Genomic DNA, 140918 nt, shown 5'->3' with positions numbered 1-140918 from the left:
TATGAAGTAATTATTATTCAACGTACTCACTTGGGATTTAAACTCTCAACCTTTTGGTTGACGGTGCTCTGGTCTTCCTGCTACGCCACCATGTCAGGTATTAGTTCATCTGACTATTCTCAGCATTGATTTTATTTACTTATTTAAACAATTTAAGGGCTTTCTGTATAGTTGTATGTTGGTGGGGTGTATTAACCTGTTTTAATGATACTCCTGAATCAATAAAATATTTTTTTGAGTGTACTTTTAACAGAGCTGAGATTTACTTCAAACTGCATTCACCCTATTACTTACACCTATCAAGTTGTTTGAGATCTACACAAGTGCCTAGGGAAGAGGGGTTAGGGTTTCTTCTGGACAGGGCCTAACTATACTGGCCCAATAAGCACATGTCCTAGAGATATCCTTTATTGGGACTGTGGATAGGGCATTTGTCATTGGTGCTGGTGGCCTAGGTTGGAGACCTGCTAGAGGAGTCACCCTACTCTCACATTCTTAGCAATATACTGTATGTTGAATGAAATAAATCGTATTTGTCACATGCGCCAAATACAACAAGTAAGAAAAAAGTAATACAAAAAAAGGAAATGGTACTAAAATAACAATAACGAGGCTATATACAAGGAGTACCGGTACCAAGTCAATGTGCAGGGGTACAAGATGAAATGGAGGTAATATATACAGTGAGGGAAAAAAGTATTTGATCCCCTGCTGATTTTGTACGTTTGCCCACTGACAAAGAAATGATCAGTCTATAATTTTAATGGTAGGTTTATTTGAACAGTGAGAGACAGAATAACAACAAAAAAATCCAGAAAAACGCATGTCAAAAATGTTATAAATTGATTTGCATTTTAATGAGGGAAATAAGTATTTGACCTTCTCTCAATCAGAAAGATTTCTATCTCCCAGGTGTATTTTATACAGGTAACGAGCTGAGATTAGGAGCACACTAAGGGAGGGAGTGCTCCTAATCTCAGTTTGTTACCTGTATAAAAGACACCTGTCCACAGAAGCAATCAATCAATCAGATTCCAAACTCTCCACCATGGACAAGACCAAAGAGCTCTCCAAGGATGTCAGGGACACGATTGTAGACCTACACAAGGCTGGAATGGGCTACAAGACCATCGCCAAGCAGCTTGGTGAGAAGGTGACAACAGTTGGTGCGATTATTTGCAAATGGAAGAAACACAAAATAACTGTCAATCTCCCTCGGCCTGGGGCTCCATGCAAGATCTCACCTCGTGGAGTTGCAATGATCATGAGAACGGTGAGGAATCAGCCCAGAACTACACGGGATGATCTTGTCAATGATCTCAAGGTAGCTGGGACCATAGTCACCAAGAAAACAATTGGTAACACACTACGCCGTGAAGGACTGAAATCCTGCAGCGCCCGCAAGGTCCCCCTGCTCAAGAAAGCACATATACAGGCCCGTCTGAAGTTTGCCAATGAACATCTGAATGATTCAGAGGAGAACTGGGTGAAAGTGTTGTGGTCAGATGAGACCAAAATCGAGCTCTTTGGCATCAACTCAACTCGCCGTGTTTGGAGGAGGAGGAATGTTGCCTATGACCCCACGAACACCATCCCCACCGTCAAACAAGGAGGTAGAAACATTATGCTTTGGGGGTGTTTTTCTGCTAAGGGGACAGAACAACTTCCCCGCATCAAAGGGACGATGGACGGGGCCATGTACCGTCAAATCTTGGGTGAGAACCTCCTTCCCTCAGCCAGTGCATTGAAAATGGGTCGTGGATGGGTATTCCAGCATGACAATGACCTAAAACACACGGCCAAGGCAACAAAGGAGTGGCTCAAGAAGAAGCACATTAAGGTCCTGGAGTGGCCTAGCCAGTCTCCAGACCTTTATCCCATAGAAAATCTGTGGAGGGAGCTGAAGGTTTGAGTTGCCAAACGTCAGCCTCAAAACCTTAATGACTTGGAGAAGATCTGCAAAGAGGAGTGGGACAAAATCCCTCCTGAGATGTGTGCAAACCTGGTGGCCAACTACAAGAAACGTCTGACCTCTGTGATTGCCAACAAGGGTTTTGCCACCAAGTACCAGAGGTGTGGACTCGAGTCATGTGACTTGGACTCGAGTCAGACTCGAGTCATGAATTTGATGACTTCAGACTCGACTCGACAAAATGTACAAAGACTTGCAACTCGACTTGGACTTTAACATCAATGACTCGTGACTTCACTTGGACTTGCGCCTTATGACTCGAGAAGACTTGCTACTTCCCATGAAAACTGGGGAAAAAATTTTTCACACGGCCGTGCCGCTCTCCGTTTATCTGCATCTGTGAAAAAAATGTGCACCATCCACCTGTATGCATACAGAGAGCGCGCGCTGCCTGCACGTTATCCAATCACTGTAGTCCCACGTTGTTTTGATTCGACAGCATCTAAGCAGGCACATTGCAAGACAACCAATGAAGCACATCAAGCAACAACGCGCCAGTTGTCAAAATGATACCGAAGATAGTTTGGTTTGGCTATAAAAATTACGAGGTAGTCGACAAAAAACGAGTTGCAATCTGCAAAACATGCGGATCGAAGATTACAGACGGAGCTGCCACAACGTCCAACTTTGTTCATTGAGGTCGTTTATGTAATTTTGGTTAATCACAACTAAGCTGAACTGTCGCTGAAGACAAAATATCACAATTAAACAATGAATGCACCCCCTTTCACAACTCGGATGTAGTTGGTGCATCCCTAAACCCATCCAAGTACAACAGGAAACATAGTAAGACGTATACATTGTAAAGAGGAAAATGATAACACAGTCACAGTAGATCCACCATTAGCCTTCCCTTTTCATATCATGCCCAAACAGCAGACAGCGCATGGACAGAGTGCTACCGTAGTCTACAGTAGGTCTGTGAGGCAGCGCACCACTGGGATATATACAGTATATAATAAAATAATAACGATTATAGTAGTAATGTTCAGAGATGCAATAGATTATTATAGTGCAGTTCTTAACTAATGGGAATATTGTTTAGCTTATTTTTGGTTTAATTTGGTTTACTTTAGTTATTTAATTTATTCAATTATTTTGTTTTTCTATACTTTTCATGCCAACTTGCCATGGCCCCCCTAGAACCCCCTCGCGGCACCCAAGGGTCCCCGTCCCCACTTTGAAAACCACTGCTATAAAGCATATGACTTCAGTTTCTTGAGGGAAAGGGCTTTCTTATGAATTTTGAAGCAGTGAAAATATTCTTAATATTGCATACACTGACACTGAAATGTATTATCGTAAACCGTAGTGTACAATAGGCAATGAATATTAACACAACAACATTGATATGAGTAAAGAGTAGTTTCAAATACAACATGTGTGGCTGTAAAGGATTTTCTGACATCTGTTTCATATTCTTCTCTGTTACAGGTATGAAGAATACCAGATGAACAAAATCATCGTAGATGAACCACAACAGCCTTCAATCTCACAATTCCTTGACACTCGTGTAGGGCGTTACAGCCTGACCCACCCACAGCAGAAGGCCATCTCCAATGCGATACTGTCTGACTTGATTATTGATTGCAATTTCCCTCTGTCTATTGTGGAAAATAAGAGCTTTCGTCACTTTCTGGCTGTGCTGGACAGCAAGTATACCCCAGTATGTCGCCGAACGCTGACCACAAAAACAGAGAGCCTTGCTGAGGAGAGACGGTCAAAGTTAAAAACTCAATTGAGCAACACTGACCATGTTTCAGTCACTGTGGACATTTGGTCTGATCGAAAGATGAGGGGATTCCTTGGTGTCACTGTGCACTGGATGGAGCGAGATGCAGAGAGGGTACAGCTAAAGACTAATCTCTTGGCCTGCAACCGCTTCAAAGGCTCTCACACAGCAGAGCGAATCTGTGACCAATTTGAGGCAATATGTGATGAATACAACATCAAAGCTAAATTGGACTATATAATTAGTGACAATGCTGCTAACATGCGCAAGGCATTTACAGTCTGCTTCCCCAGCGAACAGGAGGAAGATGAAGATGCTGGAGATAATCTTGATGATCCTGAGCTATGGCATGACTTAACCCAAGAAGACCAGCAAACCGTCGATGCTGCTATGGCAAAGAAACAGCGCCTGCAGTGTTTTGCACACACATTGCAGCTGGTTGTGGGAGACGGTTTGAAAGAAACAAAAGCGGCATGTCCTTCTCTCTCCAAGTTATCAAAACTTAGCTCCCTGCTCCACACAAGCACAACGTTTAAAGACATCTTCGATGGTGAATTTGGGGAGCACAGAGGCATCCCTGCTGCAGTGAGCACGAGGTGGAATTCCACACTGCGGCAGGTAAAAGCAGTCCTTCATTGTGATCAGCAAAAGCTCTGCGCAGTTCTTGAGAAGGCCGGGCATAAAGAACTGTCATTCACACCACGAGAGTGGAATCTGCTGAAGGAGTTGGTGGACATCTTAAAACCGTTCGGAGAAGCAACTGATTTGACACAGGGGGAGAAAGTCATTACAATCAGTGCAGTTGTTCCATCCATCTTGTCCCTCAATCACCATCTTGAGAAGCTGAAGCCTCAAGTTCGTTTCCTGAGTGGCCTGGTCAGAGGTCTGCAGGCATCCCTGAAAAAAAGATTTCTTGGGATCTTCATTAATGTAAAAATGGCCCAGTCTCAAGAAGGGATCACTGCCCCCTTTTCAGACACAGTCTACCTGAAAGCAGCTGCCTTGGATCCAGCCTTTTGTCTGCTGTGGATTGAGCCCCATGTGCTGGTCAACCGTGACATCAAGGCAGAGGTGGCACAACGAGTTAAAGGTAAATATTATTGACTTGCAATGCAACTTAAATGCAACGTACAATAATTTGATCTTAATCTGATATAGGATCTAATGTGATATTAATCTGACTTTAACAATAATAAAAAATGTCAGTCTTGAACAGTATCATCAACATCAGAAATAAGGGCTCTTTTGTTTCTGCTGTTGTGACACGTTTTTATTTTTATTTTTAGAATTGATCCTGCAAGATGCTGCAGAGACAGAGCAGCCTGTGCCGGTGCCTGCTGAAGAAGAACTAGAGGACATGGAAGGAGAAGGGCTGTTTGCTGCATACCATAAGAGGCAGAAAAGGGATGTTGGGACCCCACCAGCAGTACAGCTAAGTCACTACATTGACATGGCAGAAGGACAGAATGCCCTTTTGTTCTGGGCACTGAACAGTAAGACTCTTCCTTCACTCTTTCAAGTAGCCATCCGAGTCTTGGCAGTGCCTGCTTCTAGTGCTCCAGTGGAGCGAGTTTTCAGCCATGGTGGCATCATTCTGCGTCCCCATCGTGCACAAATGACTGACAGACTTTTGGCCAATTTGATCTTTTGCAAATGCAATGCAGTATAGGGGCCTCCCTCCACCTGTCCACAGCACGCATGCGCGCACACACACTCACTCTCTGCTCATCACCTGTCCACACAGCTCTCTCTCTCCTGTGGTAGGAGTTTCACATGGAGTAAGATCTGTTCATTTGCAGTGCAGGTTCCCACACTGTTTTTACTTCCAGAGCTTTGGTGTTTGTCCTTCCCCGTAAACCATTTTCTCTCTCTCTCTCTCTCTCTCTCTCTCTCTCTCTCTCTCTCTCTCTCTCTCTCTCTCTCTCTCTCTCTCTCTCTCTCTCTCTCTCTCTCTCTCTCTCTCTCTCTCTCTCTCTCTCTCTCTCTCTCTCTCTCTGCATTGTTCTAGTGCAATATGCTGTTCAAATACAAGCATTTTTTTTGTGAAAATTAAATGTTATGTTTTTTGCTGTATTTGATTAATGTTATTGTATAAAAAGGTTTAAATAAATACAAATCTTACAGACATACATGATTTGTATACATTTTATTTCTGTGGTAAGAGGACTTGAAATGACTCGAAACTAAAATGGTAGGACTTTGGACTCGACTTGAGACTTGATGGCTTTGACTTTTGACTCGACTTGGGACTTGCCTCATCTTTGACTCGACTTGACTCGGGACTCGAGGGCAAAGACTTGAGACTTACTTGTGACTTGCATAACAATGACTTTGTCCCACCTCTGCCAAGTACTAAGTCATGTTTTGCAGAGGGGTCAAATACTTATTTCCCTCATTAAAATGCAAATAAATTTATAACATTTTTGACATGCGTTTTTCTGGATTTTGTTGTTGTTATTCTGTCTCTCACTGTTCAAATAAACCTACCATTAAAATTATAGACTGATCATGTCTTTGTCAGTGGGCAAACGTACAAAATCAGCAGGGGATCAAATACTTTTTTCCCTCACTGTACATGTAGGTAGGGGTAAAAGTGACTAGGCAATCAGGATAGATAATAAACAGAGTAGCGTATGTGAAAGTGTGTGTTGTAGTGTCACTGTAGTATGTGTGGGTAGAGTCAGTGTTAAAAAAGGGGGTCAATGCAAATAGTACGGGTAGCCATTTGATTAACTGTTCAGCAGCCTTTTGGTCCCAGACTTGGCGCTCCAGTACCGCTTGCCGTGCGGTAGCAGAGAGAACAGTCTATGACTTGGGTAGCTGGAGTCCTTGACAATTGTTAGGGCCTTCCTCTAACACCACCTGGTATAGAGGTCCTGGATGGCAGGGTGCTTGGCCCCCGTGATGTACTGGGCTGTAGCCTCTTTATGGTTGGATGCCAAACAGTTGCCATACCAAGCGGTGATGCAGCCAGTCAATGATGCAGCTGTATAACCTTTTGAGGATCTGAGGGCCCATGCTAAATCTTTTCAGTCTCCTGAGTGGGCAGAGGCATTGTCGTGCCCACTTCATGACTGTGTTGGTGTGTTTGGACCATGAAAGGTCCTTAGTGATGTGGACACCGAAGAACTTTACGCTCTCGATCCGCTCCACTACTGCCCCGCCGATGTGAATGGGGGCATGCTCGGCCCTCTGTTTCCTGTAGTCCATGATCAGCTCCTTTGTCTTGTTGACGTTGAGGGAGAGGTTGTTCTCCTGGCACCACAGTGCCATGTCTCTGAACTCATCCCTATAGGCTGTCTCATCGTCGTTGGTGATCAGGCCTACGACTGTCGTGTCATCTGCAAACTTAATGATGGTGTTCGAGTCGTGTGCTGCTACGCAGTCGTGGGTGTACAGGAAGTACAGGAGGGGACTAAGCACGCACCCCTGAGGGGCCCCCGTGTTTCTTGTAGGCTAGGCTATATAGGCCTATCAGATACTTGTTATTATTTCTTGTTGGCCTTTTATAAACACATTTCATGCAATTTTACTACACTTAATATGAATGCAGACATTAGCAGAATCTTTTTTAATACTACCAAAATTACAGGGTAGCCTGTAACACAAATACAATATGACGCCCATCTAACCTGGAGGAGGAATTTATTGTCCAAAAACAAACAAAAGTGGCACTGACCCAATGATAAAGACAGAGAATATGCACACTCACCGGGGATATGGCCCATGTTCTCCGCTGGTGCCAATAAGATAGGCTACTGTTCGCTCAATAAAGTTGAGAATTTGGATAACTAAAAGTGTCACGATTCTCTAAAGCAGAACCCAGAAGCAGACCAGGACAAGGTGAGTAGAATGAAGGTGAGTATTTATTTAAAGACTTAAATGTGGAAGCAGGAGAATCCAGGTGACGGAGCTGGCAGTGGAGGTGAGTTGGTGGGAGTGAATGGGCAGATCCAATTATGTTTCTGAAGCCACAGACGACCAGGCAGAGGTGGAGTGAATATTCCGGGATAGTAATGTTCATGGCTAACGATCCGGCAGGGAATGGATGTCAGGTCAGAGCTTATGAAGTGGAGAGGTGATGATCAGAACCAGGTGTGCAGATCGAGATGCAGGTGCAGGTAATGGAGAGATCTCCCGCGTTCAGGAAACTCAGGAAAAAAGACTCCAGGACAGAAAACAGGCAACTCAGACAGAAACCGACTCAGGAAGCGGGATTCATGACAAAAAGAGAGATTGGAATATTTTCATTGTCATCTCTTTACAGCAATAGCCATTTGCTTTCAAAGTGTTTTTTCCGCAATTGTATTTTTAAATATTGTCAAATGACTGGCTGGGTCTCTCTGCTTTTCACTGACAGTCGCAACTAAACAATCAAATATTTGATATTTGCTGAGCGTGCTCCTGTAGGCTCCCCGCGCACATTACATTCGTACACTCACAAAATAATTCCCAGCATCCAAACCCCAACAGTGCACTGTGCACCTGCAATTTGATGAATGGAAAAATACATCTGATACAAAACACCTACAGTGGGGGAAAAAAGTATTTAGTCAGCCACCAATTGTGCAAGTTCTCCCACTTAAAAAGATGAGAGAGGCCTGTAATTTTCATCATAGGTACATGTCAACTATGACAGACAAATTGAGAAGAAAAAAATCCAGAAAATCACATTGTAGGATTTTTAATGAATTTATTTGCAAATTATGGTGGAAAATAAGTATTTGTTCACCTACAAACAAGCAAGATTTCTGGCTCTCACAGACCTGTAACTTCTTCTTTAAGAGGCTCCTCTGTCCTCCACTCGTTACCTATATTAATGACACCGGTTTGAACTTGTTATCAGTATAAAAGACACCTGTCCACAACCTCAAACAGTCACACTCCAAACTCCACTATGGCCAAGACCAAAGAGCTGTCAAAGGACACCAGAAACAAAATTGTAGACCTGCACCAGGCTGGGAAGACTGAATCTGCAATAGGTAAGCAGCTTGGTTTGAAGAAATTAACTGTGGGAGCAATTATTAGGAAATGGAAGACATACAAGACCACTGATAATCTCCCTCGATCTGGGGCTCCACGCAAGAACTCACCCCGTGGGGTCAAAATGATCACAAGAACGGTGAGCAAAAATCCCAGAACCACACGGGGGGATCTAGTGAATGACCTGCAGAGAGCTGGGACCAAAGTAACAAAGCCTACCATCAGTAACACACTACGCCGCCAGGGACTCAAATCCTGCAGTGCCAGACGTGTCCCCCTGCTTAAGCCAGTACATGTCTAGGCCCGTCTGAAGTTTGCTAGAGTGCATTTGGATGATCCAGAAGAGGATTGGGAGAATGTCATATGGTCAGATGAAACCAAAATATAACTTTTTGGTAAAAACTCAACTCGTCGTGTTTGGAGGACAAAGAATGCTGAGTTGCATCCAAAGAACACCATACCTACTGTGAAGCATGGGGGTGGAAACATCATGCTTTGGGGCTGTTTTTCTGCAAAGGGACCAGGACGACTGATCCGTGTAAAGGAAAGAATGAATGGGGCCATGTATCGTGAGATTTTGAGTGAAAACCTCCTTCCATCAGCAAGGGCATTGAAGATGAAACGTGGCTGGGTCTTTCAGCATGACAATGATCCCAAACACACCGCCCGGGCAACGAAGGAGTGGCTTCGTAAGAATCATTTCAAGGTCCTGGAGTGGCCTAGCCAGTCTCCAGATCTCAACCCCATAGAAAATCTTTGGAGGGAGTTGAAAGTCCGTGTTGCCCAGCGACAGCCCCAAAACATCACTGCTCTAGAGGAGATCTGCATGGAGGAATGGGCCAAAATACCAGCAACAGTGTGTGAAAACCTTGTGAAGACTTACAGAAAACGTTTGACCTGTGTCATTGCCAACAAAGGGTATATAACAAAGTATTGAGAAACTTTTGTTATTGACCAAATACTTATTTTCCACCATAATTTGCAAATAAATTCATAAAAAATCCTACAATGTGATTTTCTGGATTTTCTTTCCTCATTTTGTCTGTCATAGTTGACGTATACCTATGATGAAAATTACAGGCATCTCTCATCTTTTTAAGTGGGAGAACTTGCACAATTGGTGGCTGACTAAATATTTTTTTCCCCCACTGTACATGTATTGTAATGACATTCTGCGATTTGTCATTAGGTCTACACTGATGTCCGTGGACGCCTCGGTCTCGGCCACTCATCTCCGCCTTGACAAAATGTAAGTGTTCTAGTCAAACCACAACGCAATTTGGAGCTTATACCAACCGGTTTCAAGTCAAATCACTCATTTTTAATGCGGCTGACATGCAGTAATGTTAAATCATGGTGCCTATAGTTTTTTGGGGGCACTTTGTGTTAATTGTGATAGGCTCATGTTTTACCGGTACGCCGTAAACCCACTACTTATTTTGTCAGGATGCCGTACCGGCTTACTTTCACCCCTGCATTTGACAAAAATGTTGTTCTCGTTCTCCTCAAGTAACTCCAAATAATGGGAGCATTCCACAAGGAAAAGGTTAAGCGGGGTAACAACACAGCTGCCATCTTTCTTGAATTTTCGGCTTTACGATAGCCTATTGGAAACTGGTTAGCCTACAGCATGAATTCCGTTAGCATGAGTCAAGGCTTTAAAAAATATATACAGTGCAGAAAGTATTTATACCCCTTGACTTATTCTACATTTTGTGTTACAGCCTGAATTCAAAATGGATTCGACATATTATTTTTCTTACCCATCTACACACAATACCCCACAATGACAAAGTGAAAACATGTTTTTAGAAATGTTAGCAAATTTATTGAAAACGTAAATACAGTATCTCATTTACATAAGTATTCACACCCCAGTGAGTCAATACTTTGTAGAATACCTTTGGCAGTGATTACAGCTGAGAGTATTTCTGGGTAAGTCTATAAGAGCTTTCCACATCTGGATTGTGCAACATTTGCCCATTATTATTTTCAAAATTCTTCAAGCTCTGTCAAATTGGTTGTTAATCATTGCTAGACAACCATTTTCAGGTCTTGCTATAGATTTTCAAGTAGATTTAAGTCAGAACTGTAACTCTGCCATTCAGGAAAAAGCAACTCCAGTGTAGATTTGGCCTTGTGTTTTAGGTTATTGTCCTGCTGAAAGGTGAATTAATCTCCCAGTGTCTGGTGGAAAGCAGACTGAACCAGGTTTTTCTTTTAGGATTTTGCCTGTGATTAGCTCCATTCCATTTATTTTTTATCCTGAAAAACTCCCCAGTCCTTAACGATTACAAGCATACCAATAACATGATGCAGCCACCACTATGCTTGAAAATATGGAGATTGGTACTCAGTAATGTGTTGTATTGGATTTGCCCTAAACATAAGACTTTGTTTTCAGTACAAAAAGTGAATTAGTTTGCCACATTTTTGCAGTATTACTTTAGTTCCTTGTTGCAGTGGTCCTCTGTAGCTCAGCTGGTAGAGCACGGCGCTTGTAACGCCAAGGTAGTGGGTTCGATCCCCGGGACCACCCATACACAAAAATGTATGCACGCATGACTGTAAGTCGCTTTGGATAAAAGCGTCTGCTAAATGGCATATTATTATTATTTATATTATAAAAGATGAGTGTCAACCAATTGATGCTTATGTCAGTACATTGCATTCAATGGGAACATATGAGTTTCACAGGGTTGAAGCTTATGTTATTACATTTCCAGTCAAAGATGAAAAGATGAGACACAGACAGACATGTCTTTCTCGCTCTCTATTCTCTCATCCCCTCCCTCCCTCCCTCCCTCCCATTCTGTTTGACTCTCTCTTTTTCTCTACCTCCTCTTCATCCCCCACATTTTCTCTCCCCCCCTTCTTTCACCCCCTCCACCCTCTCCCCTTTCTCTCCCTCTTTCTCGCTCTCCTTCCTTTCTATCACCTGTATGTCTGTTGACTCTCTCTTGTGTCTGACTCTCTCTCCCCTCCCTCCTTCACCCTCCCTCTTCTCTCTCTCTCTCACTCCCCCTCCACTCTTTCTCTCCTTCTTTCCCTCCCTCCCTACCCCTCTTCTCATATCTCTCTCCCGCCTCTCTCTCACCTCCACAGACAGGATATTTATGCATAAATATGCGTCAAGGGCATTGATGCATAAGTCAACACATTGCATTCAAGGCAAAACAAATTGTGATACGGCTGCAATGGGTAAATTGGTGAAAAACTTAGACAGCTTGACAGACAGACACAAACAGACAGGCGCAGACAGACAGATGCAGGTAGGGAGGTTGACAGGCAGACAGGCACAGACAGTTTCAAGTTTCAAGTCAATCAGAAAAAGACCAATATCCTCTTCACAATTAATTCTAAAGCTTACCATACGCTTCCCAGTCAAAACAGTTTGCGCATATATTATGACAGAATTCTGTGACGATTTTGTTTGTGCCTGCTTCCCTACCTACCTATGTCTGTCTGTCTGCCTGCGACTTTCTGACTGTCTGTCTGTCTGTCTGTCTGCTTACCTGCGTCTGTCTGTCTGTCTGCCCGCCTGTCTGTCTTTTTCACAATTTTACCCATTGCAGCTGTATCACTAACTCTTTTGCCTTTAATGGCCTTGACACATATTTATGGGTCAATATCCTGTCTGTGGAGCTGGGAGAGAGGAGGGAGGGAGGGAGAGGCAGAGCGAGTTGAAGAGATGGGGAGGGAGGGAAAGAAGGAGGGATAGAGAATGGGGGAGAGAGAAAGGGAGAGGGTGAAAGAGGGAGGAGGGAGAGAGGAAGGAGGGGAGGGAGAGAGTCAACAGACAGACAAAGGGGGGAGAGAAGAGTGAGAGGGGGGAGAGATGAGAGGGTGAGGGTGAGGGAGGGCGGGAGGGAGAAAGAGAGAGATGGAGGGGAGGGAGAGAGAGAAAAAGAGAGCGAAGGATGGAGAGAGGGGGAGAGGGTGGAGGGGGTGAAAGATGCGGATGGAGAGAGAAAGAGACAGAGGGAGAATAGGAGGAGAGAGAAAGAAGTAGGGAGAGAGAATAGAGAAACAGGAAGAGGGGGATTAGAGAATAGAGAGCGAGAGAGACGTGTGTCTGTATGTCTTTTCCTATTGACTGGAATGTACTGACATACTGTAAGCGTCAATTGGTTACATTTTACATTTATATTTTAGTCATTTAGCAGACACTCTTATCCAGAGCGACTTACAGTTAGTGAATACATATTTTTTTATACTGGCCCCCCATGGGAATCGAACCCACAACCCTGGCGTTGCAAACGCCATGCTCTATCAACTGAGCTACATCCCTGCCGGCCATTCCCTCCCCTACCCTGGACGACGCTGGGCCAATTGTGCGCCGCCCATGAGTCTCCCGGTCGCGGCCGGCTACGACAGAGCCTGGATTCGAACCAGGATCTCTAGTGGCACAGTTAGCACTGCGATGCAGTGCCTTAGACCACTGCGCCACTCGGGTGGTTGACACTAAACTTTTCCCATAAGCCTTGTGAGACTCTTCTTTTCCCATTGAATGCAATGTTTTAACATAAGCATCAACACTTTGACACTAATTTTCCCATTGACTGCGATGTATTGACATAAGCGCCGTCAACCTTGGGAAACTCATGTTTTACCATTGACTGTGATGTATTGACATAAGCATCAAATGGTTGCCACCCATATTTTCCCATTGGCACCGCAAAGCCTGTTGGGAGCATGGCCAATTGACATAAGCTTCAATTGGTTGATGCAACACTTCTTGCAAAAACATGACAGGATGACGTTTTCCTATGATATCATGTTGCAGCCCAGCTAGCCTCCAGCATATGTTCATTTTCAACACCAGGGTTTCAATGTTAGCATGAGAAATATAAAATAAATCCATGTTTATTGTAAATCCTAAGGAAAAGCATCTAAGATTTCCCATTAATTTCCCATGGGGTCATTGGTTGGACAGGATAAAACAGATTTATATAGACTTTTTGCCTGCAGTCCTCCATGCCGTTGTGTTGTCTGTGATAACACTAGACCACATTACACACAGTGGCATTTGTTTACAGTAAACCCATGTGGCCATGATGGTCACACAGAAAGTGGCAGATCACGTCCACATTATGGATTTAGGCCCACAACCAACATTTTTATTTTGTAAACTTTAATTGAAGTTCCATTGAAACTTCCATTGAACAACCCCCATAAATGGAAATGGTTCACTGAACTGCCATCTATTAAAAACAAAGAAGGTTGCAACAGACAATGATGACGAGAGAGCCAGTAGTCTTTAGAGGGAGGGTTGTCCCTAGTTACCACAACCAGAAAGTCAGAAGGCCCGCCTACTTGACCAATCAGATGAAGGTGAGTGATGATGCGTATGCCGGCTTACGGTTGGTGGTGAACGACCAATCAGATGAGGGAATGTGATGCGTATGCCGACTGGCATGCAGGGGCAGACAAGAGGCATGCATTTATTTTATCTAGTGATTCATCAATGATTTGGGTATTTATTAGATATAATAAAACCAACCGTTCTAAATGCAAAGTGGTAATCGGATGTCTTATTCAAACTCATCTTATAAACTTATCATGTTTGCCCTTACTCATGGTTACTTGCCTTAACCCAAAATAGGTTTACTCCAATATCTGCATGAAGACAAATAAATTGACATACATTGATTTTAGATTTTAATTTTCAAAATCCACAAGTAAAACGTACACAATTTCACAGAAATGTCAACTTTTGAAATTGGCAGATATTTTGACTGATTTACCTGTTACTTTATTTGGCACCTCGGCACTTACTATAGCCATTTATTTAACTTAACATAGTCTTGCAGTCCACCTTTTTGGTATTTTGTACCAGTTTCCGTCTCTGTAGAAAGGCATGGTCTTCAAGCTATAACTGTAAGTCGCTTTGGATAAAAGCGTCTGCTAAATGGCATATTATATATTATTATTATTAAGCTATGGAAGATGGCAAAACATTAAATAATAATAATTGATTGGACTTACAGTACATGGTACTTTTCTAGACACCCAAAGCTCTTTACAGTGTAAGGGGAAACTCACCACCCTAACCCCACTTACATACTCTTTATTTGTATTTATTTTATTGGCCCATCCACCCCCTTCTTTGGAGGACAAAAGTAACCTTGTTTTGCATTTTTGTTTTTTTACAGAATTTTGTTACATACAGTGGGGGAAAAAAGTATTTAGTCAGCCACCAATTGTGCAAGTTCTCCCACTTAAAAAGATGAGAGAGGCCTGTAATTTTCATCACAGGTACATGTCAACTATGACAGACAAAATGAGGAAAACAAATCCAGAAAATCACATTGTAGGATTTTTAATGAATTTATTTGCAAATTATGGTGGAAAATAAGTATTTGGTCAATAACAAAAGTTTCTCAATACTTTGTTATATACCCTTTGTTGGCAATGACACAGGTCAAACGTTTTCTGTAAGTCTTCACAAGGTTTTCAAACACTGTTGCTGGTATTTTGGCCCATTCCTCCATGCAGATCTCCTCTGTGTCGCTGGGCAACACAGACTTTCAACTCCCTCCAAAGATTTTCTATGGGGTTGAGATCTGGAGACTGGCTAGGCCACTCCAGGACCTTGAAATGCTTCTTACGAAGCCACTCCTTCGTTGCCCGGGCGGTGTGTTTGGGATCATTGTCATGCTGAAAGACCCAGCCACGTTTCATCTTCAATGCCCTTGCTGATGGAAGGAGGTTTTCACTCAAAATCTCACGATACACGGCCCCATTCATTATTTCCTTTACACGGATCAGTCGTCCTGGTCCCTTTGCAGAAAAACAGCCCCAAAGCATGATGTTTCCACCCCCATGCTTCACAGTAGGTATGGTGTTCCTTGGATGCAACTCAGCATTCTTTGTCCTCCAAACACGACGAGTTGAGTTTTTACCAAAAAGTTATATTTTGGTTTCATCTGACCATATGACATTCTCCCAATCCTCTTCTGGATCATCCAAATGCACTCTAGCAAACTTCAGATGGGCCTGGACATGTACTGGCTTAAGCAGGGGGACACGTCTGGCACTGCAGGATTTGAGTCCCTGGCGGCGTAGTGTGTTACTGATGGTAGGCTTTGTTACTTTGGTCCCAGCTCTCTGCAGGTCATTCACTAGGTCCCCCCGTGTGGTTCTGGTATTTTTGCTCACCGTTCTTGTGATCATTTTGACCCCACGGGGTGAGACCTTGCGTGGAGCCCCAGATCGAGGGAGATTATCAGTGGTCTTGTATGTCTTCCATTTCCTAATAATTGCTCCCACAGTTGATTTCTTCAAACCAAGCTGCTTACCTATTGCAGATTCAGTCTTCCCAGCCTGGTGCAGGTCTACAATTTTGTTTCTGGTGTCCTTTGACAGCTCTTTGGTCTTGGCCATAGTGGAGTTTGGAGTGTGACTGTTTGAGGTTGTGGACAGGTGTCTTTTATACTGATAACAAGTTCAAACAGGTGCCATTAATACAGGTAACGAGTGGAGGACAGAGGAGCCTCTTAAAGAAGCAGTTACAGGTCTGTGAGAGCCAGAAATCTTGCTTGTTTGTAGGTGACCAAATACTTATTTTCCACCATAATTTGCAAATAAATTCATAAAAAATCCTACAGTGTCATATTCTGGATTTTTTTCTTTCTCAATTCGTCTGTCATAGTTGACGTGTACCTATGATGAAAATTACAGGCCTCTCTCATCTTTTTAAGTGGGAGAACTTGCACAATTGATGGCTGACTAAATACTTTTTTCCCCCACTGTATACATTATTTATACACTTTTATATACATTTATATATATATATATATATATATATTTATACATACATGGTACTTTTATACACAGAATTACATGATAGTAATACAGTTTGATTTACACATAAAAATGGTACTCATTACATACTCTTGTAATAAGTGCCATGGGATCTTTAGTGACCACAGAGTTAATACACCCGTTTAAAGTTCCTTCTTCAATTATATTTAGGAAAATCCCATTGTTAGTTTATGGTATAAATTCCAGTGATCTGTCTTTAAACTTATTGCCTTCATGTTCATTTCAGCAGCATATTTCTCTTTAGCTTTTGTTTGTCTGTCTTTCCCCTGGTGGCATTCCTACATCTTTGTGCCCACAACTTGAAACGGAACATCAGTGAATGGGAGACTTTTACTCTCCCAACTTAGTTTTTTTTCTCCTGCCAAAGGCTGTGCATCTGTTGAAGGTCAAGAATATGACATATTAGTATTAGAATGAAAGGCTTGTAGGGAAACGAACAACGTTGCTCTATCAAATAGAATAACTCCTCTATGCTTGGAATGGAATACCTTATGCTAGTTCATTTTAGATGAAAGTCACAAAAGTTAGTGTTAAGTTGCGTCAATTCAAATCTGGTATTAGGAACAAAAGAGGTCAATACACGTCTTCTAAAATAGACTAGTATTTTAATTAATGCAAAACCTTCAATGGTAAATATGATGTTCGTATATACGGGTCCACTGAAATACCACGCAGGGCACTCAGAGAACTAAGCCATTGTTATGAGTTCTTCATAAAATACTCTGACAGAGATAGTTCCCGCTCCCTGCTGGGCCTGTCAGAGTAGAGGCTGAGCGTGGATTAGACTTACTCAGCCAATCGTTGGCGCACGGGCTGGTCCCAGTCCCTTGGCGCTCCACTGTTGCACACTGTTGCCAGGCATAAGTTTGTTATCATCACAACCTGTAGAGTCATCACCCATAGACACTGTTCCCCTGTACCTACGTCCTTGGACGTTTCACAGATCACAAAGAGGCAGTGTAGTCTAGTATTTTGAGACACAAGTTCTTATCTCCCCCTACTCCCTAAAACAGCTCCTCACATTAATCACAGCTTGTTAGGTTAAACAATTTATATCAGTACAGTACAAACCTTTTATGTTTAATCATTAATGCATTCTTTCTAAGCTAGTCATCACATCTAGATCCCCACAATCCCCCTTTTCACACCCACTGGGTGTGAACCCAAAATAAGAAAACACAGGGTGTCACTCATTAAAATACAATACAAACAAAAATAATCACACTTTTATTAATAGGCAATAATGATAATAAAAAGGCCTTCAGTCCTTCCATCTACACCCAACTTGTACTAGGTTGGCTACCAGCCAACCAGGAACTTCAAACCTTCACATAAGGAAAGACAAACATTCACAATGGTTAACTTGATTAATAAAGCATAAAACACAGGATTAATAGAACACAAAACACAAGATTATTAAAACATAAAACACAAACAGGGAAGTACATTTTTGGCCCCCTTTAGACACCCTCTAGGGTGTCACTCCACCAAGCCTGGTAGGTCATATCCTTCATTCCTTAGGTCGGAGTCCGGGATTGGGCCGTATCTCACCATCTGTTGGGAAACCGCCTGCTCCATCTCCTTTCTCACCAACCCTCAGACACAGGGAATAAGACAACATCCACAAAGAACAAGTATACCCATAGAAGCTATAACTTCACCCAGAATAGTTACAACAATAGTTTTCCATTTACCAAATATGTTATCAAACCAACCGTTTAGGGAGCTATCAATACCAGAGTTCTCAGCCAGTTCGTTCGCCAGCGTGGTGAGTCCCTGAAGCGCTTTGGTCACGGACCCGTCCGGTGCTGTATTGTTGGAGATGAAAGTACAGCACATAGATCCAAACAGAACACAAACTCCGCCCCGCTCAGCCAAAAGCATATCTAAAGCTATTCTATTCTGCCATGCCATTAAGCTAGTTGCCGCTGTCTGCTCAGCTAATCCCTTTATTGCAACACGAGTGTGGTTTATAAATCTTTGCTGGTTATAGTAAATATAATTTATCCAATCTACGTTTTTATTAATTGTTTACCACCAGAAAATACTTGATTCAAACCCAGCTGCGATCTGATTCCTAGCTTTGAATTCTTCTGGAACCCCTCGAGGTACTCCTATCCCATCAATATTTATCCTTTCATCAAAGGATCACGGGAGGAGGTCCCACTTTCTACGTGACAACTCACCAGTCTCTGACACGTTTGATTGTTTGCGTATGTAGGTGAGTTCACAATCTGTTATCACCACACAACCATCAGATGTCAGCACGGGCCTGGTTTTGGTTCCTAAAATCCTCTGGCTGCAACAAAGAGGAGAGATTAGTCATGGTCTCTTTAGTTGTGACATTCTCTGTGTGGGAGCAGGAGCTAAGATGCCCTACCCTGTATCCTGTCTTATTAGTCCTAGAAAAACAATAATAAGAATCCCCTGAGACTTCAAACGGAGGCAACCTAGGTCGGGGTGACTTTGTTATTGGGGGATACAGATAGTGCAAGTTACTACAAGACACATTCCCAGGTGGCTTGAACAATTTAATCATGGAGGAATAACCTGACAGAGAGTCAAAGCCTGTCAAGGGGAACGGAGCAGCCATTAACCTTGGTTTGGCTGTCCCACAGGCACAACAGTCCTCTCTAGACATAGTTCCCGCCGCACACTGAATCCATTCCAACCACAGGTCAAGATCTCCACACCCCGTCTCCACCTGTACTACTTCCTTCAGGTCTACAGTTTGCACTATCTTCACCACAGCCCCAGTCTCACTACCTCCCCCTTTACTCTATAGGATGCCCCAGTTGAAGAGGATATCTCACTTGTCAGGTCTGTGCAACCCGTTCTAGCGTAATTTAGACTTTCAGACAGTACCTACCCTTATATGGGTCGCACTGCCATTTCTGGTAATTCCCTACTTTCACAATACTACACCTGTCCTTAAACTGTGTATGGAGATTGACATATCCCCCCCGCTCGGTATGAGCAACTACATAGTCCCAGGATGTATATGGTGACATACATATGGTGATGTCCTTCCCTACAGTCCCTAGTACTTCCCCTTTCCCTACATCTAGCTGTCTCCTATGCCTTCGTAGACTGTGCTCAGGTATTATTTTATCAACTTGTGTTAGGTTAACTACTACTTCTGGCGGATCAGGAGGGTTTGAGTGTGTTAGGAATATGGCCCCCACAATCAGACAGCTACCTACCGTCAGGAGACCTGTGAATCCCCACCCTCGCCTTGAGAACATGTCAGACGCCAGAGGCCAGCCCATTGCTTTACCTTCTATCGAACTCAAACAGGGATGATCAGACAGGGTAAGGGAATCTTCGTTAAGGAGCCAACCCCTGAGCCTTAGTGGTGATCGGTTCTTTCTCCTAACTCTGTGTTTGTTCGTCAGGTGTAGCTGGGTTTACCTTTTTGCAGTGTGTGACATGCACCCAGGTGGATCTCTCAGCTATTCTGCTGGCAAAGGCAGTGACCAATATAACCTGATAGGGCCCTTCCCAACAGGCCTGCTTCCAGTTTTTCTTCTTTAGGGACTGGATGCTCACCAGTCACCTGGTTAGATTGAGTGGGTCACCTTCTCCTTTAGTTCACCTGTGGGGCACAAAACCTCTGACATACGGGTGTGGTTAATAAACTATCTTCACACATACATGTTCAGCTCTCAATTTCTATTCTTGTTGGGGTTTTTTAAAAGTATTTTGTCCTCTCCTTCGTATATATTTATTATTTAATCCTACCATCCCCCTTTTGACACATGATTTGCCCATGTGTCAATATTACCACCTACCTAAACAATCACTTAGGTAATATTGGTAATTCATTATCCAATTGCCATCCCTCCACTCTCTCTTCTGTTATTGTATGGTTCAAATCATATTATTACCAAATTATAATCTTCTTCACACTTTTCACAGTATTATAAATTACCCTCAACTTAGTAAAATAAACTATCTTAAAGTCCTCCTCTCATGCCTTTAGAATTTACTAGTGTGGATGATTAATTAACACCAGAAGGTTAAAACAGTGTTCAGAGGCAATTGAAATTATTCAACGAACTGTACCATCCCATAGTATACCAAACATGACCATTATTCTAAATATTTCATAAATGTTACTTATCCCAAGTGTTCATTAAGTCCTCATGACATTAATTCTCATAAGAAATCATATATACCCCAAACTCAGCCAAAACCGAAAAACTCCATAAAATTCACTGTGCGTGCTCCTCTAAGACCTATCACCCTTGACCTGCTGAAACCCCCCAAAATTGAAACAACAAGGCTTTATAAACATCATACTAGGTGTGTTGTTTTTTGTTTGAAAAACCCAATTTGAAAAACAACAACCACAAATAGCCAGGCCTCACTTGATTTGGTAGCTCACTTTAATGACCTAAATACCTTCTAACTTCACTACTGCTCCCCCTAGCCCTGGGCAACATTCCAATGAGATGAGCTAATCTCTTTCTCCTGGTTATAATCTAAAGATGGTAGTACACACAAAACATGATACAGATATCCCCAGTCTTAACCCATCAATAATTGTTTGTATCAATCTAATTCCTCATAACTAATCCATAAAACCACTCAAAATTCCCAGAGTATACAATTATTATTTAATTGATTACCCTAACTCTGCTACATGTGATCTCATCTCAAATGATCCATTATCAATTATTTGATCAACCCCCTAGGAAAATCTGTCTCCCCTTCTATTGTTCCTGTCCCCCCTGTAAATGTCATATTTCAGTTTTTAGCCAATACAATCACGGTTACATCAAAAGTAACACCACTGGCGTCAAGCAACCCACCGAATAAAGTAATAACAATTAGAATGTATCAAAGCACTGCCTTCCAGTCAAGCATTCAGACCTCCACTTGAAATCCCACAGCTCAACCCAACTCGCTTGACTGTCTCTATTATTTTTTTCTCCCGCTAACCAGAGCCATCAATTACTCTCCTTTGTCCTCAACTCAATTTTCACAGCTCTATCGCCATTTTCAGTTCGCTATTCAATTTTTTCAACTGTTCTCTCTGATTAGGCCCTAATTAATAAAACAGATACTTGTTATCGTTGATAAGCATACATTTAATGATATTCCTAACATTTGAACTATCTCTCACCCCTCCCCTTGCTCCTTCGGGGAAAGCGCAAGGGGACCTTGTAACATATTTTCATAAACCTTTCTAGAATACTTCTACTTAAGCTATCTAATTCAACCTTTCACATTTCTCAATCCACGTAGTAATCTAGGTATTTATCCCCAATGTGAAAGCTTTACCCGCTGTCCCTACCTGTGTTCGAACCAGGGACCCTCTACATACATCGCCAGTCACTCCACACATTCCGCGATGCTTTCAAAGTACGCCAAACAACAACTTCCATGTCGCACAACCAGCCCCGTCATCACTCCCCGTCTAGCCAGCCCTTTCGTCTCAAAAATAAAAATAAAACACACTCTCAAACAGCGTTCTGCATTTACCTCATTCATCGGGTTTAAAAACTAACGTAACAACATTAACCATCCTCTATTGCTGTAGTAACGTCTTGTTTGGTTCAGTTTATTTATTACGGAGTGTCCATAATACTATAATAATACATAATCGAATTCCCCTCATACATACAGATTTCACCTTATGCCATTGAAATGCCAAACAAACCATAATAGTTCAATGGAGCCCCCTATTGGCTCTCCACTATTTATACATTACTTCCATAACCACATTAGTTATGGTCCGATTACCCATTAAACCTTATCACATGATCAAACAACGGCACAACCTTAAACTCATGTGGGGCGGCAGGCAGCTTAGTGACCAATAGCGCCGCGCCAACAACCGAGAGGTCGCCGGTTCCAATCCCCGAGCCGACCAGGCGAAAAATCTGCCGATGTGCCCTCGAGCAAATCACCCAACCCCAATTGCTCCTGCAAGTCGCCCTGGACAAGAGCGTCTGCTAAATGACCAAAAATGCAAATGTAAATATTCTCTACTTTCTCACCCATGATGCACGTCTACGTTCGGGTGAGCAAGTTCATACGTATATATCATCAGAAACCCACAGGCACCTCTCAAACAATCGCCCGTGGTGTTCCCAGCCAACTCCCAGTCTTTCCTGGCTCCAAAAGCCACACTCTCGCTGTCTCCAGCCCCTCCCCTCGCAACTCTCCCTTCTGTGTCCAGTCGGAACAGGCTTTGTCTGTTTTTCGTTTTAGCGTTTCCAATATTCTGCCGTTATTTAAAGTACGTTAGTCTATTTATTTAAATCAAATTATTCCCACCTAATTAGTTAAAGTCGGTGCATATTTATATTTCAACGATAAACCAAATTATTTCAGTCTAATTATTTAACCAGTATTTTGCAGGGTCAAACATCAAACGTTAAATCAAATAATAAACCAAATTGCCTCAACATAATTATTTAAAACCAGTATTATGCTATGTCAAACATCAAACGTTACAGTTCAGTTATATCAGTTCAAACGTTTCAGTTTAGTCATACTAGTTATTCATTACTTTACCTCTATGTTCCCAATTGTTATTAACGGGTTATACGGTTTAAGCAACCACAAACCCAACAGTTATTCACAAATTATACAGTTTGGACAGCCACAGACGTCTTTAATTCCTAATTAGTTTTCTATCAAGGTATACAGGTTTATAATTTTAGTAACCCGCATTCACGCTTTTATTTAGTCTGGGATCATTCGCACTCTCATGCATACAACAACACCCAGTGTCCCTCTGATCCTAGCCGTATCTAGCCCTCTGATACGTGTCAGTAGCGTAACACCTTTAACCAATTATTCCGGACAATACCCTTGCGAAGTCCCTTCTACCAGATCACAGTCGGTGGTCACCAATTGTTAAGTTGCGTCAATTCAAATCTGATATTAGGAACAAAAGAGGTCAATACACGTCTTCTAAAATAGACTAGTATTTTAATTAATGCAAAACCTTCAATGCTAAATATGATGTTCGTATATACGGGTCCACTGAAATACCACGCAGGGCACTCAGAGAACTAAGCCATTGTTATGAGTTCTTCATAAAATACTCTGACAGAGATAGTTCCCGCTCCCTGCTGGGCCTGTCAGAGTAGAGGCTGAGCGTGGTTTAGACAGCCGGTGCGCCAACTCAGCCAATCGTTGGCGCACCGGCTGGTCCCAGCCCCTTGGCGCTCCACTGTTGCACACTGTTGCCAGGCATAAGTTTGTTATCATCACAACCTGTAGAGTCATCACCCATAGACACTGTTCCCCTGTACCTACGTCCTTGGACGGTTCACAGATCACAAAGAGGCAGTGTAGTCTAGTATTTTGAGACACAAGTTCTTATCTCCCCCTACTCCCTAAAACAGCTCCTCACATTAATCACAGCTTGTTAGGTTAAACAATTTATATCAGTACAGTACAAACCTTTTATGTTTAATCATTAATGCATTCTTTATAAGCTAGTCATCACATCTAGATCCCCACATTAGCTAGTAGTTTTCTGAAAAAGAAAAGACAACTTACCCTTTTGCCCAAAACCTTTGTCCTTTCTCACTAACCACGTTTCCATCCACAGTATTTAAAAAAATCACGACAGCTGTGATGGAAACAGGAAGATTCGGCACAATTTTATAAATGCCGACAGATAATTCCTTTGTTCGACATGATGGGATCTTTTTGTGTTTGTAAAATTAATTAAACTTGGAGTCACACAATGATAAGGTGTGTGGTCCTCCCACTATGACTAGGAAAACCATGCCGTTTATTAGGCTACAGATGAAATAACTTATGATGAACTTCACAGGGTGGTGAAAGTGCACAGTGATCTTGATGCTCCTTTCCAATAAATATTGAGGGTATTATTCTGGTGACATGATGATGAATGCTTGAATGCCAGTTGAAAAATAAAAATATTATTGTTCTTATCCATAATAATCTCATCATGTAGACTACCTGTATCTGCGAGCTGTTGGCAAGAGTGCACGTGCCAAGACCAGAGTAGGCAAATTTGCTATTTAACGCAACAGTTTTTGTGACAAAACTATCGGTAGAGTTGAAAATGCAATGGAAACACATTGAACTTTAGATTTCGATCACACACTGATTTATATCCGCAAAAAGTCCGTTTGGTGGAAACACCACTGGTGGGAAAATGCAATATGCAGATTTTAGAATATTCACATGAAAATCTATTGCGGATTGGATGGAAACATTGCCAATTCTTGTTCCCGAATGTATTTAGTTATTTGTTCCTCAAACTTGAAACAGAATAGGCATCAATACACTCCCTATTCTGATTGATTGGGTAGGAGGGCCTTCTGACTTTGTGGCTGTGGTAACTAGTGACGACCCAGAGAAATCAAATCAAATCAAATCAAATCAATACAACAGGTGCAGACATTACAGTGAAATGCTTACTTACAGCCCTTAACCAACAGTGCATTTATTTTTAATAAAAAATTAAAATAAAACAACAACAAAAAAGTGTTGAGAAAAAAAAGAGCAGAAGTAAAATAAAATAACAGTAGGGAGGCTATATATACAGGGGGATACCGGTGCAGAGTCAATGTGCGGGGGCACCGGCTGGTTGAGGTAGTTGAAGTAATATGTACATGTGGGTAGAGTTAAAGTGACTATGCATAAATAATTAACAGAGTAGCAGCAGCGTAAAAAGATGGGTTGGGGGGGCAGTGCAAATAGTCCGGGTAGCCATGATTAGCTGTTCAGGAGTCTTATGGCTTGGGGGTAGAAGCTGTTGAGAAGCCTTTTGGACCTAGACTTGGCACTCCGGTACCGCTTGCCGTGCGGTAGCAGAGAGAACAGTCTATGACTAGGGTGGCTGGAGTCTTTGACAATTTTGAGGGCCTTCCTCTGACACCGCCTGGTATAGAGGTCCTGGATGGCAGGAAGCTTAGCCCCAGTGATGTACTAGGCCGTACGCACTACCCTCTGTAGTGCCTTGCGGTCGGAGGCCAAGCAGTTACCATACCAGGCGGTGATGCAACCAGTCAGGATGCTCTCGATGGTGCAGCTGTAGAATTTTTTTAGGATCTGAGGACCCATGCCAAATCTTTTCAGTCTCCTGAGGGGGAATAGGCTTTGTCGTGCCCTCTTCATGACTGTCTTGGTGTGTTTGGACCATGATAGTTCGTTGGTGATGTGGACACCAAGGAACTTGAAGCTCTCAACCTGTTCCACTACAGCCCCGTCGATGAGAATGGGGGCGTGCTCAGTCCTCAATCATCTCCTTTGTCTTGGTCACGTTGAGGGAGAGGTTGTTATCCTGGCACCACACGGCCAGGTCTCTGACCTCCTCCCTATAGGCTGTCTCATCGTTGTCGGTGATCAGGCCTACCACTGTTGTGTCGTCGGAAAACTTAATGATGGTGTTGGAGTCGTGCCTGGCCATGCAGTCATAGGTGAACAGGGAGTACAGGAGGGGACTGAGCACGTACCCCTGAGGGGCCCCCGTGTTGAGGATCAGTGTGGCAGATGTGTTGTTACCTACCCTTACCACCTGGGGGCGGCCCGTCAGGAAGTCCAGGATCCAGTTGCAGAGGGAGGTGTTTAGTCCCAGGCTCCTTAGCTTAGTGATGAGCTTTGAGGGCACTATGGTGTTGAATGCTGAGCTGTAGTCAATGAATAGCATTCTCACGTAGGTGTTCCTCTTGTCCAGGTGGGAAAGGGCAGTGTGGAGTGCAATAGAGATTGCATCATCTGTGGATCTGTTGGGGCGGTATGCAAATTGGAGTGGGTCTAGGGTTTCTGGGATAATGGTGTTGATGTGAGCCATGACCAGCCTTTCAAAGCACTTCATGGCTACAGACGTCAGTGCTACGGGTCGGTAGTCATTTAGGCAGGTTATCTTAGTGTCCTTGGGCACGGGGACTATGGTGGTCTGCTTGAAACATGTTGGTATTACAGACTCAGTCAGGGACATGTTGAAAATGTCAGTGAAGACACTTGCCAGTTGGTCAGCACATGCTCGGAGTACACGTCCTGGTAATCCGTCTGGCCCTGCGGCCTTGTGAATGTTGACCTGCTTAAAAGTCTTACTCACATCGGCTACGGAGAGCGTGATCCCATAGTCATCCGGAACAGCTGGTGCTCTCATGCATGCTTCAGTGTTGCTTGCCTCGAAGCGAGCATAGAAGTGGTTTAGCTCGTCTGGTAGGCTTGTGTCACTGGGAAGCTCGCAGCTGTGCTTCCCTTTGTAGTCTGTAATAGTTTTCAAGCCCTGCCACATCCGACGAGCGTCAGAGCCGGTGTAGTACGATTCAATCTTAGTCCTGTATTGACTCTTTGCCTGTTTGATGGTTCGTCGGAGGGCATAGCGGGATTTCTTATAAGCGTCCGGGATAGAGTCCCGCTCCTTGAAAGCGGCAGCTCTACCCTTTAGCTCAGTGTGGATGTTTCCTCTAATCCATGGCTTCTGGTTGGGGTACAGTGGGGGAAAAAAGTATTTAGTCAGCCACCAATTGTGCAAGTTCTCCCACTTAAAAAGATGAGAGAGGCCTGTAATTTTCATCATAGGTACACGTCAACTATGACAGACAAAAAGAGAATTTTTTTTCCAGAAAATCACATTGTAGGATTTTTAATGAATTTATTTGCAAATTATGGTGGAAAATAAGTATTTGGTCACCTACAAACAAGCAAGATTTCTGGCTCTCACAGACCTGTAACTTCTTCTTTAAGAGGCTCCTCTGTCCTCCACTCGTTACCTGTATTAATGGCACCTGTTTGAACATGTTATCAGTATAAAAGACACCTGTCCACAACCTCAAACAGTCACACTCCAAACTCCACTATGGCCAAGACCAAAGAGCTGTCAAAGGACACCAGAAACAAAATTGTAGACCTGCACCAGGCTGGGAAGACTGAATCTGCAATAGGTAAGCAGCTTGGTTTGAAGAAATCAACTATGGGAGCAATTATTAGGAAATGGAAGACATACAAGACCACTGATAATGTCCTTCGATCTGGGGCTCCACGCAAGATCTCACCCCGTGGGGTCAAAATGATCACAAGAATGGTGAGCAAAAATCCCAAAACCACACGGGGGGACCTAGTGAATGACCTGCAGAGAGCTGGGACCAAAGTAACAAAGCCTACCATCAGTAACACACTACGCCGCCAGGGACTCCAATCCTGCAGTGAAAGACGTGTCCCCCTGCTTAAGCCAGTACATGTCCAGGCCCGTCTGAAGTTTGCTAGAGTGCATTTGGATGATCCAGAAGAGGATTGGGAGAATGTCATATGGTCAGATGAAACCAAAATATAACTTTTTGGTAAAAACTCAACTCGTCGTGTTTGGAGGACAAAGAATGCTGAGTTGCATCCAAAGAACACCATACCTACTGTGAAGCATGGGGGTGGAAACATCATGCTTTGGGGCTGTTTTTCTGCAAAGGGACCAGGACGACTGATCCGTGTAAAGGAAAGAATGAATGGGGCCATGTATCGTGAGATTTTTAGTGAAAACCTCCTTCCATCAGCAAGGGCATTGAAGATGAAACGTGGCTGGGTCTTTCAGTATGACAATGATCCCAAACACACCGCCCGGGCAACGAAGGAGTGGCTTCGTAAGAAGCATTTCAAGGTCCTGGAGTGGCCTAGCCAGTCTCCAGATCTCAACTCCATAGAAAATATTTGGAGGGAGTTGAAAGTCCATGTTGCCCAGCGACAGCCCCAAAACATCACTGCTCTAGAGGAGATCTGCATGGAGGAATGGGCCAAAATACCAGCAACAGTGTGTGAAAACCTTGTGAAGACTTACAGAAAACGTTTGACCTGTGTCATTGCCAACAAATGGTATATAACAAAGTATTGACAAACTTTTGTCATTGACCAAATACTTATTTTCCACCATAATTTGCAAATAAATTCATTAAAAATCCCACAATGTGATTTTCTGGATTTCTTTTCCTCATTTTGGCTGTCATAGTTGACGTGTACCTATGATGAAAATTACAGGCCTCTCTCATCTTTTTAAGTGGGAGAACTTGCACAATTGGTGGCTGACTAAATACTTTTTTTCCCCACTGTATGTACGTACGGTCACTGTGGGGACGACATCATCGATGCACTTATTGATGAAGCCAGTGAATGATGTGGTGTACTCCTCAATGCTATCTGAAGAATCCCGGAACATGTTCCAGTCTGTGCTAGCAAAACAGTCCTGTAGCTTAGCATCTGCGTCATCTGACCATTATTAACCGAGTCACTGGTGCTTCCTGCTTTAGTTTTTGCTTATAAGCAGGAATCAGGAGGATAGAGTTATGGTCAGATTTGCCAAATGGAGGGCGAGGGAGAGCTTTGTATGTGTCTCTGTGTGTGGAGTAAAGGTGGTCTAGAGTTTTTTTTCCTCTGGTTGCACATTTAACATGCTGGTAGAAATTAGGTAGAACGGATTTAAGTTTCCCTGCATTAAAGTCCCCGGCCACTAGGAGCGCTGCCTCTGGTTGAGCGTTTTCCTGTTGACTTATGGCCTTATACAGCTCATTGAGTGCAATCTTAATGCCAGCATTGGTTTGTGGTGGTAAATAGACGGCTATTAAAATATAGATGAAAACTCTAAATAGTTTGGTCTACAGCTTATCATAAGATACTCTACCTCAGGCGAGCAAAACCTTGAGACTTCCTTAGTATTTGATTTTGTGCACCAGCTGTTGTTTACAAATATACACAGACCGCCTCCTGCCGATGTAGCATATAGCCCGCTAGCTGTATGTTATCCATGTCGTCGTGCAGCCACGACTCGGTGAAACATAAGATATTACAGTTTTTAATGTCCCGTTGGTAGGTTAACCGTAATCTTAGGTCATCCAATTCATTTTCCAATGATTGAAGATTGGCTAATAGGATTGATGGGAGCGGCAGTTTACTCGCTCGCCGTCAGATCCTTACAAGGCACCCCGACCTCTGTCTCTTCCTCATGCGAATGACGGGGATTTGGGCCTTGTCGGGTGTCTGTAGGATATCCTTCGCGGCCGCCTCGTTGAAGAAAAATTATTCGTCCAATACGAGGTGAGTAATCGCTGTCCTGATATCCAGAAGCTATTTTTGGTTATAAGAGACGATGGCAGAAACATTATGTACAAAATAAATTACAAATAACGCGGAAAAACACACATAATAGTACAATTGGTTAGAGGGCTGTAAAACGGCAGCCATCGTCTCCGGCGCCATTCTAGATTCTTTAGAAGGCTCTGGGTGGTGGAGGAGTGTGTATTTTCTGAAGTTTGAGGGTCCTCTGCCTGCAGCCCATATTGTCCACGCCGTCAACACACAAACACACACACACACACATACAGACACACACATGCATGCACGTATTAAAAAAGACAATCTGTCTACTGTACAATTACTTACCACTGCTCTTTCACTGTATATGTCCATATATGTTATTAACATATAATATGTCATAGAAATCGAGAATTTCCTCACTACGTGCAAATATGAGCATTTTTGCATCTCACCGGTAGAAACGGGCCATCTACATTTCCTGATTTGTAAGCAAACCACAATATCCAGAATTCATAGCGATTTCAGGACGTACCTGTCGAGTTGGATCCAGTTGAGAATGGGCGTTAACAGGTAGCTAACATTACTCACTAGACCAGCCACTTGTTCATAAAAATCTGCTTGTGAAGAACAATTTATTTTTGTGTCGACAACAACTGTAAAGTTTAGTCATGGTATGGTGCTCAGTATCTGGATGTGCAAACTACAAGCAAGCACAGGCTGCTGGGGTAATAATTCATTGGTTATCTCACTTTTGAGAAAATGGCCTTTGAATGTTTTGGTACCTACTGAAGAGCTATTCTTTGTCTACACCCATTCAGCATCATTCACACCCTCTTAAACTTTAGCTCCACCCATCTCGTTTCGCTCTCAGAGCGTTCAGAGTGCACACTTGATGCTCTGGCCGATAAGTAGGGTTGATCCAAGCGTTCTGACCTCACATTGTCAGTCAAGCACCCAAGCTAACATTGGCTAGCTTGCTAGCTACTTCCAGACACAAAATTAGGATTATGGTTCATTGTTTTACCTCTGGATAACATGAAAACAGCCTAAGCAGCTCTGCCTAACCTCGCCCTAGCAGAGCTGGGTAGGCTGTTTTCATGTTATCCAGAGCGTTGATGACTGTAACTGTCATTAATTTGCCGACGTTTACTAACACCGGCCATATTCAATGGGTGTTGTGCGTTCATAAATTCATCAGTTATTCTGCGCTCTGGCATACTCAGACTGAATTTAAGAACACACCCAAAATGGTTACTTGCATAGTGGAGTCTTTTGTTAAGACGTAGCTCGCTAGGTAAACAATGAACCATAATCCCAACTCATGACGTTACTACCCTGCATGAATCTGCAGGTAGCTAACCAACCAGGTTCAATGTTAGCAAGCAAATGGCTCTGAGATACGAATAATAAGGTTATACACGTAACGTTAGCTAGAGAGCCAGCCAGCCAGCTAACGTTAGCTAGCTAGCTAACAGTACACTTTAACTTGAAATGAAACCACTTTCTGTCAAAATTAGAAACGTGTAATATCTGAAAATATAGCTAGCTAGACTATCTTACCCGTATACATCATGCATGATGGACGCGTCTCCCTGTCACGGATGCCAAGGTTGCCCTTAGTTTGAAGATGTAATCCGGAGACAGGTGTTTTCTCCATCTCTTTAGCTATCATACTCTAATTCCACTGATTTCAAAACTCGATCCTCCAGAAAGCGGAGAGCAACACTTATGCAGCTCCACTACATGATACATTTTGTAAAAAGCCAAGTTAGACAGGATTACCTACACATACTGACCAGCTCAAATAGACAGAAGCGTGCTATATGGCAGACCAATCCGAACTCCTCTCTCGGCATGTCCGGCCCATTCATTATCTCAGCCAATCATGGCTAGTGGGAAGGTTGCTGTCTTTTTCTGTGGCTTAACAAACTAGGCTCGTAATTTAACAATTTTATTCGTATTTACAGATGGCATACAAGTTTGTTATTAAGGCACATGAATGTTCACAGGTTCCCTTGGAGAGTTCATCAATGAGCTTGACGCCTTGATAAGTTCCTTTCCTGAGGATGGCTCACCCCTCACAGTTCTGGGGGACTTCAACCTCCCTACGTCTACCTTTGACTCATTTCTCTCTGCCTCCTTCTTTCCACTCCTCTCCTCTTTTGACCTCACCCTCTCACCGTCCCCCCCTACTCACAAGGCAGGCAATACGCTTGACCTCATCTTTACTAGATGCTGTTCTTCTACTAATCTCACTGCAACTCCCCTCCATGTCTCTGACCACTACTTTGTATCCTTTTCTCTCTCGCTCTCCTCCAACACTACTCACTCTGCCCCTACTCAGATGGTAATGCGCCGTCGCAACCTTCGCTCTCTCTCTCCCGCTACTCTCTCCTCTTCCATCCTATCATCTCTTCCCTCTGCTCAATCCTTCTCCCTCCAATCTCCTGATTCTGCCTCCTCAACCATCCTCTCCTCCCTTTCTGCATCCTTTGACTCTCTATGTCCCCTATCCTCCCGGCCGGCTCGGTCCTCCCCTCCAGCTCCGTGGCTTGATGACTCATTGCGAGCTCACAGAACAGGGCTCCGGGCAGCCGAGCGGAAATGGAGAAAAACTAGACTCACTGCGGACCTGGCATCTTTTCACTCCCTCCTCTCTACATTTTCTTCATCTGTTTCTGCTGCTAAGGCCACTTTCTACCACTCTAAATTCCAAGCATCTGCCTCTAACCCTAGGAAGCTCTTTGCCACCTTTTCCTCCCTGCTGAATCCTCCCCCCCCCCCTCCTCCCTCTCTGTGGATGACTTCGTCAACCATTTTGAAAGAAGGTTGACGACATCCGATCCTCGTTTGTTAAGTCAAGTGACACTGCTGGTCCTGCTCACACTGCCCTACCCTATGCTTTGACTTCTTTCTCCCCTCTCTCTCCAGATAAAATCTTGCGACTTGTGACGGCCGGCCGCCCAACAACCTGCCCGCTTGACCCTATCCCCTCCTCTTTTCTCCAGACCATCTCCGGTGACCTTCTCCCTTACCTCACCTCGCTGATCAACTCATCCTTGACCGCTAGCTATGTCCCTTCCGTCTTCAAGAGAGCGAGAGTTGCACCCCTTCTCAAAAAAACAACACTCGATCCCTCTGATGTCAACAACTACAGACCAGTATCCCTTCTTTCTTTTCTCTCCAAAACTATTGAGCGTGCCGTCTTTAGCCAACTCTCTTGCTATCTCTCTCAGAATGACCTTCTTGATCCAAACCAGTCTTGGCGTGACCCTGGACAACACCCTGTCGTTCTCCGCTAACATCAAGGCGGTGACCCGTTCCTGTAGGTTCATGCTCTACAACATTCGGAGAGTACGACCCTGCCTTACACAGGAAGCGGCACAGGTCCTAATCCAGGCACTTGTCATCTCCCGTCTGGATTACTGCAACTCGCTGTTGGCTGGGCTCCCTGCCTGTGCCATTAAACCCCTACAACTCATCCAGAATGCCGCAGCCCGTCTGGTGTTCAACCTTCCCAAGTTCTCTCACGTCACCCCGCTCCTCCGCACACTCCACTGGCTTCCAGTTGAAGCTCGCATCTGCTACAAGACCATGGTGCTTGCCTACGGAGCTGTGAGGGGAACGGCACCTCCGTACCTTCAGGCTCTGATCAGTCCCTACACCCAAACGAGGGCATTGCGTTCATCCACCTCTGGCTTGCTGGCTCCCATACCTCTGCGGAAGCACAGTTCCCGCTCAGCCCAGTCAAAACTGTTCGCTGCTCTGGCACCCCAATGGTGGAACAAGCTCCCTCACGACGTCAGGACAGCGGAGTCACTCACCACCTTCCGGAGACATTTGAAACCCCACCTCTTTAAGGAATACCCGGGATAGGATAAAGTAATCCTTCTACCCCCCCCCCCCCCCTTACCCCACCCCACCCCCCAAAATAATAATAATAATAATAATAATAATAATAATAACATTGTAAAGTGGTTATCCCACTGGCTATAAGGTGAATGCACCAATTTGTAAGTCGCTCTGGATAAGAGCGTCTGCTAAATGACGTAAATGTAAAATGTAATGTTTCAGAAGGCATTTCTGCCCAAAAAAACACATTTTGATCACTAAAAAAGGTTAACGTTCAAATGGCTCTCCTGTGAAGTAGTGACCCGTGACATACGCCTAGTTTCCTGAAACGAGTCACAATTGTATTTTTTAAAATTAATTGTTTTTACGGATAGCCAGGGGCACGCTCCAACACTCGGACATAATTTACAAACGAAGCATTTGTATTTAGTGAGTCCACCAGATCAGAGGCAGTAGAGATGACCAGGGACGTTCTCTTGATAAGTGTGTGTATTGGACCATTTTCCTGTCCTGCTAAGCATTCCAAATGTAACGAGTGCTTTTGGGTGTCAGGGAAAATGTATGTAGTAAAAAGTACATTTATTTTCTTTAGGAATGTAGTGGAGTAAAAGTAGTCCAAAATATAAAAGTAAAGTAAAGTACAGATACCCCCCAAAAAATTACTTAAGAAGTACTTCAAAGTATTTTTACTTAAGTACTTTACACCACTGGCTGTTGGCTGGGCTCCCAGCTTGTGCCATCAAACCCCTGCAACTTATCCAGAACGCTGCAGCCCGCCTGGTATTCAATCTTCACAAGTTCTCCCATGTCGCCCCGCTCCTCCGCACACTCCACTGGCTTCCAGTCTAAGCTCGCATCCACTACCAGACCATGGTACTTGCCTACGGAACAGCAAGAGGAACTGCCCCTCCCTACCTTCAGGCTCTGCTCAAACACTACACCCCAACCCGAGCACTCCATTCTGCCACCTCTGGTCTCTTGGCCCTCCCACCCCTATGGGAGGGAAGCTCCCGCTCAGCCCAGTCCAAGCTCTTCTCTGTCCTGGCACCCCAATGGTGGAACCATCTCCCCCCTGAAACCCTACCTCTTCAAAGAGTATTTTAAATAATCCCCCCTCCCCCACTGTATGTTAAGATGAATGCACTAACTGTAAGTCGCTCTGGATAAAAGCGTCTGCTAAATGACAAAAATGTCAATGTAAAATGTACTGTGAAATGCTTACGTATGAGCCCTTTTCCAACAATGCAGAGTTAAAAAGTAAAAACAATTTGGGACTGTACATCATCTATAATGAGAGATACCTGGAGAAAATCTGACGTCTCTGAAATGAAAATGGATGGCCCTCCTTTCAGCAAAATGTATTTTACCTAAACCATCCCTAAATGCAAAAAAAAAGTGACCCTCCCCTATACCCAAATTAATAATTAAAACATAAAGGGGATAGCAGAGAACATGCCTACCATTTACCCTCCCTTCTAGGACAGACCAGAGACTTAGATATGCAGTTTTAGAAACTGTTCTTCATTTTGTAAGCATTACATGGTAAAGTAGCCAGAAGGTTGTGGATTCGCAGACCACTGCGGACAAGGGTAGGGGTGAAAAGATCTCCATTATAATAAAAGTACTGCATGAATCTATCATCTTATTTATGGTCTGAGAAAAAATATCCTTTTATAAACGCATTTCTTGCAATTCTACATACTTTTACATGACTGGAGACAAGCAGAATCTTTTTTAATACCACAACAGAGTATGACAACGAATGAGCGCATGCTGCAGCACTGGAGACGTTTCATACAGGTTATTGTTAAAAAGAGGATAGTCTTAAGTTTGGAACAGTGCTAAAGTTGTCTATCAACTGTCTATCATCATTTGGGAGACTATCATTTTCTAATTGATTCTATTTTATTCCATGATATTGTTGTTATAAAATAGATTTCTGTTGACTGTGATTAGTGCATGGGAATATAAGCATCTGCTAGGCTGAATTAACAAAATAGGCATGCATGGCTCACTGCATGATCCTCAAACCAAAGACTGGCCAAACTCGTGTTTCTAAAAGTGAATTCAAAATGACTGTATAGCCTAATAAGGCATTTTTTGTTTCATTATTATTTAATTATAAGTCAACATTTCATTTTATACAGCCTAAATGTGAAATGTATAGGCATGTTGTTGAAATGATGAGCGCTCCTGCCAGCCTGTAGCATGTCACAAATGCTTCACAATTGATTTCTTAAATGGCAGGCTATAGCCTTGAAATAATAATATAGCCTAAATAATTAGGCTTAGGCTACCTGGCTTGCTCCTGACTGATTTAGAGTTATTATGTTGTTTAATAGCCTGTTGAAATGTTAAACGTCAATTGATAGTGACAGAATCACACATTACTTACCAAGCATTATTTTGTCTCTGCGGCTATAGAAGGTTGTAGCGCAGCCTCTCGTCACGTCTTTCCCCGGCATTTTACAGCTTGTTTCTAGCATAAATAATTGCGGACTTTGGTGTCGTTATAGATCGCTGTATATAATAGGTCCATTACATTATAAAAAAAAAAACCTTAAGCTAACAAGGGGTAGGCCTATACTTTTAGCCATTTTCTTTAAGAAAAGCCACAATACCCTCACATACAGTGCCTTCAGATACCCATAGACTTCCAGACATTGCGCTAACGCTAGTTAGCATTGGCTCAAGAAACCTCTAACTTTCTTCATACTGGACAATGAGACATAAAAATGGTATCCACTAGTTCATCTGACTCTGGGGAAGTAGATAAAGGGCCTCATTGCCAAAATCCTGAAGTATCCCTTTAACACACCAAGCCCTTCACTGACACTAAGCTATTTAAGGTGTGCATAGTGACTGAAGGAATTGGCTGACAAAATCTATGGATAGTAGACTATAATTCTTTCTGTCAAACAGGTAGGTCTTCTAAAAATGTTGACCGGTAGTGTATATTTACCATGTCCTTGTTCAGCCATGACTCGGAGAAACATAGGATATTACAGTTCTTCAGATCACGTTGATCGCATAGTCTCGAACGGAACTCATCCAGTTTATTCTCCAGTGATTGCACGTTCGCCAATAGAATGGAGGGTAGAGAAAAGTTATGTTTTAAAAAAAGTATAATGTATACATGAATTCTGATTATTTCCAGGGAAACACAAACTCCTGAAATATATGTAGATGTCTTTGTTAGAACTAATACTATATTTCCCTTGACGGATTAATGCTGAATGTAAAAAAAGGCTCAACTTACCCCACTCTCCCCTACCCTTCATTCTGTGACATACAATTTTTGGACCAAACTGACTTTATGACCAAAATGATCCTATTTACACTTTGTAGTCAATTTTGACATTAGAATAAATGTTTCCGACTCATATCAATGCCACATAGGCCATTTTGAAAATGAGAAGAAGCTTTTTAGGGGCAGTCTCTCTTTAGTGGTGTGTCAAATAGCACCAACATGTGACCAAATAGCCATCATTAACAAGGCCAAAGAGAACTCAGTCTAACTTGCATTTGATTTTCTTCTCTGAACTCCATCATCCATTACAAAACTCTCACACACACATACACACACACACAATCCATCCAATCCAAACTCCTCTCCCAATGCAGGCTCCCTGGCAACCAGTTGCTATTAGATACTGCTCGGCCTGTCACCATGGCAGCAGATTCTCCCTCATTCTCTCTGCAGTGTTACAACACACACACACCACACCATTTAGCTGTGCTGTGGGGAGCATGTCATAAGTCCTTGAGGACTTCCCCAGTCCAGCACACACCTGTTGTGGACAGAATTCCAATGCAGAGAGAGAGCGAGATGAACAGGCAGATAAAGAACAGAGGGAGAAAGAGCCACAAGGATTCAACAGTATCACATTGTATCATATCAAACTGTATTGTATCATATTCATTCATATGAGATGCTGCGGATGTGCAGTTTGCTTACACTGAAATTAATTGCTAGAGAGGCAGAAGTGTTTGTGTCTGTCTGTGTGTGTTTGCTTTAGCGCTTTACTCTGATATATGAATCATTCCCTGGATCTGACACTGCAACATGCTTCACCTCAGCCCTAACTAAGGGTCATCATAACGGAACATATGATTCACAAACATGACTCAGTGTGAGAAGACCACACACACACACACACACACAGAGGAAAGGAGAAGAGAATAAAGGAAATATGGAGGGAGAAGAGGAGAGCATATGTGAATAGAGGAGAGGAGAATAGAGGAGAAAAATACGAGAGAGAACAGAGGTAGCAGTGCTTGTTTTCTCTCAAATAAAAGCAATGCTCTTTGATTGTTGCTATGACGACCTCTCCTCTTGATTATTTTTCATGGTGCTACCTCTCATCCCTCATCCCCACTGCCTTTCAGCCTGCAGGGTGAGCACGTGTGTGTATGTCTCTGTGACATACTTTTTGAATCTCTGTCACTCAGCTCCCATAATCTCCTTCTCTCGGCCCAACAGGAATGGTTACACTTCTCCTCAGAGTGCTTCCATCCCTCCATTCTTCCATCCATCATCATCCAGCCTTATATCCTCTCTCTGATGTCCATATTGTGTGTTGTTATGTGATTAGGTAAGGTAAAAGAGGTCAACACTAAACATGACATTCCATCCTGACTTGGGTTAGGTTTATAATAAAGATACATTTATATATCTTTATTTATAGATTTTCAGATCTATCACACAATAAACACACACATTCAAGCCTGAGTTTGAGCAGAAAATACTTGTGTTGAACTGTGTACATTAGGTGACTTGTCAGTGTTTGTTGGGAGAGAACAGAAACTTTTGTGCAATCCTTTTGTCTTTTCTCCTCAATTGTCACCAGTGACACAGGAATGGCTGAGGGCATAAACACATTGACACAAACACACAGATATACAGTCATTCTCTTTTACACACACACAGAAGGGAAAGGGAGGAGATGAGGGGGAGAGGTGGAACTGCTGGAGAGAGAGAAAGAGAAGATAGAATCTTCTGCTTTACCACACACACATGCGAGCACACACACACAGTGCATTGAAGCTCATACGATAGAAGAGATGCTGAAGTCTCTGAAAGCTTTTTGGGTTTTATAGTTCATTCTTTATGTGGCCAGAAGCTATGCTCCACTACACCGCTTTTTAAAAGCAAACCAGTGAGCTATTCCAAAATCTAGGACTACCTCTTCTCTTCAAATAGTATTTTAAATAATCCCACAGCACTCCCTTCTCATCTCCCCCCCCCCCCACCAACTTTCTCTATGTATTTTTTTACTAGCTCTGACTTTGCTGATAGCTAATTTATTGAGGAAAAATGTACTTACTTTGACTGTGATATGTGGTTGTCCCACCTAGCTGGATAAGAGTGTCTGCTAAATGACTAAAATGTAAATGTAAAACTCACTGAGCCTGCAATTATGAGGCATTGGAGAAAGAGGATCTCAGATTAATTAATCTTTGTCTTTCCTGCTCAAGCGCGCAAGAGCGAGCGAGAGAGCGAGCACATACACACTGACAAAGATACAGAGGGGTTGGGGAGAGCAGAGGGAGTAGGCAGATTCATCCTGTAGAGATCTCTCCACAGCCTCAGAGAGAAGGAGGGATATTTTAAAATACAGAGGAAGACATACATATTTTTTTAAGGAGAGAGAGAGAGAGAAGTAATTATGATTTATGGAAGAGCTAGCCCTGGACACAGAGAAAAAGACGAGCTGACAGAATATTCCCAGAGAAAAACAACACAGTGAAAAGATCAAGGAGAGGGAAAGAGGCACAGAAGGAGAGAGAGGAAGAATCGAGAGATGCATGCAGTCAATGATACTCATCTGATGGTAAGGACTATTTCTATGTGAGCTGCAAATGTTTGGACATAATTGTGTGTGTGTGTGTTCGCTAGGACATGTCTGGGTTAGACACAGACAGACACACAAACACACAAACAGAGCAGTAGGGTGAGAAGAGTGGCATCTGCGGTGTGTCACAGTGTTGTCACCTCATCCGTGTGCTCAGACTGGCGTGTGTGTTTTTGTGTTTATGGTGGGTGTGTTTTCGTGTTTGTGGTGTGTGTGTTTTTGTGGTGTGTGTGTTTTTGTGTTTGTGGTGTGTGTTTTTGTGTTTGTGGTGTGTGTTTTTGTGTTTGTGGTGTGTGTGTTTTTGTGTTTGTGGTGTGTGTGTTTTTGGTGTGTGTTTTTGTGTTTGTGGTGTGTGTGTTTTTGTGTTTGTGGTGTGTGTGCGTGTGTGTGGGTTTGCGTGGCAGCAGGGTGATGCATCTCTCTTTTTATTGATCAGCATCCAGCACCCTCTCGTTCCCTCACTGCCTTCCTCTTCCTCTTCCTCTCCTCTATCACCCATCATTCCCTTTTCTTCGCTCTCACTCTCTTTTCTCTCCCATTCCTCCATGTCTCTATCTGTCAGTACACAGAGCTTAGTTCCACTACATTCCTCCTACTGCCGTCTCAGCTACAGCAAGACAACCTCTCCTTTCTATTCCCTTTTCCCCTCCAATTGATATGTCCCTCCACCTTTCCTCTTCTCCCCTTTTCTCTCCACTGTGTGTGTGTGTGTGTGTGTAGGTGTGTGTGTGAGAGAGAGCGAGCGAGCGAGCGAGAGAGCGAGCGAGAGAGTGTTATTTCAAACTTCCTCTGTTGTCATTACTGGTAAACACTGCCACCAGGTGGTGACTGGTGGTCATCAGTACACACACAAACACTTTTTAATTAATTGAATACACAATGAGAGTAAAGAAGAAAAGAGGGAGATCAAAATGATATCAAATGAAATTGAATCCATTACTGATCAGGGATGCAGATGAAAAGAGGAAGGAAATGGTTGATGGAGAGTTGAAAACACAGTAGGTATTCTCCTTTTATATCCCTCTCCCTCACACTGGCTTTCTAAATGTGTTATAAACCTGACCTTGACCCATAATCTCCTTTGTCTCTTTCTCTCCCTCTCTCTCTCTCTGCCAGGTAATCTCCTAAGTGTGTACAGAGCTACGCCCAATACACATGTCGCCATAATGTGACAGCGACTGTCTGACCACGGAGACCGTCACCTAGACAATCCAAGAACACTATAGATTCCTACAGCACTGTAACCTGGCAACAGTAGATTCCTACAGCGCTGTAACTTTGCAACAACACTGAGTCACCATTGAACTGCCTCAGCTGAATCGACTCCCATAGATCGACTCCTCTGAATCAACTCCTCTCTGCTGTGAGGATGCTGAGGGTGTCAATGGTCCTACCGAAGAGGCAGCTAATCCTGTGGGTGTGGGTGTCCAGTGCTCTAGTAGTCTATTCCCTACCATGGCGGGTCTCCTGCCCGGCAGGGTGTGTGTGTCAGATCAAGCCCTGGTTCTCCCCCCAGTCAGTGTCCTGCGAGGCTTCTGCTGTGGACTGTAACAACCTGTTCCTAACCCAGCTTCCCTCCCCTCTGCCCCCAGACACACACACCCTCCGTCTGCAGAGTAACCTGCTGTCTTCCCTGGAGACACCACTCTTACACACACTCCTCAACCTCACTGAGCTGGATCTGTCTCAGAACCGCTTCAGCAGTGTTAGAACCCTAACCTTAACCCAGCCCCAGACTGCCTCCCTGCCTTCCCTACTCTCCTTGCACCTGGAGGAGAACCAGCTCTGGTTCCTGCCCCCTGCCTCCTTCTCCTCCCTGCCTGCCCTACAGGAGCTCTTCCTCAGCCACAACCGGCTGACCTACCTGGCTCCTGGAGCATTCTCTGGCCTGGGCTTCCTGCTGCGCCTGCATCTCAACAGCAACCACCTGACCTCAATTGAACCCCGCTGGTTCACTGCCCTGCCCCGTCTCCAGGTGCTGATGCTGGGGGGAAATCCAGTGGAGGTCCTCCCTGACCGAGGCTTCCAGGCCCTGGGGTCTCTACGCAGCCTGGTGCTGGGGGGCATGGGGCTGAAAGGGCTGCCTGAGAGGGCCCTGGAGGGGCTGGACAGTCTGGAGAGCCTGTCCTTCTACGACAACCTCCTCACCATCGTCCCCACACAGGCTCTGAGGAGGCTCCCGGTCCTGAAGTTCCTGGACCTGAACAAGAACCCTTTGAGTGTGATTCAAACGGGGGACTTCAGGGACCTGGTGCACCTGACAGAGCTGGGTCTGAACAACATGGAGGATCTGGTGGCCATCGAGAGAGCAGCCATGGAGAACCTGCCTGAGCTCACCAAGCTGGAGATCACCAACAACCCCCGGCTGTCCTACATCCACCCCCAGGCCTTCCTTCGGCTGGGCAGGCTAGAAAGCCTGATGCTCAACTCCAATGCTCTGAGTGCTCTGCACCAACACACTGTCCTGTCTCTGCCCAGCCTGAGGGAGGTCAGCCTGTACTCCAACCCCCTCCGCTGTGACTGCCTGTTCCGCTGGGTGGCTGAGGAGCACACACACACAGATACACAGATGCCGCAGGCTGTGAGGTTTATCCAGCCCCAGGCCACGTTGTGCTCTGAGCCTCTAGAGCTGAGGGCTCGCAGGGTGAGGGAGGTGTCAATAACAGAGATGTCAGCCTCCTGCCTACCCCTCATCCCCCCTGGCATCCTTCCCTCCTATATGGGGGTGAGAGAGGGGGAGAGGCTGGCTCTGCACTGTCGCGCCCTGGCAGAGCCTCAGCCCACAATCTATTGGGTCACTCCTTCTGGAATGAGACTAGGACCATCCAACCACACCCACAGCTCCAAGCCTGCATCCAGCCCCAGCTCCAAGCCTGCATCCAGCACCAGCTCCAAGCCTGCATCCAGCCCCAGCTCCAAGCCTGCATCCAGCACCAGCTCCAAGCCTGCATCCAGCACCAGCTCCAAGCCTGCATCCAGCCCCAGCTCCAAGCCTGCATCCAGCACCAGCTCCAAGCCTGCATCCAGCCCCAGCTCCAAGCCTGCATCCAGCACCAGCTCCAAGCCTGCATCCAGCCCCAGCTCCAAGCCTGCATCCAGCACCAGCTCCAAGCCTGCATCCAGCCCCAGCTCCAAGCCTGCATCCAGCACCAGCTCCAAGCCTGCATCCAGCCCCAGCTCCAAGCCTGCATCCAGCACCAGCTCCAAGCCTGCATCCAGCCCCAGTTCCAAGCCTGCATCCAGCACCAGCTCCAAGCCTGCATCCAGCCCCAGCTCCAAGCCTGCATCCAGCCCCAGCTCCAAGCCTGCATCCAGCACCAGCTCCAAGCCTGCATCCAGCCCCAGCTCCAAGCCTGCATCCAGCCAGACATCCTCTTACCATTCCCCCTCACCCAGCCCAGCATCTGGTAATGCCTCTGTCCTCTTGTACAGCCTCACCCCTTCCTCTCCCTCCTCCCCTGCCTACCGGCTACTGCCAGAGGGGACATTGGAGATTGTCATGGTGACGGCCCGGGAGGCGGGTCTGTACACCTGTGTGGCTGAGAATACACTGGGGGCCGACACTCACAGTGTGACTGTAGGGGTGCAGGGACGAGGGAGGGGGGGTTGAGGCACCGGATGTTGGAGTGGAGAGGATAGGGGTTGAAGGAGAGGGTTTTGAGGGAGGTCAGGGCAAAGGTAAAGACAGCAAGCAAGCACACACAAATAAAGTCTAGCTATATAAATAATTTATGATATAAAACACATAATAAAACACACACACACACACGTACTTGCAGTCCAACGTTTCCGAAGATAACGTGTTATAGGATAGATATAGCTACCGCTCCTGGCCGCGGTGCCATTGTAGGTGGTTGTGGAGCCCGATCCGGGAGCCACATGTCCTGCCGCAGCTGGGACATGTTAGTGCTGAATCTAGAGCTGCTTGTGGGAGTGGTTGAGAGCATTGGGGCCTGTAAATAGAACATATGAGAGGGCAGTGGTGTACAATCAGATGTCTATTTATTTTACAGTATATATGCATACACATTGACATTGTTTGTGTTTGTATAAAGCAGTACTTAACATAGAGAAAATAACTGACCCTGCTTTCTATCCCCAGAACCTATCCACCTAACCCTAACCCAGCGACTGAACTTCAAGAGAGGAGTCTCACCCTCTTCAGATACGCTAGGGCACATGCATTTTCTAAACAGTGCCATTTTATGGTAGCCTATCCTTGCTTTCTTTTGAGGTTTTGTAAATCAAAGTGCTTAATGTGAGCAGCCCTTTCTCACTCTGCCCCTTCCCTTGGCTTTCTATCACATTACTTTATTATTCTATCCAACTGCCTGTACATAACATGAACTGGTTTTCCTATCCAGTGTACCACTTCTCTTTCAAAGATGATTTAGATGTATTAAATTCTATTTTGAACTATTATTAAAACATTTTGGACTGATATGTTGATGGTTTGTTTTCCTGTCTATTCACTAATTCCCTTATCGCTGGAGGCATGTGAGGAGGCAGATGAGTGCAATAAATAATTCACTCTCCAAACTGGTAACAGTTGACTACATTGAATTGACAACAATCTTTCTATCCATCTTTCTACGACAACTTAAATTCATATTCAATTACATTTATAACCTATACATTTCTACTGGCCATGGTTTGTATTAGTAATATTTGCGGGGTTATTAAATACGATCTCAGATCATAACACCCTACATAATTAGTATGCTGTGCAGAAGAGCCATAGTGTTTTTGCTGAAAAAGAGCACAAAATACAACTGAAAGGCTCAGAAGTGTATTACTTCTCATTGAACACAGACACAACTTAACAGAGTTGATTGCAGGAACTCAGGTGTTAGCATCTCAACTGGTCTTTGTAGACAAGGCTCAGGAACAGCTTGACTTCTTTATCTCTTTATTCCTCACACACAGAGCGCCTTTTACCAAGACAAGGAACTTTGCTCTTACTCAAGGCATTGATTAATTATTTTCTGAACCTATTTTGTTTTAGGCCAGGAAACATAATGTGCCAGAGCTTTTTACATCATTACAGTATAATCAATGAAGTATATTCTAGTGTGACAGAAAATAACAAGTAATGTAAACTGGATGCTCCATCTCATATGTGCCCTCCTAAACCAGTCCTGGTTCTACTTTCTGGGCCCTTCACATAGTACTACCATTGTTTGCCAGGACCTTGTACTTGATGAGGTAGTAGGGGTAGCACTGACTGCTGTCAAACACAACAAAAACATTAGGATTCTCCATCCGATTCACATAGGAGTCATAGTGATCCCGTCCTGAGCTCGTTTGGTTGGGGAGTCGAGGGGGGACGGACGTAGTCCATCCTTCCTAATCAGGTTTTACCCACAAGCACCTTAGCCAGGAACATGAACCCAGTGTCTCGGCCTCCCTTTGGCCCTCTGACGGAGTAGCGATGAGCTTGCTGGGCAAAATGGCAAAGTAAACGCTACGGCTGTGACACCTAGTGGGTCAAGCCACACGCGGGTCGAAGTTCTGTCGGGAGATATCCTGGACCTGCTGCAGGCTGATGATCTGGGCCTGGCTCTCTGACATGGTTCTGTAGAACAGGTCATGGACCGTCCTGTAAACCAGCGTCCAAGGGGGAACCTCCAGCATGGAGAAGGTGTTCCCTGGGCTCAGGGTCTAGACTGGGGGGTACTGGAGGCTGAACACACCCACATCTGGGAGTGTCCTAGGAGATCACATTCACATTAATTAATGTCCTTATTAGTAATACTGTATATACTAATACATTTTCACATCGTGAGGTAATTAAAGTAAAAGACAGTATGAACAACATCCACAGTGAAATGTGGTATTAACTACTGTAAACTTTACATCAACAACGTTTTTAACAGAACAATTCTATATCACAAATGCAATAGTGTATTTTGAATTGGTTTGATTTGGTGAATGCCCATGTGTATAACCATATCCATGACTCTGTGGAAGATAACGTGCAGTGGCGGTTTTACACGGAGGCCGGGGGAGGCCCGTGCCTCCCTGGAAATGTCCCTGGCCACCCCTGTGGCCCCCCCGTGCTGACCAAATAAAAAATTATGAATTTATAACTATTTTACACGCGAGCGCCAAAAGCGGAACTAATGCAACGCTCTACACGGCAACGTTCTACACGGGTAAATTAGAGTGGCGCACCCAAAAACTGTATCCTGCCATCTGCCTGCCTGCCACGTGTGGTGCTGCTTCGGTGAATGAGAGCTCAGCAACTACTATTTGCGAGAGGAGCTACGATTTGCAGGAGTCGAAGGTAAGAAAAAACGATTTAATATCATAAGTGACTTGTTGTTCTTGCACATAGCCTACATGTTCCTTTTGTTCCTCACACATAAATCAAATCAAGTTTTTAAATGTCTGGTCTCGATTTGTTTAGAAATGTAATCATATCTAAGCAAACTCATCGAAGCAGAAGCAAATATCCAAATGTTAGTAGGCTATCCTTGCTAGGTCTACACAATGTTGTGATGTTAACCACGTAACTTCATCCGTCTTGGCTGTTGCATCGCGATAACAAATACATTTTTAGTAAAGTAATCAACAGGTTATCTGCCAGTGTTAAGTAGGGAGGGATGGTTAGGTAACAAAATGTAATGCATGCCCCTACGTTTTTTCTTCTTCTAATAGTTATCATGAAACGAGGAAGGGACATAAAGTCATTTTTTGCCCCAGCAAACAAAAAAGTGAGAGAAACAAATCGAGGTTTTGAGAAAGTTGAGGAAGAGGGAGAGCCAGCATGTGATGAAAGTGAGGGGTCTGACAAAGAGAGGGAAATTCCAGAGGGTGAGGAGGATGAAGAAGAGGGTGAGGAGGATGAAGAAGAGGGTGAGGAGAATGAAGAAGAGGGCGAGGAGAATGAAGAAGAGGGTGAGAAGCATGAAGAAGAAAGCATACAGGGACAGAGAGATGAACAGCCAGAGGGACAGCAAGTGGATCCATGTGGATCAAGTACTGCACCATCAGGTTTGTGATGAGGAAGGTTCTTACTATTTGCAAAGCAATGCAATTACAATGTAATGGTAGGCCTGCTGGGTGTCCTTAAAATGCTGCTTTCTGCTGTTAATTCTTTTTTGTGTCAATATGGCTCTGTTTTTTTTTTAAGTAAATACTTTGCCTACATTTTGAAATACATGCAGATATACAGTAAATAAATGTTGTAGTTGTGCCCTATGTTTACTGTCCATCTTCTTCAGATATCAGCAAGTCTAAGTATGACGTACCAGTACAGCCGAACTTGAAGATATTCCCAACCACACTGATGGGGGACAGAAGACGAAGCTTCAGACCAAACTGGTACACTACTCATCCATGGCTTGAGTATTCTGTAATGACGGACTCTACATGTTGCTATGCATGTAGACATTTTAGCACACCAAATGCCCCAGACACCGTTTTTGTTTCAACACCTGGTTTTACAAACTGGAAAAAGGCAACTATGAGAAATGCAGGGTTTTCACTACATGCAAAGTCTGAACGACACAAGTGTGCAATGATCGCATGGAGGGATTATCAAAGAGCTGTTAGAACTGACGCAACACTAACAGATCTCCTTGACAAAGAACACACTAAACAAGTACAAGAAAATCAGGCATACATTAAAACAGTTGGGGAAGTGCTGTTGCTTACAGCTACACAAAACATAGCACAAAGAGGACATGATGAATCTGAAGGGTCCACTAACAAAGGAAACTTTAGGGAAATTCTTAACACAGTTGCTAACCACGACCAACTTGTTAAGAGAAGATTAACTTCCATTCACAATGCAAAGTACACAAGCAAGATCATCCAGAATGAGGTTTTGGGTTGTTTGGCAGAAATGGTTCGGTCTGAAATCATAGAAGAAGTGAAGAAAAGTGAGGTTTTTAGCGTCATGGCAGATGAAACAAAGGATATTTCAAAAAAAGAACAGATGTCATTCACACTCAGGTACTATTACAATGGGGCCATTAAGGAGAGTTTTCTCCATTTTGAATCTGCAGAGAGGTTAGATGCAGCAGGGCTTACTGGAAAAATAGTACACTTACTGGAACGTTATGGCCTGGACTACAAAAATAACCTCGTAGGCCAAGCGTACGATGGCGCTGCCGTTATGAGCGGTAAGCATTCAGGGGTTCAGGCAAGGATCAAAGAACAGGCTAAATTTGCCTTCTACGTCCATTGTAGTGCTCATTGTCTGAATTTAGTGTTAGTTGATGTAGTCAAAAGTGTCCCAGAAACGGAGGAGTTTTTTTCTTTGTTACAGAGTCTTTATATGTTTACTTCTTCCTCATATGTGCACCCAAAATGGCTGTCTCTCCAAAGAGAAATGTATGGCAGAACCAGAGAGCTGCAACGTTTAAGCGACACACGTTGGTCATGCCGATTTCTAGCCCTACGTAATATCATGGACACTCTACCTGCCCTTAAACGACTACTGCAAGAGATTGCTCAAGAACGTCATGGTGAAAGAACTGTTGAGGCCCGAGGTCTTCTTGCTCAAATTGACCTAGAATTTGTTGTGCATCTTGTTACTCTGCGTAAGTTGTTTGGGGAGACAAAGCTATTGTCTGACATGTTACAGTCACAAACTGTTGATCTGTCAAGTGCTGTTGACTTAGTAAATGCTTTAGTCCTGACATTGAAAGACCACAGGCAGGAGTCTTTCTTTGATGAGTTGTGGGATGAAGCATTGAATATTTGTGAGCAGTGTGATTCTGCAACAAGGTCAGTGGCGAAACGTCAGAAAATGCTGAGCTCTAGACTCAGTGGCTACTGCACGCTAAGCACTGTTGGTCAGAGGGAGGTAGAACGTGACAAAGATATGTTTCTCACATCATTTTTCTATCCTGTAATTGACAGCATGCTCAATGAGTTGAACAGACGTTTCTCCAATACAAACTGTGAGCTCATGAGAAGCATACAGTCTCTCAGTCCCCAGAGTGATACCTTTTTAAAGGAGAGCAATGTTTTTTCATTTGGCCGTTTGTATAATGCAGACATTGATGATTTAGGGCATGAGCTCCATCAATTTAAGAGAGTTTTGGACAGAAAAATACAGAGTGGTGAAGTCAAAAAGCCATGCAGTACAGTTGAGCTGGTTTGTTTTATTGAGCCATACAGGGAAGTTTTCTTTGAGCTCTTTAGACTGTGCAAGATTGCTGTAACCCTTCCTGTAAGCTCAGCCTCTTGCGAACGCAGTTTCTCCACACTGAAACTGATAAAAAACCTTCCTGCAGTCCACCACTAGTGATGAGAGACTCAGTGATCTTGGTGTCCTGAGCATAGAGTCCAGAAGGGCCAAGGCTCTGGATCTTGATGTATTTGTGGACCGTTTTGCCAGACAGCACAACCGCCGTATCCTGTTGCTGTAGTGTATCTATATGATATATACGCTAGTAGCGTATGAGTGCCGCTGTGAGGAAAAAGAGATATAATGAACAATAAAACAACAAGCTTGAGCTTCTTAAGACACGGTGGGTTTATCTGTTCTCAATACCACCGGTAAAATGAATGGAGTTAGTCTGGTGTCCACATGAAGTTACGTGTGTAGACAAAGAGTCTGGTGTCCATATGAAGTTACATGTGTAGACAGAGACAGTCTGGTGTCCATATGAAGTTACATGTGTAGACAGAGACAGTCTGGTGCCCATATGAAGTTAAATGTGTAAACAAAGACAGTCTGGTGTCCATATGAAGTTACATGTGTAGACAGAGACAGTCTGGTGCCCATATGAAGTTAAATGTGTAAACAAAGACAGTCTGGTGTCCATATGAAGTTACATGTGTAGACAGAGACAGTCTGGTGCCCATATGAAGTTACATGTGTAGACAAAGAGTCTGGTGTCCATATGAAGTTACATGTGTAAACAGAGACGGTCTGGGGTCCATATGAAGTTAGATGTGTAGACAAAGACAGTCTGGTGTCCACATGAAGTTACATGTGTCTACTTAGATGAACCCACCGTGTCTTAAGAAGCTGAAGCTTGTTTTTTTTTTCATTTTACATCATCTATCTTTTTTTCCTCACAGTACCAGTAGTTCCACACACTACTAGAGTGTATGTATGTTTGTATGTATGTATATATATCCCACCAATCCTCTCTCAAGAGGTTTTCAAAAAGGGGCAAACTCATGTCTCAAGACCTGCTTCTGTTGGTTCCCCTCTCCTGCCTGTAACTTTCCATCCACATCCCCAAAGTTTTGTGGCCCATTATGACATCACTCCATTAAGTGATTGCTGCATGTACTGCTCTAAGGAAACACTTCTCTCTCTCTCTCTCTCTCTCTCTCTCTCTCTCTCTCGATAGATAGATAGATAGATAGAGTTTATGATTTTATTCTTTTGAATTATCTCTGCCAAACATCTATGTACTACAAATCTTCAAGCTCCACAGATGTTTTATGGCATCCACTAAACCTCTTTAGATATTTGTAAATTATACAGTGTGATACCTTTCAACGAAAGTTTATTTTATTTTTTACCAACTATGATTTTTCCTTTTGAAAACAAGCAAAGCAAGAAAAAAAAGAAACACAATCACTACAATCATTGCACACTTGTGTCGTTCAGACTTTGCAGGTCCAGCTTTGACATGATGATCTAACTAACACTAATATTGTAACTAATATTGTAACTGAAATATGTATGATCCTATGATGAGCGATTGCTTACTTCCCTTTCACTCTTAAAAAATTACTGAAAAAAAATGTGTATAAAAAGGTATATGTAGTATATGTTTGTTTAGTGAGCATTCATGCTGTCATTTTTTCCTAATGTGAACTATGGTGGAAATGTGCTGTCCTAAATGGACTTGCCCATATATGTTGTAAAGCCTTTTTTTGTACACCTGCTCATCAACTGACAGTGAAGTACACAAAGACACAGACACACACACACACACACACAGACACCTGTAATATTCTTGTTTTCATGTTGTTGCTGATATCCATCAGTGTTGTTCATATTGCTACATTGTGTTGACATGATTGTTGCTTTTAAACGAATGTTAACTTAATGTTTATTGTCTGCATCCTATTGGACTACTGGATGTTAATGTGTAACACGTTTCCCTGTTTATGTGCTTTAGCAATACTGTATGTCAATATGGTCATGCTAGTAAAGCCTCTTTGAATTGAATTTCTTTTCTGATTTGGTTTATTTTACCTAAATGGATACAGGGTAGTGTGTTTTGTTTATAAATCACTCAGAAAGTTTTCTTTCTTAAAACAAAATGTGGAATCAACTGTCCACAGTAGTGGGGCTTCCATAAATAGGAAATGGCACATTGTTGTACCCTTTGTTGTATCCTGGAGTTTTGTTCACATTGAATATGAACCCTGTATTTGTACCCTGTACTTTTTAATATATATTTTTTTTTTCATTTTTATGGCACTATCTCTCTTGCATCTGCACTCTTGTACAAAATACGTGTTATAATAAATGTCATATGATTTTAAAGTAAAATAAAGTTTATAATCTTTGAATATCATGTGTTGCCAGTTTTTTTATGTGTGCCCCCCTGATTAAACACTGGCCCCTCCTTGGCCCCCCTAGTAAAATGTGTCTAGAACCGCCACTGATAACGTGTGACTGTTTGTATGCTACCTGAAGTGTGGTCTTGGGGCGTGTGGTAAGTAGGTAGCGGGTATGCGTCTGACCCTGCGCGTGGAGCATGTGGTGTACTTCCACAGGGTCATGATGAGGAAGTGCATCAACAGCTAGTGTTTCTGCAGCCAGAAGCTGTCCACACCCCATCTATAGTTGGTCTCAATCTGATCACTGCCCTCCTGGGTGGTACAGGGAAGTGGGATGAAGTCAGGCCCAAACTACAGATCTAGGATCAGATCAGCCTCCACCTAGTCCTGAACATAATCAATAGCCTGTTGCAAAGATATCTGATCCAGTATCAGTTATTATGGGCAACTTCTACCTACTTCAAAGGAAGACATGTCCTAGTAATCCTAAACAGCCTCCTCTCCAACTCTCCTTTGGGTAAGCTATCTAAGGACTGAGGACTCACTCAGAACACATTCTCTAGTCTAAACAAATGAAAAATTTGAGACGGCCAGTAACCTTCTATACAGCAGCCTAGCTCCTTTGTGTCAAAAGGAATAACTGAATGAGATGAGATAATTCACTTTCAAATCAAATCAAATTGTATTTGTCACATGCACCGCCCTTGTGGGATTCCCAGTAGAAACGACAATGGTTGGCGATGTAGTTGAGCCTCCTGGCTTTGCTGTACACAGTGGATTTATCCACCTTCATTGTTTTAAAGTTCAAGCTGATTTTTTCCTCAATGATCCTAGAAAAAGAGAACATGCATGCAGTGCCTCAGCCAAATAATGGTAAATCTATATTCAGATTCAGATTCAATCATTGCCATTTGCCACACAACCACAGGGTGGTACTGTTTGCTTTCGGTTCTTTTTTTGTCTTTTCTTTGTCAGATCATGACAAGACTGACCATTTACCCTCACTTCTTGGACAGACTAGAGCCTTAGATATGCAGTTTTAGAAACTGTTCTTCGTCCTGTAAGTATAACATGGCAACACATTAATGTTGATAGCGCACAGGGCTCCGGGCTGTGGGTTCGTGGACAAGAGTAGGGGTGGTAAGATCTCCTTTATAGTAAAAGCATTATATCACTCTATCAGTGATCGTATTTGCAGGTCAGAATTTTTTCTAAACATTTCATGCAATTCTACGTCATTTTACATATTAGCAGAATCTTTTTTAATACCACACAAATTACCGAAATTACAGGCTAAGAATGGACAGAGAGATAGGCCTAGGTGTTCATTTTATCATATTTCTCCAATGCCAAATCAGTGTGTCTTGTTGTTTGCAACAAAACTGTCCATGTTTGCAAATAATTTAACATGAGACGTAATTAGGAATCTGAGCGTGGTACTTTCAAAGGTTAGACCAACCTTTCCACCCCAGACAAATGTAAGCTACTCTTCTTCCGTGGCTTAACTAACTCAACGACAGAAGGTCACGCGTTTCCCTAAAAGCTGTCTGGGTTTAAACATCTTCTATTGTACATAAAGTGAATAGCTTAATCATAGTGATAGTGACATAATTAGATTACTTCCCAAGCAAAGTCAATTGTTTGTCTCCTCGGCTATAGAAGGTTGTAGCTCAGCCTCTGAATGTCAAAGAAACTAAACAATGATATCCCCATATGTATCCGAGTCATGTCTTTCCTGGGTATGTTGGCTTATTTCTAGCATAAAGCATCGCCGACCAAAGAAAGCACTGTTATCATTTTATATAATCGGATTTCTTTATTTTCTTCAAAATCTTAAACTACCAAGGTGTGTGCCTGTGCTTTTTGCCATTTTCTTTAATAAAAAGTAGGCCTATTGCATTCCCTCTCATACCCACTTAACTCGAGTCTTGGTTTTAACTTAACAGCCCTTCACTGAGGGTAGTCTATTTAAAGAGTGCATGGTGGGTGGAGGGATTGACCTACGAATCTATGGATATAGCAGCATAAAGCCTAATTTCGTCTGTCAAACCGGTAGGCCTACTTCTTATTTCTTAAATAGGAAGAAATAGGCTCCAACACAAAGCCCTCTTGTTGTTAGTAAAGCCTAATTAAAATGAAGACGTTGATTATGCCTACTTTCAGCACCATGAGCTGTCCATTTACAATTGATTGTGCTGCAGCTGCTGCTTCAAGTTTCAGCACCACAATGTAAGTCTCTGGCTTATTGTGAGGTCAATAGGGCCCCACAGTGGCGTCATAATACCCATAAAACCTAGCCGTCAAACAGGGAAATGGTTCCAATCATTTTTCCACCATTCATTTTTTTCCATAGGGGATTTTAGAAACACTTAAAATAAGGGCTGTGTTTCGTGTAGGCTTACCCTGGCGTGATGTTTTGATAACCATTTAAATCTCTCTCGGACAAGGTGACTTTTATCAATATATTCCGCTCTATTTACCCTCAGATTCAAAAATGCGAATTAGCATTGAAGTAGACATCATGCAAAACTACAAATCCCTGCAAGCTCCTGCACGTCATCTCAAGCTGACACCTTTGCTAACAGCTATTGTGTCAATTTAAAACTTGCACAAGACAATTCACAGAATTGTCCATTTAAAGAAATGTAGCCAATTTATTAATTACTACATTTAGCTAACATTAGATAGTTAATGCAGAGATTCTTACCTTTGCCTCGATTCTGCAGATAGCCACATTAGCAGCAATTAGCATTACATTTTGGGGGGGTAAATACAGGCAAATATATTGATAAAAGTAATCTTGTCCTAGAGAGATTAACACGGTTATCAAAACATCATGTTGGGGGTGGGGTAACTGGGTTTACGAATAGCGGTGGTGTCATGGTGGGCTGTTCTAGACTCAGAGGCTGTGCTAGAGCTGAGGGTGGAGAGTGTGGTGTGAGGGAGGTGGGTTCAGGACTCCAGGGAAAGGGTTTAGGCAGGGTAGCAGGGGCAGTAGGGGTTGCAGTGTGTTTAGGCCCAGCTGGACGGGGCAGCTTGGAGGAGGGTTGAAGGAGCAGGAGGGTGCGGAGAGGTGCAGCAGATTCAAGCAGGGGCTTTAGATGATCTTCGAGTTGAGAATTATGCGCTGGTGGAATGGGGCACTGGACACTGGGCCGGTGGCTGGTTTTAGTGCTGGATCCTTGTGTATTGGGGCTGGGCTCGAGGTCAGGACCCTGGGTTTGAATGCTTGGCCTCAGTCCCAAGCCTTTTCCTGGACAGATCACATGACTGGTGGTTTGCTATCTGAGATCAGCTTAATGAGAAACAGACAGTCAGTCAAATCACTGGTCATGAAGAACCACTTTGCTTTGAGGGTTTGACGCTATTGGAAGTCTTGATTTCTGAGGTGATAATGAATGGCAACTGTATGCACAACTGTGCCTGGCTGCTGATATGATTGAAGATTTTATTTTGAGGATGCCGTGGTTTCAGATCATTCAGAAATAAATAACATTCAGAACTTTCAGATAAGTATTGTAGAAGCATACAAGATTATATGGCAAGTGGAAAATAATTGCATCAGCAAATAGCCTATTTCTATTCTAAATATTTAAACCTGCTGAATTAGCCCCTCTCGCCACATAATACTGCTTGGGGTTTAGTAGCCAGAAACGCTAGCTCGGGATTGTTCTTACCTGAGAGACCAACAATTGTCTTCAATTTGGTCCAAAACAAAGAACAATTAGATTATGGAAATTCTTTTACACCAGTCTCCAGGCTGCCCACAATGCTGCACCTTCCATGAATTTCCTGCCGTTTTCACAAAGAAAAAGGAAATAGTAGCGAGCGCCCACGAAGGTAAATGACGGACTAAGGGAAAATGGCAGGGAAAATAGACAGCATGCGACGGCAGAGCGTGGAGGTCAATGAAAGTATGTTGAGCATGTCAGGAAAACAGAAAATTCAAAGATGGAAGAAGGCAACATCTACCACTACACCTGAGGAGAGTGAGGATGGGGGGGGGGGGGGGGGGGGGAATAAGACGAAGGAAGGGAATCCAGCATGGCAGGAAAACAGAAAAGCAAAAGGTGGAAGAAGGCAACCACTACTATTACACCTGGTGGCATGTGCGGTGAAGACCCCTGAGATTGAGCCTCGTCCTGATGATGACAAAGATGATTCTGGCCCAGTGGGAGTGAGTTCTTTTGGAAATAATGGATCCTTGCCTTCTGGCGGATCCATATGTGGTGTTAGGTTTGGTGGAGAAGAGGTTGGGGACTGTTGAGTTGGTGAGAATAACTTGAAGTTGACTCGTGATGATTTTTTGCGTTTCTACCATCCAGAGGGAGCGGGCGCTTCGTACTAAACGCCTAGGGACAAGTACTGTGACTTGCTTTGCTCTCCGGAGCAGGGCAACATTGAAAGGAGTGATAACTGGGCTGCTGTTAAGTGTTGAGAAGGAGCAATTGAAATGGAAGATTCCCGGTGTCTGTGACGTCCGCCGTTTGGTGCGACGCAGACCTGGTGGAGAGCGTGGTGAAACAGAGAAGACATTGTCTGTTCTGCTAAGTTTTGATGCGGAGTCTTTACCTGAAAAAGTTAAGTTAGGATGTGTCAGTTACCCCGTGAGAGCTTTTGTCCCGAACCCATTACGGTGTTTTAGGTGCCAAGCTTATGGTCATGTTGCAGCAGTGTGTAGGAGATTCCTAGATGTGAGAAGTGTGCAGGAGGGCATGAGACAAAGGATTGTGTAGTACTGGTGGAAGAAGTGTCCGGTGAGAGAAAGGCAGGTTGAGGTTGCTACAGAAGGTGTCGTATGCACCTCACGGTCGCGATCAGCAAATAAAAATGTAAAGAAGAAGAAGCTAGCGCCCGTTCAGAAGACAGACATGTGATGTTGATTGACACATGTTGGATGAAGGTGTTTGTTGTTTGTAAGATGCCTATAATTTGTTTGTTGTGTTGTGTAATATGCTACTTCTTTAGCCTACACTACATCACTCAAGTTATGTAAACAAAACAATTTCCCAGTCAGTAGCTAGAATTTAGCGGAATAATTAATACGCTTGGATGCTATGTTGCGATTGTAGCCTACTACTCTTGCAACAAGTCAATTTGATGGAAACATCTCTGGTGGGAAAATGCGCATATAGTTTTTATGCATATTTTAGAATATTCGCATGAAAATCTGTCGACAATTGGATGGAAACCTAGCTAGTGAAAAGAAGGAAGCCTGTACAGAATACAAATATTCCAAAACATGCATCCTGTTTGCAACAAGGTACTAAAGTAATACTGCAAAAAATGTGGCAAGGCAATTAACTGTTTGTCCTGAATTCAAAATGTTTTGTTTGGGGCAAATCCAATACATCGCATTACTGAGTACCACGCTCCATATTTTCAAGCATAGTGGTGGCAGCATCATGTTATGGGTATGCTTGTAATCGTTATGGACTTGGGAGTTTTTCAGGATGAAAATAAACAGAATGGAGCTAAGCACAGGCAAAATCCAAGGCCAAATGGAGTTACACTGTAGTTGCTTACCAAGAACACAGTGAATGTTCCTGAGTGGCCGAGTTACAGTTTTGACTTAAATCTACTTGAAATATATGGCAAGACCTGAAAATGGTTATCTAGCAATGATCAACAACAAATTTGAAAGAGCTTGAAGAATTTTGAAAATAATAATTGGCAAATGTTGCACAATCCAGGTGTGGAAAGCTCTTAAGAGACTTACCCAGAAAGACTCACAGCTGTAATCACTGCCAAAGGTGCTTCTACAAATTATTGACTCAGGGGTGTGAATACTTATGTAAATTAGATATTTCTGTATTTCATTTTCAATGAATTTGCAAAAATTTCTAAAAACATGTTTTCACTTTGTCATTATGGGGTATTGGATGTATATGGGTTAAAAAAAATCTATTTTGAATTCAGGCTGTAACAACAAAATGTGGAATAAGTCTAGGGATATTAATATTTTCTGAAGGCACTGTATTTGGTATGGAGCATTATGTTAACTTCACTTGTTTAACTTTCACTCAAAATTGGAGAACCAGTTCTTTGCAACACTGGAATATACTATAATAATGTTAAATAAAACATTTTGTGGCACAATTCACTTTTAGGTCAAGAGTTCAAGACAATCTTGTGGAATTATGTTTATTTTGTTGCCTTTTCATTTAGGTCACTGTCAACATTTAATAAAGTATTTATTTGTAAAACTATGCTGAACAAAATAGAAATATAATTTTTCTTTGTGAGTCTTGGTAAAAGGCCCTCTGTGTGAGGAAGAAAGAAATAAAGTCAAACTGTTCCTGAGCCTTGTCTATAAAGACCAGTTGAGATGCTAACAGCGCAGTTCCTTCAATCAACTCTGTTAAATTGTGTCTGTGTTCAATGATAAGTAATAAACTTTGTCTGATACTTTAGCTGCGTTTACACAGGCAGCCCAATTCAGATCTTTTGCCAATTATTTGCATATCTGATATCTGTTCTTTTCCCTAATGGGTAAACAGAAGAAAAAAAACCAACTCCATATGTGGATCTGAATCCTGTAACAAACCGGATCCTCCATGTGACCTCTGTCTGGACGCTCAGATAATATATTTTTGCTCTGAGGTGTTTTTTTTTTTGCACATGATCATTGCATATGTGTATGTACTACTTCAGAGGCCGCATCAGTGTGGTCGTGTTCCCCTGCTCAGACCAATGGTTGCGTGCCACGTCATCAACTGTGCCGTCGACTGACAGATTGCTATAACATATACAGTGTCTTGCAAAAGTATTCATCCCCCTTGGCATTTTTCCTATATTGTTGCATTACAACCTGTAATTTAAATTGATTGTTATTTGGATTTCATGTAATAGACATACACAAAATAGTGAAATGAAAAAAATTACTTGTTTCAAAAAATTCTAAAAAGTAAATAACGGAAAAGTGGTGCATGCATATGTATTCACCCCCTTTGCTATGAAGCCCTAAATAAGATTTGGTGCAACCAATTACCTTCAGAAGTCACATAATTAGTTAAATAAAGTCCTACTGTGTGCAATCTAAGTGTCACATGATCTGTCACATGATCTCAGTATATACTTCTGAAAGGCCCCAGAGTCTGCAACACCACTAATAAAGGGGCACCACCAAGCAAGCGGCACCATGAAGACCAAGGAGCTCTCCAAACAGGTCAGGGACAAAGTTGTGGAGAACTACAGATCAGGGTTGGGTTATAAAAAATATCAAAACTTTGAACATCCCACGGAGCACCATTAAATCCATTATTAAAAAATGGAAAGAATATGGCACCACAACAAACCTGCCAAGAGAGGGCCGCCCACCAAAACTCACAGACCAGGCAAGGAGGGCATTAATCAGAGGCAAAGAGACCAAAGATAACCCTGAAGGAGCTGCAAAGCTCTACAGCGAAGATTGGAGTATCTGTCCATAGGACCACTTTAAGCCATACACTCCACAGAGCTGGGCTTTATGGAAGAGTGGACAGAAAAAAGCCATTGCTTAAAGAAAAAAATAAGCAAACACGTTTGGTATTCACCAAAAGGCATGTGGGAGACTCCCCAAAGATATGGAAGAAGGTACTCTGGTCAGATGAGACTAAAATGGAGCTTTTTGGCCATCAAGGAAAACGCTATTTCTGGAAAAACCCAACACCTCTCATCACCCCGAGAGCACCATCCTCACAGTGAAGCATGGTGGTGGCAGCTGTGGGGATGTTTTTCATCTGCAGGGACTGGGAAACTGGTCAGAATTAAAGGAACGATAGATGGCGCTAAATACAGGGAAATTCTTGAGGGAAACCTGTTTCAGTCTTCCAGAGATTTGAGACTGGGACGGAGGTTCACCTTCCAGCAGGACAATGACCTTAAGCATACTGCTAAAGCAACACTCTAGTGGTTTAAGGGGAAACATTTAAATGTCTTGGAATGGCCTAGTCAAAGCCCAGACCTCAATCCAATTGAGAATCTGTGGTATGACTTAAAGATTGCTGTACACCAGCGGAACCCATCCAACTTGAAGGTGTTGGAGCAGTTTTGCCTTGAAGAATGGGCAAATATCCCAGTGGCTATATGTGCCAAGCCTATAGAGACATACCCTAAGATACTTGCAGCTGTAATTGCTGCAAAAGGTGGCTCTACAAAGTATTGACTTTGGGGGATTTCTTGTTTGTTTCACAATAAAAAATATTTTGCATCTTCAAAGTGGTTGGCATGTTGGTTAAATCAAATGATACAAACCCCCCAAAAATCTATTTTAATTCCAGGTTGTAAGGCAACAAAATAGGAAAAATGCCAAGGGGGGGTGAATACTTTTGTAAGCCACTGTATGGTTAGCTGATATGTAAAATACCTATCCAGGTGTTGTAAGATCTGTCAGGAGTCAGCAACGCCTGGGCAGAGGAACGCACCCTGTGATTTACTAAAAGGTCAATGTAAATATGGGTCACATGTAAAACTTAGTGTGGACAGTCAGAAAAAAAATCTGATTTGGGTTATTAGGATGGCAGTGTAAACACTGCCTTTGTATTTATTTTAACTGAAAATCAACACAATTATGATCATCACATTCCATCTGAAAGAGCTTCTGTGCCCTCTTAAAAATAAAAACCACCATCTCACTCACTGGAAAGGGTGTAGGCTAGACCAGTGCCTAGGTCACGGGTGATAACTTACATCAACTTTATCCAGATTAAGAGATATTGTGACAGTGTAGTATTGCATTTTTGTGCATTTTACATATTCTTAATTCTGTAACCTGTGCTATCAATTCTGTTTGTTACTGTGATTTGCACACTTCTGCTCTGATCACTAGACATTATCTTAATCATGTGGATAGTTATATTTAACTTATCCAATTAATCTAGTAAAATTCCCACAAACTAATTCCTATATGTGATGATAGTATTTACATTAATATTTTAGCCTGGAGAGAGGGATGGACTGAGGGGGGAGAGGAGAGAGGGATAGACTGAGGGGGGAGAGGAGAGAGGGATAGACTGAGGGGGGAGAGGAGAGAGGGATAGACTGAGGGGGGAGAGGAGAGATGGATGGACTGAGGGGGGAGAGGAGAGATGGATGGACTGAGGGGGAGAGGAGAGAGGGATGGACTGAGGGGGGAGAGGAGAGAGGGATGGACTGAGGGGGGAGAGGAGAGATGGATGGACTGAGGGGGGAGAGGAGAGATGGATGGACTGAGGGGGGAGAGGAGAGATGGATGGACTGAGGGGGAGAGGAGAGAAGGATAGACTGAGGGGGGAGAGGAGAGATGGATGGACTGAGGGGGGAGAGGAGAGAGGGATGGCCTGAGGGGGAGAGGAGAGAGGGATAGACTGAGGGGGAGAGGAGAGAAGGATAGACTGAGGGGAGAGGAGAGAGGGATGGACTGAGGGGGGAGAGGAGGAGCGATGGACTGAGGGGGGAGAGGAGAGAGGGATTGACTGAGGGGGGAGAGGAGGAGAGATGGACTGAGGGGCGAGAGGAGGAGAGATGGACTGAGGGGCGAGAGGAGGAGCGATGGACTGAGGGGGGAGAGGAGAGAGGGATGGACTGAGGGGGGAGAGGAGAGAGATGGACTGAGGGGGGAGAGGAGGAGAGATGGACTGAGGGGCGAGAGGAGGAGAGATGGACTGAGGGGCGAGAGGAGGAGCGATGGACTGAGGGGGGAGAGGAGAGAGGGATTGACTGAGGGGGGAAAGGAGGAGGGATGGACTGAGGGGGGAGAGGAGAGAGGGATGGCCTGAGGGGGGGGGGGGGAGAGAGGGATGGACTGAGGGGGGAGAGGAGAGAGGGATGGCCTGAGGGGGGGGAGGAGAGAGGGATGGACTGAGGGGCGAGAGGAGGAGAGATGGACTGAGGGGTGAGAGGAGAGAGATGGTAGCTAAAATAACTACAGTCAGAGTCAGGTGAATGAGTTTATCTTGACATCTTTATTCCTGCCCTGCTGTACATTTGCTATTTCGTTAGAGTAAATACATCTTAAATAGTTCAAACAGTTGATCTTTTCACAATCAAACTTCCAAACCCATGTCCTCTCTCGCTTGTTCAAACTACAGTTTTACAAGGGAGAAGCAAGCCCTTTATGTGATTTCAGTACTTGGGCAAAACCCCCCCAATGTCCATGTTTTTGTCCCCGAAAGACTCCCCTCCATTCAGACATGATTACCAGTGGCCTGCTGGTCTTGTATTCCTCTTGATGACAACTGATGTCCAGTTTGTAAGAGTTTACCTTTAGATGTGTGTCCATCACTGCCCGTCAGTCAGTGTACAATATAGTACAGACAGACAAGGGAAATGGTAAATAGAAAATAATAACTGCCAACTATAGTTCAGACAACTGTACAGTACATGTCTATCACCAGAGGTCCACCTGATACAAGTTAGATATCATGTGTGATTTGTTTACCGTTACCCAGTAGATCACTATGGGGACAAAGATCCACGTTTATTTAAGATTGGTTATATATTTTTCAAGGTACGGAATATATTTACTTTATACGGTTATGGAGTGCCCTATATTAATAGAACAAACTATATTTTCTGTTACAATGCACCTTTTTTCACAGTTTGATCAGTTTGACCCAAAAAAACAAACAATAAATTGATTGAGAATAAACCCATACAAGACCAACATTGTCCCAGTCTCGGAATCCCTCAGAGCTCCAGAATGTAATCTGTGGTCCACACAACGCAGTGGAGGTGTTCTATCCAAACAGAGCCAGAATAAGTGTAGTAGCTGTTGTCTGAGGTTATGGTACCAAGCCCGTGTGCAGTGTCTTCATCCTTCAATCACAGCCCCCCCTCAATGACAGTTTGTCCATCCCCTGGATCCAAGGGGTCATATGAAGGGTAGCAACCCAGGAAAGGTGACAGGATCCGGGGGAGTCTTGTCTGACTGCAGGGCCCTCTCATGGTAGAGGGTGCAGGTCAAAAAGCCCTTATATGCCAACAGGTGTTATTGTGTCCAGGCAAGATGGGGGGTAATTCAGCAGAGTGTTTGTTGGAGAGGGAGAGATTAAAGGGAGGGCAGCTCCTGGAAAACCACATACAAGAGCACGTACTGTACATATACTAAGGAACACCACTCACATGTATGATAGCAGCAAAAGGTCCGAGTGAAATTAAGCATTTCTAGCAACAAAATAAAAAGATTTTTTTCCAACGTTAAGGTCTATCTTCTAGGCAAGAGGTCAAGGTGTGTTGACTTGGATTTGACGGAGGTCTAATGAGGCACCACAATGTACTACTGGGTCACTGTGGCTGAACTGGGGGTAAGTACCTTCAAAAACAGGAGGGGGAAATAAAAAGAAAGTGGCCCTTATGGTAAAAAAATTACGAACACTTAATGAATTAAGATTGGAGTCATAAAACATACTTGGTTTGGACTAAAACACAAACAATCATTAACTACTCAGACAGGGCATGCGGTACAGAATCACATCTGGTTGGAGTGTTTCAGAGTTTGTTTTCCTCATGTCTGTGGAGGGAAAGAAGGAGCACAAACAATCTCCAATCGCCACCAGTCATTCACAACGACAGTTATCCACAGAGGAAAGCAGACACAGACCATCACAGAAACACCTGCTTCCGGAAAACATACTGCTCTAACATGTACAAGGCATGAAGTACAAGCTAACAAATAAGGCAATTTAAACAGGACCAAGCAGTGTTCATTTGTATTGGCAGCCCAATGCTGCTGTTAGTGTTGTAGAGAACACAAAAGCTAGTAGGCCTACCTACACCATTCAATATTGATAAATATCACAAGAGAACCCCCAAAATGAAGAATGTTTTCCACTGACTTTTCTTTCAATTGAAGTTGGCTCAGACATGACTAGCTTAAATCAAATGATCTTCTCAGGGAACCAAAGATCTATCTGAGGAGGCAGTAGTGAGTAGAATGAGAGAAGGTTATTTTCTCTGTGGCCAAACAACAACAGTTTTATCCCACATATTACCAGTCATTTAAGGCAGGTCTTGTGCATTACAATCTGTGAAGTTGAAATTCTGGCGTTCTATCTTATGTTCCAGGATCAAAAGGCGAGACATTTCCGGACATTCCTATTTCCTGAGCCTTAATAAAAACACAGTGAAGACTGATACCTGCTATCTAGAACTGTCAAAGTATACTAAACACCATAAAGTTATCTAAGCAAAGGAACTTGAAAGAAATTAATGCCACCGGTGTCTTATAATACCACTTAATCAAACTCAAAGCGTATTTTATTCCACTTCCTTGAAAATCTGTGCAAGAATCTTTCACTGCATAACCATTCCATGATAAATAATGGCACTGCATGGACCAAGCAATGATGTTAGTCTCCCATCCTTCCCACCACAATACAGCCCAACCTTGAAGGCAACAGCAAGTAAAACATCACTCATGTACCACTCACTTCTCCACCCAAGAAATACAAGCAAATAATCAATAGGCATGAGAGATGGTTTATTCCCAATCCCTAAACCTAGTCAGACAGTAAACATTTCTATCGCACCGGAACCGACACTATCTAGTACTATATTACTCCACAAAGAGAACCCTTTAGCAAACACACACGCACGCACACACACAAGTCTGCGAGGGGGAAGGCAATGGCAATCTGGGAAAATGAGTCCATCCATATGTTTGATCCTCTCAACATAAGGACCCAAAATAAGGACTTCCTCACGGCGACAGGTCTTAAAATGGCAACCTCCCATCACACAAAATAAACATCCTGACTTACTTTACAGCGCTGAGTATGATCACCTTCAAAACCTTCAATCACAAAAAGTCACATATCAAAAACAATGTGTTTTAAGAAGAAAATAAAGGTAGGTTTGACGGTTAGACTAACTGTTAAAAAAAGGCACCATTCCTATGTGGTGTATCTTGTATCATGCTCTGTCCCCTACCTGTATCCATAATAATGAGATTTCTGCAGAGCCCCTCTAGAGAGGAACAAGGAGGCTGGGGGAGGTTAATTAGGCATGGGGATATAGGCTACTACTGTCTACTCTTTTCAGGGGGTCTAATGTAAAATCTGGGTTTTGAGGTGTGAGGAGGAGGTGGGAGGAATCACCAGGGGTTGGTGGCGCCCCTCTTTAAGACCAGTGTTGAGACTAAAACAATAACTTCGCAGGAACTCATTGGAGATGCTCAGCATGATCACACTGGAGAAAAACAGTCATTAGTGGTGTTGCTCTGGCAGACATGGACTCAAAGAGGGGACAGACAGACAGCCTAGTCTAGACTAGCATGGCACAGCCTGGCCTGGCAGGGGCAAGGCACTCCTCTCCCCAATGTCTATGGTACACAGACAGCCTGGTGATGCATCTGCTTGCTCTGCCTTTCTTGGACCGTCCTCTTTAGTTTCAAAGTTTGTTGTTGTCGTTTCAGCCTCCACCGTCAGTCTTCAAGTCCATGCTGCCACTACGCGCCATAGGTCCACCCCTCACCCCGAACTGGTGAGCTGTGCAAGAGAAGGATAAATTATTAAGACATTGTGTAAGGACTCAGCATCTCTGCTGTGAATAAATCAATCAAATGTATTTTATTTAAGTACTTTTTACAAATCGGCAGTTGTCACAAAGTGCTATACAGATACCCAGCCTAAAACCCCAATGAGCAAGCAATGCAGAAGCACAGTGGCTAAGAAAAACTCCCTAGAAAGCCTGGACCCTAGAAAGAAACCTAGAGAGGAACCAGGCTCTGAGGGGTGGCCAGTCCTCCTCTGGCTGTGCTGGGTGAACTATGTTGTTGATTATTCTTGCGATCAGATATGGGCAGTATTTCTGTTACATGTATTTGAAATATGTATTTAAATTACTTTTGAGTATTTTGTCATTTGTATTACACTGGGCTGAACTACACTCCAATGAATTTTGTAACAAGATAATTTTGAGAATTTGTATTTTCTATACCTATTTTTTTTTTTTTACAGTTCACAATTTTGTGTGCCTCCTTTCACCCTTCATTCGTATAAGAAGTCTGATTGCACTATGGTGTGATCAGAGTGTCTGCTAAATGAATTAAATATAAATGTATATGTAAAAATTAACAATTGCGAAGCATGCTGAGTATTATTCTAATGAGCTCCGGCCCAAAACAAGGTCAAATAATAATACAGTGTGCTTTGCAGTTCATTTTGGTATGTTCATATATATATATATTTAGGTAATTTACCAGAAATTCTTATCCAGAGTGACTTCCAGTCAGTGCATTCAACTAAGGTTGATAAACAACAACATATCACAGTCATAGCAAGTAAAACGTTTCTATAACCGTTACTGAGAATGTTGTTGCTGTATGGGCCGGCTCCTTGCAAATGTATTTTAAAATACAAAATACATGTATTTTACATCAGATACATTACAAAATACAAGTATTTTGTCGTTTATTTTGATACATTGATCTTTATGGTATTTTGTAATTGTATTTTGTAATTTTTGCCCTTCCCTGCTTGCGATAGTCGGTAATGGGCTGAGTCTATGACTGACCTCCATCATGACACCACACATCGGCAGCTCATGCAGTCCTGTCCACTCTCGTCAGGAGGGTTGAGCTTCCTCAGCTTGTGCTGCCTGATCTCTCTGACTAGTGTGTAGAAGGCATCCTCTACCCCCTGCAAACACCCACACACACACACACACACACACACACACACACACACCTTCAGAACTACATAAAATCTGCAAACACACACACACCTTCAGAACTACATCAATCTTGTGTGCTTTTCAAAGGCGGATCGGTATCACCAAGGAAACGGCAATCACATCGGACCTAACCAATAGAACATTTGAAATGGTCAAAACGAGAAAGTGTGTGTGTGTGTGTGTGTGTGTGTGTGTGTGTGGAAGCGTACCTGTCGTGTCTTGGCCGAGGTCTCGATGTAGGGAATTCCATAGCTGCGGGCCAGTTCCTGTGCTTGCCGCGTGTCCACAGTACGTGCCGGGAGGTCACATTTATTACCCACCAGCACCATGGGTACGTCATCAGAGTCCTTCACACGCTTGATCTGTTCCCTACAGGAGGACAGAAAGACACTGGTCAGTTCCCTACTTGGTCTAACCTGTTTCTCATTTAACGTCAGTGTACAGAAATGAGGACCTTACTCCACATTACATCAGCCTTATAACAGAGGAACTACCTGTGGTAAGCACTTGCAGCTATGGAGAACCTAGTCATGGTGACTGTAAACATTTTACGTACATTTCTTTAGTCATTTAGCAGATGCTCTTATACAGAGCGACTTACAGGAGCAATTACGGTTAAGTGCCTTGCTCAAGTGCACATCGATAGATTTTTCACCTTTTTCACCTTCGAACGCTCAACCACTAGGCTACCTGCCGGCCTCTAGGCAAACACTATGTGACTGGCTGTACACATAGCCACCTGTTACAAAGTCATTCCACAACTAATGCATTATGTAAAGTTGCCATAATCAATTCCAAATGAAGGAGCTCAGAGTTCATTTGTAATTTCACCCTTCTGTATAGGATCCTACCTCCCTCTCCTACCCTCCATAAACAACACCCCAGTCAGACAAACAAGGGGCTCTATGACCCAGAGGAGCAGGCCCTGCTGTGCAGCACTGCTGGAGGGAGGGAGAGAGGTGGACAACAGGCAGGCGCGCAGCAAACAGTATGACCTCATCTCTCCAACAGCCATCTAGCCAGTAGGCCAGGGGAGTGTGAGTGTGTGAGGGGAGTGGGTCAGATCTATCCATCAACTCAGCCCGTGCCACCTCAACTCTCTGAGTCTGTAACTCAGCACAGTCACAGGCAGGACAGCTAACCTGGGTGGAGGAATTGTAGTGGTGGCATTTCAGGATGTCTTTTTCCACGGTCGTGCTGTGCAAAAAAAGACAACCTGGGACGCGCATGCTCAATGTCCATGGCTGTGCAACTGAGGAGATGGATGGGAAAGGCAGCAAACATGAGCTCACCACTAAAGCAGTCAGTCAGATGACTGTCTGACTGTGTGAGGAGACAGGGTCAGATCTATATATCACCCCCTCAATTTACCTTCATCACCTAGCAGTACACACAATAGCCAATGCAAGCCCACCAACACCTACACAACACTGATCTATGGTCCGTTTGGTGTGATTTGTAGATCAGTGACTCTGCATAGCGCTTTGGCCAGGTCGATCCCCTGTATAGTGCAGGCCAAATGGTGGGCAACAGGCACACCTTACCAATCCCATAGCTGGCAGTCTGGCATTAGAGCTGGAGTTAACACAGAGGGACTGAACGAACTGCACTCTCCCGCTGTCTATCACATGAACAATTCATCTTTAAATAACCTGACCAGTGTAACTCAGTAGTCATCCTCTATTCTGGCCCGGGATCTGGGATGGGGAGTATTATTACAGTGTTGAGTGTACGTCCATCTTTAGACAGTGATATGGTGTTATTAACAGAGCTTTGGAACCTGGCACACCAGGCTATGTCAGGAGTAACACTGGGGGAGACAAATGTGCTGTTAGAGTGTGTGGTTCCCCAAATATAACAACCTTCCTCATTACCAATAAAACAAACAAGAGGGAGAGAGAAAGAGAGAGACGGGGCGTGGGGAGAGGGAGGAGGCAGAATAGATTATCTTCGTCATCATCGTCTCCATCTGGAATTCCTCCCTCCCTCCCTCCCTCCCTCCCTCCCTCCCTCCCTCCCTCCCTCATCCTTGGGGGTGCTCCCCCTCTCCTCTCCTGCATCTCTTCTCTGGTCCAGTGTTAATTTGGCAGCTATTTTAGATTTAGTTATGGTCTTAGTTTTAGTCTTAAAATACATTTTAGTCTTAGTCACATTTTAGTCATTTCACCCTTCGTTAGGTTTAGTTATTATCAGTTGACTAAAACTCTGGACAATTTTTGTTTAGTTTTAGTCACAGCCATTTTAATCACATAATAGACAGTGCTTTTTAAAATATTAAATAATGAATAATTAGGCTACCTCTAACTTCCATCATGTGCACATTCAGATATCCTTTTCCAACTAGGACTACTATCCCGTCATATACCTTAGCTGGCAACATTAATAGTGGCAGATTGTAACCAATGCCAGCCATAATTAACTACATAGGCTATAAAGTCTTGCCTACAGGTTAAACAATTCACAGCTCTGATTTTCTACACATAATAACCGTCAAGGAGGTAAATAACAGTTGTTTCCTTGAAAAGGGGAGAAATTCAGCTTTACAAAAATGCCAGAAGTTTCAAGTTTTATTAGTCTTATGTACGGGATACACATGGTATACATCGTCCAACAAAATGCTTACTTGCAGGTTCCTTCGACAATGCAACAATAAGAAATAATAAAAGATAAGAGTATGAACATAAAGTAAATGGCTCAGTGGAACAGAATATACATTTTTAGCATAAGTATAGTACAGGAAGGCACAATTTACAGTCCAATATTTACATGTGTTTTAGGGGGGGGGGCAGTGTATAAACTGAGCAGTTTAATAAGAGTCTGGTAGCAGCAGTTGTGATGTGTGTGTAGCATGAATGTCCAGTTGAAGTCGGAGGTTTACATACACCTTAGCCAAAAACATTTAAACTCAGTTTTTCACAATTCCTGACATTTAATCCTAGTAAAAATTCCCTGTCTTAGGTCAGTTAGGATCACCACTTTATTTTAAGAATGTGAAATGTCTGAATAATAGGAGAGAGAATAATTTATTTCAGCATTTCTTTCTTTCATCACATTCCAAGTGGGTCAGAAGTTTACCTACACTAAATTAGTATTTGGTAGCATTGCCTTTAAATTGTTTAACTTGGGTCAAACGTTTCAGGTAGCCTTCCACAACCTTCCCACAATAAGTTGGGTGAATTTTGGCCCATTCCTCCTGACAGAGCTGGTGTAACTGAGTCAGGTTTGTAGGCCTCCTTGCTCGCACACACTTTTTCAGTTCTGCCCACAAATGTGCTATAGGATTGAGGTCAGGGCTTTGTGATGGCCACTCCAATACCTTGACTTTGCTGTCCTTAAGCCATATTGCCACAACTTTGGAAGTATGCTTTAACTTCCTGACTGATGTCTTGAGATGTTGCTTCAATATATCCACATAATTTTCCTTCCTCATGATGCCATCTATTTTGTGAAGTGCACCAGTCCCTCCTGCAGCAAAGCACCCCCACAGCATGATGCTGCCACCAACGTGCTTCACGGTTGGGATGGTGTTCTTCGGCTTGCAAGCCACCCCCTTTTTCCTCCAAACATAACGATGGTCATTATGGCCAAACAGTTCTGTTTTTGTTTCATCAGACCAGAGGACATTTCTCTAAAAAGTAAGATATTTGTCCCCATGTGCAGTTGCAAACCGTAGTCTGGCTTTTTTATGGCGGTTTTGGAGCAGTGGCTTCTTCCTTGCTGAGCGGCCTTTCAGGTTATGTCGATATAGGACTCGTTTTACTGTGGATATAGATACTTTTGTACCTGTTTCCTCCAGCATCTTCACAAGGTCCTTTGCTGTTGTTCTGGGATTGATTTGCACTTTTCGCATCAAAGTACGTTGGTGTCTCCTTCCTGAGCGGTATGACGGCTGTGTGGTCCCATGGTGTTTATACTTGTGTACTATTGTTTGTACAGATGAACGTGGTACCTTCAGGCGTTTGGAAATTGCTCCCAAGGATGAACCCGACGTGTGGAGGTCTACACTTTTTTTTTTTTTGCTGATTTCTTTTGCTTTTCCCATGATGTCAAACAAAGAGGCACTGAGTTTGAAGGTAGGCCTTGAACTACATCCACAGGTACACCTCCAATTGACTGAAATGATGTCAATTAGCCTATCAGAAGCTTCTAAAACCATGACATCATTTTCTGGAATTTTCGAAGCTGTTTAAAGGCACAGTCAACTTAGTGTATGTAAACTTCTGACCCACTGGAATTTTGATACAGTGAATTATAAGTGAAATAATCTGTCTGTAAACAATTGTTGGAAAAATTACTTGTGTCATGCACAAAGTAGATGTCCTAACCGACTTGCCAAAACTATAGTTTGTTAACAATACATTTGTGGAGTGGTTGAAAAACGAGTTTTAATGACTCCAACCTAAGTGTATGTAAACTTCTGACTTCAACTGTATTTGATCCCCTGCTGATTTTGTACGTTTGCCCACTGACAAAGACATGATCAGTCTATAATTTTGGTAGGTTTATTTGAACAGTGAGAGACAGAATAACAACAACAAAATCCAGAAAAACGCATGTCAAAAATGTTATAAATTGATTTGCATTTTAGTGAGGGAAATAAGTATTTGACCCCTCTGCAAAACATGATTTAGTACTTGGTGGCAAAACCCTTGTTGGCAATCACAGAGGTCTGACGTTTCTTGTAGTTGGCCACCAGGTTTGCACACATCTCAGGAGGGATTTTGTCCCACTCCTCTTTGCAGATCTTCTCCAAGTCATTAAGGTTTCGACGTTTGGCAACTCAAACCTTCAGCTCCCTCCACAGATTTTCTATGGGATTAAGGTCTGCAGACTGGCTAGGCCACTCCAGGACCTTAATGTGCTTCTTCTTGAGCCACTCCTTTGTTGCCTTGGCCGTGTGTTTTGGGTCATTGTCATGCTGGAACACCCATCCACGACCCATTTTCAATGCCCTGGCTGAGGGAAGGAGGTTCTCACCCAAGATTTGATGGTACATGGCCCCGTCCATCGTCCCTTTGATGTGGTGAAGTTGTCCTGTCCCCTTAGCAGAAAAACACCCCCAAAGCATAATGTTTCCACCTCCCTGTTTGACGGTGTGGATGGTGTTCTTGGGGTCATAGGCAGCATTCCTCCTCCTCCAAACACGGCGAGTTGAGTTGATGCCAAAGAGCTCCATTTTTGGTCTCATCTGACCACAACACTTTCACCCAGTTCTCCTCTGAATCATTCAGATGTTCATTGGCAAACTTCAGACGGGCCTGTATATGTGCTTTCTTGAGCAGGGGGACCTTGCGGGCGCTGCAGGATTTCAGTCCTTCACGGCGTAGTGTGTTACCAATTGTTTTCTTGGTGACTATGGTCCCAGCTGCCTTGAGATCACTGAGAAGATCCTCCCGTGTAGTTCTGGGCTGATTCCTCACCGTTCTCATGATCATTGCAACTCCACGAGGTGAGATCTTGCATGGAGCCCCAGGCTGATGGAGATTGAGAGTTATTTTGTGTTCCTTCCATTTGCGAATAATCGCACCAACTGTTGTCACCTTCTCACCAAGCTGCTTGGCGATGGTCTTGTAGCCCATTCCAGCCTTGTGTAGGTCTACAATCTTGTCCCTGACATCCTTGGAGAGCTCTTTGGTCTTGGCCATGGTGGAGAGTTTGGAATCTGATTGATTGATTGCTTCTGTGGACAGGTGTCTTCTATACAGGTAACAAGCTGAGATTAGGAGCACTCCCTTTAAGAGTGTGCTCCTAATCTCAGCTCGTTACTTGTATAAAAGACACCTGGGAGACAGAAATCTTTCTGATTGAGAGGGGGTCAAATACTTATTTCGCTCATTAAAATGCAAATCAATTTATAACATTTTTGACATGCGTTTTTCTGGATTTTTGTTGTTGTTTTTCTGTCTCTCACTGTTCAAATAAACCTACCATTAAAATTATAGACTTATAATTTCTTTGTCAGTGGGCAAACGTACAAAATCAGCAGGGGATCAAATACATTTTTCCCTCACTGTATATATATATATATATATATATATATATATATATATATATATATATATATGCGTGTGCATGTGTGTGCATGAGTGAGTGCATGTGTGCTAAGGTGAAAAGAATCAGAGCAGGTGGTTAGTCAGTTCAATTGTTCAGCAGTCTGGTAGCTTGTAGATAGAAAATGTCTCAGAGCCTGTTGGTATCAGACCTCATGCTCCGATATCGTCTGCCCCTCGTGGCTGGGGTGTGTGGGGTCCTTGATGATGCTGCATGCCTTCCTCAGGCATCGTTTCAAGTAGATGTCCTGGATGGTTGGGAGCACGGTCCCAGTGATTTACTGAGCCATCTTCACCACACGCTGGCCTTGCGGTCGTGGACGGAGCAATTCCCGTACCAGGCCGTGATGCAACCAGTCAGGATGCTCTCGATGGTGCAGCGGTAGTATTTGGAGAGGACCCGGTATTACTGTACTCCTAATATTCAAAAAATAGCATTCATTTTTCCCACAGGAAAAAAGCAACCGCATCTCGCATTTGCAGCAACACTTAGGATTGAAAACAAAAAAAAGATGAAAAAGAGCTTCATGTCAAATTGAATGTCCATTCGTCTCATGTGGAATTGTCGTCTCGTCACATTTGTCAACTAAAATTAAAACTAATTTGTAATTGTTTCCAGGGCATCTCATCTCGTTATCGTCATAGTTTTAGTCAGGAAAAAGGTTGTTGACAAGTATTTTTCATCATAGTTCTGATTGACGAAATTAACATTGCTCTCTCTGGTCTAATTGAGTCAGGATCGATTTAATTGACAGCGTGCTGTAATCCCTCCAGTCGGAGGCTAGCTTTTTTTTGTTGCTTTGTACAGCCCTCTGTCCTGACACACACACACACACACACACACACACACACACACACACACACACACACACACACACACACACACACACACACACACACACACACACACACACACCTGTACTGGTGGATGTCCTCGAAGGACTTGGTGTTGTTGATGGCGAAGACACAGAGGAAGCCCTCCCCTGTCCTCATGTACTGGTCCCTCATGGCACTGTACTCCTCCTGACCTGCAGTGTCCAGGATGTCCAGCAGACACGTCTCCCCGTCAATCACCACCTGCTTCCTGTACGAGTCCTAAAACAGGGGGAGGGATATCCTCCAGTTACACTGCTACAGCCAGGCTGCCTCCTTATTCTTTACCCAAGTGTGTACTTGCTCACACCCACTTAAGGATGGGTGTAAGTGAATCGGCCCACAGCCACAGTTGCCAATAAACTCAACCGCTGTTGCACACTTGTTACCATTGACATTTAAGTCATTTAGCAGACACTCTTCTCCAGAGCAATTAGGGTTAAGAGCCTTGATCAAGAGCACAGACAGTTTTCTCACCTATTTGGCTCTGGGATTCAAACCAGCGACCTTTCGGTTACTGGCCCGACGCTCTGAACTGCTAGGCTACATGCCACCTTGTTAGGTTTCAGATAGCTGTAAGAAACATAGTGATGAAGGACTGGATGGAACATCCAATAAATTCCATTATTGACTAAATTAACATATGTAATGACGTATTGATGCGTGTTCAATATAATAACTAACCATTTACAGACGTTTCTTGACTAGGCCTAAAGCATGACCCTGGGACCTAGTTGATCGTTTTTCTCACACCCACCACACACATGTAGTGGAGTGTGTAGTGTGCTGGTTGATATATATGCTAAATCCCTATGCTGTGTGACTGGCCAGGGAAGAGGTAGTGGTATCAAAAGGGCAGAGTAGCAGGGCAAATGTTTAGCGTCCTAACACACAGACACAAACATGTGGTGCAGGGCCTTTGTGTGCTAGTGCATAGGGGCCAGGAATGCACACACACAAAAAAGACATTGTCTGGCCAGAGGCAGGCGTGGTGAGAACGAGAGAGAGAGAGAGAGAGAGAGAGAGGGGAGTGGAGAAAGCAGACAGACTCACTCTCCTGTTCTCTCTCTCTCTCTGTCTCTCCAAATCTCTCTCTCCCTCTCTTATTGTGAACGGAGGGGGATGAAATTAGGAGTAGCGGTGGAATCAAAAAAACATTTGGAGAATTGAATTGATAGTAAGTAGCCATATTTGGTAATGAGATTTTGTAGTGAACAGTAGGGCCGGGACAATACCAGTATCGCGATACTCGTTAGAGTCATGGAAAGGAAACAAAACTGTTTTAGGAAAACAGCCCTAATGTTGGAAACAAACATCTTTATGTTGTCATCCAGAGTCACGTTTATTTATTTTCCAAGCTATAGCACACAATACTCTGCATACAGCAGGTTTTAAAAGGACCAAATAGTACTCTGCTTCGTGTTTTCACTTTTGCCATGGAAGAAATATTGAGATACTGGTATCATCACTGCCCTAGTGAACAGTGGTCTCTCCAAAGAGCCAGCAGAGTCACACTAGCCTACTCTACTCCGTTCACTGCAGACCAGGGGAGGGGCCACATCCGCATGACATCACCCACAGTGATCAGCTGCAGATGTGGACAGAAGCTCTGGACACACACAGTACATACCTCTATGGTGGGGTCGTATTCATCCACAAAGTGGTTCTGTATAAGCTGGATGGTGAGTGCACTCTTCCCCACACCTCCAGCCCCCACCACTACCAACTTGTACTCCGTCATCCTCACTGCTCCCCACACACACACTTCTGCGAGAGAGAGAGAGAAAGCAAGAAATAAATAGTAGGAGAGCAGCAGAAAAACAGGAAGAGTGAAGAGAAAGGTTAATACATTTGATCATGTTTTGTTATTCTTTGATGTACAGTATACATTATTTGATGTACTGTATATTCATGGGCAGTATTCTGAGTCTGACATTAGCTCCCCTAAACCCCTACCGTGCTACTGAGTTTACCACCACCTCTGCCCAGAGGTGAGATGTGTGTGTGTGTAGGGGGGCTGAGACCCCCATAGGGGAATGTGAAAAATGTGCTGAAGGTACTCGATGTTCCCATCCGCTCCCGCTCAACACGAGGGGGAGAGAGGGGAGGGGGAAAAGAGGGAGGGGAGGGGTTTGACACTGGCAGAGTGCTCCTCATTGATGCCTAGTATTGCCTACCTCACAATCTGAAGCCTCGTGTTTTTTTTTTTTTACAGCGTAGAGGCGCTGTTTCTCTGAAAGCCTGTATGTAGCCCATGCAGCACGTGAGCAGGGTATTTGAATAGCCCCTCAATGACACTTGAGTACGATGATCTTGACGCAATAAATAGAACAGCAAAAGGTAAAATAGACAACATATGCCAAAAATCTAACTAACAGACATTATTTCCTTGCTGAGATTCTGTGTTCTATTGAAACCGACAGATATCTGCACACTGTTGAATATACAGTACTTGGTGGCACTGCAACATTGATAGCCAGTGGAGTGGAGAGGACAGAGAAGGGGAAGCCGTGCAGTCAGAAGGTTTTAGGACTACCATGTGTGCCTCCAGTCGCCCTCTTTAGAGTGGTTGGGTCCGGTTAACAGGCACAACCATTACAAACGTCTGCCCTGCCCATACATCATTGGCTCTCACTAAACAACTTGGGTCGTATTCCTTAGTGCAAAAAGTAGGAAAACATTTTGCAACGAATACAAGCGCTTCTTATTGGACAGGTAGGTCCTTCCCCGTTTTGTCCTGTTTGCTTCCATATGGCTGATAGTGAATACGACCCAGTTGGACCAGGCCTTATTCTCTTCAAGAACACATCCTTTCCTCATACCATCCCACTTTATCCCTAGCCTGATGACTCACACTAAATTCTTCCGCTGCTCTACACTCCCATCCACCCAGTTCACTGGCCTATGGGTTTTTACTCTGTCAAATCAGAGCTTTACTCGTTGGCTAGGTCTACTAAGGCTGGCCTGGGATGCATGTGCTGAGAACTTATGGGACAATTACAAGATTGGGGAGGTACGTCCATGGGCGTGGCATAGCGTTTGGCTGAAGCAAGGAGTCTGGGTAGCCAGGCAACTTCATCCCATCACTGATCTGACATGACTGGAGAGAGACTCAAAACAACACACAAGCTGCGGCAGGTAGCCTAGCGGTTAAGAGTGTTGGGCCGGTAACCGAAAGGTTGCTGGTTCGAATCCCCGAGCCGACTGAGTGATGTGCCTGTATGTCGCTGTGGATAAAAGCGTCTGCTAAAATGTAAAACTGTCTGTGTCTTTAGAAATGCCTCCTTTGACAGGTGAGAGCTATATGGTGGAAATCTACCATATCCAATCCATTCACCTATAATTGATCATGAAGGACAGGAGGCAAGGAGAGGGAGCCAAATAAGAGTATTGAGACCCAGACACAGTGAACTATCAAGTGGAAGGGTAAACTCTCTGTACATATCCAGTCTTTCACTGCAACAGATGGCAGAATGGAGTGTGTGAGAGAGATATGGAGATAACCAACAGCATCAGATATGAATGTAGCATAGATGACCTTGGTGATGGTTTTGATCCATGTCACTACACACAGGCCCCACTAGCTCCAGTCAGTGTGTCACCTGTAGCTATATAACACAGTGTCAGACTAGTGGCTTACTTACAGGACATCAGTGCCGTAAAAACAACAAACAGCTAACAGACAGCTATCAACTTGTAATTTTCCCATAAGATGTCAGCACATGCACCCCAGGCCAGCCTTAGCCAACCAGTAAAGCTCTGATTTGACAGGGTAAAACCCCATAGGCCAGTGAACTGGGTGGATGGTAGTGCAGTGTGGCTAAAAGAGCAACACAGCTAAATCGTTGGCAAAAGAAAAGGATTAAACAAATATTCTTAAAATATACAGTGGGGAGAACAAGTATTTGATACACTGCCGATTTTGCAGGTTTTCTTACTTACAAAGCATGTAGAGGTCTGTAATTTTTATCATAGGTACACTTCAACTGTGAGAGACGGAATCTAAAACAAAAATCCAGAAAATCACATTGTATGATTTTTAAGTAATTAATTTGCATTTTATTGCATGACATAAGTATTTGATACATCAGAAAAGCAGAACTTAATATTTGGTACAGAAACCTTTGTTTGCAATTACAGAGATTATACGTTTCCTGTAGGTCTTGACCAGGTTTGCACACACTGCAGCAGGGATTTTGGCCCACTCCTCCATACAGACCTTCTCCAGATCCTTCAGGTTTCGGGGCTGTCGCTGGGCAATACAGACTTTCAGCTCCCTCCAAAGATTTTCTATTGGGTTCAGGTCTGGAGACTGGCTAGGCCACTCCAGGACCTTGAGATGCTTCTTACGGAGCCACTCCTTAGTTGCCCTGGCTGGGTGTTTCGGGTCGTTGTCATGCTGGAAGACCCAGCCACGACCCATCTTCAATGCTCTTACTGAGGGAAGGAGGTTGTTGGAAAAGATCTTGCGATACATGGCCCCATCCATCCTCCCCTCAATACGGTGCAGTCGTCCTGTCCCCTTTGCAGAAAAGCATCCCCAAAGAATGATGTTTCCACCTCCATGCTTCACGGTTGGGATGGTGTTCTTGGGGTTGTACTCATTCTTCTTCTTCCTCCAAACACGGCGAGTGGAGTTTAGACCAAAAAGCTCAATTTTTGTCTCATCAGACCACATGACCTTCTCCCATTCCTCCTCTGGATCATCCAGATGGTCATTGACAAACTTCAGACGGGCCTGGACATGCGCTGGCTTGACCAGGGGGACCTTGCGTGCGCTGCAGGATTTTAATCCATGACGGCGTAGTGTGTTACTAATGGTTTTCTTTGAGACTGTGGTCCCAGCTCTCTTCAGGTCATTGACCAGGTCCTGCCGTGTAGTTCTGGGCTGATCCCTCACCTTCCTCATGATCATTGATGCCCCACGAGGTGAGATCTTGCATGGAGCCCCAGACCGAGGGTGATTGACCGTCATCTTGAACTTCTTCCATTTTCTAATAATTGCGCCAACCGTTGTTGCCTTCTCACCAAGCTGCTTGCCTATTGTCCTGTAGCCCATCCCAGCCTTGTGCAGGTCTACTATTTTATCCCTGATGTCCTTACACAGCTCTCTGGTCTTGGCCATTGTGGAGAGGTTGGAGTCTGTTTGATTGAGTGTGTGGACAGGTGTCTTTTATACAGGTAACGAGTTCAAACAGGTGCAGTTAATACAGGTAATGAGTGGAGAACAGGAGGGCTTCTTAAAGAAAAACTAACAGGTCTGTGAGAGCCGGAATTCTTACTGGTTGGTAGGTGATCAAATACTTATGTCATGCAATAAAATGCAAATTAATTACTTAAATATCATACAATGTGATTTTCTGGATTTTTGTTTTATATTCTGTCTCTCACAGTTGAAGTGTACCTATGATAAAAATTACAGACCTCTACATGCTTTGTAAGTAGGAAAACCTGCAAAATCAGCAGTGTATCAAATACTTGTTCTCCCCACTGTATATACAGTACCAGTAAAAAGTTTGGACACAACTACTCATTCAAGGGTTTTTCTTTATTTTTACTATTTTCTACATTGCAGAATAATAGTTAAAACATCAAAACTATGAAATAACACATATGGAATCATGTAGTAACCAAAAAAGTGCTAAACAAAATATATTTTATATTTGAGATTCTTCAAATAGCCACCCTTTGCCTTGATGACAGCTTTGCACACTCTTGGCATTCTCTCAACCAGCTTAACCTGGAATGCTTTTCCAACAGCCTTGAAGGAGTTCCCACATAGACTGAGCACTTGTTGGCTGCTTTTCCTTCACTCTGCCATCCGATTAATCTTAAACCATGTCAATTGGTTTGAGGTCGGGGGATTGTGGAGGCCAGGTCATCTGATGCAGCACTCCATCACTCTCCTTCTTGGTAAAATAGCCGTTACACAGCCTGGAGGTGTGTTGGGTCATTGTCCTGTTGAAAAACAAATGATAGTCCCACTAAGCCCAAACCAGATGGGATGGCATATTGCTGCACAATGCTGTGGTAGCCATGATGGTTAAGTGTGCCTTGAATTCTAAATAAATCACAGACTGTGTCACCAGCAAAGCACCCCCACAACATAACACCTCCTCCTCCATGCTTTACGGTGGGAAATACACATGCGGAGATCATCCGTTCACCCACACTGCGTCTCACAAAGCCACGGCGGTTGGAACCAAAAATCTCAAATTTGGACTCCAGACCAAAGGACACATTTCCACCGGTCTAATGTCCATTGCTCGTGTTTCTTGGCCCAAGCAAGTCTCTTCTTATTATTGGTGTCCTTTAGTAGTGGTTTCTTTGCAGCAATTCGACCATGAAGGCCTGAACAGTTGATGTTGAGATGTGTCTGTTACTTGAACTCTGTGAAGCATTTATTTGGGCTGCAATTTCTAAGGCTGGTAACTCTAATGAACTTATCCTCTGCAGCAGAGGTAAATCTGGGTCTTCCATTCCTGTGGCGGTCCTCATGAGAGCCAGTTTCATCATAGCGCTTGATGGTTTTTGCAACTGCACTTGAAGAAACGTTCAAAGCTATTGAAATGTTCCGTATTGACTGACCTTCATGTCTTAAAGTAATGATGGACTGTTGATTCTCTTTTCTTATTTGAGCTGTTCTTGCCATAATATGGACTTGGTCTTTCACCAAATAGGGCTATCTTCTGTGTACCACCCCCCCCTACCTTGTCACAACACAACTGATTGGCTCAAATGCATTAAGGAGGAAAGAAATTCCACAAATTAACTTTTAAGAAGGCACACCTGTTAATTGAAATGCATTCCAGGTGACTACCTCATGAAGCTGGTTGAGAGAATGCCAAGAGTGTGCAAAGCTGTCATCAAGGCAAAGGGTGGCTATTTGAAGAATCTCAAATATAAAATATATTTTGATTTGTTTAACCCTTTTTGGTCACTACATGATTCCATATGTGTTATTTCATGGTTTTGTTGTCTTCACTTATATTCCACAATGTAAAAAATAGTAAAAATAAAGAAAAACTCTTGAATGAGTAGCTGTGTCCAAACCTTTGACTGGTAGTGTATATTAGGGCTGTACGACCCCAAAAAATATTTGTCGACCAAAAGTAGTCTGTTCTTTCGACCAATCGATTGGTCAAAATTTTGAAACGTGTATTTTTCCATATATAGACACAACCTATGTGTTTTAATAAAATCAACTATATGTATTGAGATTACGGTTTGATGAAATAAGACAAATGCTTCAAGAGATCACCAGAGATCTAGATAACCAGAAGAAGAAAAAAACCTGACCCAACTATTCTCCTCCCACTCCTGCTGGCGCTCGCAGATTCTGCCATTACTCTCCTAAAGTTGTCGGTAATAAGCTACACGAGAAGTCGGCAACCTTTCTCATGTGGAATACCAATTTAACTTACCATTTCTACCGATTTGCGTGCCAGTTATGGTTTTCATATGCACATTTTCGTGAAACAGTTTCATTTCATTTATAATAATGTCTTCATATCTCAAAATTACTGTCATGAAGTTAATCAAAATTATATCCAAATCTAAAGGAAAATGATACAAACCTAAAAAGTAACTTCTATTGCCATTGCCAACTATGTATAAATAGCCCACATAAAGCCAACAAATAAAAACATTGCAGCCTGCAGGTAGGACATATCCTGATAAAAATAAATATCCTATAAATCACATTGGCAAACACATGGCCTGTCTGCAACGAACTTGAAACATTGTATCAACTATTAACTTGGGTCCGGCCCGAAAACATTGTATAAAATATTCTGGGCGCTCAGAGTTTCCCGCGCCTGTGACAGACACAGCTGTAGGCTATTTGCGCAAGGGATAAGAAGCAGTGCTTGACTTGGGCAGGAGCTCAAGCAGTAGAACATTTGAGGTGCCGGTATTAGCTCAAAAGTATTGTGGAGCTCCTGCACCTAGATATAAACAGTACCAGCACCCAAAATGAGTACCGGAAACCTATTTCAGTCCAAGTAAAGTACTGATAAGAAGTAATCAGGTAGGCTTATTTTATGACGTTTCCACTGGATCAGAGCATGACATTTTTCTCTTTCAAGCTTAGTGGTTTTCAAAAGGGAGAGAGCTGGAAATATTTTTCAAATACAATGAGGAACTATTGTAATTCTCAACGGATGTAAAAACATACTTAATTTGCTTGCTGTTTGAAATGAAGAAAACATTACTTTGAGAAGCTCCACAGGTCATTAGTTGTGGTGCATTAAGCCAATCAGAAATACTATCAGATCCCCAAATGGGCACATTCATATGCCTACATTTACACGCAGACCAGGTAGCCAATTGGCCTACTTCTATGCGTGCGCGTCCTAACTCAACAATGACACGAGCGCTTCAAACAAAAGACAATGACTTAATTGACAAAACTCGTAAATGGAATGAAATAAACCAAAACTTGTTCCTCACAAGTGTAGCATAGTTTGTGCACTCTGCAAACAATGTGTCCACTCCAACAATGATAACGGGAAGACTGTAATAATAATATTGAGTGCATTAACAGAAATTACCATATCCAAAGAAACAAACATTGTAGATTAGAAATGATAGAAATTACTGGTGATAAACAGTGCATTCGGAAAGTATTCTGACCCCTTGACTTTTTCCACATTTTTCCTTATTCTAAAATGGGTTAAATACAAAAAATACTCAGCAATCTACACACAATACCCCATAATGACAAAGCGAAAACAGGTTTTTAGAAATCCACCTGTGGTAAATTCAATTGATTGGACATGATTTAGAAAGGCACACACCTGTCTATAAAAAGGTCCCACAGTTGACAGTGCATGTCACAGCAAAAACCAAGCCATGAGGTCGAAGGAATTGCCCGTAGAGACAGGATTGGGTTGAGGCACATATCTGGGGAAGGGCACCAAAAAATGTCTGCAGCATTGAAGGTCACCAAGAACACAGTGGCCTCCATCATTCTTAAATGGAAGAAGTGTGGAACCACCAATACTCTTCCTAGAGCTGGACGCCCGGCCAAACTGAGCAATTGGGGGAGAAGGACTTTTGTCAGGGAGGTGACCAAGAACCCAATGGTCACTGACAGAGCTCTAGAGTTCCTCTGTGGGGATGGGAGAACCTTCCAGAACGACAACCATCTCTGCACCTTCCAGAAGGACAACCATCTCTGCAGGACTCCACCAATCAGGCCTTTATGGTAGAGTGGCCAGACGGAAGCCACTCCTCAGTAAAAAGCACGACAGCCCGCTTGGAGTTTGCCAAAAGGCACCTAAAGACTATCAGACAATGAGAAACAAGATTATCTGGTCTGATGAAACCAAGATTGAAATCTTTGGCCTGAATGCCAAGCGTCACGTCTGGCGGAAACCTGGCACTCCTTGATTATCTTTTTGGCCTTCCTGTGACATTGGGTGCTGTAGGTGTCCTGGAGGGCTGGTAGTTTGCCCCCGGTGATGCGTTGGGCAGACCGCACCACCCTCTGGAGAGCCCTGCGGTTGCGGGCGGTGCAGTTGCCACACCAGGCGATGGTACAGCCCGACAGGATGCTCTCAATTGTGCATCTGTAAAAGTTTGTGAGGGTTTTAGGTGCCAAGCCACATTTCTTCAGCCTCCTGAGGTTGAAGAGGCGCTGTTGCGCCTTCTTCACCACACTGTCTGTGTGGGTGGACCATTTCAGTTTGTCAGTGATGTGTACGCCGAGGAACTTGAAGCTTTCCATCTTCTCCACTGCGGTCCCGTCGATGTGGATATGGGGGTGCTCCCACTGCTGTTTCCTGAAGTCCATGATCATCTCCTTTGTTTTGTTGACGTTGAGTGAGAGGTTGTTTTGCTGGCACCACACTCCCAGAGCCCTCACCTCCTCCCTGTAGGCTGTCTCGTCATTGTTGGTAATCAAGCCTACTACCGTTGTGTCGTCTGCAAACTTGATGATTGAGTTGGAGGCGTGCTTGGCCACGCAGTCATGGGTGAATAGGGAGTACAGGAGGGGGCTGAGCACGCACCCTTGTGGGGCCCCAGCGTTGAGGATCAGCGAAGTGGAGGTGTTGTTTCCTACCTTCACCACCTGGGGGTGGCCCGTCAGGAAGTCCAGAACCCAGTTGCACAGGACAGGGTTCAGACCCAGGGCCTCGAGCTTGATGATGAGCTTGGAGGGTACTATGGTGTTGAATGCTGAGCTATAGTCAATGAACAGAATTCTTACATAGGTATTCCTCTTGTCCAGATGGGATAGGGCAGTGGGCAGTGTGATGGAGATTGCATCGTCTGTGGGTCGGACATGGTGCCGTTGACCCAGTAATTTATCATGACAAGTATATAAAAGAGCCTCCCTTGTCCAATATCTCTTGACTTTAGAATTATGAGATATTTCGCAACATTATTTTCTGGATGTAACCTCAGCTGACCACAAGATAATTTCGCTGATGCTCCTTGGCAACCGCAGATCCCCTCCCTTAGTTACACAAATTCAGAGTGATGTAACAGAGGACGTAGATCAGCTGTTGACAGATCTGTGAAGAAACTGGGGAAAACGCATATACATTTCCCTGAAACAGGCAACATTTCACTGCAGGTCAGGAGTGTGTGTGTGTGTGTGTGTGTATCAAAAGGCCAATAAGCAGATGGGCACAGACAAGACCACATACACTGGTGGAATCAGTTCCAGTAGGACACCCAATCCTCCGGCCAGCCAACCAGTCAGCCAGCCAGCCAACCAACCCCTCCCTCCCACCACTGCAACCCAGTTTATGGATCTGCCCCACCCTGTATCTTCTACTGCACTCACACAGATCACGTACAAACAAACAAACCCTGGATCTTCTACCCTACATATGCATACTCCTGTATTAAGTACACTACACTCACCACAACCTTCTTGACCAACCAGCCACCATACTGCCCCACCCTACATACTCACTGCACTCAGAAATATCTTTATTACAAACAGCCCCATACACCATCCCCTATCCTACACTAACCTCCTGTCCTGACATGTGTGTGTGTGTTTGTGTGTGTCTGCCCCACCCTACCTCTACAGTTTCAGCTCCTCTAAGCCCTGTTCCTCCTCATGTGCTCATAAAACTGTACACATACTCCCTGTGTGTACACAAACAAACACATCTGCCTACACACAGCAGCTGCAGTGTTCCTAGAGGAGAGGAGTAACTTGTGACATCAACCTGGACTCTGGACAGTGATGAGAGCAGGATACACAACACAAAATCCCCCAAAACACCCCATTTACAAGGCTAATGCAGTGGCAGGGAGTCAAAGGCAACAGACACACACCAAGTAACTCCTATATTTGTCTCTGGGTGTATTAATAGATCACCCAACTCCGCTTCTCTAGAGCCCATGTGTGTGTGTGTGGGGTCCAGACCAGGGTGACTTGTTGATGAGCAGACTGTTGGGTCACTGATGTTAATGATTGAGGGAAAAGCATTCTTCTTGCTTGCTGACAGAGCAACTGCCCTCTGCTCTGCTCCAAACAACTTCTCCTACACGGCTGTTCCAACAGGCTCTATACCAGACTGCCACAGGGTTTCATGGAAACAGGTAGCTGTCCAAATCTGCTAGACCATCACCAATGTCAACACTCACAGGCTTGTGAAAACAACTTGATGGCAATCTCTCTCTCTCTCTCTCTCCCTCCCTCACACACACACACACACAGGAAGGGAATGACCACAACCTCAATCGTGTGGGCAAACATTTAGCTACTGTAAATAAAGTCAGTAAAAACGCACGGAACATCCATGCACGCACACTATTCTCGTCTATGCACACACAATGCACTAACATAGCCAGATTCTGGGCATATAACTGGTTATTACAGCAGAGGTGGAGGACATGTTTTGAGGCATATCTTGGCTGAGCTTGTGCCTGCCCTGGGCTTCTATAGTGTTATCTCCTGAAGCAGGACGCTGTAACAGAATACAAATAAGTGATTAATTCTATTGTGATAGAGGTCTGGTCCAGAGAGAGAAGCTGCTGCATTGATCCATCCCTCTGAATCAATAGGGGAGATGGCTTCTTGCATACAGGCCATTGTTGCCTTTTCAACATGGAGATTTATAGTGGCAGATCTATCTTACTGGGCTATCAATCCTGACATGCAGGTGGACAACTACAGGGATGACAGGATAGGATGACATCACAGGAGAGGAGAGGCACAACCAATCAACAGAATGGACTTGGCGGGTAGGCCAATCAGGGAGATGGTGGAACCTTCCCTTCCCCTCACCTGAGTCTCCTCTTCTGTCCTAAGACTCCTAACCAATCCACTCCCTTGGTGCTCCCCCCTCACCTGTTCCACCTCCGTTGTAATGAAATATCAAATCAAAATCAAATTTTATTTGCCACATGCGCCGAATACAACAGGAGTCGACATTACCGTGAAATGCTTACTTACAGCCCTTAACCAACAATGCATTTATTTCTTAATAAAAAAGTAAAATAAAACAACAACAAAAAAGTGTTGAGAAAAAAAGAGCAGAAGTAAAATAAAATAACAGTAGGGAGGCTATATACAGGGGGGTACCGGTGCAGAGTCAATGTGCGGGGGCACCGGCTAGTTGAGGTACTTGAGGTAATATGTGCATGTGGGTAGAGTTAAAGTGACTATGCATAAATAATTAACAGAGTAGCAGCAGCGTAAAAAGATGGGGTGGGGGTGGGGGGGCAGTGCAAATAGTCCGGGTAGCCATGATTAGCTGTTCAGGAGCCTTATGGCTTGTGGGTAGAAGCTGTTGAGAAGCCTTTTGGACCTAGACTTAGCGCTCCGTTACCGCTTGCTGTGCGGTAGCAGAGAGAACAGTCTATGACTAGGGTGGCTGGAATCTTTGACAATTTTGAGGACCTTCCTCTGATACCGCCTGGTATAGAGGTCCTGGATGGCAGGAAGCTTGGCCCCAGTGATGTACTGGGCCGTACGCACTACCCTCTGTAGTGCCTTGCGGTTGGAGGCTGAGCAGTTGCCATACCAGGCGGTGATGCAACCAGTCAGGATGCTCTCGATGGTGCAACTGTAGAACTTGTTGAGGATCTGAGGACCCATGCCAAATCTTTTCAGTCTCCTGAAGGGGAATAGGCTTTGTCGTGCCCTCTTCACGACTGTCTTGGTGTGTTTGGACCATGATAGTTCGTTGGTGATGTGGACACCAAGGAACTTGAAGCTCTCAACCTGTTCCACTACAGCCCTGTCGATAAGAATGGGGGCGTGCTCAGTCCTCTTTTTTTTCCTGTAGTCCACAATCATCTCCTTTGTCTTGGTCACGTTGAGGGAGAGGTTGTTATCCTGGCACCACACGGCCAGGTCTCTGACCTCCTCCCTATAGGCTGTCTCATCGTTGTCAATGATCAGGCCTACCACTGTTGTGTCGTCGGCAAACTTAATGATGGTGTTGGAGTCGTGCCTGGCCATGCAGTCATGGGTGAACAGGGAGTACAGGAGGGGACTGAGCACTCACCCCTGAGGGGCCCCCGTGTTGAGGATCAGCGTGGCAGATGTGTTGTTACCTACCCTTACCACCTGGGGGCCGCCCGTCAGGAAGTCCAGGATCCAGTTGCAGAGGGAGGTGTTTAGTCCCAGGATCCTTAGCTTAGTGATGAGCTTTGAGGGCACTATGGTGTTGAACGCTGAGCTGTAGTCAATGAATAGCATTCTCACGTAGGTGTTCCTCTTGTCCAGGTGGGAAAGGGCAGTGTGGAGTGCAATAGAGATTGCATCATCTGTGGATCTGTTGGGGCTGTATGCAAATTGGAGTGGATCTAGGGTTTCTGGGATAATGGTGTTGATGTGAGCCATGACCAGCCTTTCAAAGCACTTCATGGCTACAGACGTCAGTGCTACGGGTCAGTAGTCATTTAGACAGGTTATCTTAGTGTCCTTGGGCACGGGGACTATGGTGGTCTGCTTGAAACATGTTGGTATTACAGACTCAGTCAGGGACATGTTGAAAATGTTGAAAATGTTGAAAATGACCAGTTGGTCAGCACATGATCGGAGTACACGTCCTGGTAATCCGTCTGGCCCTGCGGCCTTGTGAATGTTGACCTGCTTAAAAGTCTTACTCACATCGGCTACGGAGAGCGTGATCACATAGTAATCCGGAACAGCTGGTGCTCTCATGCATGCTTCAGTGTTGCTTGCCTCGAAGCGAGCATAGAAGTGGTTTAGCTCGTCTGTTAGGCTTGTGTCACTGGGAAGCTCGCAGCTGACCTTCCCTTTGTAGTCTGTAATAGTTTTCAAGCCCTGCCACATCCGACGAGCGTCAGAGCTGGTGTAGTACGATTCAATCTTAGTCCTGTATTGACTCTTTGCCTGTTTGATGCTTCGTCGGAGGGCATAGCGGAATTTCTTATAAGCGTCCGAGTTAGAGTCCCTCTACCTTGAAAGCAGCAGCTCTACCCTTTAGCTCAATGCGGATGTTGCCTGTAATCCATGGCTTCTGGTTGGGGTATGTACGTACGGTCACTGTGGGGACGACGTCATCGATGCACTTATTGATGAAGCCAGTGACTGATGTGGTGTACTCCTCAATGATATCTGAAGAATCCCGGAACATGTTCCAGTCTGTGCTAGCAAAACAGTCCTGTAGCTTAGCATCTGCGTCATCTGACCACTTTTTTATTAACCGAGTCACTGGTGCTTCCTGCTTTAGTTTTTGCTTATAAGCAAGAATCAGCAGGATAGAGTTATGGTCAGATTTGCCAAATGGAGGGCGAGGGAGAGCTTTGTATGCGTCTCTGTGTGTGGAGTAAAGGTGGTCTAGAGTTTTTTTTCCTCTGGTTGCACATTTAACATGCTGGTAGAAATTAGGTAGAATGGATTTAAGTTTCCCTGCATTAAAGTCCCCGGCCACTAGGAGCACTGCCTCTGGATGAGCGTTTTCCTGTTCAGTTATGGCCTTATACAGCTCATTGAGTGCAATCTTAATGCCAGCATTGGTTTGTGGTGGTAAATCGATAGCTATGAAAAATATAGATGAAAACTCTTGGTAAATAGTGTGGTCTACAGCTTATCATAAGATACTCTACCTCAGGCAAGCAAAACCTCAAGACTTCCTTAGTATTTGATGTTGTGCACCACTTGTTGTTTACAAACAGACCGCCACCCCTTGTCTTACCGGAGTCAGCCGTTCTATCCTGCCGATGTAGCGTATAGCCTGCTAGCTGTATGTTGTCCATGTCGTCGTTCAGTCACGACTCGGTGAAACATAAGATATTACAGTTTTTAATGTCCCGTTGGTAGGATAAGTGTAATCTCAGGTAATCTAATTTATTTTCCAATGATTGAACATTGGCTAATAGGACTGATGGAAGAGGCAGTTTACTCGCTCGCCGTCGGATCCTTACGAGGCACCCCGACCTACATCCACGATATCTCTGTCTCTTTCTCCTGCGAATGACGGGGATTTGGGCCTTGTCGGGTGTCTGTAGGATATCCTTTGCGTCCGACTCGTTGAAGAAAAAATCTACGTCCAATACGAGGTGAGTAATCGCTGTCCTGATATCCAGAAGCTATTTTTGGTTATAAGCGATGATGGTAGAAACATTATGTACAGAATAAATTACAAATAACGCGAAAAAACACACATAATAGTACAATTGGTTAGAGGGCTGTAAAACGGCAGCCATCTTCTCCGGCGCCATCTCTATCGAATGTAAGTAATGAAATAAAACGAATGTTTTATTAAAGTAAAGAAATGTGAATAAATGATGGTTAATAAGTGATAAGCAGTAATGGGCAGTCACTACCATCATGGGAATATTATTAATTGTTTTATTCTGTGCTACAGCATTCAATCCACATAATGCATAGTGCATTTCATATCTAAAACAATTAATCGAAACAGAAATCGAAAACTGATTATTTTTGTTATAATCGAACCGAAACCGACCTCAAAAAGCACTAATCGCTCAGCACTAATAGTACCTTGTTTCTAGGACTTAACTGAAAGGAAAAACCAAAAACCTGCAGGACTAGGCCCTCCATTAAATAAATTTGACACACCTGATCTAGGCCATGTCAGAGATTAATAATCCAGACATACAGTGGGGGAAAAAAAGTATTTAGTCAGCCACCAATTGTGCAAGTTCTCCCACTTAAAAAGATGAGAGAGGCCTGTAATTTTCATCATAGGTACACGTGAACTATGGCAGACAAAATGAGGGAAAAAAAATCCAGAAAATCACATTGTAGGATTTTTTATGAATTTATTTGCAAATTATGGTGGAAAATAAGTATTTGGTCAATAACAAAAGTTTCTCAATACTTTGTTGTCATATACCCTTTGTTGGCAATGACACAGGTCAAACGTTTTCTGTAAGTCTTCACAAGGTTTTCACACACTGTTGCTGGTATTTTGGCCCATTCCTCCATGCAGATCTCCTCTAGAGCAGTGATGTTTTGGGGCTGTCGCTGGGCAACACAGACTTTCATCTCCCTCCAAAGATTTTCTATGGGGTTGAGATCTGGAGACTGGCTAGGCCACTCCAGGACCTTGAAATGCTTCTTACGAAGCCACTCCTTCGTTGCCCGGGCGGTGTGTTTGGGATCATTGTCATGCTGAAAGACCCAGCCACGTTTCATCTTCAATGCCCTTGCTGATGGAAGGAGGTTTTCACTCAAAATCTCACGATACATGGCCCCATTCATTCTTTCCTTTACATGGATCAGTCGTCCTGGTCCCTTTGCAGAAAAACAGCCCCAAAGCATGATGTTTCCACCCCCATGCTTCACAGTAGGTATGGTGTTCTTTGGATGCAACTCAGCATTCTTTGTCCTCCAAACACGACGAGTTGAGTTTTTACCAAAAAGTTCTATTTTGGTTTCATCTGACCATATGACATTCTCCCAATCCTCTTCTGGATCATCCAAATGCACTCTAGCAAACTTCAGACGGGCCTGGACATGTACTGGCTTAAGCAGGGGGACACGTCTGGCACTGCAGGATTTGAGTCCCTGGCGGCGTAGTGTGTTACTGATGGTAGGCTTTGTTACTTTGGTCCCAGCTCTCTGCAGGTCATTCACTCGTGTGGTTCTGTTATTTTTGCTCACCGTTCTTGTGATCATTTTGACCCCACGGGGTGAGACCTTGCGTGGAGCCCCAGATCGAGGGAGATTATCAGTGGTCTTGTATGTCTTCCATTTCCTAATAATTGCTCCCACAGTTGATTTCTTCAAACCAAGCTGCTTACCTATTGCAGATTCAGTCTTCCCAGCCTGGTGCAGGTCTAAAATTGTGTTTCTGGTGTCATTTGACAGCTCTTTGGACTTGGCCATAGTGGAGTTTGGAGTGTGACTGTTTGAGGTTGTGGACAGGTGTCTTTTATACTGATAACAAGTTCAAACAGGTGCCATTAATACAGGTAATGAGTGGAGGACAGAGGAGCCTCTTAAAGAAGAAGTTACAGGTCTGTGAGAGCCAGAAATATTGCTTGTTTGTAGGTGACCAAATACTTATTTTCCACCATAATTTGCAAATAAATTCATTAAAAATCCTACAATGTGATTTTCTGGAGAAAAAAAATCTCAATTTGTCTGTCATAGTTGACGGGTACCTATGATGAAAATTACAGGCCTCTCATCTTTTTAAGTGGGAGAACTTGCACAATTGGTGGCTGACTAAATACTTTTTTTCCCCACTGTACATAGGGAGATGATTTGTTTTTTGCAGCCCTGCCTGCTGACTCCAGTACCACTTGTTGTCTGTAGGGATCTGTGCTGTTCTGTGGTGTTTGTCTAGGTACTACTGAGGGAGGACACTACCACACACACACACACCACACCACACACACACACAGTGCAGTTCCCTGTGCCAGCCATACACCCTCTCTCTCTCTCTCTCTCTCTCTCCTCTCTGTCTGACTCTGTTTGGTAATTAGTGCCACAGCACGTTGGGTCTCTCTCCACCAGTCTTAATTAGCCCCTAAAGTACACACATACTCCCAACACACCACACTGCTACAGTACACAGACCGCAACAATAGTCACACACAAAGTCCAACCCCACCACTACAGTAAACACATACAGTCTGGGTCTGGGATGGGCACAGTGCTGTTTTTTTTTTTACTTAATTGATCCAGGATTCTAACACACTAAATTCACTGCATTCCCAAACATTTGAGAAGCTTCCAAATGCATATGTGGTGGACCTTGCATCGGCACCTACAATAAATTCCACACAGCTCCAAAAGTCAAGAATGGAGGAGCCAACCTCATGTAAGCACTTTCCAGTGGTGACAGATAATATAGTCTACATATAGTCTACACATCCCTGTCTGATGACCTACTCCACTAAATCCCTGCATGGCCGTGCCCTTTTGCTCAAGGAGAGGCACATGTACATGTGTAGGGTTATATATAGCCCATGGCCACCTCGAGCTGGGGGAAATTAACAGTTTGTTTTGAAACCCTAGAGCTTGGACCACGAGGATAATCTTACATGACAGTTTATTGAGGGCGCAGGCTGGGAGTCGCTGGACGAGGGGGAGAGAGAGGGGGTCAACCTGAAACAGTCAGAGACATTCAATTTACCTTACTGGTATGCACCCCACGAGTTAGGCCTATATTTTGGACCTAGGAGGTAGCACTGCCTTACCAACACATATGGTTTATATAAAGTGGGGTCTGAAATTATTGATACCGTCGATAAAGATGAGCAATAATTACTGTATAAAATAATTAAAATACTGAGCTATATTGTATGCTACCCAAAACATTGGGAAATTATATTATTTTATACGAATACAATTTCTCAGAGAAAGAGATTGTGTTTAACAAGTAATCTTTTTTTTTTTTTTTTTACGGTTGGTCAAAATTGACACCCCTAAAGAATCTTATAAATAAAGTAGTCAAAAGTGTAGTATTTGTTCCCATATTCCTAGCACGTCTTGTGACTCTGTACAGTCACATCAAGCTTGTGACTCTACAAACTTGTTGGATGCATTTGCAGTTAGTTTTAGATGTGTTTCAGATTATTTTGTTCCCAATAGAAATTAATGGTAAATAATGTATTGTGTCATTTGGGAGTCACTTTTTTTGTAAATAAGAATAGAATAATGTATGTTTCTGAACACTTGGATAATCCTGAATGAATCGTGAATAATGATGAGTGAGAAAGTTACAGAGGGTCAAAGATCATATCCCCAAGACATGCTAACCTATCCTGTTTTTGGTAATGGTGAGGTTAGGGAGAGAGGTTACTTGTTAAACAAAATCTCTTTCTCTGAGCAATAAGTTAAAGAATATAATTTCCCAATTTTTTTGAGCATACAATATAGCTCAGTATTTGAATTATTTATTTTATACCATCTTTATTGCTCATCTTCATCAAGGGTGTGAATAATTTCAGACCCCACTGTATATACTGTACGCGCGGGCAGAACATTCATTGTATTCAGCATTGATTTGATACTAGTAGGCTACTCTTTGCCACTCAATCCAGTTTCTGATGAGAGGTAGACTACCTTTAATCCTGAAAACAAAGGCTTGTCCTGCTGTCGGTTCCACCCATCCTATGTTGAGGATAAAGAACTTAAGAGTGGACCTTGTGCGTCTCCACATGCAGCCTCCTCTCTCAGCTAAAGCATTTAAATTGGTTAAAGGATCCATATTGGCAGAGCCAAAAGCCCACTGCAGGGATAATATATTTTTAATGGAGAGATGATGGTAAGGGGAACCTCTCTAGGGACAGATCACAATCGAACACAGAGACCACCATGGAGCCTAGACCAACCCCCCCTCACACACACACACACACACACACACACACACACACAAACACACACACACACTATGACTTCATCTCTGTAAACAGCATCTTCAGTGCTCCATCTCTAGAGGAGACTGAGCTGCAATGCTACAACACAATGTAACCAAGCCTTGACACAATTTAGCTTAAGAAAATCCATCCATTTACAAAGTGAGGAGGTAAATACCCAGGCCTTTCAGGGTTCTACACTAATTTTTTCCACTGGTGGCACTGGTGCTGTAAACTGTTTCAGTTGGTAGCACCAGCACATGATTCGGTTGCACCAATTTGTATTTATAAAAAATATATATAATGACCTGGCCTGTGTCCCATAATGTGTCTGCATTCCACACAGAGCCAGTGTTCTTACATTGCCCTTGTGTTCTTAAATTGATTTAGATATATTTACTGTAACAGCAAAGAAAAGAGACTGTTAAAATAAAGTGCAATATTTATTTATTGCAGATTTTAAAGTGCCATGTGTTTTTTTCTGTGAAATCGATACCACAGCAACAAACAAAAAAATGGGAAGGAGGACCGATTTCCCCCCAAAATTATGGTTTTTACTATCAAAATCACACCTTTTTTTTTATAGAAAAACAACAACATTTGATGTTAAGTCCACAACAATGCTTAAACCACATCAGGGCACATTTCCTTCTATGAACTGTAACTCAATAAAATATTTTATTGTTGCATTTATATTTTTGTTCAGTATAAATAGACAGACAAACACACTAATGAAGTCTGTCCATGTGGTGGCTAATCAGTCTCGCCATTTGAGATGTTGAAGAGTTATTGAGGGGTTACTGTATCATGTTTTAAAATGAGAAAGCGACCAAAAACCAGGTTTCGTTTGTAATGGAACGCTTTGTATAGAAACCAAGTTGAAGCCAATATTCGATGGTTTTACAGCAACAAGCGCAACAGACTAGCACAACACCATACAATTGAAATGGCGGGAAACAAACGAAAGCGTCTACCTCATAAAAATGGATAAGAAATGAAATCAAGGAATCATTATATTGGAGCAGTAGAACTTCTAAAATCGGCTACCATAGCTTCCATGACTTTTCAAGGACCAAAGAGCCTAGAGGAAATGTCTGATTTTCAAGGTATGCTATTCCATGATGGCTGAATTGCGCATTGCAAATATTCAACCAAGGCTTTGAACTTTTTAAATACCTGGTTTGCATACCCATTCTTGCCCTAGCATTTACTGGAAGATATCAGAACTTGGAACATCTTTCCTACCACTACCACTGTCGGTCTTTGCTCCACACAACAACCAGCTGTTTGAGAGCTACACGCTCTCTCTGCCCAACAGATTATCTATAGGCTATATGTGTGCAGTGCGTATGTGATAAATAATCGACATAACGAACGAACAGCTTTGGATTTTTTATCAATTATATAGCCTAGATTATTGAGCCCCGACAGGCAGGGGCATACCAGTGCAGTTGTTGCCTCTTCAGAATGCGGGTTTAATGTGAACCAAAAACTAATGTGACCAGGTACATTTTCACTGGCACCCTTGCATAGAGCTGGGCGATATGGCCTAAAAATCATATCTCGATTTTTTCAAACTTATCGGGGATTCACGATATATACTGTATATCTTGATTTTTTTTTCTTTTAAATTCTTCAGCAATAATCTAATGAATTCAGGGCTGGTGAAGTTATACCTAGGCTTAATATAAGCCTTCCACAACCATAAGACCCACTAATAATTTAATTATTTTAAATAGTTGAACCTGCTTTTTTTTGCAATAATCTCTGATCTGGCTTTCAAGTCTGTCTATGAAAATGCAATTTTTTGTTACAAATTGAACTAGAACCATGCATAATGCACATTCACTAATAATGACTAACTTCTTGTAGCAGGCATTAGGTTATAGAAAATTAACACAGGTCTCATCAACAATCTCTCAAGCTCACGTGCTAGTGATTAGCCAACTAATCTTTATATTTCAAGTTCAGCCAACTTGGATCTATTTACTAGCTAACATAATCGAACTTTACCTTTAGGGATGGATAATGGGAGCACTGAATGGTGAGTAACCCTATTACATTCATGGCTCATCCATTAGAAAACAATGTGAAGATAGAACCCTGCATCTCCTATGAATAGGAGGCCCCGTGTAGCTCAGTTGGTAGAGCATGGCGTTTGCGACGCCAGGGTTGTGGGTTCGATTCCCACGGGGGGCCAGTATGAAAAGTGTATGCACTCACTAACTGTAAGTTGCTTTGGATAAGAGCGTCTGCTAAATGACTAAAAATGTAAAAAATGTAAAAATAGGGTCACAGTTTTCAGTCAGTCAAATAATCAAGATACTTGGAAACAAGAAAGCAGGTGGGGAGGGGTTAATGAGTGGGAGTGCAGTGCCCGCTCTCTTCTCCCCAATAGAAACGCTGTGTGTAGAAGAGAATAGAAGTGAGGGCCCTAGCCTCAAAATAGACAGCCTCTTAACAAAATGTGACCTTTTTCCCACTGGGTCGTCCTTTCAGGTTGTTAACCAGGGATCAGCTCACACGCACACGATACAGGACCACCAGTGGACAGAGTCGAGCTCTATGACAATAGAAAGCAACTGGAAGACCAACCATTCAATCCATTAGTCAACACTCCCCAACACAAAGCCACATGGCCAAGCATTAGAGGTGCCTTGTCCCTCATGTAGCTTCGGCAACCCCTCATCAAGTGTAACAAACCACCTTAATACCCATTACGTGAATGGAACCCTTTCTAAATCTAACCTTGTCCAAATCAATGGTTTATCTAGCTTGAGTGTAAATGAGTAGAGACATTCCATTGGCATAATTACTTTTTGTATTAACCTGTTACTCATGGGGTATTGTTGACATAAGTCATGCTTCATGAATCATTCTTTATCCAGACCACTGATGTTCCATTTTGTCATACACTCATATTGTAGTGTAATGTAGCTAAGCACTGGCCTACTACTGTATTACTAAGCACTACTAGGCTACTGTATTACTAAGAAGCATCGACATCATAACAAACAAAAATATGAAGTTATCAAAACTGGCAATGTGTGAAACTGACCTGCAATGAATGGCATGTATGCATATACAGTGTGAAAATCAACTCAGCAAAAAAAGACCCTGTCTTTCAAAGATAATTCGTAAAAATTCAAATAACTTCACAGATCTTCAGTGTAAAGGGTTTAAACACTGTTTCCCATGCTTGTTCAATGAACCATAAAGAATTAATGAACATGCACCTGTGGAACGGTTGTTAAGACACTAACAGCTTACAGACGGTAGGCAATTAAGGTCACAGTTATGAAAACGTAGGACACTAAAGAGGCCTTTCTACTGACTCTGAAAAGAAAGAAGCCCAGGGTCCCTGCTCATCTGCATGAACGTGCCTTAGGCATGCTGCAAGGAGGCATGAGGACTGCAGATGTGGCCAGGGCAATAAATTGCAATGTCCGTACTGTGAGACGCCTAAGACAGCGCTACAGGGAGACAGGACGGACAGCTGATCGTCCTCGCAGTGGCAGACCACGTGTAACAACACCTGCACATGATCGGTACATCCGAACATCACACCTGCGAGACAGGTACAGGATGGCAACAACTGTCCGAGTTACACCAGGAACGCACAATCCCTCCATCAGTGCTCAGACTGTCTGAAATAGGCTGAGAGAGGCTGGACTGAGGTCTTGTAGGCCTGTTATAAGGCAGGTCCTCACCAGACATCACCGGCAACAACGTCGCCTATGGGCACAAACCCACTGTCGCTGGACCAGACAGGATTGGCAAAAAGTGCTCTTCACTGACGAGTCGCGGTTTTGTCTCACCAGGGGTGATGGTCGGATTCGCGTTTATCGTCGAAGGAATGAGCATTACACCGAGACCTGTACTCTGGAGCGGGATCGATTTGGAGGTGGAGGATCCGTCATGGTCAGGGGCGGTGTGTCACAGCATCATCGGACTGAGCTTGTTGTCATTGCAGGCAATCTCAACGCTGTGCGTTACAGGGAAGACATCCTCCTCCCTCATGTGGTACCCTTCCTGCAGGCTCATCCTGACATGACCCTCCAGCATGACAATGCCACCAGCCATACTGCTCGTTCTGTGTGTGATTTCCTGCAAGACAGGAATGTCAGTGTTCTGCCATGGCCAGTGAAGAGCCCGGATCTCAATCCCATTGAGCACGTCTGGGACCTTGGGACCTGTTTAATCGGAGGGTGAGGGCTAGGGCCATTCCCCCCAGAAATGTCTGGGAACTTGCAGGTGCCTTGCTTGGTGGAAGAGTGGGGTAACATATCACAGAAGGAACTGGCAAATCTGTTGCAGTCCATGAGGAGGAGATGCACTGCAGTACTTAATGCAGCTGGTGGACACACCAGATACTGTCTGTTACTTTTGATTTTGACCCCCCTTTGTTCAGGGACAAATTATTCAATTTCTGTTAGTCACATGTCTGTGGAACTTGTTGAGTTTGTCTCAGTTGTTGAATCTTGTTATGTTCATACAAATATTTACACGTTAAGTTTGCTGAAAATAAACGCAGTTGACAGTAAGAGGACGTTTCTTTTTTTGCTGAGTTTATATCATGCATAAAGGTCTCTACAGACATCACTCCATCGATCAACATACCTGCGTGGAGTCAGATCTTTTAGAGCAGTGCGAACTTTTGCCTTCCACACAGAGAGGAAGTCTGCCTTGTGTAGTGTATATCTACTAGGGGGCTTGGGGTGCCAGAGTAGTTTACCAAGCAAGAGGGTCCGAAGCACTCTGGCTGTAGCAAGTGACAACATTTGAACTTCCGGATCCGGTGTTATGTGCCTTTTGTTTACAAATACTAGCTAGTATGGTGTTCTACGCTTTTCGACACTACTTTTTAAGGATTTAACTAGTTACAGAAGCAAACATGTCTCTATACGAATTGGAAGACCTTGAATTGCTCTTACTACTCAGGAAGAGAAATAAAAACAAACAAGGGAGAAAATTGCTTTTTTGTCCACTGAACACTACAAGAAGGGACGAGCTTGCCCGTAGATAAGTGCTGCAGAAAGGCTGGCTGTGACCCTTCAGTTTTTGGCGAGTGGCAGCACACAAAGTATCGCAGTGAGTTATAAACTAGGAATCTCAACATTTTGTGCCATCGTCACGGAAGTGTGCCAGGATTTTGTTGCTTATCCCTCCATGGCAAAATGGGTTCCTCTTGGTGATGACTGTTTATATGTCATGTTGTGAGCGACACACTTGGATTCACTGTTTGGATTTGACTGTTTTTCTTATTCACACTTTACAAATCACAAAGCGTACTATAATGACAGTCACTTCATTCTCGTGTTGTTTTAGTTTGTCATATTCTTTTAAGGCTAGACCCACAAGACATTTATTTCATCTGCATGGCCATGTACAACCTGGTGTTATGTGTAGTGGACTTTCAACCTTTCAATGAGGTCTTCCCTGCTATGGTATATTTGTGAGAATGACTGTCGAGCTGTAGACAATAAGGACAGACCCCCAAGACATTAACCTAATCTACAAGTACAAAGCAGTACAAGTTTACTGAGTGACTGATTAAGAAAACAATATTGTTTTCTGTCACAAGTACAAATAACCAGACAAAAACTTTTTCAGACCTTTTGCTAGATATTTATTTTTTCCCAGGTGACGATCACAAGAGGAAACATCACAAGAGGAAGTCGTAGACGGCACTTGCCGGACATAATGTCAGTGTCCAAAGGATTCTCCACTGTCATCCTCTTCCGGCCACTGAAGCTTGGTCGGGGAGGAGTTTGATGTAGTGCCAGGGCAGAGAGCGAGGGTGCACCTGGGTGGAGCATTGGGCGTTAGTGAGAGGGGCCGGGGGACGTGATGAACTAGGCCGGGGAGATGATGAATCAATGGGCGATGAACCACCTGCAGATGGGCCCTCTGGGCTCAGTTCTGTCTCTGGGCTGTCCACAATGCAATCCCCCTCCCAACACCTACAAGCAGATGATGAATACTTTAGAATACATTGCAAGCAATCTTAAAACATCTCCTTGGGCTCCTTTGAGTTAAAATTCTCACTCAAAATAACTGATTTCATAAACATCTCAATCTAACTAGCGCACACACACAGTGTCTGTTTTCAGATGTTTGAACTAGCCCTGCTAATCATTATGATAACAAAACAGGCACAGGATATTTCAACTCACAATTTCTCCCATCCAGAAATGAGCTGATTTCACATGTTCTAACTAGGCCTGCTAAACATAAGATTAAAACACACTGTTCAAAAGTACTCAGCTGCATGACAAGAGTACATACCGTATCTGGCATATCGGCGTCTGTCTTACGATGATGTTTCACGTAAACACGAAGCCGCACTCCTCGTCTCCTTCACCTTTTTCTGATTGCAAACATACTAGTCCCGAATCGTACTACATTTTTCATTCATATCGGTAGCCGTGTTCCAATTTTGTGATATCTCCCTCCAGCTGTTATCTTTTACGTTCTTGTCCGAATACAATTGCATTGAAGGACTGTAGAGGTTATCAATTCGTCTCACCTCCTTTCACAGATGCTCCTCAAAACAGGACAGCCATATTTGCGCGTAGAAAATGTTGACTCCTGCAACTTTGAAAGTTTCTTCAAGTGCAGTTGCAAAAACCATCAAGTGCTTTGAGGAAACTGGCTCTCATGAAGACCGCCACAGGAAAGGAAGACCCAGAGTTACCTCTGCTGCAGAGGATAAGTTCATTAGAGTTACCAGCCTCAGAAATTGCAGCCCAAATAAATGCTTCACAGAGTTCAAGTAACAGACACATCTCAACATCAACTGTTCAGAGGAGACTGCGTGAATCAGGCCTTCATTGTCGAATTGCTGTAAAGAAACCACTGCTACAGGACACCAATAATTAGAAGAGAGTCCAAATTGGAGATTTTTGGTTCCAGCCACCGTGTCTTTGTGAAACGCAGAGTAGGTGAACGGATGATCTCTGCATGTGTGGTTCCCACCATGAAGCATGGAGGAGGAGGTGTGATGGTGCTTTGCTGGTGACATTGTCTGTGATTTATTTAGAATTCAAGGCACACTTAACCAGCATGGCTACCACAGCATTCTGCAGCGATACGCCATCCCATCTGGGTTGCGCTTAGTGGGACTATCATTAGTTTTTCAACAGGACAATGACCCAACACACCTCCAGGCTGTGTAAGGGCTATTTGACCAAGAAGGAGAGTGATGGAGTGCTGCATCAGATGACCTGGCCTCCACAATCCCCCAACCTCAACCCAATTGAGATGGTTTGGGATGACTTGGACCGCAGAGTGAAGGAAAAGCAGTCAACAAGTGCTCAGCATATGTAGAAACTCCTTTAAGACTATTGGAAAAGTATTCCAGGTGAAGCTGGTTGAGAGAATGCCAAGCGTGTGCAAAGCTGTCATCAAGGCAAAGGGTGGCTATTTGAAGAATCTCAAATATAAAATATATTTTGATTTGTTTAACACTTCTTTGGTTACTACATGATTCCATATGTGTTATTTCATAGTTCTGATGTCTTCACTATTATTGTACAATGTAGAAAATAGTAAAAATCAAGAAAAACCCTTGAATGAGTAGTTGTGTCCAAACTTTTGACTGTTACTGTATATATAAAATAAATGGCCCAATCATGATATCAGTGATCTTCAGGTTGGAAAATCGGCGCTCTAGAAAGAAGCCAGAGTTTCCGATTTGGAATTCTGTGTTGGATGCAGGCCCCCCAGTGTCCGGTCTGGTACGTGGAGTCATGAGCACTGCTGGTCGGCTACTGCGTAGCAACCTAGCAGTGCCAAAAGCCCTGGACTGCCCTAGAAAGCCTAAGTAAATTACGATCGCCCGAATGTACCCCCAAAAATGTTGGTGGACGTTTTCGGATCTAAAATGTGTTTATAATCAAGTTCGATACCCACTGTGAATTATTTTAAAGTTCGCTACAATTCGAGATATTTAATTAAATAGCGATCCATTCTGACTACTACATTTGTCGTCATACAGGTCCACGTGCTGACACAGCTGTTATTTGTCAATAACAGCTGGTGCACGATGTCTAATATTAAAGAAGTCTCAAGGTATTGCTCGCCTGAGGTAGAGTACCTCATGATAAGCTGTCGACCACACTATCTACCAAGAGAGTTCTCATCTATATTATTCGTAGCAGTCTATTTACCACCACAAATCGATGCTGGCACTAAGACCGCACTCAATGAGCTGTATAAGGCCATAAGAGATGATTGTCGACTACAGGGGAAAAAAAGAGGACTGAGCACGCCCCATTCTCATTGACGGGCTGTAGTGGAACAGGTTGTGAGCTTCAAGTTCGTTGGTGTCCACATCACCAACAAACTATCATGGTCCAAACACACCAAGACAGGAGACTGAAAAGATTTGGCATGGGTCCTCAGATCCTCAAAAGGTTCTACAGCTGCACCATTGAGAGCATCCTGACTGGTTGCATCACCGCCTGGTATGGCAACTGCTCGGCCTCCGACCGCAAGGCACTACAGAGGGTAGTGCGTAAGGCCCAGTACATCACTGGGGTCAAGCTTCCTGCCATCCAGGACCTCTATACCAGGCGGTGTCAGAGGAAGGCCCTAGACTCAAGCCACCCTAGTCATAGACTGTTCTCTCTGCTACCGCACGGCAAGCGGTACCAGAGCGCCAAGTCTAGGTCCAAAAGGCTTCTTAACAGCTTCTACCCCCAAGCCATAAGACTCCTGAACAGCTAATCATGGCTACCCGGACTATTTGCTTTTATGTTTCATAATTAACACTTTTTTAATTTTACATTTGTCTTTAAAAAACTGCATTGTTGGTTAAGGGCTTGTAAGTAAACATTTCACTGTAATGTCTATACCTGTTGTATTCGGTGCATGTGGCAAATAAAATGTGATGTGATTTGAGACCATGGGGCGGCGCACAATTGGCCCAGCGTCGTCCAGGGTAGGGGAGGGAATGGCCGGCAGGGGATGTAGCTCAGTTGGTAGACCGTGCTTCTACACCTGCATTACTAGCTGTTTGGGGTTTTAGGCTGGGTTTCTGTACAGCACTTCGAGATATTAGCTGATGTAAGAAGGGCTATATAAAATAAAATTGATTGATTGATTGATAGAGCATGGCGTTTGCAACGCCAGGGTTGTGGGTTTGATAAAATAATGTATGCGCTAACTGTAAGTCGCTCTGGATAAGAGCGTCTGCTAAATGACTAAAATGTAAATGTAAATGTAATTTGATTTGAAGCAAACAAGAAAATGCTCATCCAGAAGCGGCGCTCCTAGTGGCCGGGGACTTTAATGCAGGCAAACTTAAATCAGTTTTACCTAATTTCTACCAGCATGTCACATGTGCAACCAGAGGGAAAAAAACTCTAGACCACCTTTACTCCACACACAGAGCTCTTCCTCGCCCTCCATTTGGCAAATCTGACCATAATTCTATCCTCCTGATTCCAGCTTACAAGCAAAAACTAAAGCAGGGAGTACCAGTGACTCGCTCAATACGGAAGTGGTCAGATGACGCGGATGTTTCGCTACAGGACTGTTTTGCTAGCACAGACTGGAATATGTTCCGTGATTCATCCAATTGCATTGAGGAGTATACCACCTCAGTCACCGGCTTCATCAATAAGTGCATCCACGACGTCGTCCCCACATTGACCTTACGTACATATTCCAACCAGAAGCCATGGATTACAGGCAACATCCGCACCGAGCTAAAGGCTAGAGCTGCCGCTTTCAAGGAGCGGGACACTAATCCGGACGCTTATAAGAAATCCCGCTATGCCCTCAGACGAACCATCAAAGAGGCAAAGAGTCAATTCAGGACTAAGTTTGAATCCTACTACACCGGCTCTGACGCTCGTCGGATGTGGTAGGGCTTGCAAACTATTACAGAATACAAAGGGAAACCCAGCCGCGAGCTGCCCAGTGACGCGAGCCTACCAGACGAGCTAAATGCCTTTTATGCTCGCTTCGAGGCAAACAACACTGAAGCATGCATGAGAGCACAAGCTGTTCCGGACGACTGTGTGTTCACACCCTCCGTAGCCGATGTGAATAAGACCTTTAAACAGGTCAACATTCACAAGGCCGCAGGGCCAGACGAATTACCAGGGCGTGTACTCAGAGCATGCGCTGACCAACTGGCAAGTGTCTTCACTGACATTTTCAACCTCTCCCTGACCAAGTCTGTAATACCCATGTTTCAAGCAGACCACCATAGTCCCTGTGCCCAAGAATGCGAAGGTAACCTGCCTAAATGACTACCGCCCCGTAGCACTCACGTCGGTAGCCATGAAGTGCTTTGAAAGGCTGGTCTTGGCTCACAACACCATCATCCCGGAATCCCTAGACCCACTCCAATTCGTATACCGCCCCAACAGATCCACAGATGCTGCAATCTCAATCGCACCCCACACTGCCCTTTCCCACCTGGACAAAAGGAACACCTATGTGAGAATGCTGTTCATTGACTACAGCTCACTACAGCTGTGGTCCTCTGTAGCTCAATTGGTAGAGCATGGCGCTCGTAACGCCAGGGTAGTGGGTTCGATCCCCGGGACCACCCATACGTAAAAATGTATGCACACATGACTGTAAGTCGCTTTGGATAAAAGCGTCTGCTAAATGGCATATTATATTATTTATTATAGCTCAGCGTTCAACACCATAGCGCCCACAAAGCTCATCACTAAGCTAAGGACCCTGGGACTAAACACTTCCCTCTGCAACTGGATCCTGGACTTCCTGACGGGCCACCCCCAGGTGGTAAGGGTAGGCAACAACACATCTGCCACGCTGATCCTCAACACCGGGGCCCCTCAGGGGTGATTGCTTAGTCCCCTCCTGTACTTCCTGTTCACCCACGACTACGTGATGAGATGAGACAGCCTATAGGGAGGAGGCCAGGGACCTGGCAGTGTGGTGCCAGGACAACAACCTCTCCTCCAATGTGAGCAAGACAAAGGAAATTATCGTGGAATAGAGAAGGAAGGCCGAACAGGCCCCCATTAACATCGACTGAGCTGTAGTGGAGCGGGTCTAGAGTTTCAAGTTCCTTGGTGTCCACATCACCAACAAACTATCATGGTCCAAACACACCAAGACAGTCGTGAAGAAGGCACGACAACACCTTTTCCCCCTCAGGAGACTGAAAAGATTTGGCATGGGTCCCCAGATCCTCAAAAAGTTCTACAGCTGCACCATCGAGAGCATCCTGACCGGTTGCATCACTGCCTGGTATGGCAACTGCTTGGCATCCGACTATAAGGCGCTACAGAGGCGTACGGCCCAATACATCACTGGGGCCAAGCTTCCTGCCATCCAGGGCCTATATACTAGGCGGTGTCAGAGGAAGGCCCAAAAAACTGTCAAAGACTCCAGTCACCCAAGTCATAGACTGTTCTCTCTGCTACCGCACGGTAAGTGGTACCGAAGCGCCAAGTCTAGGTCCAAAAGGCTCCTTAACAGCTTTTACCCCCAAGACTGCTGAACAATTAATCAAATGGCCACCCGGGCTATTTATATTGACCACCCTCCCTCCCTCCCTTTGTTTTTACACTGCTGCTACTCACTGTTTATTATCTATGCATACTTATTTTACCCCAACCTACACATACAAACTAGCTCGACTAACTTGTACCCCCGCACATTGACTTGGTACTGGTACCCCCGTATATAGCCCCGTTATTGTAATGTAATTTTATTGTGTTACTTAAGTTTATTTTGTAAATATTTTCTTAACTTTATTTCTTAACTGCATTGTTGGTTAAAGACTTGTAAGTAAGCATTTCACCGTGTTGTATTCGGCGCATGTGACAAATATAATTTCATTTGACCAATCACAGGCCGGCAGGCTATGAGGAGGGTCCATTAAACTCTCAGGCAGGACGAAAACGACAACATTGACCATGATCCTTTGCTAGGTACAGCCACTTTCACCATGATCCTTAGCGATTTTTTGGGTGCCATTCAGCAATATGGCTTGCTCAAATTCAAATTCATGCCTGTCGGGAAATTTCCATAGGAATACGTGGATGACGTCAGCGCTATCTACTTGTTTTATGGTGCTTTCAAGACAGGTCAAATCATGAGATCAGTTATTTTCAGGTCGGAAAGTCGCGCTCTAGAAAGATGCCCGAGTTTCCAACTTGGAATTCCGAGATGGATGACTGTTCAAAATGATTTTCCGAGTTCCCAGTTGTCTTATATGCAATTTAGTGTCAGATTTCCCGGTTGTTTTGAACGCTGCATTAATGCCTATAGTATGATGAAAATTCAAAAATATTTTTCACAGCCGGAGGTAGTTTTTTCCCGAGTTCCCGGTTGTCTTGAACGCGGCATAACCTACTGTCTCTAGCCTAGAATTAAGTTATTCCTGGTCCATGACCAAGCACGTCGGAGTGGAATCGCGTCCTTATCAAACGCCTAGTAATGGAATGCAACTTCCGCAGTGCTCCAATTCGGTTTTCACTGTGACTGGGCGTCACCCGTGTCTGTGTGGTCTACAAACTACAGACGCTGGGCGGCTGTGGAGCGCTCATTGACTGGCCATAACATACCAAAAAAAATGGCAACAGCTTAACACATTAATTTCTTCACAATGACAATGAAAATGTGCCTTCCATGGTTTAGTTTACATATCAGCATTTAATTATCCTCCCCTGTCCGTGAAGTTTAGGCGGCGAGGCGGGATTTAGCCTACGAGCCTACTAACTAAATATAGCCTATATTTGATAAAATAGTGGTAAACACAAATTCTATACCAATATGTTGAATCAATGATCACGTAAATAGCAGTTTGTTTGGCAAAACGTTAGGCTACACTTCCCAATGTTGTGCTTGCCAACGAGATTCAGCCTGATGCAGGCGTGAATAATGTCGTTAAAACAAAAAATGTAAAGGTGCAGTGGTTGCCGTGTGAACGAGCTGTATACAGTTGTAGCACATTTTGGTCCCCTGGTCAATGCACAAACAACGTTGAGCGACACATTTCAAAAAGCATACATGTGTGTAACAGATTAAAAATGTGCACGGAATACTTACAATAATCAGAGCTCTACTCTAATTATCAAGAGGACGAGGTGGTCTACTGGAAACAATGTTTCAACTCAGTATCTTCTGGGCGTTCCAAGCATAGAAATCCAAATGGTGTTTCCTCAACGAATGTCTCAACAGTTTTCGACAACAGAAATGTATGTTGCTATTCCAGACATTGTTATTTTTAAGTTAAATTTCTCAAAGCATTCGTTCAGTGTTGTACCCGAGGTTAGCACACGGCGAACAATGTGCTTCGAATAGGGAGAGGAGACTGTTAGAGCCCACGCCCAGCCCCGTATGAACCGCCCCGGCGAGAACAGTTCAGTTGCCTGTTTTGACCATCGTTAGTTAGCACATAGGGCGGTTTCCGTATAACTGCAAAATATAAAGGGGCAGTGTGGGCATACATCATTACAACTACAAATTCCGTAGTAGCCTAGCTTAATGTGATTTATGCATTAAACATTTTCGAACCTTAGCCCAGGCATAGATAAAGTCAACCTAGGAGCTTTAGTATTTTATTTTTAATATTAATGTGTGGCTGAATGTGTAGACTAAAATGTGCGGTAACTTATCATCGTAGTGTTGTTATCGATCATGCAATAAATAAATACACTTTAGACTACATATCCCAAGGGGCAAAGCCCATTTTATTACCGTATCCAGGAAGTAATTTGCTGTTTTCAAGCAAACTTGTGCGTGTCTTTGCAAATGCCCTCTGAAGAATGTGCACTTCATACATTTACTAATGTAGCTAGCCATCTAAGGTAAGATAAAATACGACATTGGGTATTGGATAACTAAAATGAAGAGTTATTTGTGATTCCATTTAGACTTTTAAATTAATTTGTTATCTGCAGCCAATCAACACGTCAACAAACTTGTATAAGATTGAGATGTTAGCCAGCTTGTTTTCATACTGCTAACTGTCTAACCAAATAACCAGGTAACAACCAGATAAGCTACTTCTTCTGACAATATACCTCAGATAAAATGTATTGTTTAGGAATTGATGCAACAAGTACTTTAGATACATCAGTAGAAGTGGTGCTAGCTAGCAATACCAAATATTATATGCTTTATTTTAATTTTTTTTGTAACTTAGCTATATTTGTCAATGGTTTCCATTGCTGTTACAGTAACCACATCGCACTCATTTACACATACTAGCCATCTCACACACAGAAATATGTTGACGCTTTCACTAACATATTATTATTCACCTTTATTTGATTGCTTCCAGGTGTCTGTGAGTGATGAGTTGTTCTCAGGACTCTGTGCCTTTGGCGCGGCCGGGCACAGAGAAGGTACTGGTGACTGAGCTGACTGGGTCAAGTCAGATGAACTCAACCTCTGCTGCTTACGAGGACTCTGACATGCTGGTGGAACTCTACCTCTCTCCAGAAAAGCTGGTAAGGCTCTTATTGGTAATGGATGTGTGGCCCTTTATAGGCTATTTATGGATATGGAAGCATGCTTCTTCACTAAATGTAGTGCATTGAAACAATTCTGTAATTGTAGTTTGCACAAAATCTATACACTCCTATATTCGTATGCATTTAAAGGATGCTTGAAAGAACAAGAATGTGACTCCACAAATGAGCTATGACTCCTATGCGAGACTGTTCTTAAATCCATTAACATGCTCCATGACCTTGATTGCTGAGTGGACATATGGGGGGGATATTCATAAAAGTGTCACTAGCATCAGAGGTTGATGAATGGTACACTGGACACTCAGGGTGTAGGCCTAAGCATGGCATTAGAGAAAATAAATGACACACAGCCTCGGTCTGTGTAGAAGTCTTCATATTCAATACCCTGATAAACAATAAGGCTAACATCAATACGATAACGTTTTTTTTGTAATCTCTCCTTGCAGTGTATGTTTTTTAAATGGTTTTATCAAAATGATAAAACAAACACTCTTTGCCCTTTCCGTCAGCATCACTGTTGGAATTACTTGGTAGGCTAGTTTATAAATGAAGCTGTGGTGCGGTTCCCTGGTGGGAAACGCTATTAGCCTCTTCAGTGAAATTGATCTCTGGAAAGGAGGAGACAGCTGGGTGCAACTAGTGAGAGCTGGCCATTAAAGCTTTTGGGGAGGTTTTGATTTATCTCTGGTGTCTGTGCATCGTTCTGATTATTCTAAGCCAAAAGGCATGCGGCGCAAACACTCCCATCCATAATCATCTGTGGTGTTAAAGGCCCAGTGCAGCCAAAAGCTTCATTTTCTTGTGTTTATATATATATATTTGGCCATTCCATGGTCACATCACCATGCAGCAAATCAGTTAATAGAACAATAAGAAAGAGTTCCAAACCTCTCTGCCAATAACAGCTAGTTTTCCGTTTTCTCCTCCCCACTCAGACAGTCTTAGCAAAATTCTTGCTTGAGTAATAGCTCTTTGCTAAGAAGCTATTTTTGTTTATTTGACCATTTAACTTTAAAACAATCACAGTAAGGTACTTAATTCTTACCCAGAAATTATTTCTTTGATATTGAGATATAAACGGCTGCATTGGACCTTTAACCTAGAGCCTGACTGCCTCCTCCAGTAACAGACAGACAATAGACACAGTCACTTGGATTACATTTTACATTTTAGTCATTTAGCAGACGCTCTTATCCAGAGCGACTTACAGTTAGTGAGTGCATACATTTTCATAATGGCCCCCCGTGGGAATCGAACCCACAACCCTGGCGTTGCAAGCGCCATGCTCTACCAACTGAGCTACACAGGATCTCTTTTACTTTTTCACGAGTAGAATTTTGAATGTTTTCATTGCCTGTTTGATGCCAAAAGCAAGAATAATTACTGAAAACGCACATACATTCTTCTTTTAGATTTTTTAAAATATATTTTTTAAATGTAGGGGTAGATCAGCTTTAATATTGCAGATTGTGGCTTCCATCAATGTAATTGTCTGCATCATTTCCAATCCACCATACATATTTTTGATGTATATATATTTGATAAATATAAAGTACCAGACAAAAGTTTGGACACACCTACTCATTCAAGGGTTTTTCTTTATTTTTTTACTATTTTTTACATTGTAGAATAATAGTGAAGACATCAAAACTATGAAATGACACATATGGAATCATGTAGTAACCAAAAAAGTGTTAAAGAAATATATTTTATATTTAAGATTCTTCAAATAGCCACCCTTTGCCTTGATGACAGCTTTGCACACTTGGCATTCTCTCAACCAGCTTCATGAGGTAGTCACCTGGAATGCATTTCAATAAAACAGGTGTACCTTCTTAAAAGTTAATTTGTGAAATTTATTTCCTTCTTAATGCGTTTGAGCCAATCAGTTGTGTTGTGACAAGGTATACAGAAGATAGCCCTATTTGGTAAAAGACCAAGTCCATATTATGGCCTGAACAGCTCAAATAAGCAAAGAGAACCAACGACAGTCCATCTTTACGTTAAGACATGAAGGTCAGTCAATACGGAAAATGTCAAGAACTTTGAAAGTGTCTTCAAGTGCAGTCGCAAAAACCATCAAGCGCTATGATGAAACTGCCTCTCACGTGGACTGCCACAGGAATGGAAGACCCAGATTTACCTCTGCTGCAGAGGATAAGTTCATTAGAGTTACCAGCCTCAGAAATTGCAGACCAAATACATGCTTCAGAGTTCAAGTAACAGACACATCTCAACATCAACTGTTCAGAGGAGACTGTGTGAATCAGGCCTTCATGGTCGAATTGCTGCAAAGAAACCACTACTAAAGGACGCAAATAATAAGAAGAGACTTGCTTGGGCCAAGAAACACGAGCAATGGACATTAGACCGGTGGAAATGTGTCCTTTGGTCTGGAGTCCAAATTTGAGATTTTTAGTTCCAACCGCCGTGGCTTTGTGAGACGCAGTGTGGGTGAAATGATGACATCCGCATGTGTATTTCCCACCGTAAAGCATTGAGGAGGAGGTGTTAGGGTGTGGGGGTGCTTTGTTGGTGACACGTCCTGTGATTTTATTTAGAATTCAAGGCACACTTAACCAGCATGGCTACCACAGCATTCTGCAGCGATACGCCATCCCATCTGGTTTGGGTTTAGTGGGACTATCATTTGTTTTTCAACAGGACAATGACCCAACACACCACCAGGCTGTGTAAGGGCTATTTTATCAAGGAGAGTGATGGACTGCTGCATCAGATGACCAGGCCCCCGACCTCAACCCAATTGAGATGGTTTGGGATGAGTCAGACCGCAGAATGAAGGAAAAGCAGCCAACAAGTGCTCAGCATATGTGGGAACTCCTTCAATACTGTTGGAAAAGCATTCCAGGTGAAGCTGGTTGAGAGAATGCCAAGAGTGTGCAAAGCTGTCATCAAGGCAAAGGGTGGCTATTTGAAGAATCTCAAATATAAAATATATTTTGATTTGTTTAACACATTTTTGGTTACTACATGTTTCAATATGTATTATTTCATAGTTTTGATTTCTTCACTATTATTGTACAATGTAAAAATAAATAAAAACCCTTGAATGAGTAGGTGTGTCCAAACTTTTGACTGGTAGTATATATATACAGTGAGGGAAAAAAAGTATTTGATCCCCTGCTGATTTTGTACGTTTGCCCACTGACAAAGAAATGATCAGTCTAAAATTTTAATGGTAGGTTTATTTGAACAGTGAGAGACAGAATAAAAACAAAAAAATCCAGAAAAACGCATGTCAAAAATGTTAAACATTTATTTGCATTTTAATGAGGGAAATAAGTATTTGACCCCTCTACAAAACATGACTTAGTACTTGGTGGCAAAACCCTTGTTGGCAATCACAGAGGTCAGACGTTTCTTGTAGTTGGCCACCAGGTTTGCACACATCTCAGGAGGGATTTTGTCCCACTCCTCTTTGCAGATCTTCTCCAAGTCATTAAGGTTTCGAGGCTGACGTTTGGCAACTCGAACCTTCAGCTCCCTCCACAGATTTTCTATGGGATTAAGGTCTGGAGACTGGCTAGGCCACTCCAGGACCTTAATGTGCTTCTTCTTGAGCCACTCCTTTGTTGCCTTGGCCATGTGTTTTGGGTCATTGTCATGCTGGAATACCCATTTTCAATGCCCTGGCTGAGGGAAGGAGGTTCTCACCCAAGATTTGACGGTACATGGCCCCGTCCATCGTCCCTTTGATGCAGTGAAGTTGTCCTGTCCCCTTAGCAGAAAAACACCCCCAAAGCATAATGTTTCCACCTCCATGTTTGACGGTGGGGATGGTGTTCTTGGGGTCATAGGCAGCATTCCTCCTCCTCCAAACACGGCGAGTTGAGTTGATGCCAATGAGCTCTATTTTGGTCTCATCTGACCACAACACTTTCACCCAGTTCTCCTCTGAATCATTCAGATGTTCATTGGCAAACTTCAGACGGGCATGTATATGTGCTTTCTTGAGCAGGAGGACCTTGCGGGCACTGCAGGATTTCAGTCCTTCACGGCGTAGTGTGTTACCAATTGTTTTCTTGGTGACTATTGTCCCAGCTGCCTTGAGAACATTGACAAGATCCTCCTGTGTAGTTCTGGGCTGATTCCTCACCGTTCTCATGATCATTGCAACTCCACGAGGTGAGATCTTGCATGGAGCCCCAGGCCGAGGGAGATTGACATTCTTTTGTGTTTCTTCCATTTGCAAATAATCACACCAACTGTTGTCACCTTCTCACCAAGCTGCTTGGCGATGGTCTTGTAGCCCATTCCAGCCTTGTGTAGGTCTACAATCTTGTCCCTGACATCCTTGGAGAGCTCTTTGGTCTTGGCCATGGTGGAGAGTTTGGAATCTGATTGATTGATTGCTTCTGTGGACAGGTGTCTTTTATACAGGTAACAAGCTGAGATTAGGAGCACTCCCTTTAAGAGTGTGCTCCTAATCTCAGCTCGTTACCTGTATAAAAGACACCTGGGAGCCAGAAATCTTTCTGATTGAGAGAGGGTCAAATACTTATTTCCCTCATTTAAAATGCAAATCAATTTATAACATTTTTGACATGCGTTTTATGGATTTTTGTTGTTGTTATTCTGTCTCTCACTGTTCAAATAAACCTACCATTAAAAATTATAGACTGATCATTTCTTTGTCAGTTGGCAAACGTACAAAATCAGCAGGGGATCAAATACTTTTTTTCCCTCACTGTAGATATTATATTCCTTCTCTTTTAGCCAGGTAAATACTGATCGTCTTTCATTATCTGTTTAGCCATTACAATTATAACATGATAAAGAAGAATCTGGACCAATAGGAGTGACATTTTTGGAGAAAGTGGACCCCTGCCTATTGGCGGATCCATTTGTGGTTTTCAGGTGAGAAAGGAGTTGGGGGCAGTTGAATCAGTCAAAGTAACCTGTAGTGGACTTGTGATATTTGTTTGTGTTTCTTCTGACCAGAGGGAGCGGGCGCTCCGTGTTACGCAACTTGGGTCAAGATCTGTTTCTTGCTTTGCTCATAGGAACAGGGAACCATTGTAAGGGGTGATTTCTGGGGTAGCGTTAAGTGTGGAGGTGGAGCCATTGAAGTAAAATTCCTGGTGTTTGTGACGCCCGCCGTTTGGTGTGACGCCCGCCGTTTGGTGCGACGCAGACCCGGTGCGGAGCGTGGTAAAACAAGAGGAGTCATTGTCAGTCCTTTTGAGTTTTGAGTCTCTACCAGACAAAGTAATGTTAGGATATATCAGTTATCTTGTTAGAGCTTTTGTACAGATTCAGAATCCACTGCGTAGTTTCAGGTGCAACGTTTATGGTCATGTTTCAGCAGTGTGTAGGAGGGAGATGTGGGACATGTGCAGCAGGGCATGGGACAGAGGATTGTGTAGTTTCGGTGGATAAAGTTGTGTTTGTGTCAACTGTAGGGGTGCTCATGTTGCTGGGGATCTGAAGTGTCCGGTGCGAGAGAGGCAGGTTGAAGTGGCCAGAGTCAGAGTAGTGCAGAGGCTGTCGTATGCTGAGGCAGTGAAGAAAATGGAGGAGGATGGGTCAAGGGTGAGGGATCCTGAGAGGACCCCAGTGAGTAGTATATTTATGCCAGCACAGAGGGATAGGGCAACAAGTGAGTTATGCTTCAGTAAGGTTGCCTTCTTAGCGTTCATAGCAATGGCTATCAACTGTACCGCAGAAATGGAATGTAAATCACAGTGAATAGATGTTGTGGTGGCAGCTGCAGAGAAGTATTTGGGTATACGAAATTTGACTTCAGAAGAGTTACAGGGTGTGTTGAGGGGTGGTGTCCTGTCCTCCCAGACCGTCAAAGTAGTGGAATGGGTTAGTGGGTTTTTAATGAGTGTAGGTAGCAGCTGCAGAGAAGTACCTGGGTGTATGAGATTTGAATGCAGAAGAGTTAATGGGGTGATGATTTTTATTTTTATGAAATAGTGGTGTATATAGGTGTAGGGTTAGTTGGTGGTGCAAGTTTTTCCTTTTAGGAACAGGAATAATGAAGATAATTTAATGTAGGTCGGCCGTGACTGGCCTCACAATTTAGTATAGTAGGTGGCGGTGTATGCACCTTTTAAGATGGATGCGATCCGCCAACCCAATCCCAAAGAAGAAGAAGGTGTGGTTACGGAGTTAATTAAGCAATTAACATCCATAATGCTAGGGTCATGTATGAAAATGCTGGGCAGGCCATTATTTAGGCTACTATGGCTAGGCCCCCATAGGATAACAATGCCCCCATCCACAGGGCACGAGTGGTCACTGAATGGTTTGATGAGCATGAAAACGATGTAAACCATTTGCCATAGCCTTTTCAGTTACCAGATCTCAACCCAATTGAACACTTATGGGAGATTCTGAAGTGGCGCCTGAGACAGCGTTTTCCGCCACCATCAACAAAACACCAAATGATGGAATTTCTCATGGAAGAATGATGTTGCATCTCTCCAATAGAATTCCAGACACTTGTAGAATCTATGCCAAGGTGCATTGAAGCTCTTCTGGCTCATAGTGGCCCAACGCCCTATTAAAACACTTTATGTTGGCATTTCCTTTATTTTGGCAGTTACTTGTAAATACAGTGAGCTCCAAAAGTATTGGGACAGTGACACATTTAGTTGGAATCATTTGCTGTTTGTTTTGGTTGTGGTTCAGATTATTTTGTGTCCAATAGAAATGAATGGTAAATAATGTATTGTGTTATTTTGGAGTCACTTTTTTTGTAAATAAGAATATAATATGTTTCTAAACACTTCTATATTAAATGTGGATGCTACCATGATTACAGTGCTGAAGTACAGAGCCAAAACAACAAAAAAATTGTCACTGTCCCAATACTTTTGGAGCTCACTGTATTTTTGCATGCATTATTTGCAATTATAGGGGACTATGTACTGTATATTTTACTGTATATGAGGTTTATGTGTACAGTACTGTATGTGAATCCTTGTTTTAATCAAACATGAAGTGGGCATTATGCAATACCTACTGTAAGTGTGAAAATGTATAGTGTTGACAGACGAGTTCATATTATGTGTAATGACTCATAGTAGAGATACATTAAGACAATCACAATCTACACAGACATGGTTTCCTGTTAGACAGATAAAGGCCAGACAAAAAACATACCGTAGCTGTATGACGCACACAACCAGGGGCTGGAACCGGTTCAGGGAACAAAACAGAAAACCGGAAACAGAATCAGAACCGGGAACGAAAGTGATCAGTTCCAGAACAGAAACATTATTTTAAAAGCATGGGAACTGGTTAATAACGTTATTTTACATTTCGGGAATTTTTTCCAGTCCCAACAAAAATATGCAACAAAGCGCCTATGCAATGCCCCCACTCTCACTCAGAAACTTATTCCAGTGTCTGCCTGCCTGCCAGCTGAAAATCTTTGCCAGTGTATGTGTGTAGGCTACCTGCCCCTCCCCCTCCGAAGCATAGTTTACTGTAAGCTACTGACGTAACAAGCGTGATTCGGAAATTAGGGACAGAGATTTAATTAGAGTAAAATGGATTAACTTTTTCAATGCTAGTTAAGGATACTATAGTTATCACATTTCACATTGGATTTATTAACTACATAAAGCTAAGACGTGATTTTATTTTAATTCTGGTGCCACTATGCACACACAAGCTTGTTAGCTAGCTAGCTCTGGTCCAACAATAAGCCAACTCTCTAAAGTTCAAAGACATTTAAAGTTCCTTCATTGAAGCCACTCCTCCGTAGGTATAATTCTGTGAGCATCTCGCGCCCTACACTTGTCTGTCCAATGCATGTAAATAGCTTTCCCGCTCCATAGCAAGCTGCTCTATCCGCACTGATTGGTTATGTAATTTAATGTTGAGGTAAAAATTCAAAAGGAATGTCAATTTCAGAGGTTTAAAAAGGAACCGTTATTCTTTTTGGGGTTCGAACTGGTTCAGAACTTTATTTTGCTGGTCAGAACAGTGGAACGGAATGGAAAAAATAATGGTTCTGTTCAGAACGAAACGATTGGAAAATAATTCCGGTTCCAACCCCTGTACAAAACAGAACATGCCAAATTCACCATCAGGTTTGTACTGTACCATAGCTCTCTCACTGAGAACAACTTCCTCCAACTCTTCTCACTGCTTTAAAAGATAAGGACAGAAAGAACCGCACCATCATGCTCACCTACAGTGGGGAAAAAAGTATTTAGTCAGCCACCAATTGTGCAAGTTCTCCCACTTAAAAAGATGAGAGAGGCCTGTAATTTTCATCATAGGTACACGTCAACTATGACAGACAAAATGAGATTTTTTTTCTCCAAAAAATCACATTGTAGGATTTTTTATGAATTTATTTGCAAATTATGGTGGAAAATAAGTATTTGGTCAATAACAAAAGTTTCTCAATACTTTGTTATATACCCTTTGTTGGCAATGACACAGGTCAAACGTTTTCTGTAAGTCTTCACAAGGTTTTCACACACTGTTGCTGGTATTTTGGCCCATTCCTCCATGCATATCTCCTCTAGAGCAGTGATGTTTTGGGGCTGTCGCTGGGCAACACAGACTTTCAACTCCCTCCAAAGATTTTCTATGGGGTTGAGATCTGGAGACTGGCTAGGCCACTCCAGGACCTTGAAATGCTTCTTACGAAGCCACTCCTTCGTTGCCCGGGTGGTGTGTTTGGGATCATTGTCATGCTGAAAGACCCAGCCACGTTTCATCTTCAATGCCCTTGCTGATGGAAGGAGGTTTTCACTCAAAATCTCACGATACATGGCCCCATTCATTCTTTCCTTTACACGGATCAGTCGTCCTGGTCCCTTTGCAGAAAAACAGCCCCAAAGCATGATGTTTCCACCCCCATGCTTCACAGTAGGTATGGTGTTCTTTGGATGCAACTCAGCATTCTTTGTCCTCCAAACACGACGAGTTGAGTTTTTACCAAAAAGTTCTATTTTGGTTTCATCTGACCATATGACATTCTCCCAATCCTCTTCTGGATCATCCAAATGCACTCTAACAAACTTCAGACGGGCCTGGACATGTACTGGCTTAAGCAGGGGGACACGTCTGGCACTGCAGGATTTGAGTCCCTGGCGGTGTAGTGTGTTACTGATGGTAGGCTTTGTTACTTTGGTCCCAGCTCTCTGCAGGTCATTCACTAGGTCCCCCCGTGTGGTTCTGGGATTTTTGCTCACCGTTCTTGTGATCATTTTGACCCCACGGGGTGAGATCTTGCGTGGAGCCCCAGATCGAGGGAGATTATCAGTGGTCTTGTATGTCTTCCATTTCCTAATAATTGCTCCCACAGTTGATTTCTTCAAACCAAGCTGCTTACCTATTGCAGATTCAGTCTTCCCAGCCTGGTGCAGGTCTACAATTTTGTTTCTCAATTTGTCAGTCATAGTTGACGTGTACCTATGATGAAAATTACAGGCCTCTCTCATCTTTTTAAGTGGGAGAACTTGCACAATTGGTGGCTGACTAAATACTTTTTTTCCCCACTGTATGTCCTTAAGAAAACCTAAATTGCACAACATGTGCGGACATGACGGAAGTTTGTCTGCACAGGGGTGAATCACGCCTGGCTAGCAGCACTAGCAGCAGACTCTCTCTCGCTCCGCTAATGAATGGAGTTTATAGGTCTGTTAAGGCGTGGCTGGGAGAGAGCCAGCCAGTTGTTTAAGACCCAATTGAATCAAGTCATCGGCCCTCTGTGACGTGTGAGGAACGTCTCTCTATATCTCTCTTTATCTTATCTTGCAGGTGCCTACTTGCCCAAGTTGTTGCAGCTGTGGTATTAACAACAGTATGATAACGTCAGTGAGGTAAGCGGAAAGTCCCACTCTATATTGCTTGGTCTCTGTCTCTATATGTCTATTGCAGTTATGTGTTGGAATTTTCTGTTACTTCTGTTTGACTGGGTAAAACAAAGCACTTTCTGCTCTGAATACTACAAACACTACTACTAGCAGTAGCTAACAGTAAAAAGGCAGGTAGCCCTAGATGCTCCGTCCCTATGATAGGGGGCAGAGCAGGAGACCCACTGTGTGTGGGTTTCCCATCCTCCCACAAAGAGAGCTGTAATTGGAACCAGAGCTAGTGTCGTCCCATGGGGATCTCTGTCACGCTTCACCGTGACCTGGCTGTCTGCATCAGGAAAGGTCCAGAAGCAGAAGGCTCTGGAGGCCTGCAATGTGGTTTAGAGCTGGGCTTTGAAGACCGAGACCCTGGGTCCTGCTGGTAGGATATGGGATAGGAAAGTACACAGTACAGGTGCAGTGGCTTTATTTCCACTAAGGCAGGCCGTAGGGAGCTGTAACACTAGGGGAGCGAGGGGGAGCAGAAAATCTGATTGAGGACCTCTGTCTGTGGAGAGAGAGGATGCACCCGGCCTGTAAATCGCACAGCAGACAGACAGACTGTAGCCTGGTTGCCAGATCAGTTTTTGATTTAGCCAGAACCTCTGTCATCCGTATGTATAACGGCACAAAGCACACAGATCTGGCAACAAGGCAAGGCTGACAAGGTGCTGCTGGAAAAAGCCTGTCGTTCGAGGATGAAGATGAATCCATTGTGCATCTGGGTAGGTGTTATAAAGGAAACAGAGGATGCGAGAGGAGCAGAGGGGAGAAATAGATCTGTGTTACATGCCCTAGAAGTTCTGTAGAGGGAGCGAGGGAGAGGAGAGGGAAGGTAGAGAGTGGTACAGGAACAAGGCATAAGAAAGAGGAGAGGAGTAGAGAGGAGTAGAGGGGAGATAGAGAACTGTGTGACCCACCCTGTGAGGAACAGCCAAGGGCCGGCCGGACGTGAACAGTCCCTGATAGCATTTCCTGCTCTGGGCTGCGGAGGCTGATGAGGAGAGAGTTTTTTTTAGGGGACAACTGAATACTGAGCCTGCTGGCATTGTGAGGTGTCAGGAGAAAAAGGAGGGAGTGTGCTACTGGGGCTAAGGTTTAAAAGTGTGCTAAAGCTGGGGACTGACCAGAAGTCATAGATAAACAAGGCTTCAAAAGGTTTCCCATGGACCTGGGATTGAATGCGGGGGCTGGGTAAGTGTGCAGAGAGTAGGGATAAAAAGTCCAGAGGGGTTGTGGAGGCCAGTCAGGGGGGACTGGAAGGAGTGTGCTAAGGTCCAGGGGTACTGATAAGAGGCTGGTGAGAGAGGGGAGAGTGTGCAGGGGAGGGAGGGCTGGGACAGTGGCCGATGGAGGTGTCAAGTGGGGACTGCTTCGGGAAAAGGGGCAGTAGGATCCTTTTCAGATATGATTGTTTTTCCTTATCATGAATTCCTAATTTTCGGACCAATACTATGTCTTCAAATCAAATTTTATTTGCCACATGCGCTGAATACAACCGGTGTAGACATTACAGTGAAATGCTTACTTACAGCCCTTAACCAACAATGCATTTATTTTTTAATAAAAAAGTAAAATAAAACAACAACAACAAAAAAGTGTTGAGGAAAAAAAGAGCAGAAGTAAAATAAAATAACAGTAGAGAGGCTATATATACAAGGGGGTACCGCTGCAGAGTCAATGTGCGGGGGCACCGGCTAGTTGAGGTAATATGTACATGTGGGTAGAGTTAAAGTGACTATGCATAAATAATTAACAGAGTAGCAGCAGTGTAAAAAGATGGGTGGGGGTGGGGGGGAAGTGCAAATAGTCCGGGTAGCCATGATTAGCTGTTCAGGAGTCTTATGGCTTGGGGGTAGAAACTGTTGAGAAGCATTTTGGACCTAGACTTGGCACTCCGGTACCGCTTGCCGTGCGGTAGCAGAGAGAACAGTCTATGACTAGGGTGGCTGGAGTCTTTGACCATTTTGAGGGCCTTCCTCTGATACTGCCTGGTATAGAGGTCCTGGATGGCAGGAAGCTTGGCCCCAGTGATGTACTGGGCCGTACGCACTACCCTCTGTAGTGCCTTGCGGTCGGAGGCCGAGCAGTTGCCATACCAGGCGGTGATGCAACCAGTCAGGATGCTCTCGATGGTGCAGCTGTATAATTTTTTGAGGATCTGAGGACCCATGCCAAATCTTTTCAGTCTCCTAAGGGGGAATAGGCTTTGTCGTGCCCTCTTCACGACTGTCTTGGTGTGTTTGGACCATGATAGTTCGTTGGTGATGTGGACACCGAAGGAACTTGAAGCTCTCAACCTGTTCCACTACAGCCCCATTGATGAGAATGGGGGTGTACTCAGTCCTCTTTTTTTTTTCCTGTAGTCCACAATCATCTCCTTTGTCTTGGTCACGTTGAAGGAGAGGTTGTTATCCTGGCACCACATGGCCAGGTCTCTGACCACCTCCCTATAGGCTGTCTCATCGTTGTCGGTGATCAGGCCTACCACTGTTGTGTCGTCGGCAAACTTAATGATGGTGTTGGAGTCGTGCCTGGCCATGCAGTCATGGGTGAACAGTGAGTACAGGAGGGGACTGAGCACGCACTCCTGAGGAGCCCACATGTTGAGAATCAGTGTGGCAGATGTGTTGTTACCTACCCTTACCAGGGCGGTATGCAAATTGGAGTGAGTCTAGGGTTTCTGGGATAATGGTGTTGATGTGAGCCAGGACCAGCCTTTCAAAGCACTTCATGGCTACAGACGTCAGTGCTACAGGTCGGTAGTCATTTAGGCAGGTTATCTTAGTGTCCTTGGGCACGGGGACTATGGTGGTCTGCTTGAAACATGTTGGTATTACAGACTCAGTCAGGGACATGTTGAAAATATCAGTGAAGACACTTGCCAGTTGGTCAGCACATGCTCGGAGTACACGTCCTGGTAATCTGTCTGGCCCTGCAGCCTTGTGAATGCTGACCTGCTTAAAAGTCTTACTCACATCGGCTACGGAGAGCGTGATCACATAGTCATCCGGAACAGCTGGTGCTCTCATGCATGCTTCAGTGTTGCTTGCCTCGAAGCGAGCATAGAAGTGGTTCAGCTCGTCTGGTAGGCTTGTGTCACTGGGCAGCTCGCGGCTGTGCTTCCCTTTTGTAGTCTGTAATAGTTTTCAAGCCCTGCCACATCCGACGAGCATCAGAGCCGGTGTAGTACGATTCAAACTTAGTCCTGTACTGACACTTTGCCTGTTTGATGGTTCGTCGGAGGGCATAGCGGGATTTCTTATAGGCGTCCGGGTTAGAGTCCCGCTCCTTGAAAGCGGCAGCTCTACCCTTTAGCTCAGTGCGTATGTTGCCTGTAATCCATAGCGTCTGGTTGGGGTATGTACGTACGGTCACTGTGGGGACGACGTCATCGATGCACTTATTGATGAAGCCAGTGACTGATGTGGTGTACTCCTCAATGCTATCTGAAGAATCCCGGAACATGTTCCAGTCTGTGCTAGCAAAACAGTCCTGTAGCTTAGCATCTGCGTCATCTGACCACTTTTTTATTAACCGAGTCACTGGTGCTTCCTGCTTTAGTTTTTGCTTATAAGTAGGAATCAGGAGGATAGAGTTATGGTCAGATTTGCCAAATGGAGGGCGAGGGAGAGCTTTGTATGCGTCTCTGTGTGTGGAGTAAAGGTGGTCTAGAGTTTTTTTTCTCCTCTGGTTGCACATTTAACATGGTAGAAATTAGGTAGAACTGTTGCTATGTTCTTATCATTATTACATGGACAGGTAGGCATAGGCATATGCTCTAAATATTTCTGCTGTGCTACCTGGAGTATTGATAATTTGGTAGCACCTAGTCTCACGTTGCCATACCTCCAAAATCACATCGTTGTCACGCCTCCCTTAGCAGTCTGGAGAATTTTGTATTGCAAAAACAGTTTAAATGGTACACTGGCTCACAGTGGCAAGATTTTGATTGGATGTTACATTTCAAGAAACCTCCCCCAGACGCCATAGAAGGGGTGCTGTTTGTTATGTGTTGTTATGTGCATCACAGTTTTCCGTCCGGGTAGGACACATTTTGTAGAGTTGCGGATGCTAGTTTCAAGTGCTAGTTTAGAAGTTATCAAGTGTGGCCGACAGTCTGCGATTTTTATTTATTTATTGAAACTGAAAGTGGGTTATGCTGGTAAAGTCAAAAGTCCCAACACATTCTAAACTGCTCTGGTGACAAACACGTTTTGCCTTGTCTCCATAGAGCCCCACAGTTGATGTGTCATAATACCCCAAAAACCTAGCGGTCAAACAGGGAAATGGTTCCAATCGTTTTTTCACCATTCATTTTGAAACACTTAAAATAAGGGCTGTGTTTCATGTAGGCTTACCCTGGTGTGACATTTTAAAAACTATATAAATCTCTCGGACAAGGTGACTTATCAATATATTCGGCTCTATTTACTCTGATTCAAAAATGCTAATAAGCATACAATTAGACATCATGCAAGACTACAAATATCTGCAAGCTCCTGCACGTCATCTCTAGCTGGCATCTTTGCTAACAGGTACATTTTAAAGAAATGAAGCCAATTTATTCATTACAACATTTAGCTAACATTAGATAGTTAATCCAGAGATTCATACCTTTGCCTCGTTTCGGCAGTCTCGTCCAGATCATCATGGCATTAATTCTTTATGATAGCCACATTAGCAGCTAATTAGCATTTCATTTGTTTGGGGTAAATACAGGCAAATATATTGATAAAAATCACCTTGTCCGAGAGAGATTTACACGGTTATCAAAACGTCACGCCAGGGTAAGCCTACACAAAACATAGCCCTTATTTTAAGTGTTTCTAAAAACCCCTATGGGAAAAATGAATGGTTGAAAAACTTTTGGAACCATTTCCCTGTTTGACCGCTAGGTTTTATGGGTATTATGACTCATACAGTGGTACTCTATTCGTCTACATGGCTGCACTTTGCTACCACAGGCAAAATCTTGAAGATTGCCCATTATTTCATTGTGGTAAGGACCGAAAAAACAAAGGCAGTGGGAGAGCCTTTTCAAGTAAGTAAATACATTTTGAAAATGTAAAAAAAAATGTATTACAGTACTAGTAGTAGGCCACTTTATAGGCTAACTCAACTGATCTGCTAGCTAACGTTACACACTGTTTAGCGAAGTGAATTAAATGTAATCAGCTAGCTAACTTTCTATTAGCTAGCTATCTTGATGTAATTATTGTAAATTAAAAACAGTCTCCAAATGCATTTGTAGATAACAGTCATGGAAGAGGGGGAAATTGCAGCTCCGGCTGTCAGTAAAGGGAGAGTGTAGGCTACTAGATAGTGCAGGTAACTTTGTGGGAGGACATTATGAAAACATTCTCCAGTTCCAGACCCTAGAGGGAAAAACTTTGAGGACAGAGTGATAATAGCGACATAATATTCAGTGCTGTCTAATTTGAGTATAATGAAGCCTGTTTCTTTGTGATGGTTTCTGTCATCAGATATAGAAAGCCTGTGTTTGCAAATGAAGAGAGGGGTCCCAATGAATGTCCCAAAAGACTAATGGTGCATTTCCATACAGGATTTACCCCAGTGTTTTACCCATAAGGCTCAGACTTTTTGGTTTCCATTACGCGGGCCAGCACCCTTGTGCCACTGGGCCATGGCTCCGGCAGACCTGCTCTCACTTGGGGCCAAAGCCAGGCCACTGGTACTTTACAGTTTTCATTTACATAAAAGGCTAACTGTGAACCAACACCTTCTCACAAAGCAACTGTGTATACCAGCTGTATTTTTGTATACAACATTTGATAACATAAGTAGACCTACCTATATTTCATGGGTTATATGTGTAGGCACAGGTTGTATACAAAAATACAGTTAAACATCACACACAATATTACAATTGAGGCAGGCCAACCCTGCTGGAGGTCTGCTGGGTGTGCAAGATTCTGTTTCAGCCCAGCAATAACACTGATTCAACTTATCAAACCTAATGAGTCAAACCTAATCAAGTGTGCTATTGCTGGGCTGGAACAGAAGTTTGCTCACCCAGTTGACTTCCGAGTGGCGCAGTGGTCTAAGGCACTGCATCGCAGTGCTAGCTGTGCCACTAGAGATCCTGGTTCGAGTCCAGGCTCTGTCGCAGCCGGCCGCGACCGGGAGACCCATGGGCGGCGCACAATTGGTCCAGCGTCGTCCAAGGTAGGGGAGGGTTTGGCCGGCAGGGATGTGGGTTTGTTTCCCACGGGGGGCCAGTATGAAAAAACTAACAAAAAACATGTATGCATTCACTAACTGTAAGTCGCTCTGGATAAGAGTGTCTGCTAAATGACTAAAATGTAAATGTAAATCAGGGATCAGTGGAGCAAGGTGAAATTATGCTTTAGTAATAATAGCCTACTTGTTACTCCTCAATTATTGTTGTTTTGATTAAGATGTCTAATCTTTACATACAAGTTCTAATGTTATAGTGATGAATTGTTGATTCTTCAAGTAAAGAGTTTATACTTGTTTTAATTGTTAAACTATTATTCAAATGAACTAGTGTCAATGTTGAATTAATCCTATATCACAATCCTGCAATAAAGAGGCTTCTGTATGTGTCTGTTTCTGTGTTGTATTCTCAAATTAACATTTCCTTTTTGTCTAGTAGTTGTAAGATCTCCAATCTGTTTTGTCACAGTCTCAGTATACCAGCTATCTGAGGGGGGTATTTGAAGCTGTCATCAAGGCAAAGGGTGGCTATTTGAAGCATCTCAAATATAAAATATTTTTTCATTTGTTTAACACTTTTTGGGTTACTACATGATTCCATATGTGTTATTTCATAGTTTTGATGTCTTCACTATTATTCTACAATGTAGAAAATAGTAAAAATAAAGAAAGACCCTTGAATGAGTAGGTGTGTCCAAACTTTTGACTGGTAGTGTGTGTGTGTGTAGATATATATATATATATATATATATATATATATATATATATATATATATATATATATATATATATATATATATATATATATATATATATATACACAGTGGGGGAAAAAAGTATTTAGTCAGCCACCAATTGTGCAAGTTCTCCCACTTAAAAAGATGAGAGAGGCCTGTAATTTTCATCATAGGTACATGTCAACTATGACAGACAAAATGAGGGGAAAAAAATCCAGAAAATCACATTGTAGGATTTTTTATGAATTTATTAGCAAATTATGGTGGAAAATAAGTATTTGGTCAATAACAAAAGTTTCTCAATACTTTGTTACAGTGGGGAGAACAAGTATTTGATACACTGCCGATTTTGCAGGTTTTCTTACTTACAAAGCATGTAGAGGTCTGTAATTTGTATCATAGGTACACTTCAACTGTGAGAGACGGAATCTAAAACAAAAATCCAGAAAATCACATTGTATGATTTTTAAGTAATTAATTTGCATTTTATTGCATGACATAAGTATTTGATCACCTACCAACCAGTAAGAATTCCGGCTCTCACAGACCTGTTAGTTTTTCTTTAAGAAGCCCTCCTGTTCTCCACTCATTACCTGTATTAACTGCACCTGTTTGAACTTGTTACCTGTATAAAAGACACCTGTCCACACACTCAATCAAACAGACTCCAACCTCTCCACAATGGCCAAGACCAGAGAGCTGTGTAAGGACATCAGGGATAAAATTGTAGACCTGCACAAGGCTGGGATGGGCTACAGGACAATAGGCAAGCAGCTTGGTGAGAAGGCAACAACTGTTGCCGCAATTATTAGAAAATGGAAGAAGTTCAAGATGACGGTCAATCACCCTCGGTCTGGGGCTCCATGCAAGATCTCACCTCGTGGGGCATCAATGATCATGAGGAAGGTGAGGGATCAGCCCAGAACTACACGGCAGGACCTGGTCAATGACCTGAAGAGAGCTGGGACCACAGTCTCAAAGAAAACCATTAGTAACACACTACGCCGTCATGGATTAAAATCCTGCAGCGCACGCAAGGTCCCCCTGCTCAAGCCAGCGCATGTCCAGGCCCGTCTGAAGTTTGCCAATGACCATCTGGATGATCCAGAGGAGGAATGGGAGAAGGTCATGTGGTCTGATGAGACAAAAATAGAGCTTTTTGGTCTAAACTCCACTCGCCGTATTTGGAGGAAGAAGAAGGATGAGTACAACCCCAAGAACACCATCTCAACCGTGAAGCATGGAGGTGGAAACCTCATTCTTTGGGGATGCTTTTCTGCAAAGGGGACAGGACGACTGCACCGTATTGAGGGGAGCATGGATGGGGCCATGTATCGCAAGATCTTGGCCAACAACCTCCTTCCCTCAGTAAGAGCATTGAAGATGGGTCGTGGCTGGGTCTTCCAGCATGACAATGACCCGAAACACACAGGCAGGGCAACTAAGGAGTGGCTCCATAAGAAGCATCTCAAGGTCCTGGAGTGGCCTAGCCAGTCTCCAGACCTGAACCCAATAGAAAATCTTTGGAGGGAGCTGAACGTCCGTATTGCCCAGCGACAGCCCCAAAACCTGAAGGATCTGGAGAAGGTCTGTATGGAGGAGTGGGCCAAAATCCCTGCTGCAGTGTGTGCAAACCTGGTTAAGACCTACAGGAAACGTATGTTCTCTGTAATTGCAAACAAAGGTTTCTGTACCAAATATTAAGTTCTGCTTTTCTGATGGATCAAATACTTATGTCATGCAATAAAATGCAAATTAATTACTTAAAAATCATACAACGTGATTTTCTGGATTTTTGTTTTCGATTCCGTCTCTCACAGTGTATCAAATACTTGTTCTCCCCACTGTATATATCCTTTGTTGGCAATGACACAAGTCAAACGTTTTCTGTAAGTCTTCACAAGGTTTTCACACACTGTTGCTGGTATTTAGGCCCATTCCTCCATGCAGATCTCCTCTAGAGCAGTGATGTTTTGGGGCTGTCGCTGGGCAACACAGACTTTCAACTCCCTCCAAAGATTTTCTATGGGGTTGAGATCTGGAGACTGGCTAGGCCACTCCAGGACCTTGAAATGCTTCTTACGAAGCCACTCCTTCGTTGCCCGGGCGGTGTGTTTGGGATCATTGTCATGCTGAAAGACCCAGCCACGTTTCATCTTCAATGCCCTTGCTGATGGAAGGAGGTTTTCACTCAAAATCTCACGATACATGGCCCCATTCATTCTTTCCTTTACACGGATCAGTCGTCCTGGTCCCTTTGCAGAAAAACAGCCCCAAAGCATGATGTTTCCACCCCCATGCTTCACAGTAGGTATGGTATTCTTTGGATGCAACTCAGCATTCTTTGTCCTCCAAACACGACGAGTTGAGTTTTTACCAAAAAGTTCTATTTTGGTTTCATCTGACCATATGACATTCTCCCAATCCTCTTCTGGATCATCCAAATGCACTCTAGCAAACTTCAGACGGGCCTGGACATGTACTGGCTTAAGCAGGGGGACACGTCTGGCACTGCAGGATTTGAGTCCCTGGCGGCGTAGTGTGTTAGTGATGGTAGGCTTTGTTACTTTGGTCCCAGCTCTCTGCAGGTCATTCACTAGGTCCCCCCGTGTGGTTCTTGTATTTTTGCTCACCGTTCTTGTGATCATTTTGACCCCACAGGGTGAGATCTTGCGTGGAGCCCCAGATCGAGGGAGATTATCAGTGGTCTTGTATGTCTTCCATTTCCTAATAATTGCTCCCACAGTTGATTTCTTCAAACCAAGCTGCTTACCTATTGCAGATTCAGTCTTCCCAGCCTGGTGCAGGTCTACAATTTTGTTTCTGGTGTCCTTTGACAGCTCTTTGGTCTTGGCCATAGTGGAGTTTGGAGTGTGACTGTTTGAGGTTGTGGACAGGTGTCTTTTATACTGATAACAAGTTCAAACAGGTGCCATTAATACAGGTAACGAGTGGAGGACAGAGGAGCCTCTTAAAGAAGAAGTTACAGGTCTGTGAGAGCCAGAAATCTTGCTTGTTTGTAGGTGACCAAATACGTATTTTCCACCATAATTTGCAAATAAATTCATAAAAAATCCTACAATGTGATTTTCTGGATTTTTTTCCCTCATTTTGTCTGTCATAGTTGACGTGTACCTATGATGAAAATTACAGGCCTCTCTCATCTTTTTAAGTGTGAGAACTTGCACAATTGGTGGCTGACTAAATACCTTTTTTCCCCACTGTGTGTGTGTGTGTATATATGTATATATATATATATAATTACTTTTTTTTAACATGTATTTAACCCCTTATTTTTGGCACCAAACAGTTTAGCCCTGTTTATGCCGGGGGAGGGGGTGGGGGGTTCTACTAAGCTATTTATAATTGTTTTAAGAAGGTCATACCAAGGATCTTTTAGCTATTTGATTTTGAATTTTAAGACCCCTTGAAGTATAAATATTTGATGAAAAATGTTATTTGGCCTTACTGCTATTAGCCCATACAAACGCATTAAATAACAGATTCACTACATGGAACAACAGATAGTCCCCCCAAAATTCAGTTTGTTCTGAAGTGTCTGTCCTATGTCTAAGAGATTTAAGAAAGATCAGGAAACTTCTTTTTGGGACATGTATTTAACCCCTTATTTTTGGCAGTAAACAGTCTCCATATATACTTCCATTCATTTTTTCAACTGGTACCGGGGACCTTCAGATGAGTCTTGTGAGGCCGGTGGGCGTCCTAGAGCAAAACAACCGACATGTTCGTGAGAGTCTCACCTTTACATAGGGGGATCATATTCGTGTGTAGCCCAAACTGTTTGGACGCTACAGACATAAGTTGGCAGATCGGCTGTACCAACTTAGCTAAACGGAGAACATCAACGTGAGAGTCTCTTCTTTCCATAGAGGGGTCATAATAGTTTAAAGGCCGTTCGGACGCTACAGACAATTTTGTGAGAAGACTGATTTTCGGGATGAATCATGGTCAGACAAACACCGCTCTAGCTTGGTCACCTTTCACCGTAGATGCGGAAGTGCGACATACAGTGCATTCGGAAACTATTCAGACCACTTGACTTTTTCCACATTTTGTTACGTTACAGCCTTATTCTAAAAATTATTAAATCGATCAATCTACAAACAATACCCCAAAATAACAAAGCAAAAACAGGTTTAGATTTTTTTGCACAAAAATAATAACTGAAATATCACATTTACATAAGTATTCAGACCCTTTACTCAGTACTTTGTTGAAACACCTTTGGCAGCGATTACAACCTCTTCTTGGGTATGACGCTACAAGCTTGGCACACCTGTATTTGAGGAGTTTCTCCCATTCTTCTTTGCAGATCCTCTCAAGCTCCGTCAGGTTGGATGGGGAGCGTCGCTGAACAGCTATTTTCAGGTCTCTCCAGAGATGTTCGATCGGGTTCAAGTCCGGGCATTCTACAGGGCCACTCAAGGACATTTAGAGACTTGTCCCAAAGCCACTCCTGCATTGTTTGGCTGTGTGCTTACGGTCGTTGTCCTGTTGGAAGGTGGACCTTCACCCCAGTCTGAGGTCCCGAGCGTTCTGGAGCAGGTTTTCATCGTCTGGCCACTCTACCATAAAGGCCTGATTGGTGGAGTGCTGCACAGATGGTTGTCCTTTTGGAAGGTTTTCCCATCTCCACAGAGGAACTCTGGAGAGCTGTCAGAGTGACCATCTGGTTCTTGGTCATCTCCCTGACCAAAGCCCTTCTCCCCCAATTGCTCAGTTTGGCTGGGTGGCCAGTTGTAGGAAGAGTCTCGGTGATTCCAAACTGCAGAAATATTTTGGTACCCTTCTCCAGATCTGTGCCTCGACACAAACCTGTCTCGGAGCTCTACGGACAATTCCTTCGACCTCATGGCTTGGTTTTTGCTCTGACGTGCACTGTCAACTGTGGGACCTTATATACAGTGGGGGAAAAAAGTACTTAGTCAGCCACCAATTGTGCAAGTTCTCCCACTTAAAAAGATGAGAGAGGCCTGTAATTTTCATCATAGGTACACGTCAACTATGACAGACAAATTGAGAGAGAAAAAATCCAGAAAATCACATTGTAGGATTTTTTATGAATTTATTTGCAAATTATGGTGGAAAATAAGTATTTGGTCACCTACAAACAAGCAAGATTTCTGGCTCTCACAGACCTGTAACTTCTTCTTTAAGAGGCTCCTCTGTCCTCCACTCGTTACCTGTATTAATGGCACCTGTTTGAACTTGTTATCAGTATAAAAGACACCTGTCCACAACCTCAAACAGTCACACTCCAAACTCCACTATGGCCAAGACCAAAGAGCTGTCAAAGGACACCAGAAACAAAATTGTAGACCTGCACCAGGCTGGGAAGACTGAATCTGCAATAGGTAAGCAGCTTGGTTTGAAGAAATCAACTGTGGGAGCAATTATTAGGAAATGGAAGACATACAAGACTACTGATAATCTCCCTCGATCTGGGGCTCCACGCAAGATCTCACCCCGTGGGGTCAAAATGATCACAAGAACGGTGAGCAAAAATACCAGAACCACACGGGGGGACCTAGTGAATGACCTGCAGAGAGCTGGGACCAAAGTAACAAAGCCTACCATCAGTAACACACTACGCCGCCAGGGACTCAAATCCTGCAGTGCCAGACGTGTCCCCCTGCTTAAGCCAGTACATGTCCAGGCCCGTCTGACGTTTGCTAGAGTGCATTTGGATGATCCAGAAGAGGATTGGGAGAATGTCATATGGTCAGATGAAACCAAAATAGAACTTTTTGGTAAAAACTCAACTCGTCGTGTTTGGAGGACAAAGAATGCTGAGTTGCATCCAAAGAATACCATACCTACTGTGAAGCATGGGGGTGGAAACATCATGCTTTGGGGCTGTTTTTCTGCAAAGGGACCAGGACGACTGATCCGTGTAAAGGAAAGAATGAATGGGGCCATGTATCGTGAGATTTTGAGTGAAAACCTTCCATCAGCAAGGGCATTGAAGATGAAACGTGGCTGGGTCTTTTCAGCATGACAATGATCCCAAACACACCGCCCGGGCAACGAAGGAGTGGCTTCGTAAGAAGCATTTCAAGGTCCTGGAGTGGCCTAGCCAGTCTCCAGATCTCAACCCCATAGAAAATCTTTGGAGGGAGTTGAAAGTATGTGTTGCCCAGCGACAGCCCCAAAACATCACTGCTCTAGAGGAGATCTGCATGGAGGAATGGGCCAAAATACCAGCAACAGTGTGTGAAAACCATGTGAAGACTTACAGAAAACGTTTGACCTGTGTCATTGCCAACAAAGGGTATATAACAAAGTATTGAGAAACTTTTGTTATTGACCAAATACTTATTTTCCACCATAATTTGCAAATAAATTCATTAAAAATCCTACAATGTGATTTTCTGGATTTTCTTTTCTCATTTTGTCTGTCATAGTTGACGTGTACCTATGATGAAAATTACAGGCCTCTCTCATCTTTTTAAGTGGGAGAACTTGCACAATTGGTGGCTGACTAAATACTTTTTTCCCCCACTGTAGACAGGTGTGTGCCTTTCCAAATCATGTCCAATCAATTGAATTTACCACAGGTGGACTCCAATCAAGTTGTAGAAACATCTCAAGGATGATCAATGGAAACAGGATGCACCTGAGCTCAATTTCAAGTCTCATAACAAAGGATCTGAATACTTATGTAAATAAAGTATCTTATTTTTATATGCATTTGCAAAGATTTCTAAAAACCTATTTTCGCTTTGTCATTATGGGGTATTTTGTGTAGATTAATAATTATTTTATTTATTTAATCAATTTTAGAATAAGGTTGTAACGTAACAAAATGTGGAAAAAGGGAAGGGGTCTGAATACTTTCCCCGAATGCACTGTAGGTGGATGCGGTGGATTGAGACGCATCCAATGCAAAATAACATATCTCTAGCTTAAACTGATGGATTTTGGGGGGATTTATTTATTATGCTTATTAGATTTCCTTGGGGGCGCGGACATCGACCTTAAGGGGATTTAAGTGCTGAAATATAAAATTGTTTAGTGCAAATCCAACCCTTAATGTAGGTACAGTATGAAAATAAGATGACAACTAGGCTACAGGAGATTAGCATTACAGTTAACATATGACGTTCATTTTATTTGATTCATTTTAGCAATGTTGCTTGCAAAAGGTTGCAGTTGTTCCTATAGTAAATAGACCAGGGGTATTCAACTCTTACCCTATGTGGTCTGGAGCCTGCTGGTTTTCTGTTCTACCTGATCGCGGTCCAGAGTTGAGTTTGAGGGAGATAGTACATGGTTGCTCTACGTATGCCTGTCTATCACTGACCCTGGATAAGCTAGATACTGGGCTCCCAGCTAACCTTTTCGGTCAATAATATCCTGTTTTTATTATTAACATTTTGTTGGCTTTATAATCATGAGAAATTGAACTATACTGAACAAAAATATGAGCGCAACATGCAACAATTTCAAAGATTTTACTGAGTTAGTTCATATAAGGAAATCAGTCAATTGAAATAAATTCATTAGGCCCAAATGTATGGATTTCGTATGAATGGGAATACAGATATGCATCTGTTGGCCACAGATACCTTTAAAAACAAAAGGTATGGGCATGGATCAGAAAACCAGTCGGTATCTGGTGTGACCACCATTTGCCTCATGCAGCGCAACATTTCCTTCGCATAGAGTTGATCAGGCTGTTGATTGTGGCCTGTGGAATGTTGTCCCACTCATCTTCAATGGCTGTGCAAAGATGCTGGATATTGGCGGAAACTGGAACACGCTGTCATACACGTCGATCCAGAGCATCCCAAATATGCTCAATGGGTGACATGTCTGGTGAGGCCATGGAAGAACTGGGATATTTTCAGCTTCCAGGAATTGTGTACAGATCATTGCATCATGCTGCCGTGCATTATTTTACATTTTAGTCATTTAGCAGATGCTCTTATCCAGAGCGACTTACAGTTAGTGAGTGCATAACATTTTTTTGGGGACAAAACTGCACATTTTTGAGTGGCCTTTTATTGTTTCCAGCACAAGGTGCACCTGTGTAATGATCATGCTGTTTAATCAGCTTCTTGATATGCCACACGTGAATTGAACATTTCTGGGATCTTTTATTTGAAACATGGGACCAACACTTTACATATTTTTGTTCAGTGTAGCTAGGTATACCTAGGTAGCTTACAAGGTTAGCTGACTTTTCTCAAAACTTACCTCGTTGTAGCTAGCTTCTTCTTGGCCCTCATGCTAGCTTGCACAGCCAAATATCACTCCAGAAACATGTTTACCTCCTATGGGATCAGGCCAGGGACCAATCACAATGGGAATACAACACAAAACATAGTTTGATTGGTCAGATTGTGGCCACACCCAATTTACCAATGAGGGGATTCAATTATCTGGCCCGGGTTACCCCCCGGTGGGAGGAGTTTGCACCGGTTGAAAAGTGATTGCATTCATTTTGGAGGCGGTGTTATGATACTAATGGTTTGTTGAGACTGATGGTTAGTACGGGTGTGGCTACCAGTACAGCTCTATCTAGTTGTCACGTTGGGGATAACAGTTGTTGACAACTGTAGCATTTTAGCTAAGCCTAAACCAAACCCTTTTCCTAACCTTAACCTCATTCTCCTAACATGCTACATTAATTCTCAGAACCTGCTGCATTAGTTCTCCTAACCAGTTACGTAAAGTCACTTCTGTCCGTAGCTGGGTTAGGCTTAGCTAGAATGCTACAGTTGTCAACAAACCATCAATCTTGACAAACCATCAGTATCACCACAGGGGCTCCAAGAGATGCACTTCAAAAGTAGGTTTCATATAGGCTATCTAAATACATTTAAATAAATATATTACTCTGGTGCTTGTTTTTAAAGTTGGGAACACCAGTGCTACCAGTACCAATGAACAAAGCCCTGCCGGTAGCCTTTTTCCCCCCTGAAGTTCTGTTGTGACAATTCCACCCTTGCCTCTGGATGATGGCTGTCTAGGGACCTGGGAACCACGCTGTCTCACCTTCAGGTGCTGTGGATATCTCGCTGCAGCCTGGCAGACCTGGACGGTATCCCCTCCTTCTCCTCTCTCAAGGGAGAGTTTGTAGTGGAAAACTTTTGCAGTGTACCATCTACAAGACCTGTTAATCCACCTGGCTTCTAGCCACCTTGTTCAGCTGTGAAAACCTCACAATTCAACAAAGGTTGAAGTTTTATGTATTTTACTATGTAAAAGTTGAGTTCCACTAAATCTGAGCCTGTGTTGGTATGTCCTCTCTCTACGCTAGGTGCTCTATGTGGCCTATACCAGTGTGTCGGACCTGAGTCAGGCGAGCATGCTGGAGAATCTACAGCTGTTGGACCTGGAAGGGAACGCTGTGGATGACCTGGTGCAGGTGCAGTACCTGGGCCTGTGCTCCCAGCTCCGCACACTCACCCTGAAGGGAAACCCTGTCTGTATGCGCCCCCACCCCAATACCACACAGGTGTTTGCGTACACTCCTACACTCCTAACCCTCACCACAACCACAATCATGTGTATTATTGTATACATTACTGAATCTGGATTTTAGATACTCAAGATGTGTGCATATATATATGTGTGTGTGTGTGTCCAGGCATGGGGGTTGTGAGTGTTTGAGTCTGGTGATGAGATTATCCGGAATGACTGTACTACCATGGCTCTGCATGCTGAGCTCAGGCTGTGAGTCATGCTCTCCCCAATGTCTCCCATATGGGCCCAGATGATAATGGCCAAAATGCAGAGACTGTTTGGAGACATGAAAGGCTGGCTGTGATCTCAGGCTCCTGTAAGGGTGTCTGTCTGTCTGCATCAGGCAGAACAGGGTGGGACTGGAGAGCAGGGGACAGGGAATTGGTGTTCAGAGCAAAACAGGCTTTGCTTGTGTGAGTAGGGACGGTACAAGCTGTGGTAAAGTGGTCATGGTTAGTATAGACATTGCTCAACTAGGCAGGGTGGAAAATATACTCTCTTGTCTGTAGGAAGGTTTTTAGCACGTGTTGAGATGGGAATGAGCCCATATTAAAGTGGTTTATTAAGGTTTCACTATAATGACGTGATGCAGTGTTGAAGTGGTATGAATGGACGAGTGAATATGTAAATTTTTTACCCACCCAACCAGCAGCAGGAATTAGGAAACTAGGGCAGTGAGGGAGGGAAAGCTGATCTGAATATGCATTAGGCTTGGTCCAAGCACTGAGAGAGGGGTCCTTGGGTTTGCTTTTTTTTTGTCGACTCTGGTTGTCTATACCCTTGGTGGAGCACAGAAAGTGCAGCTCTCTCTTTCTTCTCTCTCCTCCCCCTTTGTCTCTCCTCTCTCTTATCTCTCTCTCTCCCCCCTCCCTCTTTTTCTATTGGTTGGTGAAGGGTGAGAGTACTCAGCTCTAATTTGATCTCTTAGCAGCAGCATAGTGCCTTTACTGGTCTCTCTCCCTCCTCTCTGTCCTCTCAGTGCTGATAAAGGACTAGACCACAGTACAAAGTGCAGATTATTGGCATTATTAGCACTTAGTTATCGGCCCACTCAGAACCATGTTCTTTGTTCCTTCTTTGAACAGAAGTTACACTCATTGTGGCTTAAAGCTCTTCTAACAGGGCTATGTTCTGTTACAGTATGTTATACTGGTGTTATGGGGTATGTTTGGCATTGAAAGGCTAACTTTGAAAGGTTGGACTTTCCTTGGCCTTTATCAACCATTCAAATCACAACCAGAGCACAACCTTGGACCCTTTATGCAGTCACCTATCATACTTTATCACCTGTGTAGTCCAGGGGTAGGGAACTCTGCTTCTCCAGGGCTGCACTGGATGCATTTATTCAAACCCTGTTTTAACACACCTAACCTAATTCAACCTGTCATCTGCTTATATGGACCTCGATTAGTTGAATGAGTGCTGGGCTGAAACAAAAGCCTGCACCTACTGCAGCCCTCCAGGATTAGATTCCCCCCCACCCTTTGACTGGGCTGGTCTTGTGCAACGGAAAATAGTTGGAGTGGATCTGTTAGCGTCTATTATGTGCCGGCTCTCTTCCTCTTGTGTTTCTTCATCCTGTCTTCTTCTCCTTTCCCTAGTCCGAGGAGGAGGAGGGTTACAGCTACTGGTCGGCGGTAAGGGAGCTCGTCCCACAGCTGCAGTACCTAGATGACATGTGTGCAGAGGAGTAGTCAGGGCCTGGCTGCAGCAGCTCCATGAGGGAAGACTGGGCCCTTCTCAGAGAGTCCATCAAAGACTGCAGAGACGGCACTGTGTGTGTGTGTGTGTGTGCGCACGTGCCTTTCTGCTTCCATCAGGCCATTAATACTACTCTGCATTATACTCTTCTATATTTTCCCTCTTCCCTGTCTGGCCATAGAGGAGAGAGCAGCCAGTGTGATTGCCTACTCCAGACCCAGCTCTGGCCAGCGCCCAGCTAGCAGCCTCTCCAGTTCCCGTCCCTCCAGTCGACCGGTCACTGCCAGGCCCCTCTCAGCAGCCGGCTCCAGACCCCTTTCTGGGTTGTGACCCTTATCAGCGGCTGGGTCCAGAGCCCTCTCTCCTTCCGGGTCCAGACCCAGTTCTGCTGATGCAGATCCAGCCTCTGTGGACCCAGACGCTAGCGTTCTGACGCACGGTGAGACACTGTATTGGTGTCCTTGGCACTGAAAGCCCTACCATCTCCACATCAATGCCTCACTTTCAGTCACTGAATAGGGCCCATATAGTGAACCAGTCTTATTGTTTTGTGTCCTTTTTGTGAGTTATTCAACAGTTCTAATGTATTTGACTTAATTTCAAAAAGTAGCATCCAATTTATAATTACTCGACACTGCCACCATGAGGACATAATGTAACGGTGTCTGAAGATTCATCATCATGTCGTTTTAAATCAGAGCTCATTGATTTTCTGACCCCGGTATTCAGGCATACTATGCCTTCTTTATCCTGTTTCCTAATTTCCTATGTTGTGACAATCCCATCCCTGATTAGCTATCCTCCACAGTAATTCAATGTTTTTTTGTTTCTCTCCAGGTGCAGGGAAGGTCTTGTTCTGTGGAAACCCTGTCCAGGCCATCAGAGCCAGGCAACAGAAGATGAGGGTATGTTAACCCATCAGTGGGGATAAACTAATAAACTGCAGCATCTCAGTTCTTACCTGACAACCTTGAAAGCCATCTCTGGCACGTTGAACACCACAGCAGAGATTTTACAGTTTTCCAGCGCCAAGGGAAAGTGGCCCAGAGTGAAGGTGGAATAGTTATGTGTTGTGACAGGCCATTATGGCTGGGTGGCGTCGCCCCTTGTCTCTCTAATGTGATGTCAGGATGAACAGAAGAAGATAATTATCAGAGAGAGGAGGGGAGGGTGATGGAGGGATGCAGCTGTGGCCCAGGTGACATGACAGACGGAGCTCCCTGCCAACGGCCAACGATCTGTCATCTCTACACACGTCCGTCACTCTCTCAAACTGCTGTCACTCTCTCATTCTCTCTTGGGCTGTCATTCTCTCTCTTTTATACTCTTTCCCTAATTTCTCTTTCGGTTCTTCACTATATTTCTTCTTCCTCTGCCTCCATCCTTATTCTATATCTCCATCCCTCTCTCACCATTCCTGTCGTTCTATCCCTCCCTCTTAGTCCCTTGCTACCTCTGATTCCCTCTCTCTACTCCCTTTACCCTCTATCTTAAACCTCATCCATCTCTCTCTCCCTATGCAGATGCCACTCCCACCTCTGTGTAAACCTCTGTCTTTAACATCATAATGTCTACCTCCCTGTCTCATCTCCCTCTCCCTACCTTTGTATGCAGACTGCAGCCCCCTCACCTGTGTCCACTCCGAGAGCCCCACCCCTCTATGTTTTGGAGCACATGTATGACCTTTTGGAGCAGGATGGACGCCAGCGCAGCGACGTGTTCTCTGAGGGGGGGGAGGAGCCGGGTCGAGTCACTGGGCAAACACTGGCCCGCCAGACTTATCTTTCCAATCCCCCTCTTCAGGCGAGTCTCTCTCACCTCTGGTTTACAAGGTCATCAAACATGTCAAACCTAATCAGTATATGAAATATAAAACCAAGAAACTTAAATATAAATCCAAGGATTTGAACACAGAAGAACTTGAAATCACACTACCACAATGCAATATCAAATGTTCTCTAATAAACTGTTTCATTTACAGATGTGTTTCAGATAGAGGCCCTTCAAGGGATTTGGCTTTTATCTCCCTGTCCCCTGAATCCACTCTGACGCCCTCTCCCCCTCAAAGCGCCACATCAGCCCCTGGTGGCCGGAGGCTGTCAGAGCTGCGAGCGCGCAGACTGAGGCTTAGTGGTGGGGTGGCTGAGGCTGGGGCTGGGACTGCTGTAAAGCCTACTAAAGACCACACAGAGCTAGGGCCAATTAGAAGAGACCCAGGCTTGAGGAACCAAGGGCTCCAGGAGGCTGTGAGGCCCAAAGTCCCTCTGCTTCCCAAGGCTACTCAGCACATGCCCCACAGGCCAGCCCCTGGTCCGAGGGCTCAGGTCACCGACAGGCGGAGCTTCTGTGCAGTCGAGCAAAGGGCATCAACTAATCACCTCGTGCAGACCACCAGAGAGGCCGGCCATCATGCGTCCTCACACAGCCAGGGCAGCTCTGCAGAAAACGCCACAGCCTCTCACACTCCAGCCCAGCAGGGGGAACTCTCACTTAGACTGAGTCACACACTGTGTGTGTGATGTATGGGGTTGTTTCCTGAGAGGGGAACCCTTAAGACAGGAGCAGAGGCAGAGATGGAACGGAGGCAAAGATTGAGATTGTCCTCCAGGTCCTCCGCTCTCTTTTGAGCTGAGCTATCTTGTGATGTGGAGACTTCCTTAGAGAGCAGTGACAGGTCTCCATCTATGTTATGTTTAGGGAAGAGGACCCTTGGGGCTGGATTACATCCAACAATCGCCTGAAGAGTGGAACATAGAATCGATGGAATCCAAGTGTGAACTTCCTATCTCAGTGTTTTGACTCCCTCTGCTGTACAGTTAGAGAATCACGTGCATTCCTCTTTTCTCTCCCAGCTCAGAATGATACAGTACTGACACTGATACTGATCTCACAGTGCCATTACTGAGGACAACGGCCCCATTTTAAAGTGTTTATAGTTTGGTCCAAGATATATTTATTGGAATGACCTTAAAATTAAATTAGTTTTTTATGCTGAATTGTTGAACTTAAGTGTGTTTCACGTCTTTTCTCATATGTGTTTTTCAGGTTGTACAGTTTTATTCACTCAAATACTACCTTATCTGCACCTTAAATAAAAACATAATTTGATCAACTAATCATTTCTTTAATGGAACAATTTGTTCTTGACTAGCTTAGTAAGATCAAATGTTTTAGTTGTTAAATCATGTCTAAAGGTTGAATCTATCACGTTTTGTTAAGCTATAAAGAAAGCGTGTAGCGCTCAATCAAGGATTATTCTGCAATGGAACAAACTATCATCCTTCAATCAATCAATCAAATGTATTTATAAAGCCCTTTTTACATCAGCAGATGTCACAAAGTGCTATACAGAAACCCAGCCTAAAACCCCAAACAGCAAGCAATGCAGATGTAGAAGCACGGTGGCTAGGGAAAAACTCCCTAGAAAGTCAGGAACCTAGGAAGAAACCTAGAGAGGAACCAGGCTCTGAGGGGTGGCCAGTCCTCTTCTGGCTGTGCCAGGTGGAGATTATAAGAGTACATGGCCATTTAAGGCCAGATTGTTCTTCAAGACGTTCAAACGTTCATAGATGACCAGCAGGGTCAAATAATAATCAGTGGTTGTTGAGGGTGCAACCGGTCAGTACCTCAGGAGTAAATGTCAGTTGGCTTTTCATAGCCGAGCATTCAGAGGTCGAGACAGCAGGTGCGGTAGAGAGAGAGTGTAGAAAACAGCAGGTCCTGTACAAGGTAGCACGTCCGGTGAACAGGTCAGGGTTCCATAGCCGCAGCAGAACAGTTGAAACTGGAGCAGCAGCACGACCAGTTGGACTGGGGACAGCCAGGAGTCATCCGGCCAGGTAATCCTGAGGCATGATCCTAGGGCTCAGGTCCTACGGGAGGGAGAGAGAGAGAATTAGAGGGAGCATACTTCAATTCACACAGGACACCAGATAAGACAGGATAATTACACCAGATATAACAGACTGACCCTAGCCCCCCGGCACATGGACTATTGCAGCATAGATACTGGAGACTGAGACAGGGGTGGGTCGGGGGACACTGTGGCCCCCGGACAGGGCCAACCAGGCAGGATATAACCCCACCCACTTTGCCAAAGCACAGCCCCCACACCACTAGAGGGATATCAACAGACACCAACTTACTACCCTGAGACAAGGCTAAGTATAGGCCACAAAGATCTCCACTGCACGAGCCCGAGGGGGTGCAAAACTGGACAGGAAGATCACGTCTGTGACTCAACACACTCAAGTGACATACCCCTCCTAGGGACGGCATGGAAGAGCACTAGTAATCCAGTGACTCAGCCCCTGTAATAGGGTCAGAGGCAGAGAATCCCAGTGGAGAGAGGGGAGCCGGCCAGACAGAGACAGCAAGGGCGGTTCGTCGCTCCAGTGCCTTGCCGTTCACCTTCGCACCCCTGGGCCAGACTACACTCAATCATAGGACCTACTGAAGAGATGAGTCTTCAGTAATGACTTAAAGGTCGAGACCGAGTCTGCGTCTCTCACATGGATAGGCAGACCATTCCATAAAAATTGAGCTCTATAGGAGAAAGCTCTGTCTCCAGCTGTTTGCTTAGAAATTCTAGGGGACAATAAGGAAGCCTGCGTCTTGTGACTGTAGCGTACGTGTAGGTATATACGGCAGGACCAAATCAGAGAGATAGGTAGGAGCAAGCCCATGTAATACTTTGTAGGTTAGCAGTAAAACCTTGAAATCAGCCCTAGCCTTAACAGGAAGCCAATAGGCTAGCACTGGAGTAATATTATCACATTTTTGGGTTCTGGTCAGGATTCTAGCAGCCGTGTTTAGCACTAAGTTTATTTAGTGCTTTATCCGGGAAGCCGGAGAGTAGAGCATTGCAGTAGTCTAATCTAGAAGTGACAAAAGCATGGATGAGCTTTTCTGCATCATTTTTGGACAAAAGGTTTCTGATTTTTGCAATGTTTACGAAGATTGAAAAAAGATGTCCATTAAATATTCTTGATATGTTTGTCAAAAGAGAGATCAGGGTCCAGAGTAACGCCGAGGTCCTTCACAGTTTTATTTGAGACGACTGTACCATCAAGATTAATTGTCAGATCCAACAGCAGATCTCTTTGTTTCTTGGGACCTAGAACTAGCATCTCTGTTTTGTCCGAGTTTAAAAGTAAAAAATATGCCCCCATCCACTTCCTTATGTCTGAAACACAGGCTTCCAGGGTAGGCAATTTTGGGCCTTCACCATGTTTCATCGAAATGTACAGCTGTGTGTTGTCCGCATAGCAGTGAAAGTTGACATTGTGTTTCTGAATGACATCACCAAGAGGTAGAATATATAGTGAAAATAATTGATTTGTCAGAGGACAAACCATCCACAGAGATGAACTGATATCTTTCCGACAGATAAGATCTAAACCAGGCAAGAACTTGTCAGTGTAGACCAATTAGGGTTTCTAATCTCTCCAAAATAATGTGGTGATCGATGGTGTCAAAAGCAGCACTAAGGTCTAGGAGCACGAGGACAGATGCAGAGCCTTGGTCTGACGCCATTAAAAGGTAATTTACCACCTTCACATTTTAGTAGACGCTCTTATCCAGAGCGACTTACAGTTAGTGAGTGCATACATTTTCATACTGGCCCCCTGTGGGAAACAAACCCACAACCCTTGCATTGCAAGCGCCATGCTCTACCAACTGAGCTACAGGGACTGCACTGAGACGAGTGCAGTCTCAGTGCTATGATGGGGTGTAAACCCAGACTGAAGCATTTTGTAGACATTATTTGTCTTCAGGAAGGCAGTGAGTTGCTGCGCAACAGCTTTTTCAAAAAGTATTGAGAGGAATGGGAGATTCTATATAGGCCGATAGTTTTTTTTACATTTTCCGGGTCAAGGTTTGGCTTTTTCAAGAGGGGCTTTATTGCTGCCACTTTTAGTGAGTTTGGTACACATCCGGTGGATAGGGAGACATGTATTATGTTCAACATAGGAAGGCCAAGCACAGGAAGTAGCTCTTTCAGTAGTTTAGTTGGAATAGGGTCCAGTATGCAGCTTGACGGTTTAGAGGCCATGACTATTTTCATGAATGTGTCGAGATATAGGATTAAAAAACTTGTGCGTCTCCATTGATCCTAGGTCCTGGCAGTTTTGTGCAGACTCAGGACAGCTGAGCTTTGGAGAAATACGCAGATTCAAAGAGGAGTCCGCAATTTGCTTTCTAATGATCAAGATCTTTTCATCGAAGAAGTTCATGAATTTATCACTGCTGAAGTGAAAGCTATCCTCTCTTGTTGAATGCTGCTTTGTAGTTAGCTTTGCGACAGTATCAAAAAGAAGTATTGGATTGTTCTTATTCTCCTCAATTAGGTTGGAAAAATAGGATGATCGAGCAGCAGTGTGGGATCTTCGATATTGCAC

The 140918-nt window shown here is 43.7% G+C and overlaps 3 protein-coding genes across 3 annotated transcripts; 2 read left to right on the top strand and 1 right to left on the bottom strand.

Moving 5' to 3' along the window:
• Window positions 1–40616: 40616 nt before the first annotated feature.
• LOC311136885 (leucine-rich repeat neuronal protein 2-like) lies at window positions 40617–42857 on the top strand (the record flags this gene model as incomplete). Its single annotated transcript, XM_084171199.1, has 2 exons — window positions 40617–42160; window positions 42497–42857. The coding sequence occupies 2 exons, from the start codon at window positions 40617–40619 to the stop codon at window positions 42855–42857; spliced, it is 1905 nt and encodes a 634-aa protein (XP_084027325.1).
• Window positions 42858–61885: 19028 nt separating this feature from the next.
• LOC311137627 (GTPase HRas) lies at window positions 61886–105418 on the bottom strand. Its single transcript, XM_084172133.1, has 6 exons — window positions 105109–105418; window positions 73919–74055; window positions 72332–72510; window positions 65575–65734; window positions 65207–65331; window positions 61886–64179 (listed from the first exon to the last, which is right to left on the bottom strand). Exons 2-5 carry the CDS (start codon window positions 74027–74029, stop codon window positions 65212–65214), a joined length of 570 nt encoding a protein of 189 aa, XP_084028259.1. The 5' UTR covers window positions 74030–74055; window positions 105109–105418; the 3' UTR covers window positions 61886–64179; window positions 65207–65211.
• An 11219-nt stretch (window positions 105419–116637) lies between these two features.
• Window positions 116638–136601, top strand: LOC311137048 (leucine-rich repeat-containing protein 56-like; the record flags this gene model as incomplete). The annotated part of the gene is made up of 8 exons (XM_084171358.1): window positions 116638–116768; window positions 132321–132417; window positions 132611–132808; window positions 134418–134509; window positions 134850–134956; window positions 135355–135422; window positions 136132–136320; window positions 136499–136601. 8 exons carry the CDS (start codon window positions 116638–116640, stop codon window positions 136511–136513), a joined length of 897 nt encoding a protein of 298 aa, XP_084027484.1. The 3' UTR covers window positions 136514–136601.
• Between the last annotated feature and the right edge of the window lie 4317 nt (window positions 136602–140918).

This window comes from Coregonus lavaretus, assembly GCF_964263955.1.
Source record: "Coregonus lavaretus genome assembly, chromosome: 11".
NCBI lineage: Eukaryota > Metazoa > Chordata > Actinopteri > Salmoniformes > Salmonidae > Coregonus > Coregonus lavaretus.
This window is presented reverse-complemented; position numbering and strand designations above follow the sequence as displayed.

Excerpts from the sequence above, each read along its gene's own strand:
- LOC311137627 (XM_084172133.1), bottom strand. The coding sequence starts at position 74,029 with ATGACGGAGTACAAGTTGGTAGTGGTGGGGGCTGGAGGTGTGGGGAAG. Across the intron at positions 65,735-72,331 it reads GAGGACATCCACCAGTACAG|GGAACAGATCAAGCGTGTGA; the intron begins GTGTGTGTGTGT and ends GTCCTCCTGTAG. Across the intron at positions 65,332-65,574 it reads CCTCGGCCAAGACACGACAG|GGGGTAGAGGATGCCTTCTA; the intron begins GTACGCTTCCAC and ends GGGTGTTTGCAG.